The following is a 144,179-nucleotide window of genomic DNA, read 5'->3' on the forward strand; positions in this document are numbered from 1 at the left end:
TCTTAAAAATTTATGAATGCTATATAATATTAAATAGGATCATAAATAGAACTAAATATTTAAATACGAATCGGATAATTATCTATCTATATCTATTTTTTTTTTATGGATATGAATACGGATATTGATATGGATATTAGTTGAATGCTTAAATTTCTATCCATACACTGATAGATTTGGATATGAAAATAAATTCAAACAAATATTATCGGATCTACTTTTATCTCTATATCCAAAGGAGACGAACAAAAATCTTAATAATGCATGCATAGAGAACGTAGGTGGACTTTCTATTTTACCATGCTTCCTCCAGGCTTATCTTAAAGAAAAAACCCCCAAAATCAAAATGAAAATCTTAGAATCCAGCAATTCATAATTTTAAAATAAATTTAAAAAAAATCATATGTATGAAGAGAGGCCATCTGTTTGCCTGTACGAGGATTTTGATGGATGAGATCACGGCATTGCTTTTTTTTCATTTTAAAATTAGCAATCAATTGCATTGGTTAATGTTTTTCCTTTCGATTTTGCCCCTCTTTGAATGTAGGGACAAGATGAGGAGAGAGAAGCCTAGGTAAAAAACGTTGGCTAACTAGTCAAAATTTTCAAAAGGAATCATATTATAAATTTATGGTTGTTGATGGGTCCACTTATTAAAATGGGTTGGTTGGTAGGAAGTAGCATCGATGCTTCTACTAGCTGACAGATATAAATATAATATATTGGTGTTAAGTTTAACCAATATTTAATTTTAATGTTCATATTATCTGTGTTGGTCAAATATGATGCTCCATTCCCAATCCAACCCCATGTGTTCAAATGAAAGTAGGAATGACCTCAAAACTCGCGGAAGCATGTAATCTTATCGATTAATTATGTTATAACTTTGTTTTTAATTGATAAGTGTCTTAAAGTTTGCAACGCAAGAAATTCATTCATTAGGAAATATGAGTATTTTAATCACCATTGTAATTATTTGTTGGTAAGCGTCTAATTGAAATCATTATATTTATCTATGTGTTGATAAGTGTATTGAAACTTTAATTTAGTAAACTTATTCACTCAAGAAAAAGGGTTCCAATCATCATCTTAATTTATTTGTTGCTGAGCATATTAAAAGTCTTCAATTTATGAATTTATTTGTTAAGGAATATGATTCCAGTCATCATCTTCATCTATATTGGTAAGTGTGTTAAAATTTTCCAATTTAGTGAAATTAATGTCGGAGGAAATCAAAAAAGAAAACTCAAAATTTTTCTCAAATTTTTCTCAAAACATGTTAACATTTTTTTAAAATTTTATTATTTAAATATTTTAATCTCTTCATTACTATGATTTTAATTTCTGACTATTAGGCTCTAATTATAAACTTTAATGGGTCGGTAAACACCCAAATAGCTATGTGTATTTAATCTCATTTTTATTTTCTTACCGGCTCTTGGTTAAAAGTTCTGATAATTGGATTTCTTATTAAAGATCTTAACGGATCAATAAAAATATAAACGATCATATTGGATGGCTATATAAGGATCATCTTAAGATTTGATTTTAGACATCCCATCCAATTCTCTTCTTCTCTTTCTTTTGATATTTTCTTTTTAAATCTTTTATCTTTATGATTAACTTTTTGGATACTAAAAGAATCTCCATTAACCTCCTCCATAGTCGTGCTCACAAACAGAAGATCCCAGTCATATCTCGGGGTAGCTTTTTTAGATTTTTCTATACGAAAGATGAAAATATGTTTTAGGATAGTGCTTCGCATGCTTTCAGATTTGATCATTTATATTTTTTATATTTTGTAAGTCATTTATAATTTTTCTATAATAAAGTTTTATTAGTTTTGTAGCCTTTTAAATCACATAAGTAATTTTTTAAGCCGTGTCCAACATCTATTTGTTAAGAAAATATGGTTTTAGTCATAACGTTAATCTATTTGTTATTAAGTATATTAAAAATCTTTTGTTTAATGAATTCAATCGTTAGGGAAATATGATTTTAGATCTTAAATTTTGTCGGTAAGTGTATTAAAAAATCTAATTTACCGAACTAATTCTTTAGGGATTAAGATTCTGGTCATCATCTTAATCTATTTGTTGTTAAGTGTATTAAGAATTTTCAGTTTAGTCAACTCATTCGTCATGAGATTATGATTTCAATCATCATCTTAATCTATTTCTTGTGAAGTATATAAGAATTTTCAATTAACGAATTCATTTATTAGAGGAATGAGATTCAAGCGAGCATCTTGATCTGCATCATTATCCATTTATGTCATGTGCTGCCTAAATTTGCAACATACTTTCCACTCCCTAGGGGGAAAAGAGATGGGAGAGGGTAAAAGGCTTTGATTTGTTGTTCCTCTGAAAAATGTTTCAATTTAGCCACATGTTACAAAAGGTTCTAGAAATTATATTGTAATGCAAAGCTACTTCTCTATGTATATCTAGACTCATCAATTATGCATTAGCTTGTTGTTAAGTCTAGGTTGTTTTCATGAATGAACTATGTCGAAATATTTTGAATAACATTTGATCACATATAAACCTGTTTTTTATGTTTAAGTGATGCAAGTCAGGACCAACCTAAACAAAGGTTAGAGCCAAAGAATTAGATTTTAATCAAATGGCAAGAACCCTAGCACTAGAAGCCTTTCGATAGGACAAAGGTCATCATTGAAAAATACTACATCAAAAGTATCTACCAACAAATAAACCATTCTAAAAGTATATAAACTAGGTCAATTTTAGTCCAACTCCAACCAATAAGAACTCTTCAAGCTGCAACCTCTTCGTCACAAGAATATTTTTTTTCCCCTAAAATCGCTCGCTTGGCAAGAATAACTTGTTTTAGTAGATGTAAGATTTGTTCCTATTGTAATTAAGCTCAGATGACATCGAGTTGTCCTCGTTAATATAAGAAGCCCACTATAAACAACCCCTACCTAAGTACCTATTTTCAATCAATCAACTAATGAAAGTTGTTTCTTTATTACACATTAACGTGTACTTGCTCTCAAACTTCCTTTGTGCGGTGAATTTTGTGCCAGCTCTATGAATTCTAGGGTAAGTGATGGGCTTTGTCTTGGTTGACTCGAGGTAATAACAAATACCTTTGATAGTGAGGTCAATTATTCATTATCATAATCTTTTATTCTGCTTAATTATCTTTTTGTATTTAGATTTTAAAACTTTATTTGCTTTCTATATTCATGGCTTAGTTTATTATCTAATTGGAGTAGTTCAACTTCCAATGTCTCGCTTTAAAGCTTGTATTAGGCCTCTCGACTTATGTCAGCGGGCTAATATGGACAAGGTCTAACTATTTTTATGAGCGATTTAAAAAGAATTATCACATGATTTGGGTTTACATTTGAAGTTGATCCAACCTAATATTTTGATTGGATCGAGCTAGGTTTAGAGCACTAAATCAAGTTTTTGTTGAAACATGGATGGCAAAGCCAATTTTGCATTCTAATGACGCTTTCAATATTGAACGGTGCTTCTTTCTTCTTCTTCTTCTTTGTTTTTTTTTTTTGGAGTCATCTGCATGTGCTAAGACAAGTCAAAGAATTATTATTATATATAAAATTATGACTTTTCATACAAAATAAAATTTAACCCTATCTAAACCCTATCATGTCTTTTTTTGAACTTTGAAGTACATCAATCTCCTATTTGTGAGCCCATACTTTGTCTATATTTCTTTGCTTTAATATAATTTCAGTCTTCCTCACCAAAAGAAAAAGTAGATGGATCCCCATGGGATCTATCTTCGCTACCGTACATGGTCAAGGAATACAAAGTCCAAATCAGCGGGTTAATCATCCTGGGATACTACTAGCGCACACAAGATGCTCCTCAGGCCCACGTGATCTCAGCATTCATTTGCCACCCGTGTCACACTTTCTTTTTCGAAGAGTCACACTAATTTTCACCGCCTGCGTCACCCTTCATTACGAGGAGTCGCGCTAATTTTGAAAGTTAGATCAATCTTTTTTGCCTCGCAAGAGGGAATCTTTCGTGTAGAACAAATGGGTGCCCTTAGAATTACTCAATCATGAAGTCGTTGTCGTATTACACAAGCTATTCAAAGAAATATTTAAGATGATAATGAAGCTAATTTTATGAAAAAAAATTAATAATACGGATGATGACCCCTTACATAGTCAACCATGCAAATTTAATTTTACAGGACTCTGTGACATATCTTTTTAATTATTTATTATATATTTTATTTATTAATTTTATTACGGTAAATTTTTGGCTCAGAGGTTGGCACGATTAAAATGGATCGTGATGGCAAGACGGGGGCAACCAAATCTATAAAAGCAGTCCTTAACCGAAGTTAGTTTCAATGGAACCCTCCATAGCTTGGGTTAGAAACTCAAAACAAATAGAAAGGATTGAGTGAAATAGAGATTATATACTTGGAGTTTTCGTAAATCTCCTTTTATAGATAAAAGTGAGAGTTGTTTGAGGATGAAGGTGTGGAAGATCGTCATTTCAGATGCATCTCCTGCAATATTTCTGGCCTGATCTATTATGATCTAATGGTTGTCCATTGTCTTGCTCCATCGCCAATTATTTTCGATGGTCATAGGATTTGAAAATTTATGTAAGAGTCTAAGATCAAACCATCTTGTTCTTGTTATACTAGATAAGGTTGGTCCGAGTATATTGGGTTGTTGTGGCCAAGGCTATTCTTATATTCGATTCGTACAAAGGCAGGTACATTGAGTTCTATCGGAGCAGAGTTTCTCGTAAATATCAATTTCTATGAATATATTCATACTTGTTTGATATAATTATCTGATTTATTAGAAAAAAAATTACAAAGAAGTGAGTAAACTTCAATACTAAAATTCAGGAATTAAAGGCTATTTTACATTGCATATTCATTTCTAATAATCAATATATATAGAATATAATGCCAAGTAGTTACAGTCGGAGAAATATTACGGTTACAATGGTAAAGAAATTATTTTATTCTGATGCATTCTGACTACATAGCTGCGACAGTTGAAGAGCCGATGATTAGTTCAGTATATTAGATTTTATTTAATTCAAATAGTTGAAATGTAGAAGCTGCATTGATAAGAATAGAAAAAATTATCTATAAGTTTCTAGGTGGATCCGAAATTATTTTTAAGTTTCTCAATTTTTCAAGTTGAATAAATTTTTTTTGAAATACTAAAGAGTTATTTCTGTTTAACCAAGATACATACCTGTATAATCTGAATATAAACATATATAATCAAATATTGAAACTAGATTACCTGCGTAATCTAAACATAAATCTGTGTAACGTGAATATAAATCCGTGTAATCTGAACGTAGATCTGTGTAACCAATGTGTATGAAAGACAGAAATTTAAAAATAATTTTTTAATATTTTAAAATTTTTTTATTTAATTTAAAAAAATTAAAAATTTAAAAATAATTTTAAATTTATTTAAAAATTTATAAATAATTTTTTTCATCAGAATAGCGTACTGTCAGATGATGAGCAAGACAATAAAATTATGATGGCAACCTTTGCATGCCTTTATGGTGGGTCACCCACAGGTTAGAATTGAAGGGTCCAGTGGGTGGGGTGGGTGTGGTCTCTAAATGCAACTACTTTTTTGACGAATATTTAATAATTTTCCTTGCAGAACTGCTGTACAAGAAACTTGGTGCAATTTAAATGTTGTTAAATAATCACACGTTTATCCACCTTCCAAGGTGAGGGAAAATGTTTGATAATATGGTTGAGCCTCGTAATATTTTTCTTTTTCACTGGTTCTGCCATTCTAAATTTCACGGTAGCAAGAATTTTGCAAAAAGAATTTCAATTTCATATTTTCGGTGTCATTATTATTTTCCAAATATTCTTAAAACATGGGGAAAAAAGCATGAAATTTTACGATTATCAAATATTAATATTAATCTTTATTTGATGCATAAATTATGTAAATTTTTGGCACTTCTAACCAGTACTTTTTAAGAAAAACCATTCTATATAAAAGGAAACTAATATTATATTTATTTTACTATAGTTGGAAGTGATCATATAGTAGAAAAATGAGAAAAAAATGTAGAACTTAAACGTCCGTTTGTCTGACCATTTGTCTCATATTTTGGTCCTCAGCACGATCTTCTTTGAACAGAGGCATTCGTGTTTAATAACAAGGTTGGTCAAAGTTGTGTGTGAAAACTTGAAAAAGAACGAGAATTCTCACAAGAAAAAGAAAATTTGAGAAGAACGAGGCCGCTAAAATATCGCGTGTCCCTTGTCGTTACCGACGCGAGCAATCAGCATGGTAGTCAGCAGCAGATGCCTTAGATGCTTTCCATAGAGAGAAAATTAGCTTAGGTCAGGTCTGAGCTGATGTTTGCTGGGCTTCGCCCAGGGCTGAAACCCCAAGGGCCCAACCCATACCCAATCGAAAGTAGTCCAATTTTAACTAGTCCCAATCTAATGACCAAGCCGGGCTTAGACCGGGTGAAGTAAAAAAAAATTAAATTGTAGATTAGGTCTAGGTTAAAACACGTTTGGGAGAACTTGCACCTAAGCTTGGCTCCATTGGCCTACTTTATAATATATATGTATATGTATGTATGTATGTATGTATCTATATACACTGGTATAATACATGCATGCTATAATACTAGCATCCAAGTATTTAGCTCGAAAGATTAGCCTCTACTGAGAAATCTCAATATCCTGTTGGGGGTCGAAAATATGAAGAAGCCCAAGGCCCAAAATAATCAGACCCAGTTTCTGAAAGCCTGATGCTATGGCCAACTCATGGTCGGCCTTTATTTGAGTTAAGCTACAGCTGACCTTCAGCTCACATCACATAAACGCAAGTGGACGCCAAGGATTCATCGGTATAACTGGATGAGTCTTACTCAGAATCGTCAGCGGCCTCTTGATGGCCTACCTGCTAGTGCCAGTCTCTAGGATTATCTGCGAATGACGCGGACCGATTGGACATCTATTCATAGCCGTGATTTCTAATTGGACAAGCATCGACAGTGAATAATCCTCAAGCTTAGCGATTAGCCTGACTTTCGACCAAAGGCTCTCTTTTCAAGAAAATGATCGTAACATCCGATCCTTCTTCGGTCCTATTCACCAATGACTTCCCCAATATCCTTCTCGGTGACTGCCGACGTCCCTCCATCAACCAATCACTGCTGATGGCTCCCCGAATGTCGCTGACAAGGCCTCGGGTCAACCTGATCGATTTGAATGCATTAACCAACTAGATCATCAGAGCAACTGGATAAAATATCCTAACAAACTTTTGGAACGTGGCTACATACGTGGCGTAATTGACACCCACGACTAACAACCTGATAAATGGATAGATAGCAGCCAGCTTTCTCTAATAGCCATAATGGACACCCACGGTTAACAACCTAGTTAGTGGGCGGATAGCAAACTGCCTATCCTGACAGTCTACAGGTTCATACCTAATAACTTTCGGACTCCGTCTATAAGAGGATGTGAAAATGGGGACCCCAAGGTAAGCCATTACTCTGCTTCTTACGCTCCACATTCTGTTAAATAAGATACTGATTTGAGCGTCGGAGGATCCCCATCTGAATAACCTTCAGTCATAATTTTTTTTTACAGATCTCACCCCCAGAAGATAGATTTCGATCGTTCGCTCCTCCTCCAGCGTCGGTCGAAATCTCGCATCAACACCCTCTAACATCGACAAGTAGAAGTCAAGAATTGCACTTTTCCTATTGATATGGGAAAAATCTTGCCTCAGTTGCTGCTGAGAAAGGAACCTTGATTTTGCAGACCTTACTCTTGATCGATCTGATATCTTTTGAGCCAACTTTATCTGTTCGATCCGAGGTACATCATATATTGACCTTAGCAGATGTTGCAAGCGAGAATGATTGCCAACCTTATCCGATATATAGAGAGAAAGACTAACCCCAGCTCCATGCAGATTTTCAAATCCTGTAATCTCTGGCGACAGTTACGAGCGTGCGGATAAGACATTAACAACCACTCAAATCCCACTGAATCAGGCAGGCAGTTCGGAGCATATCGCGCACTCTTGCCTTCTAATGGCTCTCACTCTATCTGTAAATAGAGGCTAGTAAGGGACTCCAAGTATGTAATAACTTCTCTCCAAATATACGTTCACTTCTTTCTATCTGTTTCGAATTTCTGATTTGAGCATCAAAGGATCCCATCGAAGCCAACTCAAGCTAGAAACTTCTTTTGCAGGTCTATTGGTTATTGTCCTACTGCCACCATCCAACTCCAATCGAGGCGACCAGCGTCAGGAATTCACAACAACACCTATAGTGCTACAAATTCTTTTGCTCCTATGTACATCCTATCAGTCTCTATTATTGTGGGATTGGTGAATAAATAAAATTAACAAATGGGCAAAATGTATCTATTAAAACAATAGTATTTTTTCCATTGGAATTATAATATATAAATATACAGATAATCATTTAGAAAAATCTGTCTGTAGAATACAATAGGTTTAACTCTAATCTTTTTCTTCTAAGCATGCATGTTTAGAGAAAGATGAATCAATTAGGACTATTGATAACCAAAAGAATACATTTATTATTTTATTGGATATTCGGATTATATAACAATCCAAAGGATACTATCCAAGAGATATATGTTTTAGGAGGACACGTCTTTTTGGTGGAGAGAAAAATAAAACGAAATACTTCAAAAATTTTTGGATTTAAAAGGAGTGCGAGAACTATTAACTTCTGATGACTATTCAAGAAAAATGCCAAATCAAAGACTCTCGTTGGTACTCCGATGTGCCGCAGGTCAATGAAAAAATGAAAAATGTCCGTTGGAACGTCTTGAAACGATGGAACAGGGGATGCCATTGATGTCATCTGCAACGCACCAACGCTCTATTTTTTATTTAAAGAAAATTGAACAACATCCAGAGTAGGATTACGTGAACACTAAAAGAGGTGTGTCTTGGTTTTCTTATCAGATCAGTTTGCTTTGCGGACCTCATATAAAAAACATTTGATTTATGGTAGATAGAGCATAAAGATTGTTTTTTTTCTCTTTTTTTAAAAAGATTTTTCTTTTTTGGTAACAAGATAGAGCATATAGATTGAAAGGCTTCAAACATAAGGGATTTGGATTCTCGGAGTACATCCACACAATAGTTCTTAAGCAAGTGTGTGTGTTTTGACTTCTCTTTTTTTTTGGCCCCCTTCCTATGATAGCAAAGATAAAATCTATTTTATTACAAAAATAGCCTAGAGCTTGCACCAATAAGTTGCAATTTTGTCGAAGTATCCTGGGTACGTATTCTGAATACGTGGATATGGCTCGAGCCAGCAGAGTTTCATATTACTTTTAAGGCATGATCCTGGAGATTTAATTGGAATCAGCTTAAGATGGTGATCATGTTGCACCCGTGCATAAGGTTGACACCTGGCAAATATCGCACTTGCTTTGGGCCTTAATGTACATTTAGATCATGTATGCAATGGTTAGAAAGCAGACCATGGATGCTTAATGTAGCCCACAAACATCCATGACCAAATGTGGCCTATAAGAGATCAGAGCTTTCATATTGAATTATGATCAAATATGTAACATTCCGTTAGGTAAGCAACTTGTTACTCATGTTCCTTTGTGATGGGGTGCATCTTGGATGCCCTAAATCCTGAATCGAGATGGTCTAACCTAGTAGAGGCATCACTCGAGCCCAAGTTATGGGAGCCCATGCTTAGCCTTTTCACTAAGCTAACTAAAGCAATAAATTCACCTATCGGACAATCGCTATCAATTCACTGGCACATCATGTTGTTGCATGGAGGGGTGGGCTGAACACACAATCTAGAATGAAGGAGTTGTTCCATGATTTGCGGTAGGGATGGCAATTTACTTCACCACATTGGATATCCGGTTTGATTGATCCTCATGGAACAAGTTCTATCCGATCTACAGCAAATCTGGGATGGGTACGGATAATGTTAAAATCTGCTGTGAATCCAACTCGAATATACATAACTCTTCACCAATTCTCTCTCCCACATCTCGAAGTAGGTATAGAGTGAGAATGGATAATGGCTTACTTGATCCATATTAGATCCATTTCCATCCTTAACATGCATTATGCGGATGAGAAAATGCTGTGGGGATTGGCAATCACAAAAGAAAAGCGAAAGGGGCTTTTGGCCTTATGGTTGTAAGTGGACTAAAAAGAAATATTCTGTCCACTACTTTCGGTGGAAAATAATATACTGCTTTATTGGGTTGGATCACGCAGCATAATTAATAATAGAATAGATATTTAATATAATATAAATTTTTTTTAATTTTTTCTAATCAAGATGTCCTTTCTTTTTTTTTTTACTCTATTTTGATCATGTTTGACCATGATGTCATAGATAATAATAGAACATTATAACAATCAACAGAATATTATAGAAAATAATAAGATATCATGATAATGATATGACATCCTATGAATAATTATCGAAAATAATATTACTGATATAAGATATCATACCAAGTATAGAAGGTCATAAATATTGTCCGGAGCATCATAGAATTCACAGAAAATCATATAAGATATCAGAAAGTAATAATAATCTTCTTTCTTTATTTTATAACATCCTGAATATATATATGATTTCATGTATCTTTATATGATATTTTATGTCAGTAATATTATTCCTCGGTAATTATTAATAAAATGCAATAGGATGTCATACTATTACTACGGCATCTTGTTATTTTATATGATCTCTTGTTGATTATTATGATGTTTTGAATAATTATCAGAAAGCTATATAAAAACACAGAAAGTTATATATATTATTTAGAATGTTATAGAATAAAGAAAAAAAACTAGTATTACTTTTTGATGCTTTATATGACTTTCTATGAATCTTATGACATTCTAGATAATGTTATGATATTCTGTGCTTAATATAATATTCTCTATTAGTAATATTACTTTCCGATAATTATTCATAGGATGTAATAGGATGTCTTGGGATGTCATACCATTATTATAATATCCTATTATTTTTTATAATATTTTATTGATTATTATGATATTTTATTATTATCTATGATATCTTGGTCAAATATAAGTAAAATAGAGTAAAAGGAGAGAAATAACATTTTAATCAAAAAAATTTGATGAAAAGAAGCGGAACTACATTAAATATCTATTTCATTATTAATTATGCTATATTTTTCACTCAAATAAAATAATATATTTTTTCTCTATCAGAGGCGGTGGATAAAAAATTTGTTGTCTGAACATATGTTCCGCATGATATGTTGGTCCACCGCAAGTCCTGAGGTTTGTATGGAACCTTAGAGTTGTCAACAATCTTGTGAATAGGATTAGTAGCAGGCCCAATATACCCAAATGTTGTTGGGCCAAGTCTCACTTGGCCAAACAAATGCAGATAATTAAAATGGAAACAGTTTCGATTCATATTCTAATTGAACATGCCCTGGCTACTTATGGATTCTTCCAACGATTAGTATGATGCTAGAAATGAGTTTTTGTTTTTTTTTCAAGAGACTCTTCAAGAAGGTTTTTTCAATGACATTGCAAAATATTATTTTTCATAATTTCTTTTAGAGTCAGTTGGAAGTTTGGACGAGAAATATGTACGTTGAAATGCCTAGACAAGTAATCGCTTTTACTATTTTATTTGAAATAATATTAAATATTTAATTAATTTTTTTTTTATTTTTTCATATCGTTGTTTTTCCTCTTTTGTTGAATTAGACATTTGGATACATGTCTAAACTAGATTCTCATGTTAGGCACTTGAGCCAAGTATTTGCAAACTTGTGCGGCATTTAACCTAAACGAATTGAATAGTTGCTGATGCAGATATCATAGCTCACAGATACATGAAATTGAAGGATCGAATCCAAAAGGATGCGAATTCAACTTGATAGCTATTGCATCTATCAGGATACTGACTGATCCAAAGTATCTATGGTGTTATCGAGGTATCCATTGAGGTATCCGAGATATCTGCTGAGGTATCCGAGGTATCTGCTGAGGAATTCGAGGTATATCTACTGAGGTATCCGAAGTACCATTGATTCTTATAGGGTTCTGATGTTGTTGCAGTAAAACGGCCATAAGTTTATCATCCGATGTTAGAATCCTTAAGTTGATCCCATTCCGAAAAACTCTTTTTGAGCTCTACGAGGTTGGCCACTTCACCATTACTGTAAATTTCAGAGCCTAATTTAATCCTTTGATAGACCTACAGGAGTGTGCAAGAGTTCTAATTTGATATGGAGTTTATTTTGATTTATTTAGTATTTTATTTTTTTTCAAATTTCTTCTTTTAGTTGAGTTAGAACTTTTACACTATAAATAAGGCCCTTGGCCTTCATTGTAATCAATTTTTTTTTTTTTTGAGATCATTGAATAAAAACTTGTGAGAAAAGAGTTTCTTCTTTTTTTTTTTCTGTCTTTCTTTGTTCTGTGCATCTTCAATCTTTCTTCCCCAATGATCGCTGCACTATAGGTTACGTCAGTTGGTATCATAGCCCTTCAAATCTGTGAGTGCTGGTCTTTTCCTGTAGTTTGGATAGCGGATGGTGGTCATAAGAAAAACAAATATGCGAATCTTATGTAGTTAGAAATCCAGAATGCGAGATCTGAAGTGGAACCTAATGATCGCAGATCTGACGGAGAGTTTTTAGATTTCAAAAATCCTTTTCATGGAGATTTTTCTACATACCGACGAGAAGGTCGTGGTGACTTATTTGAATGATCAACCCGCTAGTTTGATTCCATAAGAGTAGATCTACCTAAATATTTTGGTGGTCTATAGATGAAGGTGTTTCTTGATTGGCTGGATCAGATTGGGCGCATCTTCGAATACAAAGAGGTACCTGATGATAAAAAGATAAATTTATTATCTTAAAATTATCTAGTCGAGCTTCTGCATGGTGGCAACAGTTGAAAAAAATTAGGGAGTGCAGAGGCAAACCAAAAATTCAGAATTGGAAGAAGATGCAAAAAGTGTTGAGGGAGCAGTTTTTACCCTTCAACTACATGCAATCCTTGTACCAGCGCCTACAGAACTTACGACAAGGTTTCAAATCTGTGGATGATTATACAAAAAAGTATTACCAACTCATGGCTAGGAACGATCTTACGGAGAATGAGGAACAGATGGTCGTGAGGTATTTGGAAAAATTACGGCTGCAGATTCAGGATGCTTTGAGGCTCTACATCCTATGGACCATCAAAGAGGTGTATTATCGTGCTGTTGTTGCTGAAGAGCAGCTGCAACGCAGACCTACACCTAGATCTGACCCACCCCAATGAAGCAATCAAGCGATGGAAAACCAGAGGGATATGCGGTGTAATACTACTAATCCTCCTGTTCATATTGCAGATACAAGATCCTCAAATTCAACCATGACTAGATCATCAAATCTGTGGTGTTACAATTATGGTGAAATTGGACACACGTGAAATAATTGTAAGAAGTCTGTTGGATGACCCGAGAAGCAACTGCTGATTGAAGAAGAAGAACCATTTGAGGAAGAACAACAGCCTATTTATGATCAAACAGATAATGAAGAGGATGACTTCTTGCTGTTTGGCGATAGCAGAGAGGCTCTAGTTATTCGAAAGAGCCTATTTGCTCCCAAAAGAGAGGAAAAAGAGGATTGAAGGTAGATCAATTTTTTTATATCTTTGCACTATTGAGAAGAGGGTCTACAAAGTCATCATAGATGGTGGAAGCTATAAAAATATCATCTCTCAGAAAGCTGTTACAAAATTGAATCTAGCCACCAAAAAGCACCCACGATCGTACGAGCTATCTTGATTTCAAAAGGGGAGTGAGGTGATTGTTGACAGTCGTTGTCTTGTTTCGTTCTCTATTGGGCGATCTTGTTCCTGAGGTGAGTCTACCAAACAAACTGACATACCGCATGAGCCAAATGATTATGAGGAGTTACAACGGCAGGTTTAAGAGCTGTTGGACAAGGGATACATCCGTCTGAGCATGAGTCCATGTATGGTTCCTGCTTTGCTAGTTTCGAAAAAGGATGATTCGTGGTATCAATCAGATCACCATCAAATATCGATTTTCGATTTCGAGGCTGGATGACATGCTCGATCAACTTGCTGGGGCCAAGATGTTCACCAAAATCAACTTAAAGAATGGCTCCCATCAGTTGTGCATCAAACCTGGGGCTGAGTGGAAGATGGTCTTTAAGATAAGGGAGGATTTGTATGAATGGCTAGTGATACCGTTCGGACTTTTCAATGCACCAAGCACATTCATGAGGTTGATGAACCATGTGTTGCAACTATACATCGATAAATTCATTGTGGTTTATTTTGATGATATACTTATCTGCAGTTCTACTTTAGAAAATCACTTGCAGCATCTCGCGGAGGTTCTTAGCACACTGAGGAGAAAGAAGTTATTCGCCAATCCCAAGAAGTGCAGCTTTGTAGCGGATAGTCTGACCTTTCTGGGCTATATCGTCTCCTCCGACGGGCTACAGGCTGATCTATCCAAAATCCAAGCTATTCAAAACTGGTAGGTGCCGTGCAACATCTTTGAAGTCTGAAGTTTTCATGGTCTGAACGTCCTTCTACCACAGATTCATCTAAGGTTTTTCTTCGATGATGCTTCGATTACTGACTAAATGAGAGGAAGGCAATTTCAATGGACTCTTGAAGCACCAGCTGCTTTTGAAGAAATTAAATTGAAGATCACCTCTGCTGATGTTCTTGTCCTACCTGATTTCACAAACATCTTCGAGGTGGAGTGTGATGCATCCTCTACTAAAGTCGGTGGAGTACTCAGTCAAGAGGGGCGGCCTGCTTACTTCCGTAATGAAAAATTATTTGGGTCTAAGTTGAACTATTCAACATATGATGTGGAGTTTTATGCGGTGATCAGCGTACTTCGACAGTGGTGACATTATTTGATTTAGAAGGAGTTTATTTTGGACACTGATCATGAACCCCTGAAGTACATCAGTGGACAAGAAAAGCTGAGCCGTAGGCATATCAAATGGGTGAACTATTTGCAAAAGTTTCACTTTGTTCTGAAGCACAAATCTGGTGCTCAGAATCAAGTGGTGGATGCATTAAGCCGGATGGCCAAGTTGCTAGGAGTTCTTCATGTGGAGGTGATTAGATTTGATACCCTGAAGATCTCTATGCCAACGATCCAGACTTTGGCCAAATTCCACAAGAGGTATATTCTCTCGAACAAACTGATTTTCAATTATATGATGGCTTCTTGTTTCGAGGTGTACAACTCTGTATCTCTGATTACTCTTTGTAGGAGAAGATAGTATAGGAGCTTCATGCAGAAGATTATTTCGACAGAGATAAGACTCTCACATTGATCTACAGCAAATATTTTTGGTCCAAGATGAAGCATGATGTGACTCACTATGTGCAGCGATGCCAAACATGTCAAGTTTCTAAGGGGATGGCGATCAATGCTATACACTCCTTTATCTATCCCTGATCATCCCTGGGAGGAAGTTATCATGGATTTGATATTGGGATTGCCTGTGACTTAAAGGAGGAACGATTCGGTCTTCATGGTCATAGATCAGTTCTCCAAGATGGCCCACTTCATTGCTTATTGCAAGATCATGGATGCTTCAAACATTGCTCAATTATTTTTCAAAGAGATTCTACGACTCTATGGAATACTCAAATTCATTATATCTGATCGAGACACAAAGTTTATGAGCCACTTTTGGAGGAGCCTGTGGAGGAGTTTAAGAACTACTTTGTAGTTCAGTTCAGTCTATCATCCTCAAACAGATGGTCAAACCAAGTCCGTTAACAAAAGTTTAAAAAATTTATTGAGGAGTCTTGCTGGTGAACATCCGAAGCAGTGGGATTTGGCTATAGCACAGGCTGAGTTCACGTTTAACCGTTCAATGAATAGGACTACAGGCTATAGTCCGTTTCAAATTGTCTATGGACTGAAACCAAAGTGTTCTGGATTTAACTCCCATCACTTTCAGAGAACGATCCAGTGCAAAGGCTGAAGATTTGGCTGCAGATATTCAAGCTATTCATCAATCAGTAAAAGAATGGATTGAAGTTAGCAATGCCAAGTATAAGGAGGCTACGGACAAACATAGAAAAAAGCTAACTTTTGAAGTTGATGACTGTATGGATTGTTTTAACTAAAGATAGGTATCCGATGGGAGAATATAACAAGTTGAGCCAATGGAAGATAGGTCCTTTCAAGAGACTCAAGAAAATCAGTGACAACGCCTATCAGTTGAAATTACCAAGTCATCTTCGAATCTCTGATGTGTTCAACATGAAGCATTTAATTTCTTATACAGATGATTCATCAGATGAGGAGGTTTCCAACTCGAGGACGAGTTCTTTTCAGCTAGGGGAGAATGATGTAGACATCATAGCTCACAGATACATGAAATTGAGGGATCGAACCCGAAAGGGTGTGAGTTCGACTTGATAGCTATTGCATGTGCCAGAATACTGATCGATATGAGGTATCCATGGTGCTGCCGAGGTATCTACAGAGGTATTCAAGATATCTACTGAGGTATTCGAAATACCACCGATTCCTATAGGGTTCTAATGCTGTTGCAATAAAAAGGCCATAACTTTGTCATCCGATTTCAGAATCCTTAAGTTGACCTCATTCCGAAAAGCTCTTTTCGAGCTCTACGAGGCAGACACTTCGCCGCCACTACAAGTTTTAGAGTCTAATTCAATCGTTTGACAGACCTACGGGAGCGCGCAAGAGTCCTAGTCTGACATGAAATCTGTTTTGATTTATTTAGTATTTTATTTTTTTTTAATTTTTTTTTAATTGAGTTAGGACTTTGACACTATAAATAAGACCGTTGACCATCATTGTAATCGATTTTTTTTTTGAGATCATTGAATAAAAACTCGTGAGAATAGAGTTTCTTCTTTTTTTTTATCTTTTTTTTGTTTCGTGTATCTTAAATCTCTCTTCCCCAATGATTGCTGCACTATAGGCTGTGTCAGTTGCCTTCCAAATTATAAAGACCTAGCATAAATTTTATCAACTTTTACTGTAGAATGCAAACACAAATGATAGGCTATGAAACAGAGTAGTTCAAGCACCGCTGATGAATGCATCTGGTGTTTGTTCAACCGAAAAAAAGAAAAGAAGAAGAAGAAGAAGCATATTTATGTTTTTCTTTCCCCTGCAAATTCTTTGATGTATGCAGAACTGAGAATGTACCTAAACTCTTCCAACTGTCTGACTCAATTTTAACTTTTGTTTGCCTCTCATACCTCTCCTTTTGATTTATCTTAAGCAGAACCAGAAACAATTTGATAATTGCTTCAGTAGTATCTCACCATGCAGGAGGTACTGGCACTGCACGTCCAAAGTTAAATACAAAACACAACTGAAACTGAAAACGATAAAAAAGCCTTACTTTATTGATATTCTTAGAGCTGCAAAAGTATAAGGTGCGCTGGATATGTTGGCATGATTGTATGGAGTCTATTTTGGAGAGAGTCTCTTGAGGAGAGTCGTTGATTCCATTGTCTTGATGGCTAAAGATATAGGTTGATAGGTTGACAGGTTAACAGAAGGATGGAGACTAGAAAGTGATGCCAGCTTAGATATTTGTTTGGCTTTTTTATGGTGGAATATTAAGACAGATATTTCATGAAGATAGGATATACTGGAATATATGTTAACTGATCTCTCAGTGAAATGCCAGATCAATGACTAATGGATGAAATCAGAGACTCACTCTTCCTGAAGATGTTTGGATTCTTTGATATACATCATCTATACTTGGATCACAAGTAGATAACATTGTAAGTCATTTGGAGCAGTGGTTGTTTTGTTTTGCTTTCTTTTCTTTCTTCTTGGTTCACAAGAAGCCCAGGCAGTCACATTCTAGGACATCCACTATCAAGAGCATCAAAAACTATCAATGAGCTTAACTCAGCAGGAATTAAGAAATCCCAAAATATTCTACAGGCAGTTTAAGTTCCATAATTGGAGATTCTTAACCAGGATTTTATGTAAATTCTATGTTAGATACAAATAAATTGACATGCAAATCCAGAAGAATGGTAAATGACAGGAGGCTATTACATGTAAAATCAATTTATTTCCAATCTAAAGTATTCGAAACAAAGGGAAAAAAAAAAAAACTTACATCTATGCTGTGTGTAAGCATAAAAAAAACATACATATGATACTGTGTCCAAGCCTAACCTAAGCTTCCTCAAGATCAACTGCGAAACTCCAAGCCCCAGACAAATAGAGAGACCAAGCAAACAATCCGACAATCCCAGCCTCTCTCAGAAGTCATCCTGGATGAGCTTATTCAACAGGGTGGTTAGAAGTGCATCCCTCTTGTCTGCCCTGCTCTCTTCCCTCATCCTCCTCTGCTCCTCCCTCTCCCTCCATGCCTGCTCCAGCATCACCCTCTCCCTCTCCAGCTTCTCCATTGACTGCCGCCACTCCTGCTCGAAAGCCCGGCGCTCCAGGGCCCTCCTCTCCATCAACTCCCTCCACTGGACCTCCACACGCTGCTGCTGCTGCAAGAACTCCTGCAGCAGCTCATGGATGCCGCCGGATGCCTTTGTCCGCTGCTGCTGATGTGCCCCTTTATCAGCCTTCTTCTTTCTGCCCTTCGAGAGGTGCTCGTCATCGCTGTCCTCATCATCCTCATCATCATCCTCAGAGAATTCACCGGAGGATCGGTCCACACCGAGCCTCTTTAGTTTCTTCTTCGAATGCGAGGCACTGGATTCAGACTCTAGGAGGAGGCGCTGCATGTTTCTTGCCCGTTCCGTGAATACCGCATGAAGCTCTTCGAAGAATGGGCATTGCCTGCCGTTTTCTGGATCAGCTGTCTCTGTATCCTGGGTAACAAAGCCAAACTACAATTTTTCAGAATAAGTAAATCCTTTCATATCAGCATTCAAAAAGGAAGAATATTCATCAGTACAAAAAGTTTTACAAAAAAAAAAAAAAAAAGTTCAAGTAAATCCAAAAAGAAAATCCTTTCGTATCAAAATTCAAAAGGGAAGAACATTCAAGTAAATCCTTGAATATCAGAATTCAAAAGGGAAGAACATTCATCTGGAGAAAAAATTCTACAAAAAGTTCAAGTAAATCCAATAACTTGAGACCGACTAAGGATCCTAAATTAAAACAATATTCTTTCCCATGACAATCTTTTTCGTAGCAATGCACCTTTTCTTTACCTAAAGATTATTATTCCTGGAAAGCAGACTACTCTTTCTTCTGTCCCTTTTCTATGTTTACCAAATTGCTCAAAAGTCCTGCTCTGAAATCTTGACATTGTAATAATCAAATGGAATAGTCTTCCAATTCACTGAGAGCCCCATCACCTCATTTGCCAATTGCTCCTCCCATCCAATAATTTACCCTTAAAAAAGCTCAATTCTAATACTGAAGAAGACGAACAAGCAGAACCCTTGCTCAATTTCTATTTGAAATCATTGAAGGAAACCAAACCAATCTTACTTGTCCAAAAAAAAAAAAAAAAAATCTTAACCTAATAATCTAATATTCAATCGAAAATAAAAAAATTTTGCAAGAAAGAGAGACAACCTTGTAGCGATTGACGAGGTTCTTCCACTTGCACTTGCACTGGTCGGAGGTGCGGCGGTAGCCCTTCTCCCTCATCCGGGCGGCCACCGCCTCCCAGAGGGTCTTGTTCCATCTTGCCACCGTCAAGTCCCGCTCCAGATCCCCCCTGATACCGATCAGCTCCCTCGTCTCCGACTCGCTCCATTGTGCCTGCGCCACCTTCTCCTCCTTCCCCATCCTCATCTGCTGCTGCTGCTGCTGCCAAGATCTGTTCGGCTGCGGCGGCAGCCCCGCAATCATCGCGATCCGCCCGCTCAGGGCGTCCCCATCTCCTCCTCCTCCTCCTCCTCGTCCTCCCAGCATCATCTTTGTTTGCCTCCAAAGGGCCTTGGTCTCTAAGCTTTCTGCTCTCCTATTGCTATCCTTCACCTCTTATAGTTAGGAGAGTTACAGAAGAGACATCATTTTGACCGTGGTTCTTGCGTCTGCACACCTCGGGGGGGTCCATGTGTATAGCTGTCGGATTCTACAAACTGGGGAGGGTAATTGTAAAATTACAGTAATACCACTACCATTTCTTGTTAATACCGTTCTTCAAAGTAAACGGACACTGCGAGTAATTAAGAAAATGAAAAACATTGGTAAGGTATTGCTGAATTTATGGTGGTCTTTCTAATGCCTATATTGTCTGGTGTGCTGATTATATAGATTTAAACATATTTAGAGGTGGGAATTATGAATCTTCTTATACATATAGAGGGTAAATTAGTCAAAATATAATCTAAATGTATTACGGTATAGATGGAGGTATCTTTAGATTCTGTTTGAAATTACTGTTGGCAGTAGAGTTTTTAAAATTTTTGAAAATAAAATTTTTAAGAAGTAAAATTTTTAGAAGTAGAGCTTTTATAAAAAGCTATTTGTTGTTTGGTAATCATATTGATAAAATACTTTAGAAAAAATAAAATAGCTTTCTGATATTAACCAGAAAGTACTTATGAAGAAAGCTTCAAAGTACAGCTTCCTCTAAATAGATCTTTTCAGCTTTCTGATAAAGTCAAAATAGCTTCTCGATATTTTTATTAAACATCACTGTATCATTCCAAAGTATTTTTGAGAGCCAAAAAGTACTTTCTGGCACTCTAAAAGCTTAGCTAAATAGGACCTTAGTCCCACATCGATTATGCGTTAAAAGGAAGTATGGCTTATATGGATTAAAATATTTTCTCTCATATGAGGTATTTTTGAAGGACAAAACTGTGAAGCCCCATCCGATATTGTTTTGGAGGCATAAACTAACTATTCGAGCTATCCGATCCTTTGATCCATGATTACAACAAAATATTTTATTCCTGTTATGAATTGAGTTGAATATAGTTTAATATAAGTAAATCTATGCTAACTATTTAAGATTCAACCTAACTTAGACATCTATATAAGACCACAAGAATTAAGAGATAGCATATATTATCTTTTTTTTTAAAAAAAAAACTTCAACTATGGTCAAATTTGGCTGGTTATTAGAAGTCATTATCAAATGATTTTCTATTTTTATCCTCCAAGAGAAATCTATTGCTTTGAATAGTTGATTGTCACATTAAACAAACACACAGCTACTTCTTACACATGAAAAAACAAAAAGATTAATTACACTTATAGCTCTTATGAGCTATATTTTTCTATAGCCCATAAATCATAAAGAATTTGATGGTAAATAGATATGAACTTATGCTAACTCTAAGTGCACTTTGGAGACTTTTTATTTTTTTATATACTGATATATATTTTTATTTTGAATAAATAAGCTATAATAGTTAGCAAGTAGCAAATGTGACAAAAAAAAATCTATCTAAGCATAGCAACCAACCCTTATGTTAACGTGACAATGCATATACATCATGAACATAGGCGTATGTTAACAAATATATAGTATTATATTAAATATTTATTAAAAATAAATATATTTTTTTTTTTTTTTTTTCATGCAACTAACTAGTTTCTATCGGCCATTGAGATTTGAAATCATGAATGCATCAAGCATTGAACCGTAACGATTTTATTTTATCAAACTAGAATGTAAAGCAATCGAGATAAATTCAATAGCTAAAATTAAATAAATCAAACTACAAATCATTCAAAGAAAAGTATTATAATGGTCTTTTTTTTTTTTCGATGGGACCGGTGAATGAACAAATTCCATAAATTAGTTAGAAAGTGTTAGCTTCTTCTACCTAATCTTATCCAAAAATGATTTCCAAGGGGCGCATACTCCACGTACATTGGCATAAAAGGGAATTTTATTTTTTTTTTTTAAAAACGGCAGGGGCATTTTGGGCAATTTGCCGGTAATTGTATTTTGTCTGATTCCATACCGGTGAAACCGCGTCATCTAGAACGGTGTGAACGGCCGCTTCCCAGGTGGGAATGCGGGTGTAAACACGCAACAGGGTGAGATGACAAGTTTGAAAACGAAGACCGGTAAACTTGGTGCGGAAGGGTCCGCGAAAGTGCGGCTTTAAATGCAGGATTTTTTCTTTAAAAGAAAAAAAAGACAGGATTTCAAGGTCGGTGAGCTGCCACATACAGAAAAAAGTTGCAACAGACCCGGACTCAGACAGCTCACACCAAATCACCGAGGTTTCCTCCCGTTAATATCGTGGGCTCTTGAGAAATGTCATAGGGGTAATGCATGCACGTATGTGAAGCATTGCTAATTGGGGGCAAGGGGGAAAAAAAAAACCTAGTAAAAAACCGAGGTTTTGTTAGTGATCCAACAAATATGCAAAAAAATACTTCTAGGATTTAAGAGGTTGGACCGCAAATTTTTTTTTTTAACTCCAAAAACATACTTTAGCTCATGTACAATTATGATATCAGCATACAAAAAAAATTCACATGCAAATACTTTTGATGTAAGAATAAGATGAAAGAAAGTTATTATTGATTGTTTTTCTTTTTGAAACACTTCAATTTTTTGAGGGGAGATTATTGGACTTGAATGAGTTAAAATCTAGATAATGGGAAAGGAAGAAGGAAAAATTGTCCAATAATTTCTTTTGTACCTCCGGCTATTCTTTCTTATATTTAAATTTTAGATGATATTGATCAAGCTAGTGTATCCATATTTTGTATGATAATGTATTTGGATAGGTGATAAATTGCTAAATTGCTCATCTTGGATGGTATAAGTTTGAAATTTTTTTGCCAATAGTGCCCTATTGGCTAATTTCAAACCGATTGTTCTCTATTTTTTTGCCAATTTTTTGATTTTAGAGTGTCGATTGTCACTACTGACCACATATTGATGACCTCTGACTATACTGTTGAGGCAAGCATCACCAACCATAGCCACATTGGTTGAGACATTCTTCTGTTTTGAGAAAAAAGGGGATCAATAAGTCTCCTATTTTACCAAGGAACGAGGGAAGAAAAAGAGAAGAATAAGAAAAGAAAAGATAAAATAAAGAAAAAAAAAGAAAAGTAATAGTTGAAGAAGAAAGAGAGAAGGAGAGAGTCTCTTTTTTTTCTCCCTTCTATTCTTCTATCCTTTTTCTCTCTTCTCTTATTTTCTCTCCATATTTTCTCTTTCTACATAGTTTCACTCTCACTAGGGATTTCGGATCTTAAAGAAAGGCTTTCTCTCAATAATATTGATCGATCTTAATGCAAAGTGATTCTGACACATGATTGTTGGATAATATGCTAGTCCCCACCCTGACTAGATTGGTTACCACTAGATTTTATCATCAATTACATCCTAAAATTCTAACATGATTATATATCAAACCAATAAAGACATTAGGCACTATTGCTTGGCTAGCTCTGTGAGCATGTTAAAATTTAGGATTTTTTCATGCAATTATTATGACAAAAATATGATAAAATATAATTTTTGAATGTTAAGCATTGAGAAAATTTTTTGAGATTAATTGGATTTGTCGGTTGATTTTTCACAAGATAAGAAATGTAAGTCTTTCTCTAAAATTATCGATAAAATATAAATATTTTCTATATTGAATTATGTATGATGTATAAAAATGATGCATAATTTTTTTAATTATTGAATATATCTTTTTTAGAATATTAAATGATTCATAATCGAATATATTAATGTTAATGTGAATTACACTCAATTAATTTTGATGTTGCGTGGTTTATGAATTTTTGAGCTTAAAATATGAAATAAATTTTTGAAAAAAAATTTGATTTGAGATGGATTTGAACTCACATCCAGATTGTGTTTCGATATCTTACCAGTGAAGGTTGTATGTTGGTATTTTGATATCCTGTTAGTGAGAGTAATTTATTAGTATATTGATATCATATCAATAAATATTATAAATTAATACATCGATATCTTATCAGTAAAGATTATATGTAAGTACATTGATACTTTACTAGTGGTGGTTCTATATTGACACTTTCATACCTCCAAAAGGATAATACATTGGCACTTTGATTATTTCAAAATTCACATTCTGTTTCAAATATAGGATATAAATATGGTCATATTTCATGACATGTTGAGATGAACATGATGTTTTAAAATTTTAAATTATAGATTAATATAGTTAAAATATTTATTATTTATTAAATTTTCTAATTCATTATTTATATCTCATGCAAATTTTGAAAAATGAGATGGCATGAAAATATATCCAAAAAAAATGATTCGAAGTAGAATTTCAATATTTTTATTTTAAAATAATTATATTTTTTTTGTTTGAGATTAGATCCGATTTTATTAATTTTTTTATGATTTAAAAAATAATACTTAACTTGTGTATCGTACTACCTATTTGTATGATAAAATCAATTTTAGGATTTGTTTTCATCACGATAAAGCACGAGCAGTTAATCACTACAAGAAATTTGACTTTTAACGATGAAATTTTAGCGACAAAATTTATTTCATCACAAATAATTAAGCTTTTGCAACGAAATTTAAATTTCGTCCACAAAAATCAGGTATTTGCGATGAAAAAAATTGCGTTGCAAAAAGTTATATCTTTTGCAACGAAATTTTTATTTTTGTTGCTAGAAGATGATTTTTAGCGACGAACCTTTTTTTCGTTGCAAAAAATAATTTTTTTTGCTATCAAATATTTTTTTTCATAGTAAAAAAATATTTTTTTACAACAAAAAAAATTTTATCGCAAAAAAATTATATTTTTTACGACGAAATTGATATTTTGTTGTAAAAAAGAAAGGCTTTTGCGATCAATTTTATTTATATTTAGCGACGAAACTATTGCGTCGCTAAATTTTATTTTGTTGAAAAAATTTGAATATTTTGCGATAAAAATTTAAATTTCATTGCTAGAAATTGATCTTTAGCGATGAAATTTTTTTCATCACAAAAAAATAATTTTTTTGGCGACGAAAAAATTTTTCGTTGCTAATTTTTTTTTTACGTCACAAAAAATTTGATTTTATGCGATGAAATATTTGTTTCATTGCGAAAAACTTGATTTTACGATCATTTTTTATATTTGTGATGAAATTAAATTTTCGTTGCAAAAAATTAATCATTTGCGACGAAAAAATTTTTGTTGCAAAAAATATATTTTTTTGTGATAAAATATTTATTTTTAGCAACGAATGTATTTTGTCGCTACATATTTTTTAATTAAAAAAAAATGCTTTGAAATAGGACCCTAATTGAAAATAAACCTGTTGATCTCCCCACGCCGCCGCAGTCGTCCAAATTTTCTCCCTCTCTGATCTCCGGTGACAGTCCTCCCTCCCCGGTCGTCGGTCGTCCTTCCCGGTAAGTTCTCTCCCTCCCCACCACCATCCTCTCTCTCTCTCCCTCCCCACCACCGTCGAGCCCTCCCTCCCCGCCACCACCACCGCTCGAGCCCGCCCCCCGTCGCTGATCGAGCCCACCTCCCAGCGTGCCATCTCCCTCCCGCCTCGCCACCCTCTCCTCCACGCACCATCTCCCTCTCGGTCTCCACTGTGTCACCATCGGTCGAGTCCTCCCTTCCCGCCACCGTCGTCGGTCGAGGCCTCCCTCCCCCACCATTTCCCTCCTCGCCTGTCCTCTCCCTCCTCGCCTCCACCGTTTCCCGCTCCCTTCGCTTCCTCTCCGACTCTGACCTCCTCCTCCTCCCCTCCCAAACCCTGTCCCTCGAATCCTCCCTCTTCTCTGCCTCCTTCCCTCTGGTTCCCTCCAATCCCTCGAAACCCTAACCCTAGAGCCCTCTCCTTCATCTTCTTCCTCCTCTTCTGCCCCTCTTCCGCCTCGCCCACGCTGCCCCCTTCCGCGGCGTCGCCCGCCGCTTCGGCCTCCCGTCCCTCACCGCCGCCTGCTGCTTCGGCCTCCCGTCCCCCGCCGTCGCCTGCCACTTCGGCCTCCCGTCCCTCGCCGCCGCAATGTCTGCAAGGTAGTCGCCGCTGGTCGACCCCTCCATCCCCTGTCTCCCTCCCTCATTTTCTTTCTCAGTCTCTTACCTGAGAAAAAGTTGAAGGTCGATCCCTTACCTGGCTTGTCTGGTTTCGTAGGGCTGCCGTCGCTGCCGCCGCACCGCCACCGGGCCACCACCGCCATCGTCGGTTGCTATCACTGTCACCATCACTGTTCACGGAAGAGTTGAAGGTGAGAACCATTTTTTTAATTTATATATTTTTTTAATTTTTTTTCTTAATAAATTTTAGCCATTAGAAGTAATTATTTATTATTTTAGTAATTAGATATAATGTTAGATATAATTATTTGTTTAATATAATTAATTTTAATCATGATTTAAAAATATTTTAAAAATAAAAATATTTTTAATAATAATATATTAATTATAGCATAACAAATTTATAAGCCTTAGAATTTTCGTTCGAGGATAGCGTGCATAAACCAATATTTTTTTTTATGAAAAAAATATTGATGCTTTACACACTATTCTCGAATTGTCCTCGTGGATAGTTTGGGCACGTGAATGAATTTAATATTGCAACACATGTGCTTCTATATCACAGAGTTTTGTCGGTATTTTCGATCATGTTCTCTGGATACATAGCACAATTTTAATGCTTGTGTATCTGGAGAACTGCGTCGAAATATTGTCAAAATTTTTTTGGTATAGAAGATATGTATTACAATATTAAATTCTTACGTTCCTGAATGGAATAGGACCATCACCCTATAGGTAGGAGATATAAGGCGTTAGTCAACTATTATTACATAAAATTGATTGTATAGTTTGCATCATAAATATGTAGGTATGGATCGTGGTTGGATGTTATTGCGTGATAAGTTCTATCCTGAGTATATTACGGGTGTGACGACTTTTATGAATATGGCGTCCAATCATACTAGAGAAGATGGAAAAGCTCGTTGTCCATGTCGTCGATGTAGAAATTTATTTTGATGTACCTTATCGGACATTCAGAATCATTTATACGAACACGGTATAGATGTGACTTACAAGAGATGAACTTATCATGATGAAGATTTGCCGACTAGCTCGAGCATATTGTCCAGGAGTCCCATAAATCCGTTGTCAGTCGATGGATCATGCAGTCGTGAAAGACAAACACTTGGTGAAGAAGATAGAGAAATTTTAGAGGATCTTCATTCGGAATTATTTGAAGTAAATGTAGAAGCGAGAGCAGAACATCAGCATTCCATTCCAAGACAAGAAGCTGAAGAGGACAGTAATATATCTATAAATGATAGATTCGAGCGTCTATTAAGAGATGCACAAAGTGATGTTTATCCTTGTTGGTGCAAAAATCTGCTTGCGTCGGAGAAGCTGGAGTCGGGGAAGCCGCGGTCGCCGTCGGGACCTGCAAGGAAAGTCTAAACCGGAGGTGGGGTTGCTTCGGCAAGACCCTCCGACGCTCAAGTCAGTTCTCTGCCTCAACAAGAATGGAGTGTTCGAACGGAGAATTTAGCAGAGTTTTGAGATAAGAAATGAGCTTAAAGAATAACGTATCTGGGTCCCCCTTTTATAGGCGGAGGAGGCAACGGATTGATGGCGACGTTTGTAACCGTCTGGTAGTGGGCCGCCCATGGTCAGGAGAATTGATTGCAAAGGATAGTGGAGTAGACGTGTGGCCATCACCGTGGCTCGCCACGTGGAATCTGTTACGAGGGGTGGAGCAGCGTCCGTTGTCGTGACTCGCCAGCGGATGGGAGAATCGCATGGAATTCGTCGCAGGAGGTGGAGCAGGTTCGTGGCCGTTATTGTGGCCTGCCAGGGGGTAGTGCAGCTGTGCAGAATCTGCCACAGGAAATGGAATAGGGTGGCGATGGTTACTGCGGCCTGTCAGGGAATGATGGAACTGCGCGGAGTCCGCCACAGGAAGTGGAGCAGGGTCGTGGCCGTTTTGGTGGCCTGTCAGGGGGCGCGGATCTGTTGATTGAAGCTCGGCAGCGGTCGGAGCCCGATTTCTGTAGAGGTCCGGGAGAGGTCCTCCTGGCGGTTGGGATCGTGGGTGGAGCCCGACTTCTGGGGGAGTCCGGGCAGAACCCTCTCGGAGCCGAAGTTGCGGGCGGAGCCCGGCTCCCGTAGGAGTCCGGGCGGAGTCCTCAGCAGCCGTTGTTGAGGACGGAGCCCGGCTCTCATAGGAGTCCGGGCGGAGTCTGCTTGCGGCTGCAGTCGTTGGCGTCGAGAATGAAGCCCGGCTCCCTTAAGAGTACGGGTGAAGTTCTCCTGCAATTAAAATTAAAGACGAAGTCCGGCTCTCGTAAGAGTCCGGACGGGGCTTACCAGCGGTTGATACTGAGAGCAGAGCTCGGCTCCCGTAGGAGTCCGGGCGGAGCTGTGCAGCAGTTGATGTCGGAGGCGGAGCCCGGCTCCCGTAGGAGTCCGGGCGGAGCTGTGCAGCAGTTGAAGTCGGAGGCGGAGCCCGGCTCCCGTAGGAGTCCGGGCGGAGCTGTGCTGCTGCCGGAGGCGGAGCCCGGCTCCCGTAGGAGTCCGGGCGGAGCTGTTCTGCTGTCGGCGGTGGAGCCCGGCTCCCGTAGGAGTCCGGGCGGAGCTGTGCTGCTGCTGGAGGTGGAGCCCGGCTCCCGTAGGAGTCCAGGCGGAGCTGTGCTGCTGCCGGAGGTGGAGCCCGGCTCCCGTAGGAGTCCGGACGGAGCTGTTCTGCTGTCGGCGGTGGAGCCCGGCTCCCGTAGAAGTCCGGGCGGAGCTGTGCTGCTGCCGGAGGCGGAGCCCGGCTCCCGTAGGAGTCCGGGCGGAGGGAGGTGGAGCCCGGCTCCCGTAGGAGTCCGGGCGGAGCTGTGCTGCTGCCGGAGGCGGAGCCCGGCTCCCGTAGGAGTCCGGACGGAGCTGTGCTGCTGCCGGAGGTGGAGCCCGGCTCCCGTAGGAGTCTAGGCGGAGCTGTTCTGCTGTCGGCGGTGGAGCCCGACTCCCGTAGGAGTCCGGGCGGAGCTGTGCTGCTGTCGGAGGCGGATCCCGGCTCCCGTAGGAGTCCGGGCGGAGCTGTGCTGCTACCGGAGGTGGAGCCCGGCTCCCGTAGGAGTCCGGGCGGAGCTGTTCTGCTGTCGGTGGTGGAGCCCGACTCCCGTAGGAGTCCGGGCGGAGCTGTGCTGCTGCCGGAGGCGGAGCCCGGCTCCCGTAGGAGTCCGGGCGGAGCTGTGCTGCTGCCGGAGGTGGAGCCCGGCTCCCGTAGGAGTCCGGGCGGAGCTGTTCTGCTGTCGGCGGTGGAGTCCGGCTCCCGTAGGAGTCCGGGCGGAGCGTGCTGCTGCCGGAGGCGGAGCCCGGCTCCCGTAGGAGTCCGGGCGGAGCTGTGCTGCTGCCGGAGGCGGAGTCCGGACGGAGCTGTGCTGCTGTCGGAGGCGGAGCCCGGCTCCCGTAGGAGTCCGGGCGGAGCTGTGCTGCTGCCGAAGGCGGAGCCCGGCTCCCGTAGGAATCCGGGCGGAGCTGTGCTGCTGCCGGAGGCGGAGCTCGGCTCCCGTAGGAGTCCGGGCGGAGTTGTTCTGCTGTCGGCGGTGGAGCCCGGCTCCCGTAGGAGTCCGGGTGGAGCTGTGCTGCCGTCGATCCCGTCGAGGGTTTCGGCTGTGGGTATTTTATACCCAACAATCCTGGTTGTAAGAAGTACTCTCTGTTGTCCGTCGTAATAAAGTTATTACATATGAAGATACTTGATAAGTGGTCAAACAGCTCATTTAATTGGTTGCTCAAATTTTTGAAGGACTTACTGCCAGAGGGAGAGTTACTTCCGTCAAGTCATTATGAAGTCAAAAAATTATTGAAAGGACTCGGTTTGGGAGTCAATGACTTGGACCTACGCTGTGAAAAGATACATGCATGTCCGAATGATTGTGGTCTATTTCAGAAGGATAAAAAAGATCTACAAGCATGTCTGATTTGTCATTCAAGCAGATAGAAAGAAAGTCGTGGTAAGGATAAGAAGAAAAAGAAAATACCATGCAAGATTTTGCGGTACTTTTCGATTACACCACGATTGCGTCGATTGTTCATGTCGAGGCATACTACTTGTGACATGCGATGGCATAAGGAGGAAAACAATATCGACGATGATGTCATGAGACATCCATCAGATGGAGATGCGTGGAAACATTTTGATCATGAACATCCATGGTTTGCAGCTGATTCACGAAATGTCAGGCTAGGGTTGGCAACAGACGGATTTAATCCATATGGTAATCTTAGTACTACTTATAGTATGTGGCCTGTTATGGTATTTTCTTATAATTTACCACCATGGAAGTGCATGAAATCACCTTTTAATCTATTGGCCTTGTTGATCTCGGGTCCCCGTGCCCCTGGAAGAGACATAGACATATTTTTAGAGCCGTTGATCGAAGAGTTACAATATTTGTGGGAAGAAGGATGCGAAACATATGATCATGTTGCAGGAGGCATCTTTCGTATGCATGCAGCACTGCTTTGGACAGTTAATGATTTTTCTGCATATGGCGATATTTCTGGATGGTGTACAAAAGGGTATAAAGCATGCCCAACTTGTAACGATGATATTACATCGGACCGTATTCGTGGAAAGATTTATTTTACCGGCCATCGACGTTTCTTGCCAGATGATCATAGATGAAGGAGAAGTCTTAAGTTCAATGGCAAGCATGAACGACGTGCGCAGCCAAGATTCTGATCTACGGACAATATTTTAAATCAGTTACCCAACCCACAGGATGTCATATTTGGTAAGGGTCTGGCTAGCCAAGTAGGGGTGCGAACAAGTATCGAAAATTAGAGAAAAAAGAGCAAGTTGTTTGATCTTCCATATTGGAAAACGCTTCTTCTTCGACATAATCTTGACGTCATGCATATTGAAAAGAATATATTTGATAATGTATTTTATACCATTCTCAATATCGAAGGAAGAACGAAGGATACCGTGAAGGCTCATCTTGACTTAGAGGATATGCGGATTAGAAAGGAATTACATTTGATTCGACGAGGGGATAGGCTGGTGAAGCCATTGGCATGTTATACACTGAATCGAAGAGAGAGAAATCAATTTCTTTCATATTTGAGATCAGTGAGATTTTATGATGGATACGCCTCAAACTTGAAACGGTGCATCAAGTCGAAAGATGGGAAGATCGTCGGGATGAAAAGTCATGATTGTCATATACTTCTACAACATGTGCTCCCAGTTGGTTTGTGCGGATTGTTGCCGGATAATGTGTGTGATGCGTTACTTGATCTGGAAACTTATTTTCGAGACTTATGTGCGAAGACATTGAGACGAAGTCAGATCGACATATTGGAGAAGAAGATTATCATTACTCTCTGTAAGCTCGAGATGATATTTTCTCCCATCTTCTTTAATATTATGGTGCATCTTTCTGTTCATCTTCCACATGAGGCTAGATTGGGTGGGCCAGTACATACAAGATGGATGTACCCAATTGAAAGGTAATTGCATGATATTGTAATATTTATTATTCATTATTGTATTCTTATTATATGTGATATCAATTGATAATTTATTGAATAGGAAGATGCGTGAATACAAGAGTGCCGTCACTAACAAAGCACGGCCTGAAGGTTCAATAGCAGAGGCACATGTTATGAATGAATGTCTGACATTCTGCTCTATGTACCTTCGACGAGTGGAGACCAAATTTACAAGGCCACAATGGAATATCGATGTTGACGAGATTCTGACCGATGGATTGTCCGTGTTCTCCAATGTTGCCCGACCATATGGTAAAAAAGATTTTCGAATGTTGACACCACAAGAAACGGATGACATGCATTGGTATGTGCTAAATAATTGCGAGGAGGTAGAAGCGTACATGATGTGAGTATATACATTTAATTTTTATTTGTTGATATATCAATGAATGTACGTAGATTCTAAATTAAAATATACATGGTATTACTGTATCACTTCAGAGAACACGAAAGTGAGCTCAGAAGAAGTAATCCTACATTAGCAGCGGCATGACATAGGAATCAATTCGCATCATAGTTTGACGAACGGGTAAGTTATGTTCATGTTCATCCATGATTAAAAGTTTGTTTATATAGTATTTATTTTATCAAATTTAACCTGCTTATTGTTCTTTTAATTGTAGATAGCTCAGCTACGTATAGACAATCCTAACTGTATCAGTAATGACTTAGCTGCACTTGCACGAAAACCTGACAGATGTGTATCAGTATATTCAGCATGCATAGTCAATGGTGTGCGATTCTTAATGGAAAATCACGATCGCGATCGAACCACACAGAATTATGGAATAAGCGTGGAGGGCGAGCACAAGAGTGAAATAATAGATTTTTTTGATGTTCTGCATGAGGTTATAGAGTTGAGATATAGTGGTCTTCGACGGATTGTGTTATTCAAGTGTCGATGGTATGACTTAGGACGACACAGGCCAATTGTTATAGATCTTCAACTCATCAGTGTCCACACTGGTCATGTATGGTACGAAAGTGATCCTTATATTTTTGCAAAGCAAGCAAGACTAGTGTGGTATATTGATGATAACAAAATGAAAGAGCCTTGATGAGTTGCAATAAGGGCTCAGCATAGGCATTTGTTTGATCCCGCACTTTTCACATGCCCGAACGATGAAGATCTTGAGAATGAAGTCCGTGTAATTATTGAAAACGAAGCATATCAAATGCAAGCACCAGATAACATATTAGTGCCAGATGATACGATTGACATAGGATAATTACAAAGAGACGACTATGAACCTGAGGATGTTTCTATTGTTGGATCGTCGATAAGGGCACGGGCACGAGCACGATCCAATAATGACTTCATTAACGACGATGATGATAGCACTTCAGGGTCGAAGTCTTCTACGACTCCCGTCGAAGATGACTATATGGACACGAGTTCAGAATCTGAGAACAATAATTAATATGAATAAGTAATTCAATTTATTTTTTTGTTATATCATGTAATACTTGAGTTTTTTTGATTACGTGCTGATTTAAATTATTTTAATCATTGCAGCATCATGACTGGTCCTAGACGTAGACGTTCACGGGATAGGCAGCAGGCTCCGCTTGATGATACACATCCTCACTTTAGCATTTTGCATGATGAGTCAGAGTATTTAGATGAGACTCAGTTGCCCGAGTCTACAGAGCAGACTAGTGCTCAGCCAGAGCTTGCCCAGTCGGAGGTCATGGTACCGCAGCATCATCCCCTTACAGATACATCTCTATCAATTTATAAACCATATATATTTTTTTGTTATATGCATTTAGTGATACATGATATATGTTCATTTCACCAATTTTTACATGTAGGAACACAGCATCGACGTGCAGTGCGTGGTCTTAGTAGGGGTCTTGTTTTGAAAAAATATGTGCATACACACAATGAAAAACTGAAGGTACAGATATTTTGAGATCATCCGGTTGGCACAGAGGCTAGTATCATCGCAAATGAGATCAGTTTGTATATGTGGAATCATTTTCCGTGGGCTGCTGAAAGTTTCAAGCATGTAGCTCCTCGATACCGTGATGCTCTAGTCTCTCACATCAAGGTAAGAATTAAATTTGGATGTCTTGCATATCATTACATGATCCATATTATTTTTAGTTATATAAATAAATTTTTTATTATATGAATAATTTTATGTATTTGCTTTTTGGTATGATGACTGTGTAGGATAATATTGACTTCGAGGATTGCACCGACGAAGAAGTGATGGCATGTATTCTCAAAATGACTGCAAATAGATACAGAGATCGGCGATGTAGGCTTCATAAATATTGCAATGAGCTGCAGGCGAAGGGGATTGATCTTGTGACCAAGCCATATAGAAATTGGGCTAGGTCTAGTGACGATTGGCGGTGGTTATGTGAGCATTTTGGAAGTGAGGCATTTCAGGTATGTCTAGTGTTTCAAGTTATTTTAATTTTGTTATGTCCTTTATTGGTTATAATTATATGTATTTTGTAGCGACGATCGGAGGCGAATAAGGTGAATAGGAGTAAGATTGATTCTATTCACACGCAAGGAAGTGCCTCTTTTGCACAGGGAATGAAGAGGATGGTACGTAACTACATTTGCAATCATACTTTGTAACTTCTTATTAAATATTTATATTATTTTGATATCTTTTTTTTTCTTTTTTTTTTGTTTGAACAGGAACTATCCGGAGTCGACGCCTATGCTAAATTCTATCAAAACAAGAGTGGCGAGTTCGTGACCGAAGAGGCGAGGCAGCGTCATGTAAGTATCATTACTCTATATTTTGAATACTTTTAAAGAGTTTGAAAAAAATTTATGATTTTATTTGGTTTATTGTGAAGGAAAAAATATTAGAATTGAGAGAGCAGGCGACGAGGGAGGTGGGATCTGACGGTGATACTGGATCGCAGTAGATTTGTTTGATGACAGATGATATGATTTTGGATACCGTCCTCGGGCGGCAGCTAGGATCTGGTCATAGCATGCGGTCTAAAAAATCACGCAGTTCATCATCCGGCCGGTCTGATGATGCATTGGTGCCAGAGGCAGTTAGGACATCCATGAGCATGATGCAAGATTAGATTAGTTACTGGATGAATCGTAGTCAGACGCTCGAGAGGATAGTAGCTGCGGTGGCGGGATGGCTCGGTATTGATGCTTCTGAGTTAGCACCTCTACAGTCACATGATGCCGCCTCTGCACCACCATCGCGACACATATCGGGTCAGGGATCGACGCCTGGAGAAGGGAACGAGGCCAACGAGTCAGATCATACCTAGTTTGTAGTTATTTTAAATTTAAAATGATGTATGGACTTATATTTTTGTATATGACAAAGATGGTTATAAAACTTTTTGATACTTGGAATTGGTCTTTTGAATTAGAATATTTTTATTGTGTTAATATACTGTTTATTTAAAATATGTTTGATCAGAGAATTTATATTTGAGCAGATTTTTTTTGAAAAAAAATAAAAATTTTATTTTTTATCCAAAATTTATTTTAGCGATGAAATATTAATTTCGTCACAAAAAAATTTGTGAACCCAAAAAAGTAAAATTTTTATTATACATTGCGACGAAATTTTTTATTTCGTTGCTATTTTTGCGACGAAAAAATAGTTTCATCGCTAAAAATTTTAACTTTTTACGATGAAATTTTTATTTCGTCGCAATTATGGCGACGAATTTTTTTATTTCATCGCTCTTATAGCGATGAAATTTTTATTTCATCGCCATTATAGCGACGAAATTTTTTTTTCGTCGCAATTATAGCAACGAACATTTTTTTCGTCGCAGTAATTGCGACGAAATTTTTGCGACAAATTTTGTTTGCGACGAAATCCGTCGCTAAGTTTTACGACGAATTTCATTTTCATCGCAAAAAATAAGAGAATATTTTTTTTTAATCACAATATTTAGCGATGAAATTATTTTTCATTATAATTTTAGCGACGAAATTTTAAGCTCTTGCGATAAAATATTTTCGTCGCTAATACAGCACATACTTCGTCGTCTAGGTTTACTATTTTTTGCGACGAAATAAAATTATTTCGTCGCTAAGGTCTTTTGCTACGAGGCTTTCTCTACAAATTTTTAGCGACGATATATTTCATCGTAAATACTTTTAGCGACGAAAATATGATTTTTAGCGATGAAAAAATTTCATCGCAAAAAGTCAAATTTCTTGTAGTGAATCCCTTGGCCACTGCTAGCGCGCGCGGTCGAGTCCTTTTCCTAAATAATGTAAAAAAAATTTATTTATATAAATAATTTAATTTTTAACTTATTTATCAGATTGATGCAAAAATCATAAAATATCATTTTGAATGGCGTTTTATCATCGCCATGTCATCCCTCATTTTTCATGTAGACGATGCCAAAAAAAAAATTAAAAATAAAAATATCAAATAATATGGTATTTTTAAAAATATCATATTATTTGGTATTTTTTAATTTTTTTCCTAAAAAAAGAAAAAATGATAAAAAATAGAAAAAATTAAATTTATAAAAAAATAAAAATTTTAATTTTGATAAAAATAAAAATTATCATTTAAAATTAGTATCTCCATTTCAAATTATTTTTTTAAAAAATATTTGAAAATAAATCGGTGTGAAAAAAAATTAAAAATACCATAAAAAAAGAATCCAAAACAAATAGAAATTATAATTCTAAAATTAAAAAAAATAAAAATTTTAATTTTAATATAAAGAAAAATCATCATTTCAAATTACAATCTCTTTTTTAAATTAATTTTTTAAAAAAAATATCATAAAAAAAGAAAAAAATAGAAAAAAATAAAAATTATAATTTTTAATGAATTTTAAAGAATAAAAATTCTAATTTTAATTCAAATAAAAAAGATAATTTTAAATTATTTTGTCCATTTAAAATTAATTTTAAAATAAAATATCTCAAAAAAATCTTCAAAAATTAAAAAATAAAAAATACCATAAAAAAAGAAAAAATAAGAGCCAAATAAAAATTATAATTTTAAATTTAAAAAATAAAAATTTTAATTTTAATTTAAATTAAAACCATGATTTCAAATTACTTTCTCCATTTCAAATTAATTTTTTTAAAAAAATATGTCAAAATAATAAAAAATAAAAAAAATACCATAAAAGAGTAAAATATTTAAAAAATGAGAAAAAAACTAAAAATTATAATTTTTAATATAAAAAAAATAAAATTTTTAATTTTAATTAAAATAAAAAATATCATTTCAAATTACTTTCCCTATTTCAAATTATTTTTTTAAAAAATATTCCAAACAAAGAAGTAAAAAATGAGAAAAGAATAAAAATTCAAATGTTAACTCAAATAAAAAATATAAATTAAAATTATTTTTTTCCATTTAAAATTAATTTTTTTTAAAAAATATCCCAAAAAAATTATGGGGGTTAAAAAAATAAAAAATATCATAAAAAAATGATAAAAAAATGAGAAAAAAAATAAAAATTATAATTTTGAATTTAAAAAAATAAAAATTTTATTTCAAAATTTTAATTCAAAATATCAAATCGAGATGTAGCAGTGCGGTCCGATTCATCTCATAATTAAATTATCTGATATATTATTATTATTTACGTTATAATTTCTATAGCCCTTTTAGCATAACTTTTTCTCTCCTAATGTTCTGAGACATATTAGAGTATGTGTAACCATATCTACGAAGTATAATATCCGATCACTTGAAATTAAATAATATTAAATAAAATTAATAATTAATAATATTAAATAAAATAAAAATATCAAGCGTATAAAAAATAGTGCAATAATAGTATCAAAAATACTAAGTACAAATCTAAAAAAGACTAAGTCCCACAAGGACGTCGTGGTGCCCGTGATTGCTTGGACCTTCTCAGGAGGGTCCTCAATGGCTGCTCCTGCTCCTGCTGTGATGGCTCCTTTCCTATATCAGTGGAGGAGGTCTGCTGATCATGCTGCTCAGGAATAACGGATGCTGTCGGATCATCTACGGACTGAGCGATCCGCTCAACCCTCTCATCTAGATATACGGATGGGCCTGAAAAGAAAGTATCATACTCATGTGGCCAACTGGTATCCGATGATGTCATCTAGGGGATGTAGGAAGAAGAAGGCGCTGCTATCTGTGGATCAAAAGGCGGTGGCATCTGTGCAGCATCTAGTGATGATATCTGCGGAATATGCGGGATAGCATATGTGAAACATATGGTGACGGCGTATATCTCATATCTGGCGCATCGACTACTCCATACCAAGGCGCACAGCTATATGGATCAACATCGATCGCCATCAATGTTTCGAAACTTGTTCTCTCTATCTCACGCAGTATCCGAACTCGTTCATCCTCATTAGTCGTAGATAAAGCACGACGAGCGTCCAACACAAGATCCGACATAGAATCTATCTACAAAATAAAAATAAAACAGTCAATATACTGTAAAATATAAAACAAAAATATAACACAAACAACATAAACTAATTTTCGTAGTCTTACCAAAAGACGCATAGCAGAACTCTCATCCTCGTATCCGAGAACTGCAACCGAGGCTGTCCAATGACTCGCACTGTAATGCTAAAAAATCAAGCCATATAGTCATCGATATATGAACGGCCTCTCAAAATGGGATCACCATGAACAATGTGATCTCGACGTGCATCCTAAATATCGATATACTCTGCATGTCTGATATGTCAGTCAATACGAGCTCTCCCTCGTCGATCAATACGATGAAGTCCCTGGTTGGTATCAAACTGCTCTGGGATATCTTGAATCTGACCAAACTGCCACAGGCACGATCGAAAAGATGCCACTCTACCACATCAAAATAAATAAGTGGCACTCTAGCAGTCCATATGTCATGTCCAACTGTACACATCTGCAGTAATATAGTCAATATCTCATCTGTATATAGCTCCCACAAAAACTGATAGAGTTAAAATAAAAAAAATTAGTAAGCTAAAATTTTAATAGATTATGAATACTGTAAAATGATATTTATAAAAAAATTTAAAATTTATCTGTCTATATGTATCAACTAATGTATCCACCTGGCATTTATAAACCCGTGTCACTCTCGTCGATATGTGATGAACGTTGAATGCAACGTTCCATCTGTTTCACAATCTACTCATGTTAAATAAATTTTATCAAATTTAAAACAGTAAATTTCAAATAAAAAAAGTAATATTTTTATACCTATATCTCAATGGTCCATTCAGTCTGAATGGAACATCAGGATCATGCTGCTCTGATGGCATCTCGAGCAACTATCGTCATAATGGACTGATAGTCGGCATACGCTTCCATACCCAAATTTGCAAATTTCAAAAAAATTATACATGATATACCCAATATTTGAAATATAATTAAATATTAAAAATAAAAATTTTTAATTCACATACCTGTAATAATACAAGATAACCATCAATCTCGCTCTGATCAGCATAAGAATCCCGACACATAGCTCTGTACAAGCAAGCTAGTACTGCACTGCCCCAACTGAGTCTACGAGCGAAGTCTAAATCCTCTAATAATGGCAAAAACATCAACTTCATCTTATTCGATGAAGTATCGGATAACAGAACACCACCTAACAATCGCAGCACCTGACCCCTAATATACTGCTACACCATCTGCTCTGGTGCATCATCCGCAATATGAAAATATCGATAACGATCATCCAAACACTCAATCCTGAGTCGTGAATGATCGAAAAAGTGTACGTCAGGCTCAAACCCTAGCAATCATAAGCACAAAGCCTGCCACTCCGGAATGGTAAGCGTGGGATCAACTCCGATAATTGGATCGCCATCAACTGGTAGTCCAGTAAGGATGATGACATCCTGTAAAGTGATGGTCACCTCACCAAATAGAAAATGAAATATGTATGTCTCTGGACGCCATCTCTCAAGCAAAGCAGTAATAAGACCAACGTCTATCTGTATACGACCAATCCGATATACTCCATAAAATTTAAGATATAGTAAATAATCCAGCATTCTATGTGGGATGTCCTCTGTCCTCCAGAAGTCAGCATCGAATCGTCGTAGATGAAGATGTCTGGACTCCTGCAATAAAATATAATAATTAGATAATGTATATGACTTTTCAAAAAAAATTTAAATAGTAAATAGGATTGAAATACTTACACCGCCATCTAAAATAGTCTGTGATCGATGGTGCTCCTGCAATGTAAGAATACTGCTGTCTCGAGGATCGGGATACCACAGATCATAAGCCATAATACGCTAATGAATCTAAAATAATGATATTATCATAAGTGTATTAAAAAATAAAAAATATGATATGATAGCCATTCATTTTATGAGAAATATATTTTAAACACAATATTGTCACACAATACAACTTAAACACAAAATTCAGTTCATCTCAGGATATTAAACATGTATATTCAAATACGATCTCACAGAAATACATAAAACAATGATGAAAATACATCTTTGGAGCTTTTAATTTCTTCCACTGCTTGAAGTTGAAGTATGTTGAAGTATCCTAGTACAGCGACGGCGATCATGATCCTGTTTCTTACAAATACCACAGTGGTTCTTATTTCTTATTTGCCTATCATCCATCTCATTTCATAGTCTTGTTGACTTTGGTCTACCTTTCTGCTTGGGTCTCAAACGATGATAATCAGGAATACATTTGAACATACGTGTATGTATCCAATAATCTTCATGTGGTAATGGATTAAAGTCACTGCTCCAAGCATTCATATATACTGTAATTGTATATGCATCATCCATAAAATCACTAAAATGTACAGCAATTTCTTGACACATAACTAAAACGTGTGAATATGGATATTTATACATGCTCTACTTTCCACAAGAATATTTTTTTCAGCTAAAGTAACAGTATGAAAATTTTATCCACCTCGTAACCCTGCGTTTGCTCTCCTCGTAAGTACTTCATATATACTTCTTTGAAGGTTGAATGCTGTTACTCTGTGCTGATTAGCTTTAACTTGATCTTCAGCAATCTTAATTGCAATATGAAGAGTAAAAAGATTATTTGGATTCTCCTCTACATATCTCAAGGCTTGGGCATGCCTCGTATTGAAGTGTTTCACAAGATGATAAAATGTCATTTGAACACAAGCTGTAATTGACACATTTCTAGCTCCTCGTAAAATACTGTTAAAAACCTTCGACAAATTTATAGTTAAGACACCATAGCACAGGCCATCATCATGTGCCAACGTCCACTTCTCCTTTTCTATCTCGGACAACCAGCTCCAAGCCTCTTCATTCACTGTTTTGATCCTACCCATAATAAAGTTGAACTTGCGAACTTGATGAGTGCTTCCTGCTTGCCATACTGCTCTTTTCAGCTGCATATTTTTAAAATGAATGTTAAAATTACTGCAGATATATCTTAAGCAGTATTGGTGATAGGCACATGGTAGACTCCATCCAATAGACTCATTTGTGATGGCATTTAATATACCTGGATATCTGTCAGAAATTAAGCATATTCTATTTCTATCTTTGATGATATGTGTTCTGACCTGAAAAAGAAATCAACTCTAACTTGCAGTCGTCTCCTCATCCACAATTGCATATGCTAATAGAAATATCCCATTCTCTGCATCAATTTCTGTTGCAATTAACATCTTACCTTTAAACTTTTCATACAAGTACGTGCCATCAATGCTGATTACAGGACGACAGTGCATAAAACCCTGGATAGATGGTTGGAAAGCCTAAAAAATATAATTTAAAATTCGGACATTGAAATTCACAGTTTGAAAAAAATTCCATGAAACAACTGTACCGGAATTTGCATGTTGAAGTGCAGCTATATAATATGATAATTTAGCATAAGACGGCTCCCATTCTCCATAAATATCAACCAATGCCTTCTGCTTTCCACACCATGCTTTCCTGTATGACACTGTATATTGAAATTGATCATTAATGGTTGTCACAATAGCTTCAACTTTAACACCAGGATCTTTCTCAACAATATATCAGACTAGTGTGCTAATCATCCTTCCACTGACATGTTGTGGTCTCGACTCAACCCCGTAAACAAACAAGTATGAGAACCCTCATATTTTATGATTTAAAAATATCCATATTTTTTCAATAATACAGTACGAAGCTTCCATTTACAATTTTGAACATTATCTGATGATGCACATCGTACGGACCATAATTTCGAATACGTCTGAACTACATTGTATGTCCGATGCTTCATAATGTGATAAAGATCAACAGCTCTCCTTACATAATCTTTACTCTCAAATATTAGACTTTTAGAAAATTCAGCCATCGAGGAGTCCCAAAACTGATAGTCAGAGTTCAATCTTCGACCAGCACTAACACAACCACCATCATCTAAATTTATATCGTTAAAAAATTATGAGAGTTCGTGCAAACGAGGTTGAGGTTCTCCCACATTAATATTAGCCTGAACATCTTCATCATCATTCTCATCTTCATTACTGCTACTGTCCTCATCCATCCAATAGTCTTCATCTCCGCTTTCATTTGACTCAAAGCCTAGATTATCAGAATTTATTCTACCGACTACCCAGTCATTATTCCCTATATGAGTGTCGTCTCTCGCACTTACCACTACTTCTAGTAAAGGAGAAGTCACTATAGCAGAAGACACAGGAGAGGTCACCATATGACTCTAAATAATTGGACAACTAGGACCAACAGTAGTGGAATGTTGTTCTGCAAATACGGTCTCAACACTATCGGTTTGCACCATAGGAGTTACGAAAGGTGAGGAAGGCCTAACATTATTGTCCGTTTGAGTTAAAAGTCGACTATAGTATCCAAAGCTCGGTATATCTTCCTTTTCAATATATAATTTTAAAAATCGATATTCTGAATATTTCAAAAGAAAGGTCAGCATTTCTTCGACATCTTCATCAATTAGAACTAAGATATAATTGCTCTGCATTAACTATCCCGACAGATTAGAAGATTTTCATTTCAATTTTATTTCATATTTTTATTTGTCTATAGGAATACTGCTGTATAAATGGTCCAATAATTCTTGACATGATAATGATGAAGATACTCTAATCATCCGATTTGCAGGGTGATTGTACTGCACACCAGTTTCATCATTCTGTATTATGCCATCATAATACAATAGTACACGAACTCGAGTACTGTTCATTTTCTCAGAGAAATCTATGATAAAATTAAAATCAAAATATTTAGTATTACTAATTATTTTATTATTTTAAAAGATTTATATGATAAATGCATCATATCATCAATAAATAGGTACAGATAGATTCTATCCCATTCGAGAATTGCATTAATTCTATAGGTTAATTACATTAATCAAATGATACGCAAAAGGAACCGAAAGAAATTTTGACAGTATTTTTTCTTAGTTCTCCCCACACGACTGAAAATATGTGAGGAGAACTAAAAAAAAATGCTGTCCGATATTTCTCTCGAACCCTCTGCATATTATTCGAATAATGTAATTACCTATAGAATTAAATACAATTTTCAAACTGTTCAAACTGGACAATCAATTGACCAATGTATATATTTTACGGTATCCGTATAAAAATATATAATCAAATATATATTTTATACGGATGTCGTAGAATATCCTACATTGGTCAACTGACAGGTCTACATTTTCATGAAATACAATATATTTTAAAATTTTTAAATTATGATCGAATCAAATTTTAAAATAAATCTGAATCTAATGAGATAAAAATAAAAAATAAAAAATAATGAGATAAAAATAAAAATTAAAAAAATTAAAATAGAAGGGTGCTGCAGGGCCGCATGGGCCCGCCATCGGAGGGCCGCCGCAGGCCCGCCGTCGTCGGGGCCAGCTGTCGGGGCCTATCGCCGGGGCCCGCTACCGCGGATCGAAATAGAAGGGCCACCACAGGGCCGCACGGGCCCACCACCGGGGCCTGCCGCGGCCCGTCGCCGGCGGGCCAACGTAGGGGCCCATCGGGCCCCATCGCCGGGGGGGCCGTCGGGGCTCGTTACAGGGAGCCGCTGTCGGCCCTCTGTCGCCGGCGGCCAAGGAAAAAGAGGGAGAGAGAGAGAGGAAGAGGGAGAGAAGAGGGGGCCGGCCAAGGGAAGGGGAGGGCCGGGGCCCGCTGCTGGCCATTTATCGCCGGCGGCCAAGGAAAAAGAGGGAGAGAGAGAGGAAGAGGAAGAGAGAGAGAGAGGAAGAGGGAGAGAAGAGGGGGCCGGCCAAGGGAAGGGGAGGGCTGGGGCCCGCCACAGGGGGCCGCCGTCGGGGCGTGCGGGCCCACCGCCGGCCCTCTGTCGTCGGTGGCCAAGAAAAAAGAGGGAGAGAGAGAGAGAGGAAGAGGGAGAGGAGGGGGCTGGCCAAGGGAAAGGGAGGGTCGGGGCCCGCCGCGGGGGGCCGCCGTCGGGGTGCGCAGGCCCATCGCTGGCCCTCTGTCGCTGGCAGCCAAGGAAAAAGAGAGAGAGAGAGGAAGAGGGAGAGAAGAGGAAGAGAGAGAAGAAGAGGAAAGAGAGAGGAGGGAGCTCACCATCGTCGGGAGCTCACCGCCATGCCGTCAGAGAGGAGAAATATCGGAGAAGAGGGAGAGAGGGTTTTTTTTGGATTTTATGCTTCAAAAATGCCAAATGGAATGGCATTTTCAAAAACTCCATTCTGTTTGGCATTTTCTTCCATCTTTTTCTTTTTTATGATTTTTTTATTTTTTTTTAATTTTTTTTAGTTATTTTTTTGTGATTTTTTAATAAATAAAATTAATTTAAAATGGGGATAGTAATTTGAAATGATAATTTTTTATTTGAATTAAAGTTAATTTTTTTAAAAAAAAAAATAATAATAATTATAATTTTTTTATCATTTTTTATTTAAATTATAATTATAATTATAATTTTTAATTTTTTTCAATTCAATTCTTTTCCCTTTTTTCTTTTTTTATGGTATTTTTTATTTCTTTTACCCCAATTTTTTTCTTTTTTTCAGATATTTTTTAAAAAATAATTTGAAATGGAGAAAGTAATTTGAAATGATATTTTTTATTTGAATTAAAGTTAAAATTTTTATTTTTTTAAAATTCTAATTTATAATTTTTATTTTTTTCATTTTTTTTCTTTTTTCATTTTTTTGGCATTTTTTTCATTTATTTTTCTTGAATTCAAATTCAAATTTTAATTTTTTTATAATTTAAAATTATAATTTTTATTTTTTCCCATTTTTATCATTTTTTTTGTTTTTATGAAATTTTTTTAAGGTATTTTTTTCATTTGTTTGGAATATTTTTTAAATAAATTAATTTAAAATGGAAAAAATAATTTGAAATGATATCTTTTATTTTAATTAAAATTAAAAATTTTATTCTTTTTAAATTTAAAATTATAATTTTTATTTTTTTATCATTTTTTTAAATTTTTGAATTTTTTATGGCTCTTTTATTTTTTTATTTTTTTGAACATCTTTTTTTTTAAAAATTAATTTGAAATGGAGAAAGTAATTTGAAATGATGTTTTTTATTTGAATTAAAAATAAAATTTTTATTTTTTAAATTCAAAATTATAATTTTTATTTTTTTCTCATTTCTTTCTCATTTTTTTATGTTATTTTTTTTTTATTTTTTAAAGATTTTTTAAGATATTTTTTTAAAAATTATTTTTAAATAAAGAAAATAATTTAAAAATATTTTTTTATTTGAATTAAAATTAAAATTTTTATTCTTTAAAATTTATTCAAAATTTTAATTTTAATTTTTTTCTATTTTTTTCTTTTTTTATTATATTTTTTTAAAAAAAATTATTTGAAAAAGAGATTGTAATTTGAAATGATGATTTTTATTTGATTTAAAATTAAAATTTTTATTTTCTTAAATTTTAGAATTATAATTTCTATTTCTTTTTGATTTTTTGTTATGATATTTTTAAATTTTTTTTACATCAATTTTTTTCAGATATTTTTTTAAAAAGATAATTTGAAATGGAGATACTAATTTTAAATGGAGAAACTAATTTTAAATGATAATTTTTTATTTTTATCAAAATTAAAATTTTTATTTTTTTATAAATTTAAATTTTTTTTCTATTTTTTATCATTTTTTTTGAAAGAAAAAATAAAAAATGCCAAATAATATGGTATTTTTAAAAACGTCATATTATTTGGTGTTTTCTATTTTTATTTTTTATTTTTTTTTGACGTCGTCTACGTGAAAAATGAGGGATGACGTGACAATGATAAAATGCCATTCAAAATCATATTTTATCGATTTTGCATCATTCTGATAAATAAATTAAAAATTAAATTATTTATATAAATAATTTTTTTATATTAATTAAAAAAAATACTCACGCGCGGTATCCCCAAACTTTATTCCTCTACGATGGTTTCGAGGCCGCCTCCTCTCCTACCCCTCATCCTCCCATGTGCAAGTCCCAACGTGCTGTCATCGCATCCGACCCCACCAGCCGCTCCTCCTTTAGCGTCCCCATCACTGTCTCCGGTGGGTAGCACCACTGCCTCCAACTCCTCCCCCTCGGGCGCCTTGCTCGCCTCTAAGACCTCCTCCTCCGCCTCCCTCCTCGCCCTCCACAACTCCCTCCAAGAGACCCCCGCCCTCTACCCCTTCTCCGAGATTTCCGTTGCCACCAAGAACCCGCCACCTACATGCCTGCCTCACTGCCATCCACAAGAGCCACCACAGCGGCCTTGTCTGCCTCCTTAGCACCTCTGTCGTCAGTGGCTGCATCTACCTCGTCTACGAGAATTCCCCCGGCGCCCCCCACGCCGATTGCTTCCGTAACCCCCACAACCCCAACTTCACCCTGCTCTCTTCCTGGATATCTCGCGTCCAGGTCGCCGTATCCAGGTCATCGTCGATCTCATCCAGGGCCTCGACTATATCCACCACCATTTCGCTACCATCCACAACTGCATTGAGGCCTCCAATGTCCTCATCATTGAGCCCCACTCTATGCCAAGATCTACCATTTCGGCACCGCAAATCTCACTAGCGAGATCCTCGCCACGACCAAAGCCAACGCCGCCAGAGATCTCTCTCCTGTCCTTTCCATCCCGCAAGCAAAAAAGATCGGACAGACATCGGATGATGATCGACGAAACCAGGGGGTACATGGTGATGGAGCTGCTGGTCGGTGAAAATATCTTGCAGCGATCGGACGTGTCTGCCCATCTGGAGCTCCTCTCTGGTGAGGAGCCGATCAACAACCAGTTCGACAAGGGGCGCAATAGCTTCCACAAGTAGGCAACGGATCCTTGATTGCTCACGATCTGGAGTAGGCGACGGATTGAGAGATTTGGGGAAAAATAGGGCATTCCAATACAGTGGTGATGAACCTTTGAATCTATTTAAACGTGCAGATGGGTAAGGTTGTGTCTGACGAATATGATCATAAATCGATTGAATGCTATTTTTTAAATTTAGTAAATTAAATCTAATAATAAATTTAGACTTAATCTTAGATAAAAAAATTATAATTATTTTTTTATTTATATCTTAAATTTTACGGAAGTTTGAAGCAAGATTTTTTTTGAATGTCGTTAGGTTTTATGAGACATTTAAATTTTAAATTTTAATTAATTAATTTAATTATTTATTTTGTTATTTATTTTATAATATTATGATGAGATGCTTTATGTGTATTAAAAAAAATATATAAACCTATAAAGATTGCCAGGTTGAGAGCGTGACAGATATAATATATCATGAAATAGTATCTTGGTTGATACCTTCCGGTCATCTTCTTGATTTCTTAAGATAAATTTTATGATTAATATTTTAAATATATTTTTTTAATACTTTGGATTGATGATGCTCAGGATGTTTGGTTAGTAATTAAAAAAATATATTTTTTTTATTTTTTAGTTTTTAAACAATAAAAATTAAAAAATAATATTTGATAATATCATACAAAATAAAAATTAAAAATTAAAAAATTAAAATAATTATTTTATATGTAAAATAAAAATATTTTATTTTTCAAAACTTATTTTTCTATCTTTTTATACTTCTCTGCATCTAAAATATCAAAATAAAAAGTAAAGAGTTCGAATCCTTCTCTTTTGTCGGACTCTTCACCTCTCCATCTTCTTTTTTTTTTTTCCTTCTCGAATCTTTCTCTCCCGTCGAATCCTTCACTTGCTATCCTAAAATATTATTTTTATATTTATAATAATATGATTATAAAATATATATATTTATTTTTATTTAATAATAAAAATTTAAAAAAATAAAAAATATTTTTAAAAATTAAAAATTAAAAATTAAAAAATATAATCAAATGCACCCTCAATATATCGTACGTTTTCGGTGGATCGCCAGCTTCAACTAAAACCGCACCTGCTCCTTTTTCAAACATGTAAAGGAGAGCCATCCCAAGTGCCAACGGTCAAAAATGCAGCCAATGGAAAGCAACATGGAGGAGGACCGCATAGCCTTTTGTTCCTCTATTATTTATTCTTCAAGAAAAAGACAGCATGGCCGTTTGACAAAAGTAAGGAAGGAAACAAAAACGGCTGCTATCCTTTTCCCCAATCCTTCTCCCACTCCAGTCCCCAACTCCAGCCCTATTCCCCCTTCTCCATCATTTAAAAAATATCAAAAAATATCAAACAACTTTTCAACAGATATTAAAAAATAGTATAAAATATCAAAAAGATTTCTAATTGATATACTATTTTAAAAAAATATCAAAAAATATCAAAAAAAAGTTAATATACCGTATTAAAGATATCAAAAAAATATATATAATATCAGGAAATTTTTTAACTAATATGTCATATATGCTAAAATTATAGAATTGTGAGATCCTAATTTTGTGAATATTTATATTTTTGTATATATACCGCCCATGATATATCCAAAATCGGAAAACAGTTTTGTGCTCCACTCCAATACCCACTCTCCCCCCATGGCCTCCTACTTCTCCCACCTCTCCTCCCCAGATCGCGACGCCGTCGATGCCATCGTCTCCCAGGCCATCGATCTCTGCACTCTCGATCAGGTCGCCGCCCTCAACACCTCCCATCTCTCCGACTCCTCCCTCCTCCCCACCGACCTCGAATCCCGCTTCCGAAAGCTCAAATCTTTCCCCGGAGCCAATCCCCAGCGACCCCTCGATCAAAGGAAGGAGAACATACCCCGAATCTCGAACCGTGGCGAGAGCATCCCCAAGCCATCAATCGATTCCAACGAGCCAGCAGAAGAGAAGAAGCCGCCCACAAAAGCCGAGACCTCCTCTTCTCCTCCCCTGGAACCAGACGTCGACAAGAATTTGGGAAACCCGAAACCAACAACTGGGTTCGCGTCGTCGTCGTCTTCGATACCTCTCCCTTCTCCGAGAGACTCTCCGTCGCCACCGCGGCGAGGGTGCTGCTTCGTGTTCTCGCCGAGGGGAAAGGAGAGGAAGCGTGGGGATTGGGGCGGGAACGACGAGATTCTCTCGGACGTGGGCACGTTCTCGATGAAGGAGCAGCAGAGGAAGCTGAAGAAGGCGCTCAAGGAGCAGGAGAAGGCGAGCCGGGAGGCGGAGAAGATGGTGGAGTGGGTGAAGCAGGCGTCCGCGAGGATGAATGTGACCGCCGTCGATGAGTTGCTCAGCGACGACGAAGAAGAGCTCAAGTGATTCCTGGTAGTTTTCCTTCTTTTGGCAGCAGTAAGTTTTCTTATACCATTAAAAATATATATACATATATATATATACTGCAAATTTTTGTTTTCTTGGAGAGACCAAGGATAAGATGAACTATGAGAGTTTTGATGGCATCAATAGTTTAATTGTATTAAATCTTGGTATTTCTCAATAAAAAAAAGAGAAAAGATTATCACATAATATCACCATGGTGCTTTTGTTTCATATATCTCTTAATTTTCAGTTGGCTTTTAGTTTGATAAATTTTTACCAATTTTTGCAGAGCAAGAAATGAAAAACTGGCATTAAATGTCACCTATATTATCTTTTGTCTTCTTCTATGCTTATATTTCTTTGCAACTTAGTTTATTATAAACAGATTTGCTATATGTTATAAAGATCTTCCCTGATACAATTGTAGCACCTAGAATTATGACCGGGAACTGAGCATTCTTTTGATGCAAAAAGAGACCTCAGAGAATGATGTCAAAGATCTTCAATTTAGGGCTGTAACAATTTCATAGCAGAATTTTTCATTGATCTCATGGTCATAATTCCTTGTGAATCAGATTTTGTTGTTCCCTTAATTGGCTCTTATAAATTATGATACCGACTTGACCGGTTGTGTCCAATTCTAGTTTCATACAACTGAGCAGCTTTTCCTGCCAAAATGCATAAGCAGGAGCAGATCTGTTGTTAGATCTTTTCTAGAAAGGGAGATTTAGCCCCAGGTATTTAATATTTGTTCTTAGATCTTTTCCAAGTCCCCTATTGGATTAGCTCCGGGGGACTTCAACATGTATTGAACATATTATATGATTCCAGGTGCAAGATCCACCTGCAAAGTGAGAAAACAATGATTGAACAGAGAATGTCTGCATTACTTTCTAAGGCTTGAGACTGCAATAGCAAAATTGCTCCAATTTCAAACTTTGTACCAAGGTATGCTGAACCAGGCCAAACCGCCCGGTTCACTCCATACCAAGCCGAACCGGTACAAGACCGGATTGGTTCGGCCCTATTTTATGAAACCACCACCAAATCGCTGGTATTGAGATGTATTGCTCCATACCGAAGCATACCGCCCTCATAACATACCGAATCGAAATGTACCTACCTATACTGAAATAAAAAATTGAAAAAAATATGTTAACTAGATCTGCTGAATTGGACTGAGTCATCGGGTTCACCCCATACCGAGTCAAACCGGCTGCCGACCGGTATGGCTTCCCGGCGCCGATTCTGTGGATCTTACTCTATGCTGCCATTTAATATCCAGACAAATTTATACCTTCAAAACAAACATGGAATATGATTCTGAAAGTATTCCATTGACAGCTGAATACAACTGAAAGCAAAACCAGGTTGAAGTGTAGGTATTCTCTCAATGTTAGCTTAGTTTTTTGTCCATTTAAAGGTGCCTTTATTCTTCAACCACAGAACTACCTGTCATTACATGGATTCTCCTACAAAATCGGGAAATGGCTTTTGTGCAATTTTACTTTTAAAGTTAGCACGACAAACTCCTGTTACCTGCTGCTGGGTCCAAACCTGCCAAGCCATTTCATGTAATAAATATAGAAAACAAGGAATTATGCATCCCCCATGATTTAATCATGATTTTATTGTGACTTTCGAGCAGTCAAGAGTAACAAAGTAGTTCTCTCGAGGCTTATGATCCCATTAGATGAATATTACAGGATAATGATTTCCAATAATAGAGGTCTAATAATTTTCTCTTTTTTAGTTCTTTTCTTGCAAACATATGGTCACTGGAGCTCATCCTGCTCTTTCACAAAATTTTGCAACTATGCAAGTGGCATTGAGACTGGAGACCTGATACAGGTGCGTACTAAAGTCAGCACTTTGTATGCACTATTTGAATACTATTTCACCTATGAAACAATGTCAGATGGCATATACGTATTTGCTGATGTAATATAGGCATCGCAGTCATGTATTTATGGCATATGATCGACCTAGTACATATAAAGTCTCCAACCCTATGAGCTAAGATTGGAGGGTGTATATTCTGATGGGTAATTTACCAAGGATTTTTCTGCATCTCGGAGCTTGATAAATGTACTAGACATTTAGAAACAAACATGCAAGTAACAACTATTATTGGTTCATTCATTGATGTATCTTTTTTACTTTTATATAATTTATTCAGATATTTAGTCATTTTTACATTTCTTTAGTCTCAAATTCTTGTTTTAAATTGCTTATGCATTGAGCAAATTCATTACAGATTCTGAATCAGCATAATCCTTGGGTTTTTGCCAACCAAGATAAGCTCATCCTTGAATCTGCTATTACAGTCTTCAAAGCATATGCGCATACTCTTCTTATCCAACTAGATCATATACAAAATAAAAATTTAAAACATCTTGCGTTTCTATATCAGGTAATATCCATATCTACAATACTGCTTTGCATTTGAGAAAATTGAAATTCATGTGTTTCGAAAAATGCTTGGTAGAAAAAAGGCTTCCAACCCACATGTTAGTCACCTATGTATGAATTCTCATTAGCCAGCTTTTCCTACTGAAGGGTAACTCTGGTTTATGCAATTTCCAAACTTCTTCAACTCCTGTGCTACTTTCAGTCTTTCCCTCCTCTTCTAGACAAAGACTCAGATACCTCTCTTTATGACAGCCTCCTCAAGTTTTTGTTGTACAAGTGCATACTATCTCATTAGCTACTCCATCAATATGTCCTCAATTCTGGTTAATTTCTGTAATTCTTCTATAATTCTCATTTTTCACTCTATCCTTTCTAATTTCACCACATCCATCTAATAACCATCAGAAATATTAACATGACAGCTTACAGCACATAAGGAGTATCACCTACTGGAAATATTAACATGACAGCTTACAGCATACATGTCAATCATCTAATAACCACTGATCTAAAACACCCTACTTATCTTCTGAAAAAACTGCAAAACAAAGGAATCTTATTAATAACCCAATCATCCTTCACCCTGTTCCAGAGGTCAAGAAGCTTTGTATCTTAAATGATGCTCCTTTTCATCTTGTCACCCATGCATTTTAGTCTGTACTGTTAAAATTTACAAACCACAGCATATTTTTTTACAAAAAATTAGGTGTTGCACATCGAACAGTGATGGATGGGCATTGGGCCATTGGTTATCTCTCTTCCACTCTTGAAACCTTTGATCAGAAGAAATCCCCTTTCTAGCCTAGAAACATGATTTCATTCTAAAGTCCACCAATGTCGGAATTGTGATGAAAAGCATGGACAATTAGTAAAAGGTAGTGGAAGGTGCCAAACAGACATGGATTAGAGACTTGCCAAGAGGCATGCCCCTAATGGGTAGAATTTCATTGGACAACAGCCGCTGCATAGCAGTGCTCTAATCCACTGCAGCAAAATGATCTAGTGGTTTGATTGTTAACAATATGTGAAGAGCACATGACAAACATGATGGGAGTCCATGATTCATTCCAAATTACTCAAATTTAAAGCCATGATTCTGGCCATTGCAGCATACACAGAGCAGAGGTGTTCACTCGAGGTGAAGTTAGAAAGAGTCTTGAACATGTCCCATCTCTTATTTCCAATACAAACAAAATGTTACCAAGACTCTTTCAGAAACAAATCATTTTGATTGTCACTTTGCGCAGCTGGTTAGGGTTGTCTGGGAGAAACATGCAGCACATGGTCATTCAGACATTCACACAGCCAATCACAGCCGCTGCTTCCTGTAGGCCCCATTCATCAAGTATACATCTTGGTGCACCATCACACCCGGCCACGTGGTACACTTAGTGTAGGCAATAATTTCTCATAATCTAGGGAAAGGCAATGCTGGCCCCCTTTCCTTTTTTTTTTTGGATGAAAAGGGAAGCTAATGAGCAAAGAACTCATTACCCAACCAATTTTATTAGAACTTTGCAATTCATTAGCTACAGATCTCTTTTTTTCTTTGGTAAAAAGCTACAGGTCTCCTTTAGCAACGTAATTTTTTATTTTTATTTTTTTTTAAGAATCTACAAAGAAAAACACGGAAGTCATGGGAATGAGACCTACGCTCATTTTATTCGTATACATATGTAATTTTTTTTTTTTTTAAGCTTATCACAGTTGATTGGCAACAAAAATAGGTTACTCAGCAAGAGGACAAGTAAAAATCTTCTGCCCCGGAGCTAGTATCACCTTGGGATCATATTTCTTCTTCATCTCGACAAACCACTCCCATTTTGAACCAAAATGCTTCATCCAATCCTCCATCTTCTCATAGTGAGGCATGTACTGCTTCATGCCGATCCCATTTTGATCGCAAAACCCTAACATTTCATCAATCTGCTTCAGGACACGGTCCAAATCATCAGGGGTGGTTGACAGCAGTAGCCCAATCTTATAGAACACCTCCTCTTCTGGGAACATCAAAGACATCCTCCCATCAAACCTGACACCAGACAAAGAACCATATCCAAATTTAACAAGAGCAAAACCCAAGTTATGTTTTCATTCATGCATCAAGTGTAACTGGTTCCTTACTTGTCCTTGCCCAAAGGGTAACATAAGATGACACCCGTGGGCTTATGCTGCTGAAAGATGCCCCTAAATACGCCCTCATGGAAGTCATAGATCCTAGACTTGGGCACCAGCATGTTGATCCACGGGTGGGGGACGTCCCAAAAGTTGACTTCTCTGAGCTTTTTCTCCTCCTCACGGACCCTGTCTAGGAACTGCACGTAGGAGAGATCTTTGGTGAACTTGAACCCGAGGCAATGCTTCAGTCCTTCGGTTATAGAATCCAGGTCCTGCCAGAAAAAAAAACATAAAACAGAAAAGTGTTGGACGCGTAGAACTGAATCGACTTGAAGCATCTGATTGAGATCTGATCTATATCGAAGCTAAGACTCACAGACCAACCACACCAAGGCTCTGGGACTCGGGTAGGGTATGTTTAGTTGGCGAAAATTGGGCTCTGAAATGGGAATATGAATGAGCGATATTCATTTTAAGCGTTTGGTCGAAAAGAATTCTATTCTTTAAGAAATCTTCAAGATCATGGAGCAAGATATTTAAAAAAATTATCATATTTCTGAAATTTATTTTTATATATTTTTCATTAAGAAATTGCTGTAGAAATATTAATAGAATCTTCAAAATTATATGGGATTCTCATAGCATATTCTTGGGATACACACACATATACATACATATAGATAGATAGATACACATATACATACATACATATATATAGATATACATATCTATATACATACATATACATATGTATATATACATATGCATATGTATATATATATTAAAATGGATGTTTTGTCTTCGGCTGAGCCTCCATATGCCATATCTATAATTCTTCCGTATTTTTTTCTATGGAAACTCTTCTATATTTAAGATGACGCTTATGATAAATGTTTAGAAAATTATCTAGTATTATGAGAAGGTAAACGTCCATATTTGACATTTATGGTATGCATTTAATACGCTATGTCTTGACATTCAATTTTCCTAATTTTTATGATTCAAGAAAAGACTTAAAGGTTGAATGAAGGTAATCTAATCGTAATAAATTTTCTTAACTTTCATGATTCACAAAAAGGTTTAAGAGGTAGCCAATTGAGAAGGTAGTGGGCAATTAAATATGTTTAATTAGGAGGTTATAATTAGATCATATATATTATTAAGAAAAGATAAGCATTTCTTAGCTTTTTTCTATGAGACAACGGACCAAACGACCACCTTAAAATGTTGCATCTTTTCATATTCGGGTTTAGCATGGTGCAACATGGGATGTGATCTTTTATTTTTTGAAGTTTTAGTTTGTACAGGTACGAAAAATGATTAGGTAAGAATGAGCATATTCTGATAGAGGGATAGGGGTTTCTCTCTCTCTCTCTCCTATCTTGATCCAATCATCATCCTTTATTCTCTTCCTCTGGGATAAGGGTTGTGATTGCGATGGGGAAGCTGAAGCTGGTGCTATTTAACTCAATGACAAGCAGGAGGCATTCAAGCCACTGATGGAGGAGAAAGTAGGGATGTTGGTATCACCCCGCACAATTATAGCCCTATACTTACATTACCTTGGATGTCCTCCATTGATCAAACTCTCATCATTTTTCTCTTGATCTTTGGCTATTATTTTTTTTTCTTTGCATTATTTTGATTGCATTCTATTTGAATTTCTTAAATTTAATTGATAAAAAATAGTTAATTTTAAATAATATTATTTGTAAAATAATTATATAATTAATAAAAATATTTTAAATATAATATATTTTTTAAATAAAAATGCATCCGGCGCATCGTACAGGTAATACGCTAATGGATCTAAGAATTAGATAAGAAGAATAAAAAATGTTGGGAATACCTGGTCAATCGTGGACGAGTTGTCATCATCATAGTCAATTGTTGCTTCGATTACGTAGACCTCTTCGTGCATGGAAAGAAGGGTGTGGATTTTCTCCACGTCCACCTTGGAGAAGAAAGGAGATCGCCAGCTCATCGTGCTACTCGTAATGAGGAATCCTTCCAAATAGTTAAAGCCCTTCTTCTTCCCGGGATTTCCATCAAGGGATATGAGGTACTCCTCATCCTTGGTGAAGGCCTCAAAATCCGAGTAAACCAAGCCAACCCACTTCACCTGCAAGTAATCACATTGTCAAATAACCTCAAACACATAGACAAGGCTTTTTTTTCCCCTAGAAAATATAGATAGGGCCTATGAAACTGGGTTCAAGCTCAGCTTGTTAAGCTAACTAAACGAGTTGGCCTGCTCATTTTCATTCTGAACAAGCCTATCAATGGCCAAAAAAGAACACACACACACACACACACACACAAAAAGGTTTATGCTGCTCTAGCTAATTACCTTTGTGGGTGCCGGTTCCAAGGCGATTCTAGCTCTGGTGATGACACCAAACTGGCCTAATCCTCCAAGAGCCGCATAAAACAAATCGGAGTTGAGGTGTTCGGAACAAGTCACTAGCTCCCCATTACCTGTGTTGCACCAAAAAGAAATGTAAAGAGACAACATGATTAAGTATTTTTAACTCATTGAGTAACTGAATAAATTGCTTTGCATGCCTATAATTAGTGGATCAAATTCGAAGGTCTCGTGTATTATGTCCACAAGTAGCCCAATGCATGACTTTGATGGATGCCGTTCACAAGAGCCATTGAATCTAATTGCATGTGAATGTGATGCGCATTGCATACTGCTTGCTTCCACACGTGCCTGTTAACTCACCTACAAATTGTAGGACAGTGGTTGCATCTTTTGCACAAAAGAAGGATTCACCTTTGTGCGAATCCACTATTATATCACACAATGGTCACTTCAAGAGCTATGCTTGCACGGGATGTGACCCAATGATCCACGTTATGAAAGAAGATCGATCGTTCTTTTGCATGCGAAAGATACAACCCTAAATCCCAAAATTGCATATTGCATCAGCTCTGTTACTCTCAAGCAAGAGGCCAAGGATTCGATCATATGGATCTTGTCATTCTTTTACAATCATATAACAAGCAATATTTTCTGAGCACAGATTCTTTGCTGTACACTGCACGCATCATCTATTGCACGATAGATAGATGGTCACAAATGGATGCAGGCCGTGTAATGCACTGTCATGTACAGCAGCGTGCAGCTATCCATTGTACAATAGATGGTCTGCACAATGCATCGCATGTACTTTAGAGAAGTCGCATTCATGTTTCCTAGGTATACCAGTTTATGGTAGGCAGTCCAAATGAAAAAAAAAACATAAACAAAGGAAGCGCGTACATATATATGTATATACCAGTGATGACATCCAGCTCGTAGACATTACTGACCTGCGGCCCGTGGCGGAAGGTCTGCCCGCTGATCCCACCGACTGAGAGGGAGCCACCGACGGTGAGGTCAAGGTAGTCCAGCCAAGTGCGTGGCGAAAGGCCATGCCTCAAAGTTTCATGCATCACCTCCGACCACATCTGCTCGGCTCCCACGTCGGCAAAAGGAGCCGGACAACCACTCGACGATACATTAATCCTCCTCCGGTAGCCACTCCGAGCTAAAGATCTCATGTCTATAGTTATACCATTATCACCAACCGACTGGCCTCTATCGGAGTGGCCTCGGCCTCTGGCAGTAACAGTGATTAGTTCTGATGACATGCCGCAGCGACGAACAAGCCGGGCAATGTCATCCTCCGATGATGGGCAGTAGATGGCCAAAGGGCGGCCTTTGATAATGCCTCCAAAGTCCGTGGAGGCATTGGTGATGGCATCATCATCCACTTGGATTCTGGAAATAGTCTTGGAGTCTTCAAGCTCTCTCGCTAGTATGCTCGACCATTGGGCCTTTCGCTCGCTGTAAATGGAAGAGGAGATGAACATGGCCATAAGGTGGTGTGACAAAGGTTTTGGGGGATAGGAAGTAGTTTAAAGAAATAATTTAGCAAAACTTGGATGCACAGAAGAGAGAATGACACTTGATGAATTGTGGGTAAAGACCCCCTATATATACTGATCTTGTCGGCTATACATGGTATATATAGTCAGGTATATATGGTATATGTAATTAGCTATATATGGAATGCATTTCTAATAAGACTGAAATCGGATTGAATATGGATCATATATTTCTATACGCATATGAATATTAATCGGATATAAAAATTTATATAGATACAAATTGGATACTAAAAATATGGATATAAATATGTATATAAATCAAATAATTAAAATTTATGATTGTAGAATCAAAAATATTAACAAATGGATGGTAAATCAAATTAAGACTATACTAATATGATTATATATTTCCCTTAAAAGTTTATAACAACGATATAAAATTAAATATGGTCATAAATAGAACACATATTTGGACATGGATCGGATGGTTGTTTATCCATATCCATATCCATTTTTCTTTGATGGATATAAATATAGACTAGATACTCATCCACTCCTATTTCCAACTATATATAGTATCTTGTATGGGCCATAATGATATATCATATTAACTATACATAAGAGTGATTTGAGGGATTTGTGATTTGTAGCCATAATCTTAGACATGATCACAGCAAACAAATATCCTTTCATTCATATAAAAATAATTGGGAAGGGAGCCTAGCGAATGTGGACATCCAGTTTTGATGATATGATCCAATTTGGATAGTGATCCGGAGACGAGGCTAACAATAGAAATTTATATTTAATAGTCTGCAAAACTAGCTAAAACATACCAAATAATATTTTATCTTGCTTATATCATATCTTTACACTATATTAAAGGAGAAGCCACAACATACATGTATGTATGTATGCATGTATGTGTGTGTGTATGTATATATGTGTATGCACGTATGTATGTATATGTATATGTGTATATATGTATATGTATATCTATATGTATATATATATGTATATGTATATATATATATATGTATATGTATATATATGTATGTATATGCATGTGTATTTATATATCTCTATGTATATGTATGTATGTATGTATATATATATCTATGTATGTATGTGTATATATATATATATATGTGTATATATATATATATATATGTGTGTGTGTGTGTGTGTGTGTGTGTGTGTGGGTGTGTGTGTGTGTGTATTTATATGTGTGTATGTGTGTGTGTGTATGTATGTATGTGTGTGTGTGTGTGTGTGTGTGTGTGTGTATGTGTGTGTGTGTGTATATATATACAGTTTAAAATTTGATAATTAAAAAATTAAATTTAAAATTATGGATTATATTCACTGATTGATTTTAAAATTTAATAATAAATAATCTATTTTCGGATTTTATCTGATCAAGATATATTGTGCTGGATCAGTTTACTTTTATCCTTCAAAATGGGCTCAAAAAATCAATAACCATGTTTGGATTAAAATACGAAGTTCATTTACTTTTTCAAATTTATTTTGGATATTTTGTTGGTTTAACTGAGGACCAATTCAAGATTAGATTGATATTAAAAAATTAAAATAAAATAATTTTGCATTTCATATTCATATGAGAAATAAGTTATTTTAAATATTTCATTTTTTTATTTTTATTGAATACTTTTTTACTGTGTTGATACATTTATATTGTTTGTATGTTTATATTTTGTAATAAAAACTTTTATATATTTTATATTTAGGAATTTTGTACTTAGAACTTCTGTTCTAGCTTCGATTCGAAAAAAATGTTGTTAGATTTTATTTGTAACATGGATTCAAAATAATGAAATAAGGATAAAAAGATCATGCTAGAGGTAATTTAATTTTAAATATTACCACTTATTTTTTCAATTAATTTTTATTAAAAATTTTTCTCAATTCAATAATATTTTATAAATTTTTTTTTGATATTTATATTTTTAGTTTAATGAAAAGATGATTAGTATGAATATAGATTCATTAGTTAATAAAAAAATTATATATTATACTATATGAGAAATCTATATATTAATAAAATATTTTAATTTTTTGATTTCACTTAGGCTCCACCATGGAGCGTGGGTTATATACTAGTACATTCCATAAATGTGATTACCATAAAAAACCTATTGCATAAATTTGATTAACAAAAAAATAATGGTGGAATTAATTTGTTTCAGCCCTTATGAGCAAATATTAAGGCTTTCTCTCTCTTGAGGTAGATTTCACTCACTACATTTATTTTTGTTATTCGAATATGATATAATAACAAACTTGATTTATACATATCTAAATTATAAAATATACCAACATGATTATTATTTTTTATATATTTTTTAAATTCAAATTTGAATTTCAAATGTCAACCACTAACAGCAGGTTTAATTCATGTCACAAGATATGCCAACATAATTATCATTTTCAATGAATTCTAAATTTAAATGATGTTTAAATACATCAAAAATGATAACCATATTGGCATATCTCATACTTATATGAAATAAAACTGCTATCAATAGCTAATATAGAAAGGCGAGAAAATTTTTAGAGAATAACAAAGAAAAGAAGATTTGTGGAGAATGAAAACAATAGTCTCAAATTGTCACTATTGTATTATATTATATTTATAGACTTATGATTATACAGAACATAAAGAAAAAGTTTGATCCAATTCATTTAGATTTAACTTACAAATTTTAAATTTAAATTTAAATTTAAATTACATTAAAAATAATAATCACTTTTAGCTTCCTATCTGATCTATGGGTTGGAGGATGAATTGACCCATTGTTTGAGAGCGAGATTGATTTGGAGAAGGACAAGGGGGCAGTCTTGGGAGGCAAGCTGCGGCCCCTGACTGGACCCCTTCCTGCATGCAATTTGTCAGAGCATGACTGGGGTCGACCTATACTTGAGGTGATGATGGCGTATGTCGCTTATTAGATCTGATTTTTCAAAAATAATTTCATCTTCGATACCAAGATGATACCTACACATCGAGTGCTAAAGAGAGCTATGTGTTTAGTTGCAAAGTGCTGCTATATCAATACTGTCGGGCCGTCCTTTGACATTCCTAAATCCTGAAATTCCCATGCTGCTCTTATAGCAAACTAGAGGATTATCTTTATTTTCTGAGAGCCCCTCCCTCGAGGTTTGATAAGATCAATTTTGATGGCAGTATCAAGAATGTAAGGATCGTGCTGGTTTTGTCATTGAGAGTCTGGACGCAGGCTACTAGCAACAAAGGAATCTTATCTTTTTGAGCCATCCATCTTGGGAGCTGAGATTCAAGCTGATTGAATGGACTTTATCTATGCCAGACAAAAGCTACGAACAGAGAAGATCTACATAGAGGGTGACTCGATAACCATTATCGATTAGATCTGGGATGACACGAGATAGCTAGAGGTCCATTTGCTTCTCCATGACATTTGGACATCCTTTTGAGAGTCTGCCATGATGTCTATTCGATATATCTTTCGAAAAGCGAACAAAGCGGCAGACTCGGTCGCTTCTTATGTTACTGAACATATTGGAGACTGAACCTAACAACAGGATGAAATATGCCCATAGATCCTACAAGATCTTTTATTTTCTGACTTCATGGGTTGTATTCACACTAGAGTGTGTGATCACCTACCTATATAAAAAAAATAAAAATAATAATCATGTTAGCATATCTTATGATTGTATAATGCCATCAATAGCTGATATTTAAAATTCAAATTTAAATTCAAAATGCATCAAAAATGATTTCATATTGGTATATCTCATGATTGCATAAATCAAATCTGCTATCAATAGCTCATAATTAAAATTTAAATTTGTATTTTAAATATACCAGAAATGACAATCATATTAACATATCTTGTAATTGAGGCCCATGCGAATCAAATCTACTATTATACCCCCTCAAGCTAAACGGGTGAGTTGGGATGTTGAGCTTTTGACTAGGATGTAGAGCTTTGGCAAAGATATTAACTACTTAATAAATAATAAAAAAAAAATTGGACATCCAATTCTTTATGGACCACCTTTTTCATGGACAAAATGATAATCTAGCTAAATATGCTTAGTACGAGCATAAAAAATTGAATTAAATATAATAGAGAAGGTAGAAATATTATCACACCAAATGAGATAAGTGGTCCAGAGTGGAAGATGAAGTTTATTGAAGAGAGAGCAAAAATCAATATAATTTTAACAGTAGCATGGGCCAATCTTCTATGTTCAACCTCTACTGATGATCAGCCGACAGTAGATTACTTTTTAACAGATCAAGAGATTGGATTAAAGCCAAGATAAACATAATATCCGCTTGTTGAACTTTAAGTTCAATTGGATGAGACCGTAGAAAAAATCTGAGTGACAGTAGCTTTTAGACAATGCAAAATGCATTTGACCACAACCCAACAGTCTTCAGTTGAAGATTGTATATGTTGGGCAACTTAGTTTGCTGCAAAGAAGAGGTTTGGCCTAGTATCATGATGAATAAAAGAATTAGAAGGTTTAGAGTGCCAGAAAGCGTCACGGAATGATTATTCATTATTAAAAACATTCTACTTTTCAAGTAAACATCTCTCGTACCCATAATTTTAGTTAATCATTTTTCATCCCGACATTACCAAATCACCTCTGGTATAAGATGTGAAGAAGTCACATTAAAAAATAATATGAAAAGAGGTATCTAAGTTAACAATTCAAGTACAACCATAGTATGTAAGGTTCATAAAATTATCATTACAAATAATGGTGATATCAACATTAGATGCAACTGCTACTATATCTCTTTCTTTGTTCTTTTCTTCACTTTTCTCCGTTGCTGGCTCTTTTTTAAATTTTTTACATTTTTTTATGTGCCTCAGTTTGTCATAATAAAAATATTTGATTTTTTTTAAAAATTTGAACTTTCTCCTTGACTTATCATAATTATTAAAATTTTATAAATTTCTAATTTTACTCCCTATCTTCCTGTAACCAATGCTTCTGCTTGTGTAATCACATCCTATTTTTTTTTTCTAATTTTCTGATTAAGCATACTATCTTTTATCATTCCTAAAATCACTACACTATTAGGTGAATGATACAAATAGAGTTTTCCAACCGACATGCAAACAGTTGAACAACAATAATACTTGCAACTCACCACCTAGTATTATTTTTATAGCAACCAACTAATTTACTATATCTTGAAATCTACTTAAATGTTCAACAACAAAACTTTCTTCCTTATGCTCCATATGGAGCATATTCACAAGGTTTCTGATCGTGAATATTTTATTTTGTGTAATCTTTTATACATAAAGACTCCAATTTTTTTCATAAACTATAAGCATTAGTCTCCATGACAACATGATTAAAAACACTATCAACTATCCATTGCCCGATTAATCCAATTATCTTCTTATTTATTTTCTACTACTCTTGTTAAGTTTTCTCACTTGATTTTGCACCATTCCCTTCAATTGGATCATACAAATCTTTATAGAATAATAAATCTTCTATTCGAAATTTTCAAATTTAACCATACTTCCACCCATATATTCTTTTATTTAATCAATACAAAAAAATTTAACTAATAATAACCTTACTTTGATACCATTTGGTTAGAAAAAATTATAATCATGAACAATAATGTCGTAAATTTTTTTTTTGTCCAATTAAATGAGATATGACAAAACAATAATAATCTTTATGATCTAATCTGACAATTTAATAAATAAAAATAATTAAGCAATACATAAAAAAAATACCATAATTTTAATATGAATTTTTTACTATTTAAAATAATAAAATTATTACAAGTCTTCTTTATATCAACTAAAAATTACATAAATATATCATCAAGAATAAATCTCGGATTTCATAATAAAAAATAATCATTACTAATAAAACAAATTTCAACAATAAATAGAGAGCATATCTCATCAGATATATAGATTTTTGAAATAATTAATGGAGAAGATTTTTCAAAAATTGAAATCATTCAACTTATAGTTCTCGATGCTAGAAATAACATATTAATTTTTTATCAAAATCAAAATACAATCAATTATCTGATTGTTCGATAAAATAATACTAATTTTTATGCCCCTCCCCCCATCTTTGTTTCTGCACCATACAAGGATTTTTGCGGCCACCGTCTTTATTTCGCGAGAACACTTAAGGCCACACTAATACTTATCCTGCTTAGACTCTTCTCTTTTTTTTTTAAATTTTTTTTTTTTAAGATTGTGGATTCCACGTGAGAAGGGACCATACAACAGTAATTGTATTATCTTTCTCATTTGGTAAGTGTTTAAGTAATTTTTCAAAAACAGAAAGTAGCTATTTAATTTCCAGGTATCTCCATCTGTAATCAGAAAAGACTTGAGAAGATTAAATACCTCATCAGATTTCGAATAAATACTGCCTGTGGTGCCGTAAGATCATTTCCAATCATGCCAAGCAATATGTCTGAGCTGATACGCCTTAATGTTTTCTGGTTTGAGGTAGCTTGTCCACTGCACATACATTACAACGCAGACATTAGATGAATGTTCCAAGACATACAATGTCAGATTTGAAGAGAAAGCAGTCTCATACCATTTGTGCGACTGGCACCCACATGAAGAGTAGAGTGCCAGTCCATCCAGATATTGACCAAACGAATTTTACTCCCTTCTCAGAAAGTTTCCCAGTTCGAGCCTGCATATCTTATTGTCTGCAGAATAGAGAGTTACCTATAAAATAAAACTGTTAAAAAGAAAGTACACAATCTCAGAAATAGATTGTTCAAAAGAAAATAACCATATTCAATATGATAAAACTGTAATAAGAATGCATCAAGTGAATCTACTTGCAGATAACCAAACCTCTTATGCAGCATCATATAAAGAAATTGTAACGATTAAAAGCAGTGGTAAGAATCAGATCATTTACTTCAGTTGGGTCATCGTCAGGTTTAAGTCCAGAGGTACTTTTGGACTCAGGTAGCAGCCTAGACTCTAGAAAACCACAGTTGAGACTTCCATTGGACTTTGTTATTATATGGGATATCATATGAGAAAAATCAACGGGAATGACAAACATGCAGAAGACAATGTTGATAAGCCCTGACATGAAACTAGCATTTGCGAGTCATAGTAATTGTAAGTCACTTTACTTATTTTATGAGTCAATATTTCCCACTGATTTCATGGTAAAATCATAAAATCTTAAAAAAAGCAAGGTCCATGACCTCACAAACTATGAGAATAGTTCTATCTTTTTCCCTTAATATTAATTACACCGGATCTGGTGAAAGTAGTATTGACTTGACGAAATGTTTACAGAGTTTTCTTATCCTGGCGCTGAAACTATATTAATGTGGTTATTTACTTGATGCTTGGACTTCACTAAGATCTTCAATTTTATTAATTGTTTAATATATTCCTCACTAAGGACTCTCAAGAGGAATGTGTGACTTTTGTTTAAGGTCAAAAACAAAGGTGTGACAGCACAAATAGTTTACTTATTCTTTATAGAACTCAAAATATGGACCAAGTAATCAACTAATGAGTATCACCTACCAGAAATATTAACATGGCAGCTTACAGCATACATGTCAATCATCTAATATCCACTAATCTAAAACACCCTACTTATCTTCTGAAGTAACTGCAAAATAAAGGAATCTTATTGATAACCAATCATCCTTCACCCTGTTCCAGAGGTCAAGAAGCATTGCATCTTAAACCGTCCTCCTTTTCACCTTGCCATCCAAGCATTTTAGCCTTTACTGTTAAAATTTACAAATCACAACATATTTTTCCAAACAATTAGGAGGTATTGCTCATCAAACAGATTGATCGATGGGCAATGGACCATTGGTTATCTCTCTTCCACTCTTGACAGCCTTTGATCAGAAGAAATCCCATTAATAGCCTAGAAAGTCCACCAATTTCAGAATTGTGATGAAAAGCATGGACAATGGAAGCAAGGTAGCAACCATACCATAATGACAACTCCAACTGCCATGATGCAAGAGATAGTTCCCGGCAAAATACTGTTTGGGATGAATGGAAACAAACGTAGACCACATGACCTGCATGTCCATCACAAGAAACCCATTAGCTTTCATGAACACACCAAACACCCAAAACCACAACCTAACTCACCTGAGGAAGAACAGAGAGCCTGGTAATTGTGATGAAATCCTTCCAAAGCAGTGACATCCCTTGGCTAAGCCCGTTAATGTAGTCCATAAAGTTCAAGACAAGTCTGGATGCTGCAATGGCAGAGATCGCCATGAAGTGAGGCAGCGGCGCAGCCCTGGACACGGCCAGGTGCATTGTGACCACATAAATCGACATGACACCCAGAGTTTGCACCATGATGGCTTCAATCTCCTTTTTCTCGGTGAAGAAGTACAGCAGTGTAAGGTTCCCCAGAAGGCCATTTAGCATCCCCTGCCACAATTTGCCAAGCTTTCTTCATAAAATAGAAGCAACAAAGGGTGGATGGAGAATGCTGGTGCTGACAAGCCAGGGGATGGCAAAAAGGGTGGCGTGGGAGTTGAGGGAAACCTGTGGGAGCTGGATGAGGATGAAGGGGATGTTGGACACACCGGCAAACTTGGTGGTCATCAAGTCCCACTGCTGGAATCTGGAGAACTGAGAGTAGATAAATTTTAATCTTCTCAAACTGTTGCAATACTATCTTGATATCAATAACAATAGAATGAATCCTCCAAGCGATTCTCGCACCTCCTTGTTTTATAAAGAAAGATGGGGAGCCACCAAAGATAGAATTATGTTGCATGCAACATATATTCAAAATTACGCTCGTCCTTCTTCCTCCTCAACACATGCAACAAGGAACATTAATACGAAAGAAAAGAAAAGATGTAAGCTGTCATCTCAAAAAAAAAAAATAACAATAATAATTAGAAGCAACAAAGGAAAAAAAAAAAATCCATTTTCTCCTCATTCTCCATAGTAGCTAAGAATCCACACAGGCTTCCACAAATGGGCAGCTTCAGAGAAATCCCAGTTCACTGTTTTGGATCAGTATCCACTTGAAATCTTTAAATTTAAATACTTTCCCCGTGATAGAACAGAAAAGATGCATCCAGATGAACCACGCATAGGTTCCCAGATTTCTCAGAATGTCAGCAACAAAAGAGATGGATTAGGTAATACAGAATTCTCACCAAAAAGTTAGTACAAAATAAAGTTTCTGGTCTAGAAGTCATACTTTCAGATAAGCCAAGCCATATTACAGGAAATGAAGTGGGGACACGAAAAGGAGCACATTTTTCTTCGACACAAAAGAACAAACAGAAAAGGAGCATCTCCACTTTCTTTCACCATCTACGTGGAGGGCAACCTATCGATTCACTGGTTTAGACGCGGCCCTCCCAGAGGCACTCGAGAGCCGCGGTGGAGGAGCACTTGAGGAGGATGGCCTCCACTTCAGGCGGCGGGTTGAGGCCCATGGCGGCCGCCCGGTCCCAGCGCTCCATCCGGGTGAGACCAAGGCATGGCCCGTACCTCATGTCCATGTCGAACTGCCTCAGCCTCTCCTCCGCCTCCTTCTCTTGCTCTGCGTTCCCGCCGAGTCCAATCACCACCGCCGCCAACAGTATGAACGAATCAAACGCTAACTCGTTGGATGGAAACCGAATGGTATTGCGAGGAGGGAGGGTACCACTTACCTTGGACGTCGGAGGACCTGAGAGTGGAAGAGGAGGCCCGATCGGCGGCGGAATGCGGCTTAGGGGAGGGCTTCGTCACTCCACCTTTCTTCTTCTCGCGGTAGAAGCCCTTGATTCCACCGACCGACGCCATCGTCCCTATTTCTCGCTCGCTCGGAATTGGGGGAAATGGGGAGCGATTTATCGGGGGCGGGAGTGGCCCTCCATATTGGTGCGAAGCGAAGGCAGTGTGATGGACGGAAGACGATCGGTGTCGTACCACGTGTCGGCATCTTAGATCATCCGAGATGATGGATTTTTGAAGGTTTATTTATCTTTGGACGATGTTACTATCAACAACATTAATGATAGTGGAAAATTTTCATTAATATAAATTCTTTCCACATGCATGCGTGCTATTTTTTAAAAAAACTATAAAATATATTTTTTAAATGTTGCATTGGGTTAAATATGAGCAATGCTGGACCTCACCGACTCAACTTAACTACTGCATCTGTGTAATTATCTTTTCCCTTTTGGCCCCGATCCTCAACCTGTTATAGTTTCTAAACAAGCTAGTTATGAATCTGAAATAATTCTACTACATCGGATAGAATCATTCTACTACACCGGATACAGGCAAAGTCTATAAAAACTCTACACGTCAATCATTCCAGTTGGTTCTTTGTTAAATATTAACCATAGTTAACCATAGTTTAGTAGGAAAAAAATCACTTAGTGAAAAAGTTGCTAGGAGTAAACCAGACAACCTGAACTCCCCATCTGTCCCTATTCGCATCCACATGCAGTACATTTTCGGTGGGATTGCATCTAGCTTGTCCATCTCTGATGATGATAATGATGATTTGATGATGTGTTCCTCTACTTAATCAATAATATCCTCAATGACAATTGCACCGCTTTCACTTCTACAGATATCCCATTTGAAGACCAGGTACATAGGGCAAGTTTATTTGTCGGAGAAGATCTCATCAATAGTGGTTGCCGGGCATGAATTCAGATCTTTGATTACGAAAGCAAATTCGAAGTTTTGACTCATATTACCATCGTTATCCTCCACTTCTTAGCAATGCTCAAAAGGGGCGAATATCTTTTGGGGGAGATTTGACAGTGGTGGCGAGGCGATCGCTGGCGTGCTCCATCTGGGAAAAAAATGATAGGTAAGATGCATGACAAGAAGGGGAAGTAAGGGGGCATGGAGGTAATAGCCAAGTACATCATTTAGAAAAATTATCAGATAGAATCATGCTTAACCACTAAATGATTATTTTCCTATTAAATTATAGTTAATCATAGTTGGCATTTAATGGGGAACTAGCTGGAATAGTTGATGTGTAGGTTTTTTATGGGCTTTGCCTATATCCGATGTGGTAGCATGATTCCATCTAATAATTTCTCATAAAATCATGATCTAAAAGAAATCTGCATCATACCGAAGGTCATGCTTGCCTTTGCCCTGACATGTTCGATTACGAGCTTCCATTCTTTGGGGCTTAGCAATATGAACTGGGGAACATATTCCTATGTCTAAATCCAGGCTAGGGGAATATCTTATAGGCTAGTGTGTCTTGAGGAACTATTGGTCTTTCAATTGCTGACCAGTTTAGCCAACTGAGAATTTCTTTTCTTTATAAAAAAAAGTGGCATATCTCTACTCGTGCCACAAAATTTAGGCCTACTTGCCTATGCACTCAAGTAACATGAAATTCAGTTAGCATATAGAATGTAGGGGATCCGTTGATACGAAAATTATTTGTTTCTTACTACTTTTTGTTGTGGACAGGCCGTGGGGGATCTTCCTTAATAGTCTCACATAGAGCAACTCTGATGTGTGCATGTGAATACGGGCACATCTTCCCTCACGAAGCACCTTTTTCCGTCGAGGGTAAGGACAAAATCGTGAGGCCGTCTGCGTGACGTTGGGAGGACTCGCCCCCGGTGGAGACCACAGGGCAATGCTCCCCGTCCGGATCCAGTCGGAGCAGACAATACTTCGTGGGCCGAGGTGTGGTTCGCCCCGACAACTGTTTGACACGTGCGCACAACACCTTTATAAGGTGAAATTATATCTTACATTAAACTTTTCTTTATTATGCTACTCCTAAGACTTGCATTTGTTTTTGTTTAGACCATTTTGATGTCCGAGGATGAACATGTATACAATCACATGGCAACAGTGGGACAAAATAGAAAGCAAAAAGGTTCTTAAGTCCAAAGAAGGTCCCAAGTCAAGTACCCCCGAAAGGTATTTGGAAGTTGAAAATCCAAACTTTTCGACTTTTTACCCGAGAAAGGCCTCGAGTCCGTGCACTTAACACGATTTGGACAAGGATGCAAATGCGATTCCAGCCAGTGGAAAATCCAACAGGTATACAATTAACAGGACAAAAAACGAAGTTGTTAGTTGGCCTCCAAGATATACAATTTGTTATATTAATCTATTGACATGAATTAAGTCAACTTTCTAGAGCCTAACAAGGGGCTTGTAATGATATATTCTTTTGGAAGGATATCAGCTTGGTAATCAATTGTTTTTTTTTTTTTCTTTGGTAGAATGGTAATCAATTGTCTGGTGCTCTATTTAGATACCACTACTATATTTTTGTTGACCAAACTAGATGGTTGCTTTCTTATGGAGCTCTGACTCGAATTCTTGATCTATCATTTTCAACCTTCCAATCACCATTGGAGTCCTAAATGAGCTCAAGTGTTTCTCCAAAAACTTGAATGTAATCCAGCCTAGTTATAATTTTCAGCAAGCCAAGCTAGTGGTGCTCAGGATTTGATACCTTCCCAATAAGCTTACATTGCAGTGCTCTGCCACTGGATTTCAGATTCACTTGGTTTGCGAAAAAATTTTTTTTCTCAAAAAATAATTATAATTTTTTAAAAAATTATTTTTTAAAAATAAAATTTTGATATATTTAATTAATTATAAAAAAAAAATTTATTATAAAATAATTTATATTTGAATGAGCATATATTTTTTTCGAAAAACTGTATAAAATACCTATTATACCCTTAGCAGGTATAAAACCATACATTTTTACTTATAAACTTTATATAAATATAAATATTATATTTATATTAATATAAATATAATATTAATATATTATAATATAATATTAAACTATAATAATTTATTATGTTAATATAATACTAATATATTAATATTATATTAATATAATATGAATATTTTAATATAATAAATTTACTAATATAGATATAAATGTAATATAATATTAATATAAATATTAAAATAATATTAAAATATAATAAATATTAATATTATATTTATATAAATATTAAGATAATATTAATATAATATTATATTACTATTCAGTATTTTATTCTAACCATCCATTGATATTTTACTAAATTTTAACTAGGGGTGACAATTGGGTTCGGTCGGATCATAAATGGGTCCAGTCAAAAAATCATCGACCTAAATCCGATCTGTTTATTAAACGAGTCAAAAATTCAAAAATGAATCTGACCTGTTTATTAAATAGATAATCCGACTCGACTTATTTAATCTATTTATTAAATAGGTCAAATTAAGTTAAATGGATTAAATAGGTCAGATTAAATGTATCAGAAATAGGTTAAACAGGTTTTAAACAGGTTAAACGGATCTTAAATGGATTGAATAGGTTAAACAAGTCGGATTAAATAGATCAGAAATAGGTTAAACAGGTTAAATATGTTATCTGACTTAACCCAATCTGAATATTAAATGGGTTAAACGGATCAGATATCTAAAATCCAAATCTAATCAACTTATTAAACGGATTAAATGGGTTGATTCGTTTATGACCCAAACTCGTTTAGTCTAAATCCAAATCTGTTTATGGCGGATCGAATACGGATCGGATTGATGGATCGGATCATATTTTATCATTCCTAATTTTAACTATAGTAGATTTTAAAAAAGTATTTTGAAAAAAAAAATACTATCATTTTCTATGTCACGAAAAGTGTCAAAATTTATTTTCTTCATCGATTTTTATTTTTCAAGAAAAATAATTTTTCATAAAAAGTACTTTTTTTTTCACTCTCCCTTATTAAAATTTCAATCAAATATTTTTTTTTTATTTTTCAAAAAATATCTCTTCTTCCCTTCATTTTCCGTCAACAAATGAGCCCTTGGGGTTTCTTTTTTTTGCCGTTTCTCTCTCAGCAACTACTTTAGTCAGAGAAGTCATCTTAAAAAGAAATGGAGCGGTTGGGATGTAATTTTCACCATATCAGCTAGTCTGGTTTGGATGGAATAGGACGATTTTCTCAGGCAAAGAATGTGAATGTGGTCCAGACTGGACCATTTTTACCCCCCCCCCCCCCCCCAAAAAAAAAAAAAAAAAAAAAAAAGGCTGGACCATTAAGGTGTGGACCAAAGTTTTCTACCATGCTTGAAAAGATGTAATTATTGCAGTGTGATACTTCCCCGTTTTTCATTTATTTTAATCTCTTTTAAGAGGATGTATTCTTCCTTTTCTTAATAAATCGGGGCTCTGGCTTATTTTATCAAAAAAAACAAAATCCAAAGCACATCAACCATCCACCAAAATCTTTCTCAAAAATAACCTACACCCATGATTCAACCCCTTGCATCTAGCCATTCCCAAACTGGCAAATTACTTTCATGCCAAGTGGTCGGTTTAATCACACTATTCTCATTACTCTCACCCTCCAATGTCTTTTTCCTTTTTTTTCTTTTTTTTCTTTTAAGAAGTTCTGATCCTAACATACATATGTATATACTTTCTAATTTATTTCTCCTCAATCCCTAATTCCTCATCCCCTGGTCTAGTGGTCCTACAGCAAAGTGCCCGCTCTCACAAATATAGAAAGGAAATAGAGAATTATAAAAAGAGCTCCCTCTGGTGACTCTTCTGATCAAAACCCTCCCCATCACTAGAAACAAGAGAGGCGGTGAAAGGGGAAACGAGGAGGGCTTAGACTTGAGATTGGGAGAGGCGAGAGCGATGAACGTGAAGCAGGACGTGGAGCAGCAGCAGCACAGCGACCACAGCTCGGACCAGTACCCCCAGCCCCCGCCCCAGCGCCGCCCACGCGGGTTCGCGGCGGCGGCGGCGGCGGCGGGGGGTTCGGGGAAGGGTCGGAAGGAGCGGGAGAAGGAGAAGGAGCGGACGAAGCTCCGGGAGCGGCACCGGCGGGCCATCACCAGCCGCATGCTCACCGGCCTCCGCCAGTATGGCAACTTCCTCCTCCCTGCACGCGCCGACATGAACGACGTCCTCGCCGCCCTCGCCCGCGAGGCCGGCTGGATCGTCGAGGCCGACGGCACCACCTACCGCCCTTCGTCGGTCACGGCCCCGCTCACCGTCGCGGCCCCGCCCCCTCCTCCTCCGCCTCCCCATACGCAACTGGTATGCTTTCCCCTCCTCCTCCTCCTCCTTTCGCTCTTTCTGTACAATATCACTTCCTGTGAATCTCAGCTTCATGCCTTTCTATGTTGTAAAGGCGGGATTTTTACAAGATAGGAAGACGTGAAGCGGAGATTCTTAAAGACGGTTTTTGTTTTTTCGGTGGGTGGCATTTTTCTTCTCGCCTATTGCGGGATGGGAGGTATTCTTTCCCCTTCTTTTACTTAATCTGGATGTGGATTATATCGTGATGGTTCTGATAGGTTCCTCTGTAAAACTGGCGGGGCATCAATAATTCTATGACAAGATTGATTGCTGTAATTGTTGGGTTCCAAAGGAAAATCTAACATTCTTTCGTTGCTTTTCATCTGAACCAGTAAGAAATGAATACACTTTGTGCTGTTCTTGGGAGGAATAAAAATATTAATTTAAGTTTTTTTCCCCCTTGCAATAAAACGTTTACGGTCAAACAACTTGTATATAGTTAGATGGTCACTTGTTAACTTTACCGGGATAATGGAGGCAGCGTGATAAGACAATCATTTCATGGAGACTGATGGTGAATCTTTGATAAGTTGGAATAGGATGTAAACAAGTAGCTGACTAGAGATATTCATTCATAGAAAACAACCTGTGCCACATTACTTAGGTTTTGCATGACTTTTTTTATGATTTTTTTTTTGTGGAACATTTTCAGAAATTACCTGGGCCAAGAACAACTTGTTTGTTATTGTTAAAATTATGGAACGTACCCTATGGGATTTGTTTTCCTTTGCCTTAAAAATGTTGCTTATTGAGTGTTGCTTGAACTTTGAAGAATAAAAGAAGTTTCGGGTATACTACTTTGTGGCTTATCAATGCTAACTATTTTAGTATTCGACTAGATCAAACAATGTTATATTGGACAACATTTTGGCTGGATAATGTAGTTTAACAGCAAAAAAAGACAAGCTTCATAATGGTGTGTTTTAAAGTTGGGACAAAAATGTAAAATGTCAGTTAGCTGTGTCGCTTCATCTTCAGCATGAGTGGTTGTTACTGGGTGAATCATCTGTGTGCAGGCACCATTTCCTGTTAGGTCAATTGAAAGCCCTCTTTCCGCCAATTCTTTGAAGAACAGTTCCATGAAAGCATCATTGGACTCTCAGGCATCTCTTCTCAGGATTGATGAGAGTTTATCCCCAGCATCTCTTGATTCAGTTGTTGTTGCAGAAAGAGATACAAGGGGTGAGAAATATGCAAATGCCAGCCCTATCAACTCACCAGAGTGTGTGGAAGCTGATCAGGTAAAATAGCATGCAGTTTGCATCTTCTACTAATATTAGTAGGGCAGCAGTGGCTTGAAGTTTTCACAAACATATGCACCAGTTGTACATGTTATCTTAGTATTTCAAAAATCAACTGATATGCCAAATTAATGTCCTCCATGTACAAGTAAATTTATTGTTTTATGACATTCAATTACCTGACTGCTTATTATATGATGAAAAATATTGCACATAGAGACCTTGTGGAAGAAAGTTTGAAATTGCTCGAGTACCTCAACAGGTCTGATGATGGTTGGCATCTGGATAACATGCTGATTGTGATCTGTGGTAATAAATATGAAATATAATTCAGTGATTCAATGCAATGTTCACAACAACATTAACAACATAAAAGCAAGCTGTATCTAAATATGCAGGCTATGCATGAGCCTACAAAATGACTTACTTTAATATGTCGGAAACATGAGCACTGTCAGTGACTTATATCAACAAGATGATTTTTGTTTATTTTGTTGATACATTGTTAGAAATTACTGCTGGCTATTGGAGCTAAACTGCTTTCCTTCTGCCCCAGGCCTTTGATGATGTCTGTGGATCCTGTTACCTAGAATTCATTTTGCATTCTAACATATTTTACCATTGCTTGTTGATGGTTAAATTTCAGTTGATGCGGGAGTCTGCAGAAGGTGAAGGTGATTTTGCTGGAACCCCATATATTCCGGTTTATGTGATGCTTCCCGTAAGTAGCCAACACCATCTTCTTTTGAATTTTTTCCTTCAACAATGGAGTACTATTATATATAGTATTTTTTCCAGCATTTATTTTTTCTTCTTTTGTCATGTTGCTATAATCAGATCTTAATATCGGAAACTTTCATTTCCAAAATTATTCTTATGCATCTTATGTGAACCACCTGTCATAAAAAGCAAATCACATGAAACCATCCATTTCCTTGAGCTACAGAATGCAGTTGAACAAAGTTATAGAGACATAACGTAGTTATCCACTCTGGTGGAGTGATTGAATAGATCCAGCATGTTGGCTTTTCAGAAATGTACATTTTATAGCTATTCTTGCATGAGCAAGCAGAAAGAACCTGTAATGGCAAAAAGCACCTCCAAGGAAGGTAGATGAGTAGCATGTGTTGATGACCTTATTTTGCAAATTAAGTGTCTGCATGTGCATTCAAATTTCAGTCCCCGGGTCTCAAATTCAGATTTCCATCTCTCTCTCTCTCTCTATTTATTGCACCATTTTCCCTTCGTTGAACACTCACTTTCATGTCAGTTTTGGCTTTGGCCTCTACTTAGTTAGAATGTTCAACTCCAAAAACTCAGCACAGGTTCATGAAATTTCAGGTTCGCTTTAATGTAGCTCTAGTGATAGGGTTAATAAGAAGGAAAAATGAGGAAATTATATATCAGTAGAAGTAAAATAAGAATAGATGAAAATGTTGGAGAGGCAGAATTCACCACAAGAATGTCAGATACAATTTTTTGAATCTCCATTGGACCTATCCAAGAAGACATCTAATTGACTCAAAAGATAGTCTTAATGGAATCTAGATATCGGAATCCGATCAATTATGAGACTCAGATTCTTCTGACACAAATTTATTTTAAATATAATGACTAATATATTGTCTTTCCTAATCAAAAGGATTTGCTTATGGTTTAAGACCCCAAATATTTAGAGTTTTGAAGCCAATGTAGGATAATCATATTACTTATCTTTAGACCTCAAATGAATCCTAAAGTATGTAAAATTAAGAGAACCTAAAATTTGATTAATCTTCCATTCTCTTTCCATGATACGTCACCAAATGTAGACAATATGTCTGACCCTGAAACTGAAGCTTATTCCAGCATTTGCCTTGGAGGTAGTAGTTTTGTCAACACTTGTTAAGGAAAATATTATTCCCTAGTTACCCTAGAGTATAACTATTAACCACACTAATGATAGGTTAAATGCCAATAAGGCTTGATTTGTAGGCATGAGTGCCAAATCTTTAATGTGCCTCGATCAATTTGTTTCTAAGTTTGTGATTATCATCCTGTAAAAGATCTGTTTTCAAAGAAGATTATAACTCATTCGCCTAGTAGGAATTTCTTCTCTATTGATGATCTCCTGCTTGCAATTGGAGCCTCACAAAAAGACAAGTTGCATGAAACTTGCTTCGATACTAAACTAATTCAGGCAAAGCGGGACTTGACAAAGTAATAGCAACAATGACTCCCAATCATTAGCCAAATTCTTGAATATGAAAATTTGGGAAAATACCTAGAAATATAAACCATTTGTCCAGCAGGATATCGCTGTCCTTCACTTGCAGCGGTGGAGGATTGCATGTGACTGTAAGTTGTCTGCTTAAAACCCTAATTTGTTCAGTCCTTCTTACTCAGGAAGCAATCCCAACACCTGAAACTGCAAAGCTACATAAGGAGAATGTGAGAGAGAGAGAGAGAGAGAGAGAGAGAGATCCCTTTCATGCCATAAGAGTGCTCCTTTTTTTTTTGCATAGTATATGCTTTTATTTCTTATAAATGGAAATACTTCTTGAATCTCATTATTTCTTGGCATTCCTTTTTCATTCTTTTTTTCTACTCTTTATAAATTGCACCATTGACAATTTACTTCCATGATAAATTATTAAATTTGCTTGCCATATCCAGATTGCATTTAATCAATTCATAGTTGCAACTTTTGTAGACTAGCATTGTCAACAGTTATTGCCAACTGGTGGATGTAGAAGCCACGCGACAAGAACTAAGGCATCTGAAGTCTTTAAATGTTGATGGAGTGGTTGTAGATTGTTGGTGGGGAATTGTGGAAGGCTGGAGTCCACACAAATATGAATGGTCTGGTTACAGAGACCTGTTTAACATCATTCGAGAGTTTGAGCTGAAATTGCAGGTCAGGCTTCAAAATGCTTGTTATGATTTATGACGTGCACTTATGCAAGATTTCTATTCATATTTTTGCTTTTTGTCAGAACTTCTGCTAAAATGTGTTATTGTAGGTTTATCCAGTAATGCCATCACCAAAAGTCCTTTGGCACCAAAATAGGGAGCTAGCAATTATGTTGCATGTAAAAGTTAGTATCAGCAAAAGTTGGTGTTAGATGATCAGAAGCCTTGCCCTGCATAAATAGATTTCATAGAACAATGATAGCTTTATGCCGCAAACAATGAAATATTGAACTCTTGATCTACCAACGAAAAGATCTCAATTTGCATGTTTTATACCACGATGTACTGGAGCCACATTGGATGGTTTAATGAATTGCATCTTGACAAATCCTTTTTTGAAATTTAACATAACATAAGCATTTCATGAGCAGAATGTTGTTGGAGCACTCTAAGCTTTGTCAAAATTGAGAATCAGAAAACGTTAAGCCTCACTATTTGAATTCATGTGAATTCACATTGTTTTTAGCATGGCTATTATGTACTATTCATTGTAGATTAAGTGGATGAATAAATTCTTCTAATATATGATGACTGAGTCTGTTGTTACACTCCAGAATAATTGGCATGAAAAACAAAATCTAAAATAAGCATCAGTGATGGGTTTGCATATCCAATATGTAAACAAAGGAAGGACATTTGATGTTTGCAAACATTTAAAAGAAAGAAGGTTACTCTGTTTCTATTTTTATTTTTTATTTCTTTAATTTTTGGATGGGGAAGTGGAGGAATATAGGGCATGTGAACCTGGGCCTTCATCTGCAAGTTTATGACTGGAATTTAGGAGGTTCCTCCTTTGCGACTTATTGTCTTGCACATCATACTTGGTAAAGGAAGAGCAGCAGGAAATCTGATGGAAGTATAGGGGTGAATATTTAAAACAGTGAAAAAAATGTGGTGGCTAGGGCAAACACTCAAAATGAAGAATTGCTTATAGAAACATTTATGCAGTAGACACCCAAAATGAACAATTACAAGCAACCTGTCAATGAAGTATTGAGGTGAAGATCTAATGATTGTGGGAAGACATGGCTCCTAGGACAAACACCCTCATCTATCAGCTTATTGAAACACCTATCCTTGACATGATGGATGATAGTTTTGATAGAGGATCTAGTTGGGAAATATAGTAAATGGCTGACCAACCTAGTTGGGAAGCATCCAAAACACTGTGGCCAAAATAAAGAAAAATCAAGTCAACTTTCAACCCCAAAGTGAAAATGTTGAAAGAAAACCTTTAGAAATAAACGATATGCTGGTAATGACTACATTTTGAGAGAAGATTTCCCTTGTGAATAAAATGGTGATTTAAAGATATACACACGAAAAAGCTTTGCTCAACCAATAAAGATATAAAAATTAGGCGGTGTAAAGGATTTAGATTTAGAATGGCCCAGATTTAAGTGTGTGAGTACTATCCCTAGAGAAGGATTCGCCTCTCAATACATGGGATATGTGGTGATCTTCATCGAAGATAGAGGTGTACAACTATCCAATGCCTCATTTGTCTTCCTTATGGCACATGAATATGGAAAAAGATGGAGTGAAACATTTTTCTGTAGTCACCCTTGGGGAATTTTTATAATAGTTGAAAATGGAAGGAGAGGAGTGCTTTTGAGGATCGGATATTTTTAAGGTGGTCTTTGCAGGTGTTCTAAAGTAGTAAGGAAAAGTTATTAGTGGGGAAATGGAAAGATGAGGAAAGTTGTATACACAAATGTTATTGGATAGCTATGACTTAAAAGGAGTCTATGACTGTATGTAGGACTTTGCTTCTATAACCCATGACATATTTCCCATGGGATTCCTATGGGTTGCAATGGACCAGTATGTTGGTCCACTTAAAGAGTCTTTGGACTAGAGAAACTGCACAATCAAGAAATCAAATTAGAGTAAATATAGAAGAATTAAAATTGGAAGAAAAATATAAAATTATTTTTTGCCACAGTTGCTCCTGACAGATTGAGGAAATCAAATTCAAATTAATTAAGTGGTAACAAAGGTTGCTGATGTTTACTAGAAGGGTTTCAAATTTATAAATCATGCTGCTATGAATTAGTTACTGAAAGTGATCCAGGTAAAAAGGGGATCATAACATTACACTTAGCAAGGCACCCTTGACTCCCCTGTGACAGGTTAAGATTACGAACAGACCCCAGAGTTTAAGACAGTAGAAATGGCATATCGGACATGTTCATGTGTGGGTATAGCTAGATCATATCACATGGGGGAAGGTTGTTCTATCAAGAAGCATCATACATGGTTATGATGAGGAAGAAAGAGGTATGCTGTGATGGACTTGAGCAGAAGAGACCATGAGGTCAAAGATAGACCTGCATTACTTTATTGCTTTAGTCAATAAGAAACCTGATCGAGTTGATGATTAGGTGAAAAGATTAGCAAAAACTCCATAAAAATGACCGACACCTCCCCCCCCACCCCCAAAAAAAAAAAAAACAAAAACCCTCCGCCAACCCATCCACCCTACCTTGTTCAATGTGTGTGGATGTGTTGCACATTCTATTTTATTTATTCTGTATACAACAGGATTAAAGTGCTTTTAGTATACTTTTTTATAAAATTTGTTCTTATAATACATAATCATCAAAACATTTAGTCTGTGTACTACATCTCTAGTCCATTGTGGAATAAATAACGAGAGTGCAAACTTTTATTTGAATGAACACTAATAAATATACTATGTTCTTTCTATCACAAAAAAAACCCTGCTAATATTTTTTAGAATTCTTAGTCAATTATTTCCATATGACTGATGGTATTTTCAGCATGAAAAATTTTATTGTTTTGTTCTATAAGAAATAAATCTCTCTAAAAGAAAAAAATTAGACTTGAGACAAAAATTACTTTCTATTAGTCCATGATATTTAGAGCAGAGCCATGTAAGCAAGCATACATTTAAGCGATTGCTATCTGGATCTGATGTAAACACATTCTTACTATTAAATGGATCATTCTCTACTTTGATGCTTTACACAGACTTATTTTTAATTTTCATCTAAAATCCATAGATGACGTACTGAATATCCTTAAATTGCTTGTAACTTTTCTCTTTCTAAACTTTTGAAGGTAGTAATGGCATTTCATGAGTGCGGAGGAAATGCATCTGGTGAAATACCAATTTCCCTTCCAAAGTGGGTCCTAGAGATAGGAAAAGATAATCAGGATATATTTTTCACAGATCGTGAAGGGAGGAGAAACACAGAATGTCTTTCTTGGGGTATCGACAAGGAACGTGTATTGAAAGGAAGAACTGGCATTGAGGTATTTGATTATTATTACTGTGCTTTATGTTGATATTTCTGTTCATGTAGGTTCTATTAATTTTTCTTTTTCTTGGTTGGAATTTGATCCAAGGAAAAAGGAAAAGAGAAACTTAAACTGAAATATAAGGAGTAGATGCCTGTTGTTTGCATTATATATCTATATCTATATCTATATCTGGAATATTCCCTCTACATTTTTTATTTGCTGCCACAAACCTGCTTCACGCATGGACTCCTTTTTACTTCATGTGCCACGGGGCCTCTATGAGAGGCCATCATAAGTTTTGCACTTACTATAATTCTAAGCTTTATGATGAACTTGCAAAATTTTTCTGATCTGGTTATTTTCACTTCTTATAAACATATATTGACATTGTCTGGGTGTAGATAGGTTGAACATTTTTAAGTCTTCACATTGTGCTTATTTGAATCTATTTTCTGCAGGTTTGCTTTGACTTCATGAGAAGCTTCCGTATGGAATTCAATGACTTATTTGAAGAGGGTTTCATTACTGCTGTTGAAATTGGACTAGGTGCTTCAGGGGAGTTGAAATACCCATCACATCCAGAAAGAATTGGATGGAGGTACCCTGGTATCGGTGAGTTTCAGGTATCCGTTTTAAGGTTAATCTTCATTTCTATTTCCCCTCTATGTTAATACTTCGATTAGTCATTCCTTAGAATTATTAATTTCCATTTTCATAATTTTCTACCAAACGCATGACTAGTGTAAGGAAAAATCCATGAGAAATCTCCTACTAAAACTTTCTTGCAAAGACAAATTACAGAATGCAATCCCAAGATTATTCATTCAAGAATTCTTCACAAAACCAGATATCTAATGACCATAGATGAATTAGTAATATGAAAGATTGAAAGGTAGCCAATATACACATTAAGAAACTTAATTTTGTAATATTTAGTTCACATTAAAGAGCTAGATCCATTCTCTCTATAATTAGGTGTACCTGCTGGTAGAGAACTCAATCCTACTACGATGAATCCTAGCCATCCAGGAAACAAGGCCAATGTGACCGAAACTACAAAAGATCTTAGAGCATACTCCAACTCCTGCCACAACATAACCAGGTCAAGTTATCAACAGATACAAAGAATTTCTTCTTTGAATTCATTAGTTAATTTTGACAGATTGCAAGGGCTAATGCCACCACTATGACATGGAAGAATTGCATTTTTATTTGGTAGTGTTTTTATAAAACAGCCATATCATCTCGGTTAGAAACTCAGTTGAGTGTTTAATAGGGCTTTAGGAAGTGGTTCCACTTCTAAAATTTAAATTGTACTTGGAGATGCCTAGGGTATCCTAATGTAAAAAGTGGTGTGACCATTTAGATATCCTCTGGGTCATTTAACATATATAAGCTCTTGTTGGTGAGTTATAAAGTATTGCCAGAGGTGTTCTGGCACTTTAAATTGAAAAAACAGACATCATCTCTTAGAATAAGATTTCAACATATTGTTTTGATTTAGTATCAAAGGATTTAAGTCTTTTTAAGTGGATTGTATTAATTTACAAAAGTATGTAGAACTATTAATCCGAAACTGGAGTGATCTTTACTTTCTTCTCATTGATTTGATCTTTGGCAGTGCTATGACAAGTACATGCAGCAGAATCTGCGACGAGCAGCAAAGTTGCGTGGACATTCATTCTGGGCCAGGGGGCCGGACAATGCTGGGCATTATAATTCAAGGCCTCATGAAACTGGATTCTTCTGTGATAGAGGTGATTATGATGGCTACTATGGACGCTTTTTCCTTCATTGGTATGCACAAACCCTAATTGACCATGCAGATCAAGTATTATCGCTTGCAAATCTTGCATTTGAAGGGACACAAGTAATTATAAAGGTATCTCTAAATTATTTTGGTAATCTTTTACTAGAAAACTCGGTGTCTCATTTCTCTTACTGGAATTTATCTGGCAAAGCTTGTTTAATTGCTTATCATCTGGATCATTTTGAAGTTGTAGGCATTTGGGTTTGTGATCTGTATTTGATGATCCACAGATCTTTATTTAAAGCTACTTGTCACATTAAATAGTAATACATCTACTGTAGGCTGATAAATGCTGCAATGTATTTAATGCCTTGATGATAGGTTTTAAGGGTGTGAAAATGTTTGCACCAACTAATTATACTTCCATTAATAAAAATTAAGACATTCATTATGCCAACCCAAAATATATGGATTAATGCTTGTCGTACATGGCACTATTCATTGTGCAAGTGGATTTTAACCTGAATCTACGGGAAAACAATCTTCTGTATCATATCTCGAAGCTATTCTGTAGAAGCCAACACAAATATTTTGCTCACCACTGTGAAATTTGGTTGTGGAAACATAATATTAGCTATATGACTATGCAGATTCCAGCTGTTTACTGGTGGTACAAGACGTCCAGCCATGCTGCAGAGCTTACAGCAGGATTCTATAATCCTACAAACCAAGATGGTTATTCTCCTATCTTCGACATGCTCAAGAAACATTCTGCGGCTATGAAATTTGTCTGCTATGGGCCACAGCACTCTGCCCAGGAAAGTGACGAAGCATTGGCTGACTTGGAAGGTTTAAGCTGGCAGGTTGCAACAATTTTCTATTCTTTTGTCCTGGATCTCTGCAGCCATTTCCTTATTTCTGGATGCTATGAGTCCTTTTCTGCTATGAATCAACAATAGCTTTTGATTTGCATTAATTTTCTAGGTGATGAACTCTGCCTGGGACCGCAGTTTAGCAGTAGCTGCTCATGGTACTCTTCCTTGTCACGATAGAGAGACATTTATTAGAATCATAGAAAATGCAAAACCAAGAAATGATCCGGACCGTCGCCACCTCTCCTTCTTCACATACCAACAGCTGACTTCTGTATTCATGGAAAGAGAAATGTGCTTCTCAGAGCTGGACAATTTCATCAAATGCATGCATGGTAGGTATGATCTGGTGCACGTTCTTATAAGCTATGCTTAGATAATGAAGGGGATAACAAACACATTATCCTTGGTGGTAGGAACCCCCTGGACATCATGATTTCCTAGTGGGAATAGTTGAGAAATGGCAAGAGCTATTTGACTCTCTGTCTATCATTATATCATTCGTTCTCTTCTATGCTTAGGTGGATTTAGTCTTAACTATTAACTGCCAGCAAGAAATGGGCATTTCTAGGTACATGATTTCCCACTCCTAAAATTATACTGACCTCTGCTATCTCACCTGAGCATGCGTTCCTCGTCCCAGCTCTTAAAATGTGCACAGCATTCCCTTTTCTTACTTAGAACCTTACCTGATAGCAATTAATCTGCAGGGGAAGTTGTCAATGACGTCCAAGCTTAATTTTCATGCTGCAATATTTCAGATTGTCTGCGGTTGAAGGAGGGTGATAGAAGTCAACTGCCAATATAATGACTGTCGGCAGCACCTGCAGGTGTGCGATCCTTGATATTGGTTGCTTGGCCTGAAAACCTTGTAATTTGATCTACCCAATTATTCATCGACGCTTTCCTTTTTACTAGCCGAATATTCTGTCATGATTATTATCCTGTCCTTGAGGATGCTTAAACATGGAATTATGTTGTACCTTCAAGTGACTAATCTTTACTACCAAAAGGAAAATTTCTTCTCTGTTCCTTGGGATTTTTCAGGAAACAGAGCATGGAATATACTTGTTATGAGTAATGCTACTTCCTGGTCTCATAGGTATCATCAAAATTTCTTCTTCTTCTTCTTTCCAGCTGACTGGAACACATTGTTTTTAGTTTGGACCCAGCATTAGAGAAGAGGTTGGTGTGAGGTCCTAGGATGTCCAGTTTCTGAGTAATCTAGTGTCCCTGTTTCTATTTGCTGGAAATATACAGATCACGTTAAGACTGCACTGCTAGGGATATGCCTCTTAAAGTTAAGATGATCTACTTCTGTTTGCATTTGAGATTGGAGCAACGTAAACATATTCAGATTTAGATAGATGATTTAGAGTTTCTATTGTTTCTTTGACAGCCATTTGGTTCGTGTAGTAGTGATATGATACCTCTCTCTCTCTCTCTCTCTCTCTCTTTTGGAAGTCATCCATTTTATAGGATAACGGATCATCAACTAGAATCATTTGTATGGCAACTTTCGATTGGAAAGCCTGTAAAAACCATCCAGTGAGGGCCTGTTTGGGGACGCAGTCGTATGTTACCAAAGGTTTAAGGAACTAGGGGAGTTTGATTGATGTTGGAATAAGATCCTTTTTTAAAAAAAATAAAAAAAACTCAGGAATCTTTTGTTTGATTCCCAAAAATTATATAGAAACATTAAAAAGGCAGAAATCAAAACTAGATTCTAGTCAAAAACAAATCTGTATGCCAGTGCACTACACAGCCATTATCAGACAAGCTCAAAATCACGTTTGCTTCTCCGTTTAAGTCGCATTATCTTTTTCCTTAAGTACTTTAAAATTCAATACAGAAAGTTGAGTTAATGAATGATCTTTTCTTCGTAGAGAAGCAAATGAATGTTTGAGCATGACTTTCTAGTTGACTTTGGCTAGATTGTTACATCAAAAGAAAGAAAAGAAAGACTTCGACTATATTAAACCCAAAAATCCATGAAGATACACCATGTAATTTGATTTTATTACTCATAATCAATTGCCTTTAATGAATTGACTGCTAGGATGTACTAGCTAGGGATGGCAAAATTAATCCGACCCGATGGGTATACACCCTACCCGAACCCGATCAAACCCGAAAAATAGGGTTTGACTGGGTTTGGGTTCGGGTTTGGGTAAAACCCGAAAACTATAGTACGGGTATGGGTAGGGTATGGGTAGTGCTATTTTCTATCCGAACCCGACCCGAACCTATGGATATGGGTAATATCCGAACCCATATCCGAATATATATATATATATATATATATATATATATATATATATAGACACACACATATCCGAATATATATATACATATACATATATATATATATATATATAGACACACACACATACACACACACATATATATGATCTCTCTCTCTTTCTCTCTCTCTCTATATATATATAATTATATATATGTATGCATGCATATATGTATGCATGTATGTGTGTGTTAGAAGTGTGTATGTGCGTATGTATGTATGTATATATATATAATTAGTAATTCTATTTTTGATTGATAATATGCATAAAATTATTTTACTTTTTTTTTTGGTATAGAATGGATGGGTATGGGGCGGGTATGGATTGGGTATGGAGAAATGGGTTACCCACGGGTATCCCCGAACCCGTTGGGTATGGAGATGGGTATCTCTTTTCTTATCCGATTGGGTATCGGGTAGGATTTGGGTATAGGATATTAAGTTCGGGTTTGGGGATGGGTAGTATACTATCCGACCCAAATCCTACCCATTGCCATCCCTAGTACTAGCTAGGAGGGGAAAGCTTCAATTTTTCTATAAAAGAAAAAACTCCCCCTCCCTTTCCACACTGGCCTCCAACGTGCGTGCCCGCCCGCTCCTCTCCCACGAAAGAGGGAAAAAAGGGGTTGGAGACCCACGTTGGATTAAAAGCTGAGAGCAGGTGTTTGCGTTTGTAAATTGTGGACGATAACTGAAAAATAATGTTCTAATCCCATTATTTGCATGGGTCGTATATTGTTTGTGTTTGTTTGTTTTTGACGATCGGTGCAAAGAGAATTATTTTGTTACATATATAAAAAAATTTAAATATATATTTTTTGTACAAGCATAAAAGGTTCTCTGTCTCGTGGTGTTTGCTTTTTTTTTTTTTTGCTAAATCCCATGATTTTAGCTTTGGTGATATCAGTGGGCATGGGTACGGAAGTATAGTCATGAAAGGTGTCTGATGTTACGTGGACAAAGTTTGTTTCATGTGGTACGTTGTATCCCTCTTTCTACCATCTGCCCAATTGTCCCGTCTCGCTTGCCAAGAATACTGACATCCAGACATTACGTAGTTTTGTTGATAACACTTAAATAAAATTTATTTTTTCAAATCATATTGTGTACCATCGTGTGTACATGTTTCAAATAACAAGAAATTTTATTACAATATTTTTTTAAAATATTTTAATAATTATTATCCGATACTCTATTGAAAATTCTACTTCAACTTTTTATATTTTTTATTTGTCTACAAAACCATGTCATGTTTCACGTTCGTGATACTCGCGCGGCTAAGTTGAAGCGTTGAGGATGCGATTTGACTGTCTTTCTGTATATATATTTTTGGCAGCTGACTGTCTTTTTGTATTATAATTTTTTTCATACCATCTGTCCAATGGTTCTATCATGCAACCTATATGTTCTAGATCCTAAGAATACTGACCTCACCATATATAATTTTAGTGATAACAGTTAAAAAAATTTATTTTATGAAATCATATATATATATATATATATATATATATATATATATATATTTCTAAAATAATATTTTTTAATAAAATATTTTCAAAATATGATCGAATGGAAATTATTTTCGGATCTACCATTCTAGCGTGAAATCATGTGTTGAACTCACGATTTCTGAGTGACGTGGCACCCATTGCCTGTCACGTGGTGCGGGGTGTGCCAGGGTTGAAATTATGGGTTGAACCTACGATTTCAGATTCGTGATCTCAACCCATGATTTTTCTACGCTACCCCACCTCGGGCCCTTTCTGCACCCTTTGTTTCCTATCGTCCGGTCCCTCCTTCACCACGCCATCCCGCACTGCTCCCCTCCCCTCCCCTTTGACATTCCAGTCCCGCTTGCATCACCCCCACCCCGGCTGCCCTTGTGTCCCACCATTGGATCATACTCCCCCGGGCCCCGCCCCCCTCGACGGTCCCACTCTAGCTATCCTTGTGTCCAACCCTCAGATCGCACCCCCCGATCGCCCCTGCCCCTCCCCCTCCATGGTTCCCACCCTGCTCCCTTCTCTCGGACCGTTGGATCATGCCCCCCGGCCCCCCCTCCACGGTCCCTACGCTGCTCCCGTTCTTTCTGACCCTCGGATCGCACCCCCCGACCCCCAACACAACCCCCCCACACCAACCCTGGCCAGTCCCCATGTTGCTCCCCTTCTCTTTGACCGTGGGGTCCCCCTCACCCCTCTATTTCCCATTTTTCCATCTATCCAGTCATCTTTCGATTATCAGGCCGCTCTCCATCTTTGGCTGCTTTCTCTGTTGGATCCCGGACTTGACTGCCTTCCGACGGTCCGATCATTTGTGGTTCCCGTCATCCCCCCTCTGGTAAAAATATTTTTTTTTATTATCTATTTTAATTTAGTGTTGTTATGTTATTTGAAGATTTTATTTTAATTTCTGACCTTGAGCCATGTTGTTTACCCTATTTTGCATATTATTGGTGATTTTATGTGGAGCTTGCTAAAGTTATTGTATTTATTATATATGTAGTGATGGAAGAAAGTATCATGGTCTTATGCTATATAAATGGTTCTATAGTTTACGGGTTAAATGGCATTGAATATAATCGTTATCCTCAAAGGGCAATTAGAATTAAAATTGGAATTAAATTTGAAGAGTTGGAGGATAAATTAAGTAGGGTCTTTTGTGTAGAGAGACATAAGAATAGACTCACGATAATATATAAATATCGATAGGTTGTGTAGTCAATATTATTAAAGTATGAATCGATTTTGATTAGCGAAGATGAAGATACGGAAATAATCTTTTCAACGGTTAGTTTGCATCTATATTTATCAGGTACAGAGTTGTATCTAAAAGTGCTACCTATTAAAGTTGAACAGGATGAATATGAAGTAGCTGATAGGGATATAAGAACAACTCAGGGCACTGAACAGATCGGTCCATCTAGTGCTTATGTGGTTGATAATGTACCAACGACTCAAAATTTCAGACATGCAAAAGACCAGTTCCCTACAGTGGATCTTGATGTGGCAGGTGTCACTATTAGACAATCATTAATTTACATATCTATCGATGACATAGTTTACATAGATAATCGGCTATTTGAAGAAGATGACATACGAAGTGAAGATGAGATGGACTTCGATCCTCAGCAAGCCGATTCTTCTACTGATATAGGGTGGCCACCTATGGAAGAGCACCCAAATTTAGGGGTGTTTGAAGCTCCTTCTGGAATATTTAGGTCATTTGATTGGACGGCAGTTAACGTATCTATGTCTTTTGCATTAGAGGCATGGTGCACCAGTTTGAAAAAAGGTGTCGAGTTATCAAAAGAGCTTCATTTTACAGATAAGGCGAAACTGCAAACTGCAATAAAATAGTATCATATTGAGAGGCATTATGAATTTAGGGTTGTCGAGTCAGAGCCAAAGCGAAGTGTTTCAAGTGCAAACAGCATTCCGTGGGCCATATATGAATAAAGGCAACAAAGGTGATGATAGATTTTACTCAGATTAAGTTATTACAAACAATAAATAGCTTCTAGAACTAATAACCTAATATGACATGCAGATAGTACTACTATCTAAGCATACGTGTACATGTCAGAAATGACAGTGTTATCATTTGCCATGTTCTTATGTGATGGTTGTCTGTGCATATGTGTCAATTGATTTTTGATGATATGCTGATCGATGTTACACACTAAAAGAGTACCATCATAATTATAGTCATCAATTTCAACCGACCCCGTATGCAGATTATTGGGCACAATAAAAAAGTAACGTCACATTATATCACAGAAAGAACGATTGCGACAGAAGGAAAAGCTACGATCTTCTAGACTCAGGAATGAAATAGATTGAATGAAAGTTGAGAACAGAACTACATGTCGAACTTGTGGCGAAGTAGGACATAGCAGACGGACATATTCGAGAACCAGAGAATGAATATTTTTTTGAAATTGATGAAATTTGTATTATCATCAGTTGTAATGTGATATTACTTTTGTTCCGACTTGTATCAAATGTGTGTTTCTTTGATTCAGTATCAAATATGTGTTTATTTGTAAATGCCTTCTATAGTATTGCACACATGGAGTCAGGGCTGGTAGATCAGACGGTATTACATGGTTAGGTATCTCATAAGTCTTCCATCAATTGGGATGGGCAGGAATGTATTTATATAACTAATTTGTATTTGTTCGAATATGAAGATTTGAGGTATCTTCTTTTCAAGTTTATAGGAGCATTCCTTTCTTAGATGTCGACGGCGAGAGCTAGTCTTTACTCACTCGATCCTGCTGGATATGCGGATAGTACCACTTCTGCAACAGGCTAGTTTTTACGGTCTTAGCTGCATGATTTTAATATCACTAGATTGGCATTTGATCACCCCTTTCGTAGAGTGGTGGCATCCAGAGACCTATACATTTCATCTTCCACCAGGTGAGTGCACATCACTTTGGAGGACGTCTACATTCAGATGGGTTTACCAGTTGACGGTCTTCCAGTGATAAGTAGTACATGCCAGGACTGGCGTCAGATATACTTGGATTTATTAGGTATTATCCCACCTCCCGAAAAACTCAAGGGTTGTCGATTGAATCTTGCATGGTTGGGATAACAGTTCCCTGAGTTACCACCAGATGCACATGTTATAGCTATACAGCGTTATGCTAGGACATATATTCTGCAGCTGATGGGAGGATGTTTATATGCGGATAAATCAAATAATATGATGCATATAATATTTTTATCACTACTTATCGATTTTGAGGCCGCAGGATACTACAGTTGGGGTAGTGCGGGCCTAGCATGGTTGTATAAAGCGCTTTGTAGGGCAAGTAGGATAGATGCTTCTGACATCATGGGACTTTTGATTTTACTCTAGGTGTAGGCCTGGTATAGATTTCCGTCTATAGCTCCTCGTAGATTATGTCAGCCTCTTGTAGATCCTATTATGGATTTGCCTGATGGAGGTGCGTTACCAGCTAATTTTCTAGCCATGAGGTATGTAATTGAAGTACCAATATAATGTTCAAACTCTAAGATTTTGTATTTGAATTACATGTAACGTAAATAATTTCATTATGCATGTTGAGAGATGCTTTCGAGGTGATGAAGGTTTCCACTCATATTTTAATGAGTTATTGGTATCATCTTGATCATCTTAGAGTTGAGCAGGTATAAATATAACTGATTTACATTATTTGGATAAGCTCTTAGAAGGACTATGTACACATTACTTATACTTAACCCTATGGATGAAAAGATTGTATGGTAGTCATATACTCCTTTTGTCCTAATAGGTCTATCGGATTATTATTTCAATGGAAAGGATATATGGCGATGTCGTATACCATTTTTATACTTTTTTATCGTTGAGTGGCATTATGCAGATAAAGTGATGCACTAGTTCGGATTACGACAGACTATCTGGAGGTTTGTGATACGGATTCCAGACTACATCATATCGACTTTTGGGGGCGAGCCGATCATGACAGGGGCAGAATTCATCAGCAGTGGGTTGCGCTCTGGGAGAGTCGGCTCGATTATATTGTAGACAGTCTAGCAACTGATGATATGATAGATTATTATGATAGCTACATGAAGTGGTATCATCGTATTATGCGTCGATTTATTTATCGTTGTGGAGCGATGATTGACTACTTGGTAAGGTTTCATATTTGTTTATTTTTTATGATTAACATTTTTGTATTTGGCTACTGCTCACCTTTTGTTTATGTCAGAGTGACAGTCTGACGAGGATTCATCATTTAGCTCATCCAGACTCGTTGTCTACATCCGGACGTGTCATCCAGGATAATTGTACTTCAATCCTCCATGCCGTCGACGAGCATGCTCGTATCTCCACCGATATCCACGATCATGACCGCGGTACATTAGGATCCACTCCGTCACCTTTCTTGCATCCTTCGTCATTGAGAGCACCTACATTGCATAGAGGAGGTACCAGATGATATTGCTCATCATCATTCCTGATACCAGACTTTCCATCATTCAATTCATATACACCCTCGCCTATGTATATGCATGATGATGTGACCCAGTTTCAATCCGTAGAGAAGACTGCAGCACATTTTAAGTATGCAGCGGCCGAGTACGAGAGATCGAGTGAGGATCTGACTGAGGGTCTGAGTGAGGCTCAGCAGCAGGCTCAGGAAGCTACACAAGTAGAGCATGGTATCGAAGAGCATAAGGGTCTGAGTGAGGCTCAGCAATATGTTTATGAAGCTATAGGGGTAGACATGGTACCAAGCATGGTACCGTCTTGTGGCACATGATGTATATATTTTTATATTTTTTCATATTGTGTTGGATTTATGTTGGGTTGGACATATAGATTTTTATGGATTTATGGTATCACACTTGTTGCTTTATAAAATGGTGTCAAACATATTGCTTTATTTAATGCATTTTGGCATGCCAAAGTAGATTATTTAAGGTAACCTTATACTTTCTTCAAACATGTAGATTTAGGCATGGCAAAACAAAATCTATCAAGTATTTCTTTTTTTGAAAAAAAAATTGAGTCGATGGTCGATCGGCTAGCCCCTACAGTTGACCCCAATGGCACACTATATGTGCCACAGTGGTTGACCGTACATACTATCTTTGGCCCGATCGATCGACTTGGTGGGCTATGATCGATCAAAATTCACAGGCAATCGACTGCAGACAAAAGCAGACAGATTTTTTGATCGACCGGTCTAAATGATCTGATTCGATCGATACATTCAATGGATTGTAGTCGGTCAAAATTTTCAGATGATCGATCGTAATGGCATAGTTTGTGTCGTAATGGCATGGTTTATGTTCTACAGTAGTTGATCGGTGCGAGGTTTCGGACTCGGCGGATCGGTTTGGTGGGTATGAGTACGGAGAGTATAGTCAGGAATGGTGTTTGTTGTTACATGGACAAAGTTTGTTTCATGTGGTTCGTTGTATCCCTCTTTCTACCATCTGCTCAATTGTCCCATCTCACTGTCCAAGAATACTGACAGCAAGACATTATGTAGTTTTGGTGATAACAGTTAAACAAAATTTATTTTTTGAAATCATATTGTGTACAGTCGTATGCGTACACGTTTCAAATAACAAGAGATTTTATTACAATAATTTTTTAAAATATTTTAATAATTATTATCTAAAATTTTATTAAAAATTCTTCTCCAACTTCTTATATCTTTTATTTATCTATAAAATCATGTCATGTTTCACGTTCGCGACACCCTCACGTTTATGTTGAAGCGTTGAGTATGTGATTTGACTGTCTTTCTATATATATTTTATTGATAGCTGACTGTCTTTTTATATTATATTTTTTTCATACCATCTGTTCGATGATCCCATCATGCAATCTATATATTCTAGAATCTAAGAATATTGACCTCGCAATATAAAATTTTAGTGATAATAATTAAAAATATTTATTTGATGAAACTATATATATGTATATATATATTTCATAAAATAGTTATTAAAATATTTTATATTTTAAGAAATTATTTCAATAATATTTTAAGAAATTATAATAGTAATATATATATATATATATATATTACTGTTATAATTTCTTAAAATATTACTGAAATAGTTTCTTAAAATATTTTAATAACTATTTTATGAAACCCTACCGAAATTCTTCTCAAAATTCTAATATTTTTTATTTATCTGCTCATGGCATGTTTCACGTAGGGTGACCAAGCCGTTTGACCCGGTTAAGCAGAAGGTTGGTGACGCGGGTTGGCGCATTTTTTGCGACCCATGCAGCAGTGCGAAACGAGACTGAAATAACCATGGCTTTTGCGACCCAACAACGGCTATTCTTCTCTATAAATACAAACAAGTTGTAGATGACTTGATTCAGAGCACGCATCACCTTCCACCTCCAAGATATCAAACTTCTCGGCATCAGTAATTAAGCCCAAAACTCTCCTCCTAGTTAAGGTAGCAACCATGGCATCTTCTCTGATCTTTACGGTGAGCCGGAGGGAGCCCGTGCTCGTTGCACCGGCGAAGCCCACACCGCACGAGTTCAAACCCCTCTCGGACATCGATGACCAGGAGGGCCTGAGGTTTTACAGCTCTGGCATCCATTTCTACCGCAACGATCCCTCCAAGGAGGGACGGGACCCGGCAAGGGTCATAAAGGAGGCCCTTGGGAAGGTCCTCGTGCACTACCATCCGATCGCTGGCCGCCTTCGGGAATGGCCCGGGAGGAAGCTGGTGGTGGAGTGCACCGGCGAAGGGGTGGTGTTCGTGGAGGCCAACGCTGATGTCCGGCTCGAGGAGTTCGGCAATGCACCCAGTCCACCCTTTCCTTGCGTGGAGGAGCTGCTCTACGATACAGAGAGCTTGGGAAGCGACCTCGACTGCCCCTTTCTCTTTGTTCAGGTACATGGTTAAATCTTCGAAGCTCTTGTCGTGTTTGATATGAAAAGATCAAACGTACTGGAGTCTATCAGAATGATCCTTACCTACGATTATCTTACGAAGCCTATAGACCCCCAGCACAATTCTTGAGGGATACATTGCATTATCTTCCTTAACTTGTTATAATAATGCTCTCCTCCACGTGAGAATATTGCATGGGAAATAAAATATTGCTCTCTACCACCATCTTGAGGGGGAAAAGAGATCATGTTAATTCTTAGCATGCAAAAGATTTTTAGCAAATTGATAGCAAGTCTCTTCATTGACTGACCTATAATATTTAGTCCCGTATCCGGCTCAAGTTTCAAGGTTTCTTTATTTTCCAATCCCTTATATTCTCCATAATAAGCTAAAAACAACTGCGTACGCAGTTATAAGTATGTACAGGGATAACATAACGAGAAATTATTAGGTAGACTCATTCTACCTAACATAACTGTGTGCATGGAGAATATAACTATATGCAATAGCCAATATAAATGTGCACACAAGATTGTTTACTAATGATCAAGGAACGGTATTTTAAAGTCCAGTCAAAGAAAAGAAAAAAAAAAGACTGAATGTCAAGTTGTTCTAAAATTTTTGCCCCATGAAACCAATGAGCTAGCTCTAAATGGTCCTCGCTCTCTTCCTGAAATTAATTATGGGTGATGATCAGGTGACGCGACTCAAGTGCGGAGGCTTCATCTTTGGTCTGCGGATCAACCACACGATCATGGACGCACCGGGGGTGGTGCAGTTCCTCACTGCCCTGGGCGAGATGGCGCGCGGGGCAGCTGCCCCTACCGTGCCGCCCGTGTGGGAGAGAGAGCTGCTCACCGCCCGCTGCCCCCCTCGCATCACCCACGTCCACCCGGAGTACGAGTTCTCGGCCGCCACCGACGTGATGACTACCGTCCCCCTGTCCGACATGGTGAACCGCTCCTTCTTCTTCGGCCCCAGGGAGATATCCGCTCTAAGGAAGTACGCGCCCCCGCACCTGCGCCCCACCAGCTCCAGGTTCGAGCTGATCACCGCCTCCGTCTGGCGGAGCCGCACCGCGGCCCTCGGCTACGACCCCGACGACGAGGTCCGCGTCCTCTTCGTCGTGAACGCCCGCGGGCGGCGCAGCCCGCCCCTGCCGTCGGGGTACTACGGGAACGCGCTGGCATTTCCAGTGGCCTCGTCGGCGGCGGGCAGGCTGAGGCGGAGCCCGCTGGGGTACGCACTGGAGGTGGTGAAGAAGGCCAAGGCGAGCGTGACGGACGAGTACATGCAGTCGGTGGCGGACCTGATGGTGCTCCAGGGTAGGCCGCACTTCGCCATGGCTCGGACCTACCTCGTGTCGGACGTGACCCGGGCGGGCTTCGAGGCGGTGGATTTCGGGTGGGGGGAGGGGGTCTACGGCGGCCCGGCCAGTGCTGGTATCGGGGGGGCCGGCGTTGCCAGCTTCTACACCTGGCACAGGAACGGCAAGGGGGAGGAAGGCATCTTGGTTCCCATGTGTCTGCCGGGACCCGCCATGGAGAGGTTCCAGATGGAGATGGAGAGCTTGACCCAGGAGCCCGCCTTTGATCCTTACGACAGCAATACTAATATGAAGAATATATCCATTGTCAGTCGTGATATGAAGATGTCACGCCTATAAATATGTAATAGGATGTCACTTGAATTGGCTGCGTAGGTATCTGTTGTGAGTATTCTAGAATATCTCATGATTCTAGAATATTTTTTCATATATTCTTCCATATATTTGTTATTGATATTTGCATGTATACCTGGCTGTGTAGTCTATAGATATTCCATATATTATGTACTTTGTTTTCAAGAAATATAATAGAGTTGTTCGTTTTTAATTTCAGTTTGTTGCTTTATTTTGACAATACTAGTGTGATAGGGAGGTTTATTTGTTGATTGACTTCATGTATCACTGAAGTTTAATCTAAAAGTTAGATGCGTAGAATTAGATTTGGTTGACCGTTCCTTCCATTTCCAGGGAAGACCATTTGATCTAAGGGAGGTTCCCTTCACTAAAATTTAGTGATTATTTGTTGATATAATAATTAATATAAGAGTTGTTCTACACCATGTGAATGCGCTTGCAAAATGAATGACAATGATAATTTCTTTATTGAGGATAATTTTTGATTTTCACATCTTGATTTCATTGATCTTCAATAGGAATATTTGTAGATTACAATGCCAGCAATTACAGTAATTACAAGAAAAAGGAACATCTTGATTACATACTCAGTAAGATCAAAGAACCAAAAGTAGAATTGCTAAACAAAGAGAAACCAAAAATAGGTGTGCAGACTAAATATGAATATATATTGACTTACTAAACATAGAGAGAAAACAAATAAGAGTATATACCAAAAGTAGAGCGATGAGGTGGAATGAATATATGCTGACACACCCCCTCAAGATGAAGAGTCAGGACTACGAATCTTCAACTTGTCCCTTAGGAACCTAAAACGTGAGGTACCCAAGGATTTGGTGAGATTATCGGCAAGCTGATCTTGGGTGGAGATGAACTGAACAGATAGTTGATGTCGGGCAACACGCTCACGAACAAAATGAAAATCAATTTCGACATGCTTCATGCGAGTATGGAAGACAGGATTGGTCGAGAGATAAGTGGCCCTAATATTGTCACACCATAGAATGGGGGGACCATGTAAGGGATAGCCAAGTTCTTGAAACAATGACTCAAGCCAGATTAGTTCAGCTGATGCATCTGCTAAGGCCTTGTATTCAGATTCTGTGGATGATCGAGCAACTATTTTCTGTTTACGAGATGCCCATGAAATAAGATTGGGGCCAAGAAAAATTACATAGCCCCCAGTGGAACGCCTATCAGTCCCACTACCTGTCCAATCTGGATTGGAGAAGGCTTGAAGAGAGCGAGAGGTTGATCTCTGAATTTGTAACTCATGATCAGCTGCAGCTTGAAGGTACCGTAAGATACGTTTGATCATAACCCAGTGATCAGAACTAGGAGACTGCATAAACTGACATACTTTATTCACTGCAAAGAAAATGTCAGGGTGTGTCAATGTAACATACTGAAGAGCTCCAACAATGGAGCGATACTGTGTAGGGTCTGGATAAGGAGCACCCCCTGAATCAGAACCCTATGTCATGGCCATTGGGGTCTGAACAGGTTTACAATCAACCATGCCTGCTTTTGAAAGAAGATCTCTAATATAGCGGGTTTGAGATAATAATAATTCGGTAGAGTTTTGAACAGCCTCAATTCCTAAGAAAAAATGAAGATCACCAAGATTCTTAATGTAGAATTCTGTAGCGAGCTGACGAAGAAGTAGAGAGATCTGACTGGAGTCATTGCTAGTTACCAAACTATCATCAACATAGATGAGCATATAGAGGACATGAGAGTTCGTCCTCAAAATAAATAATGAAGGATCAGTCTTCCTGGCAACAAATCCTAGTCTGAGAAGAAACTCGGAGAGATGTGAAACCAGGCACGGGATGCTTGTTTTAACCTGTATAGAGATTTGTGGAGATGACAGACATAATCTGGATGGTCACGATCTTCAAATCCTGGAGGTTGTGATATGTAGACTTTCTCTGTCAGGTTGCCATATAGAAAAGCGTTATGAACATCTAATTGCTAGATGGACCAATCTTGAGAGATGGCAATACTTAGAACAGTCCGAATGGTGGTAGGTTTGATAACTGGACTGAATATCTCATTGTAATCAAGATCAAGCTGCTGGTGGAATCTTTTTGCAACTAAGCGTACTTTATAGCGCTCGAGAGAGCCATCAGCCTTTCTCTTGATCCTGTACACCCATTTACACCCAACCAAATTTTTTTGTTGAGATGAACGTGGAACAAGAGATCACGTACCATTACGAACTAAAGCATTAAACTTCTCAGTATTGCAGTACGCTACACAGAGTGTTTAGATGCCTGAGTATAACAAGTAGGTTCTATGGTGAGGATAGTGCTAGTGAGGGTGGATGGTTGTTTGGGACGGGATCGAAGCACCATTGAATGTGTATGGGTGGGTTGGGTAGGTTGTTTAGAGGAGGTTGTGTCTTGCTGGAAACTTGTCATAGGGGAAGATGTGGGAAGGGAGGGCTTTGTGGATAAGGGATTGCAATAGGGGTCAGTAAGTAATCTGATCCGAACAGGTACAGAGTCTGTAGTACTAGAGGGGTTGGAAGGGAGAACGATCATGGGAGGAGGTGCTGGGGCAGACCGAGACATGGGGGATGCAACCGATGGTGAGGTGGACAACTGGGGCAAAGGAGATAGAGGAATGGATGGTGGAGGGTTGGCCTCTTGTAGAGGTCGAAGTGATGTAACACCCCATGGCAGGGAAGAGGGAGATGGTGGTGGTGGACAATCCAATGGAGAGTGAGATTGAAAAGGAAAGATAGATTTGTCAAAGCGAACATGTTTAGCGATATATGTACGATTTATTTTCACATCAAGACATCGATAGGCACTATGAGAGGAACTATAGCCGAGAAATACACACGGTTGAGAGCGGTACTCCATTTTAAGACGATTGTAAGGATGAAAAAAGGAAAAGCATAGACACCCAAAAATTCGTAGGAAGGTATAGGATGGTGGTTTACTGTAAACGAGTTCGAAGGGGGACACACCACTAGAGACTTTAGATGGCATCCTATTAATGAGAAATACATCCATTTCAAAGGCATAGTGCCAGTACAACATGGGTGTAGATGCATGAGCAAGAAGAGACAGACCGATTTCTGTAATATGATGATGACGATGTTCAACAGCCCCTTGTTGCTCGTGGGTGTGGGGAGCTGCGATACGATGGGTAATGCCAATTTTACTAAAAAATTGAGGAAAAGAGCAAAACTCTCCTCCCCAGTCAGTTTGGATTGATTTAATAGTACGAGAGAAATATCGTTCAACCAAAGCTTGAAATTGTAAAAAAATAGAGAACACATCAGATTTGCACATTAATGGATAGAACCAAATATATTTACTGTGGTCATCAACAAAAATTACATAGTAGCAGTGTCCTAACAAAGATGGAGTAGGAGAAGGACCCCAAACATCATTATAAATGAGGTCTAATGAAAATTGACTACGACGATGGGACGGAGATAAGTGCAACTTACTGGACTTGCCTACCTGACACGAGGGATAAAGAGGAAGAAGATATGTAGACTTGCAGGAGAGATTATTGATCTTCACCATGGAGCGAAGCAAGCGATAATGAGGATAGCCCAAACGGTTGTGCCAGCCATTAAGAGTGGTGCTCTCGACCATGTGAACAGATACGGATAAAGAAGAAGGGTTGGAACGGAGAGTGTATAATCCTCCTTCACTTGGACCGGATAATATTATGGTCTTGGTGGTTCAATCCTTCACAAGAAAATGATATGGATAAAATTCAAAAAAGATATTATTATCTTTTGTAAACTGTTGCACGAAAAGTAAATTTTTAGAAATAGAGAGAACGTGTAAGATGTTAGATAATTGAAAAGAAAGAGAAAAGTGAGAAGGAGAAAAAGAACCATAACCAATATGTGATATATGTAATCCCTTACCATTGCCTACATGCACCTGATCAGGACCAGTGTACTTAGCATAGGAGGACATAGAATGAATGTCAGGAGTAACATGGTGAGATGCTCCTGTATCAGGGTACCAGGTGAGGGCGGTGGATGGGTGAGGGGTAGGGAGAAGTGGCAGATTAGGGTGATGGTGAGATGGATTTGGATTTGGGTATGGTGAATATGAGAAATTTGCATTGGGTTGTGGTGAATATGGATAGGACTGCTGAGGATAATAGAAGCAGGTGACATTAGAGTGGTTGTTACGATTGCAAAAGGAGCACCATTGAGAACCACGACCACCAGGTGAACCAAAACGACCACGATCTCGACCAAACTTGCCACGCCCCCCACGATCTCGATTAAAGCCACGGCCAATAGAAGGCCTAGGGTCAGTAGAAGAATGGGGGGATTGTTGAGCGGTATTGGCGATAGGATTGGTAGTAGTAGTATCAGCAATGGTTAATTTTCTGAATGTCCGCATGCTTTCATGGTTAAGTAATAGCCCATGAAGTTTAGTATATGTCAGAGGAGTATGTCGATTAAGAATATCAGGGACCGCATCTTGTAGATCATCACATAGAACACACAGCACATGTAGATTAAATTTAGTAGGCTTGAGGGCATTACCAGATGCAGCAAGTTCATCAGCCACAGTTTTTGCACGTCGGAGCAGAGAGGTGACGGTCTTATCTGATTTTTGACGAAGATTCTGCAACTCTAGATGCAGAGACATGAGTCGGGTAGGAGATGCTGAACCAAAGGCTTCATGAAGAGTGCTCCAGCACTCAAAACTGGTCTCTTTGTCAAGAAGAAGGGGAAGCAAATCTTTAGATAATGAAGCAATGAAAAGGCTTATGAGTTGGGCATCTTGTTGTTGCCAGGCAGCAACGGTAATAGGATCGGTGGGCTGTGGGTGAGAACCATCGAGAAACTCAAATAAGCCTTGACCTTTTAAGAAGGGAGTAATTTATTTTCTCCAGATCAAAAAATTGGAGGTATTCAACTTGATAGATAGAAAATACTGTGCAGATGGAAAGGTAAGAGGGGTCATTGTGATTGGTGGAGGAGGAGAAGAGAAATTGAAGGAGGTGGAGATAGATGAACTGGTGGCCATGAGAGAGCACTGAAGGAGGAGGAAGAAGGGATGCTCATTGGAGCTTCAGGGCTCTGATACCATGACAATGATAATTTCTTTATTGAGGATAATTTTTGATTTTCACACCTTGATTTTATTGATCTCCAATAAGAGTATTTGTAGATTACAATGCCAGCAATTACAGTAATTACAAGAAAAAGGAACATCTTGATTACATAGTAAGGCCAAAGAACCAAAAGTAGAATTGCTAAACAAAGAGAAACCAAAAATAGGTGTGCAGGCTAAATATGAATATATGTTGACTTACTAAACATAGAGAGAAAACAAATAAGAGTATATGCCAAAAGTAGAGCGATGAGGTGGAATGAATATGTGCTGACAATGAAATGAAAATTTTTTTGATTTTATTGGCACTGTAGCATCATAGTAAAAATAAAAAATAAAAATAAATTATATTAAATAAAAATAAAATATAATATTAAATTTAAAATGGGAGATAAAGATTGGAGATGGATGGAAAGGAAAGAGGTGGAAATAAGTTTTTCAGTGAGAAATCATTTGGAATGTAAAGAGAATTGGGACATTAGAGAGATCTCATCAGATGTGGAAAGACGCATAACAGAGGATTCAGATTAATTATGTGCATATTTTTATTTCCAAAGGTACCTATACCAATTATATATCATGATATAATATAGTTTTGTTTATGAATCGGGGACAAATTTGACAGACCCAAAAGACCCTAAAACTCTTTTTTTGATACAACATAGATCATTTTTTAGGCGTGATAGCTGGATGATCTTGAAATCATAATTTAAGAATATATTAATGGATGAAGACAAATGGAAAGATACATGCGCGACAAAATTTTTAACTTACCATACTACTTGTATGATAGAAGATATTTAGCGACAATGGCCAGGATTTTATTTGATGAGGAAATGTTGACCCTTTGGTCGGCCACAGGATTGTTGGTTTGCTGACGGGTAATTGCCCACTTATCAAGCACTTGGGACGGGCTCATGCATGGCGGGTCACTGTGGATGTCTTAGGATTCACCTTGTGACCGAGGGCTTATCTTTTGCCAACCAATCATGGGTAGATTGAAAGATGCAAGATATCCATAGAGCAGCACAGCATGATCAAAAGCCAATAAATCTATTAATGAATTTGGTGGACTACAGCAATTGGCTGGTGAATGGCATGAGAATAGATCCTTTGCGATATTTAAAAAATATCGCAAGGTGCGGTGCATGTTTCAGAGATGTTTATCAAAAAATGGGTGACCACATGCGTTTACGTATGTATTTAATATCAAGAAAATAAGAATGGATAAATTGTAAGAGTATTTGAACAGTTTAGATAAACATCACATAATCATCTATTTTTTGATTGATGTCTCAAAATATGCACAGCATCCTGCGGTACTTTTTAAGTATCACAGAGGATCCCATTCTGAATGGCATGCATGGCAGTGTTTGGTATGGCTGGTGAATGGCATGGCAGTTGGTCAGTCCATGAAGACCGTCCATGATTCATCCATTGAAAGGATGAAAAGTTTTATAACTATAAGAACTAGGGACTACGAGAAACTATAAACTGTGACTAAGAGACTTACGTACATTGATCGAAGAACTATACATGTTTCCCACCGAGAAGAGTTTCATCAACCAACGAAGTCTTATGTCGACCAAAGAAAGCTAAAGATAAAGAGGCGTGGAAAAATCTATAGATAAGTCAGGTGTTGTTTATTGGATTGCCGAAGGACCTTTATTTAAAACCTTCTTGGGTATTTATAAGGTTATTGGTGGTTTCTGCCAAACCACCTGTTAAGATTATTCTAGAATTAATATCTAATGATTTTAGAATATTCTTTCTCATATTCTCTCATATATTCTTTATATCTTCTATAAGTTTCTCCATGTATACCAGACTGTATAGTCTATAAATATGCCATATATTGTGTACTTTGTTTTCAAGCAATCCAATAGAATTGTTTTTTCTTCAGTTCAGTTTTTTGCTTCAATTTTTTTACCGATACCAGTGTGCTAGGGAGATTTATTTGTTGATTGAGGTCACATATCACTAAACTTTAATCTGAAAGTTGGACGTGTAGAACTAGATTTGTTTGACCGTTCCTTCCATTTCTGGTGAAAACCATTTGATCTTGATGTTGTAATCTAAGGGAGGGCGCCCCCCCCCCCCATAAAATTCTGTGATTATTTGATAATATAATAATTAATATAAGGGTTGTTGTACACCATGTGGACGCGCTTGCATATTTGAGATTGGGCTGCAAAATGAAATGGGAAAATCTTTGATTTTTTTGATACAGTAGCATCATAGTAGCAATAAAAATAATAAATGATATTAAATAAAAATAAAATATAATATTAAATTTAAAATGGGAGATAAAGATTGGAGATGGATGATGTTGTTAGAAAAGAAAGAGATAGAAATAAGTTTTTCAGTGAGAAATCATAATACATAGAGATTTGGGGCATTAAAGAGATCTCATTGGATGTGGAAAGATGCATAATAGAGGATTTGGATTAATTATGTGCATAATTTTGTTTCCAAAAGTACCTATACCAATTATCATATTATAACGTTGTTTTATTTTTGAATCGGAGACAAATTTGATAGACACAAAAGATCCTAAAACTATTTTTGATACTATGTAGGTCATTTTTTAGGCATTACAGTTAGATGATCTTGAAATTATGATTTATCGATATATAAACGGATGAAGACAAGTGGAAAGATACATACATAATTTTTAACTTACAATACTAGTTATATGATGGAAGATATTTGGCAACAATATTCAGGATTCCATTTGAGGAAATGTTGACCCTCTGATTGGCCATGTTGGCGGTGTCATGCCCATGTGGTGGCACCCAGCAACCATAATAATTAAAAAAATAAAAACTAGGGTGACGCATGAAAGAGAAAAATGTGGGAGAGGGAGGGTGTGCATGTGGCGTGCGGCATGCGGGAGAGAAAGAAACAACTTGAGATTTTTAATCTTTCTAGCTCCGATCGAAAGGAGATTTTAAGTCTGATAGAGATGAAATTTTAGTATATTGTTCACGATAGCAAGCTCTAAATAGTTTGGATCGTTATGAAATCTCCTCTTGTATAACTCACTTATACCTGTTTTGGTGAGATCTGTCTTATTTTTCTCCTTATATTTCTCAGTAGTATTTGATGTATTATATTGAGATGAGTTTTGTATATTGATTGGAGAGTTTCAAATACATTTGAGAGAAATTTTACTGTACCCATTATTTGGTGATAGTGAAAGTTTGATTTGTACTTTGGTCCTATGATTTTTGTCTCCATATTGGAGGATTTTTCATGTAAATCTGATATTCTTGTGCTTGTCTTGATTTATATTTTGCTGGATTTGATATTGTTGAGTTATTGTCCATTTTAATTAGCACATAAAGAATAGAATTTATCCTGAGAATAATTATGTTTGTGGCCCTTTTGCCCCAACAACTGGTATCAGAGTATGTAGTGGTTAGTCAACAGTCAGTGTGGTTTGTGCAAGTTAAAATGGAGGATAAATCCAGTATGGTTAAAATAACTTCATCTAATTATTCCTTATGGAGGATGATGATGGAGAATTTATTATATTGTTGAAATTTGTTTGAGCTGATTGAATTGATGAAAAACATGCGAGATAATGTAAATACTGATGAGTGAAAAAAGTTGAACAAAAAAGTCACAGCTACGATCAGATAGTGGATTGATGTGAGTGTGATCTATGATATTGCGATAGAGATAGATGCTTTCTAGATTTGAAAGAAGTTGGAGAATCTATATTAGTAGAAGAATACACAGAATAAAGCCTATATGATGAGAAGATTGGTGAAATTGAAGTATAAGGATGGACATAATGCTTTAGAGCACTTGAAAAACTTTCAGGAGATTCTGAATTAGTTGGCTATGATGAAGTTGCTCCTTGATGATGAGGTGCAAACTAAATTTCTTACTAGATAGTTGGGAGATATTAATGGTGATGCTGAGAAATTTCAGTATCAGTGACAAACTTATCTTGACTATGATGAAAAATAGTATATTGAACGAAGCAAACAGATAAAAAAAGCAAGATATGACAGATACAGATTCTAAAGAATTGGTTATAGAGCAAAGGAGGAGAAGCAAAAATAGACCACTGCTAAGTATACTAAATAGGACTTAGAAGCACTAAATTCTCTGATAATTGATTCAATTCTTGTAGAATTTGATGTTTCATATCCTATTTTGCAGATAAATAAGAGATTGGGCCTAAAAGGTTAAGAAAAATTAGATTTAACTCAGATCCAAATGCACCAGAGCAATCAATTTGAAGGATTAATCAAATAAGGCAACAATCCAACGGTGGAGAGGCATTGCTCTACTCTACGGATGATATTTCAAGCACCAAACCCTAAGAGATCTAGGACACTCTATCCAAGGGCTATGGATGCATCGACTTAAAGATCCAAGGGCTCTCATTCAAGGTGCCAACTCATGAAACCCTATCTCTCTCTCTCTCTCTCTCGCTATTTCTAGCGCATAAATTTCACACTAATCCTTCTCTCATTTTTTTTGCTCACGCATAAAATCCCTCACATCCCAAATTCTTTCCTTCCAACGCCATATCTCAACTCTTTTTTATAGCAAACTCTTTCCCTTCTTATCATTTTGGCGCACACCACTTAATTCTTAGCACTCCAACTTCCTCTCAACGCCTCAACTAATGCAACAAACTTCTCTCTTTTTCTTTTTGGCATCCCAAATCCCATCCCTTTTTTTCTTTTAGCGTCCCTACTAACTCACGAACGCCTCCCCATTCTTCATGCTAAAAATTATTCACGCCCCCTCTTTTCTTTGTTTCTTCACACCAAGTTGCGCCTCCCTCCTTTCCTTCTTTTCCTACACATAACAAACTTGCGCCCTCTCTTCCTTTGTCTCTTTCTCAATGCCTAAATTCAGCGCCCTTGGTCCTTTAGATTAAATCTCCACCCTTCACGCTAAGGGCCCCTCATATAGTCTCTTAAAAGAAACTCTAGACTTTCATCTTAGTCCCATATTGCTACACCAATTAATCCCAAAGCTTCCTAGCCTCTATAAAAAACCTCTAAGGTTTCAACCTAGAGGCATTCATCCCATAAATTCACTCCTTAATATCTCTTTCTCTATGCTCCCTAGGTTCTTTAGCCACCATATTTCCACTTTCTTCCATCCTTCCAACAGAAGAGAAGAAGAGTCAGTCAGGAGAAGGTGAGAGAATCGGAAGGAAAAAGAAAGCTGTGAGAGAAGATCTTAGTTAAGGTGTTTTTGTTCTTGTTTTATTTTTCTATTTTGAAACCAACTCTAAGCCTCTTTAATGGCTTAAGAGTTGGGATTTTATTATAGCAATGCAGTTTTATTTTAGAAATAAATGTTGTTATTTTTATTTCTATTGATCTCTCTTATGTAGTAGTTTTTAAAATTAAAATTTTTTAAGCTTTAATTTTAGCATTTGGATAGTTTCTTTTCTTTACAATTTTTCTTATGAATTAAAATTCTACAATTACTTTTCAGCACTAGAATTAACTTATTTTAATATTTCTAATCTCTTCCTACACCTCCATTTAAATCATATCTAGCCAAGCAACCCTTTGGGGTTTGTGATGAAGCTAGAAATATTTGTTTCTTAAAGAGATCATCCCTCTCTCGAATCTCAACATTCCTTCTTCTCTTGATCAATCTTGATGGATTATCGTTGGGTCAAAATTTTTTCATAGCCCATGCTTAAGCAATGATCAAAGATAGATAATTGAAGTAGAGATTCATCATCACCTTTTCTCATATGCAATAAGGGTTTGATAGATCATAGTTAGGTTAAGTCCTTTTATAATCTATGCTTATTCAAAAATTAGAAAAGATGTGTAATTTAATTAGTACATGAGAATAAACTTGATAGACCATTGTTTCCAAGTTATTCATAGCCTATACTTGGTTGTGTCATGTACTAAGAAGGAAGGTTTGGGTACAAAAGAGAAACCAACCGTGTAGATATCTAAATCAGGGGTCTAGTGGATTAAAAAATCTTAAAATTTTTAAATATTATATTCTTGTATTTCTTTTCTATTCTGCATCTTTAGTTCTTAATACAAACCATCACCACCTTCTTGTCAAAGCTCGCTTGAGCAAAAGTTTAATACAAATACAAAAACATCTAATTCCTCGTGGGATCGATCTGTACTCATTGAAAATGCTATATGACACACTGTACGCTTACGGTTATAATTTAAAATACATCAAATTTTTGACACCGTTGTCAGGGATTTGGCATGTTTTTAATTTATATTTTTAATTTAAGTTGGTGAGTGCTGAAAGTTAGGTATATATTCTAACCTATTTCTTCCTTTTTGTATACTCACTATATCTTAGTTGTTATTAATTTTTATTTGAAACTTATTTATTTTTATTGGCTGTACATAAGCATATCTAAACTACTTTAAGGGTATGAACCTAAACAAGATAAGATGAAGATTTTATCATCCTTTCTTAGCTCACAAATAAGTTTTTTTATTTGCATTAGCTCTAACATTTAAATAAAATCAATTGGACGCTAACCTTAAGGACATTCGAGCTCATTAGGATAAGAAAGCCCAAGAGTTGGACTGGATGCTAATTAATCAATTAGCTGGTATCTGTGGTAAGTGATTCAAAGATTAAGTCCTGAAGAATGGTGGTTCTTTAATTAGATCCGTTGTGAAAGTACGGAGAGCCTCCCATCAATCTTATACTTATTTGATCAGTTAGTTGGTTAGTTATAACTTGAAGTACTCAAAGACAACTTTGGTGGTTAGGAGCTGTTTAAATTTAGGCTAACCCTAGTTATTTTTTTTTATGTAACGTGTTTGTAAAATAAAAATAAAAAATTAATTTCTCATCTATATCTCGTTCCTCTTCTCTCTTCTTCTTTAAATTAAATCAAAATTAAAAAAATCAAAAATAAAAAAAAGAAAATAAAGTGACTTCTCCAATTCCTTCGTGGAGAAGGATATCAGGTCGACTAGTTAGAACCAATTCAATTTTTGTTTCAAATCCCGAAATCTCTAAAATGGAAGAAACCAATCAGCTCCAAATCTTTAAGAATTTATATTACTCAATTAGGTCCGTCCAACCTTCTTACATTAGGTTGCCCCAACCTATTACAAATCACTTTGAAATTAAACTTCAGATTATTAATATACTTCCAAAGTTTACTAGAATAGAGGATGCATATATATTCATTAGAGAATTCGAAGAGGTTTGTGTAACTATGAGGCTGCAACAACTTTCAGAGATGAGATCAAATTAAGACTAATTAATTTTGCCCTTAAGAATAATGCAAAAAAGTAGCTATACAGCCTTCCAAACCAATCTATCACAACTTGGGAGAGTTTTGTACGAATGTTCTTAAAAAAATTCTTTTCCTATTATAAGACAGCTAGAATTAGAAATGAGATTAACCAATTCTACCAACTAGTTAGCGAGTCACTTTGAAAATGCTTTGACCACTTTAAGAACTTCTTGATCCAATGCCCATACCATGGAATAAAGATCTAGAGGTCGTGTCAAATAGTCTACGAGGGGCTAGACTCAAATTTTAGAACTATGCTAGAGTCTGTGTGCCTGGATCAATTCATGTATAAAGAATCCAACAAGATCTGATAATTTCTAGAAGATCTAGTTGAGAAAAATTTACAATGAAAAATGATCAAAAAGCTAGAAAGATCCACACCTTCAAGAGATGGAATGCATCAAATATCGACATTCCTGACCATAGAGGCCAAAATTGCCACTTTAACATGCAGGTTAGAGGTCTTAGAACTTCAAAGACCAGCCTGTGTAAATCTCTCCCCGTGCACGTTAAGTATGTATAGCAGAAATCCTACCAGTTGCATCAAACCTAAATCCAAAACAAGAGGAGCTGCTAGTGGTCTTACGAGAGCTTACTGACCAGATGACTCAACCGAGATGGGAGTCTCCTGTTGAGCCATTGACTATCAATGTTTAGTCCGGCTGAAGACTACAAACTTAGCACTTTCTGGGAGGCAATCCAGCTTCTTGCTTTTTAATTTCATGTTTCTTTTAGTTTGTTTAGGTTAATCAAATTCTATCTCAATAATGATGCTGCTCCATTAGGGATAATGTCGGCGAAGTTGGGAGGAGAGCTCATTGAAGATTTCTCCTTAGGTGCCTTCATTTTTTTTTTCGTTTATCCCATTTTTGCTATATTATTTTTGCTATATTGTACTTAAATTCTAACTTTTTTAGGGGTAAAGGGTAAATTTACATCTTGAAAAAATATGGGTGTCCATAGACCTATTATACTTTAGACTTGAGAGGATTTAGGTATTTCAGTAGCAATTGATGCATAATTTAGATAAATTATGAAATATCGAGGGACTACATATTAATAAAATCTAATAGATAGTTATGAATAGAATAAAAATTAATTTCTATGCCTTTCTAATCACCCTTGTTATCTAAAGAAAGTCTATCTCTTATGGATATAAATGGAATGACCTGATACATGCAATTCCTTCATAAATATAAAAATAAAAATAAAGGATAAGTTTTAAATATTAGTTTCCCATCAAGTAACTGGATCTCGTTGCCTAAGTAAGCAATGATATTCCGTAAAAAAGTAAGTAATATGAAGAAGTCACTATAAGAAATAAGATAATTAGCTATGAAAAAAAATCATAGCTAAATAACAAGAAAGCATAGCTAAATATGACTACCGATGTAAAATACGTCGACAAATATGTATCGACAAAAGGGGGGTCGTTAATTCTTTTGGCCGATAAAAATACTTTTTCATTGGCAAATCTTGACTTTTATCGATGCTTTTTTTAGCATCGATGATTATTTACCTATGCTTAAAACAAGCATCAGCAAAAAGATGTTTTAGCTATGCAAAATTAGTATCAAAAATAGTTAATTTACCTATGCTTAAAAAGCATTGGTAAAATAATTTACTGACGCAAATGTTTACCTATGCTAAAATAAGCATCACAAAAATTAAATTTTATGATGCTAAATTTCATCGAAAAAAATAATTTGCAATGCTCAATTTGCATCGTCAAAAATCTAGATTTTTATTATGCTTATTTTGTGTTACTAATTGGTTTTAGTGATGAAAAATAAGAATAGATAAAAATCTTTAGCATCGCTAATGGTGAAATTCCCGGCACCCGGGCACATCCTTTGATGACCCAACATATTATTTGCTGATGCTAATTAGCATCGCTAAAGAGTTTTGCCTACGTTTATTTTATGTCACTAATTGGTTTTAGCGATAGAAAATAAGCGTAGGCAAAAACCTTTAGCGTCGCTAATGGTGATATGTCCGGCACCCCGACACGTTCTTTAGCGATGTTATATATTATTTGCCGACGCTAATTAGCATCGTTAAAGGATTTTACCTGTGCTTATTTTGCATCGCTAATTATTTTTTTAACAAAAAAATAATTACTTTCATGATAATTTTTTATATTTTTTTTTTGTAAACCTGTAGATAAATAAAAATATATAATATATACACAATATGTACACTACCTTCTTCATTCACACATATGTCATAATCAAATTTATTTTGCTTTAATAATAATACAATATATATATATATATATATATCAAAATATTGTATTCATTTTTACAACCACACATATACCAAAACAAATATATATACAACCATATAAAATATCATATGAAAATATATACATCCATACAAAATAAAACTGCATATGCCAAACCATATCACGGACCTATAATAGATTAATAAATCAAGTTAGTAAACTAATTATTTACTAAATGATGAAAATATATAGATTAAAAATAATATAAAATAATATTGATCATAGGAGGACATCCATCATCATCGATGGAGTCATCATCATAGGTATCAGCAAGGATGTCAGGAACCGATGGGAGAGGCATGCTGAGAGGCATGCCATGAACTAACTCATCAAGCTTTACCCCAAATATTGCAAACAGGGCCTAAGCTCAATATTGTCATACTGTACGGCTGCTATGTCCTCCTGGGATCTAGGACGGTCCTCCTCTGCTCGACGCATCTCCTTCTCATATCTCCTCTCCACATTATGGAGATGAGCATCACAAGAAACATGTGATGCTCTAGAGAAGCTAGGATGATAGTTTTGATAGAGGATCTAGTTGGGAAATATAGTAAATGGGCTGACCAACCTAGTTGGGAAGCATCCAAAACACAGTGGCCAAAATAAATAAAAATCAAGTCAACTTTCAACCCCAAAGTGAAAATGTTGAAAGAAAACCTTTAGAAATAAACGATATGCTGGTAATGACTACATTTTGAGAGAAGATTTCCCTTGTGAATAAAATGGTGATTTAAAGATATACACACGAAAAAGCTTTGCTCAACCGATAAAGATATAAAAATTAGGCGGTGTAAAGGATTTAGATTTAGAATGGCCCAGATTTAAGTGTGTGAGTACTATCCCTAGAGAAGGATTCGCCTCTCAATACATGGGATATGTGGTGATCTTCATCGAAGATAGAGGTGTACAACTATCCAATGCCTCATTTGTCTTCCTTATGGCACATGAATATGGAAAAAGATGGAGTGAAACATTTTTCTGTAGTCACCCTTGGGGAATTTTTATAATAGTTGAAAATGGAAGGAGAGGAGTGCTTTTGAGGATCGGATATTTTTAAGGTGGTCTTTGCAGGTGTTCTAAAGTAGTAAGGAAAAGTTATTAGTGGGGAAATGGAAAGATGAGGAAAGTTGTATACACAAATGTTATTGGATAGCTATGACTTAAAAGGAGTCTATGACTGTATGTAGGACTTTGCTTCTATAACCCATGACATATTTCCCATGGGATTCCTATGGGTTGCAATGGACCAGTATGTTGGTCCACTTAAAGAGTCTTTGGACTAGAGCAACTGCACAATCAAGAAATCAAATTAGATTAAATATAGAAGAATTAAAATTGGAAGAAAAGTATAAAATTATTTTTTGCCACAGTTGCTCCTGACAGATTGAGGAAATCAAATTCAAATTAATTAAGTGGTAACAAAGGTTGCTGATGTTTACTAGAAGGGTTTCAAATTTATAAATCATGCTGCTATGAATTAGTTACTGAAAGTGATCCAGGTAAAAAGGGGATCATAACATTACACTTAGCAAGGCACCCTTGACTCCCCTGTGACAGGTTAAGATTACGAACAGACCCCAGAGTTTAAGACAGTAGAAATGGCATATCGGACATGTTCATGTGTGGGTATAGCTAGATCATATCACATGGGGGAAGGTTGTTCTATCAAGAAGCATCATACATGGTTATGATGAGGAAGAAAGAGGTACGCTGTGATGGACTTGAGCAGAAGAGACCATGAGGTCAAAGATAGACCCGCATTACTTTATTGCTTTAGTCAATAAGAAACCTGATCGAGTTGATGATTAGGTGAAAAGATTAGCAAAAACTCCATAAAAATGACCGACACCTCCCCCCCCACCCAAAAAAAAAAAAAAACAAAAACCCTCCGCCAACCCATCCACCCTACCTTGTTCAATGTGTGTGGATGTGTTGCACATTCTATTTTATTTATTCTGTATACAACAGGATTAAAGTGGTTTTAGTATACTTTTTCATAAAATTTGTTCTTATAATACGTAATCATCAAAACATTTAGTCTGTGTACTACATCTCTAGTCCATTGTGGAATAAATAACGAGAGTGCAAACTTTTATTTGAATGAACACTAATAAATATACTATGTTCTTTCTATCACAAAAAAAACCCTGCTAATATTTTTTAGAATTCTTAGTCATTTATTTCCGTATGACTGATGGTATTTTCAGCATGAAAAATTTTATTGTTTTGTTCTATAAGAAATAAATCTCTCTAAAAGAAAAAAATTAGACTTGAGACAAAAATTACTTTCTATTAGTCCATGATATTTAGAGCAGAGCCATGTAAGCAAGCATACATTTAAGCGATTGCTATCTGGATCTGATGTAAACACATTCTTACTATTAAATGGATCATTCTCTACTTTGATGCTTTACACAGACTTATTTTTAATTTTCATCTAAAATCCATAGATGACGTACTGAATATCCTTAAATTGCTTGTAACTTTTCTCTTTCTAAACTTTTGAAGGTAGTAATGGCATTTCATGAGTGCGGAGGAAATGCATCTGGTGAAATACCAATTTCCCTTCCAAAGTGGGTCCTAGAGATAGGAAAAGATAATCAGGATATATTTTTCACAGATCGTGAAGGGAGGAGAAACACAGAATGTCTTTCTTGGGGTATCGACAAGGAACGTGTATTGAAAGGAAGAACTGGCATTGAGGTATTTGATTATTATTACTGTGCTTTATGTTGATATTTCTGTTCATGTAGGTTCTATTAATTTTTCTTTTTCTTGGTTGGAATTTGATCCAAGGAAAAAGGAAAAGAGAAACTTAAACTGAAATATAAGGAGTAGATGCCTGTTGTTTGCATTATATATCTATATCTATATCTATATCTGGAATATTCCCTCTACATTTTTTATTTGCTGCCACAAACCTGCTTCACGCATGGACTCCTTTTTACTTCATGTGCCACGGGGCCTCTATGAGAGGCCATCATAAGTTTTGCACTTACTATAATTCTAAGCTTTATGATGAACTTGCAAAATTTTTCTGATCTGGTTATTTTCACTTCTTATAAACATATATTGACATTGTCTGGGTGTAGATAGGTTGAACATTTTTAAGTCTTCACATTGTGCTTATTTGAATCTATTTTCTGCAGGTTTGCTTTGACTTCATGAGAAGCTTCCGTATGGAATTCAATGACTTATTTGAAGAGGGTTTCATTACTGCTGTTGAAATTGGACTAGGTGCTTCAGGGGAGTTGAAATACCCATCACATCCAGAAAGAATTGGATGGAGGTACCCTGGTATCGGTGAGTTTCAGGTATCCGTTTTAAGGTTAATCTTCATTTCTATTTCCCCTCTATGTTAATACTTCGATTAGTCATTCCTTAGAATTATTAATTTCCATTTTCATAATTTTCTACCAAACGCATGACTAGTGTAAGGAAAAATCCATGAGAAATCTCCTACTAAAACTTTCTTGCAAAGACAAATTACAGAATGCAATCCCAAGATTATTCATTCAAGAATTCTTCACAAAACCAGATATCTAATGACCATAGATGAATTAGTAATATGAAAGATTGAAAGGTAGCCAATATACACATTAAGAAACTTAATTTTGTAATATTTGGTTCACATTAAAGAGCTAGATCCATTCTCTCTATAATTAGGTGTACCTGCTGGTAGAGAACTCAATCCTACTACGATGAATCCTAGCCATCCAGGAAACAAGGCCAATGTGACCGAAACTACAAAAGATCTTAGAGCATACTCCAACTCCTGCCACAACATAACCAGGTCAAGTTATCAACAGATACAAAGAATTTCTTCTTTGAATTCATTAGTTAATTTTGACAGATTGCAAGGGCTAATGCCACCACTATGACATGGAAGAATTGCATTTTTATTTGGTAGTGTTTTCATAAAACAGCCATATCATCTCGGTTAGAAACTCAGTTGAGTGTTTAATAGGGCTTTAGGAAGTGGTTCCACTTCTAAAATTTAAATTGTACTTGGAGATGCCTAGGGTATCCTAATGTAAAAAGTGGTGTGACCATTTAGATATCCTCTGGGTCATTTAACATATATAAGCTCTTGTTGGTGAGTTATAAAGTATTGCCAGAGGTGTTCTGGCACTTTAAATTGAAAAAACAGACATCATCTCTTAGAATAAGATTTCAACATATTGTTTTGATTTAGTATCAAAGGATTTAAGTCTTTTTAAGTGGATTGTATTAATTTACAAAAGTATGTAGAACTATTAATCCGAAACTGGAGTGATCTTTACTTTCTTCTCATTGATTTGATCTTTGGCAGTGCTATGACAAGTACATGCAGCAGAATCTGCGACGAGCAGCAAAGTTGCGTGGACATTCATTCTGGGCCAGGGGGCCGGACAATGCTGGGCATTATAATTCAAGGCCTCATGAAACTGGATTCTTCTGTGATAGAGGTGATTATGATGGCTACTATGGACGCTTTTTCCTTCATTGGTATGCACAAACCCTAATTGACCATGCAGATCAAGTATTATCGCTTGCAAATCTTGCATTTGAAGGGACACAAGTAATTATAAAGGTATCTCTAAATTATTTTGGTAATCTTTTACTAGAAAACTCGGTGTCTCATTTCTCTTACTGGAATTTATCTGGCAAAGCTTGTTTAATTGCTTATCATCTGGATCATTTTGAAGTTGTAGGCATTTGGGTTTGTGATCTGTATTTGATGATCCGCAGATCTTTATTTAAAGCTACTTGTCACATTAAATAGTAATACATCTACTGTAGGCTGATAAATGCTGCAATGTATTTAATGCCTTGATGATAGGTTTTAAGGGTGTGAAAATGTTTGCACCAACTAATTATACTTCCATTAATAAAAATTAAGACATTTATTATGCCAACCCAAAATATATGGATTAATGCTTGTCGTACATGGCACTATTCATTGTGCAAGTGGATTTTAACCTGAATCTACGGGAAAACAATCTTCTGTATCATATCTCGAAGCTATTCTGTAGAAGCCAACACAAATATTTTGCTCACCACTGTGAAATTTGGTTGTGGAAACATAATATTAGCTATATGACTATGCAGATTCCAGCTGTTTACTGGTGGTACAAGACGTCCAGCCATGCTGCAGAGCTTACAGCAGGATTCTATAATCCTACAAACCAAGATGGTTATTCTCCTATCTTCGACATGCTCAAGAAACATTCTGCGGCTATGAAATTTGTCTGCTATGGGCCACAGCACTCTGCCCAGGAAAGTGACGAAGCATTGGCTGACTTGGAAGGTTTAAGCTGGCAGGTTGCAACAATTTTCTATTCTTTTGTCCTGGATCTCTGCAGCCATTTCCTTATTTCTGGATGCTATGAGTCCTTTTCTGCTATGAATCAACAATAGCTTTTGATTTGCATTAGTTTTTCTAGGTGATGAACTCTGCCTGGGACCGCAGTTTAGCAGTAGCTGCTCATGGTACTCTTCCTTGTCACGATAGAGAGACATTTATTAGAATCATAGAAAATGCAAAACCAAGAAATGATCCGGACCGTCGCCACCTCTCCTTCTTCACATACCAACAGCTGACTTCTGTATTCATGGAAAGAGAAATGTGCTTCTCAGAGCTGGACAATTTCATCAAATGCATGCATGGTAGGTATGATCTGGTGCACGTTCTTATAAGCTATGCTTAGATAATGAAGGGGATAACAAACACATTATCCTTGGTGGTAGGAACCCCCTGGACATCATGATTTCCTAGTGGGAATAGTTGAGAAATGGCAAGAGCTATTTGACTCTCTGTCTATCATTATATCATTCGTTCTCTTCTATGCTTAGGTGGATTTAGTCTTTACTATTAACTGCCAGCAAGAAATGGGCATTTCTAGGTACATGATTTCCCACTCCTAAAATTATACTGACCTCTGCTATCTCACCTGAGCATGCGTTCCTCTTCCCAGCTCTTAAAATGTGCACAGCATTCCCTTTTCTTACTTAGAACCTTACCTGATAGCAATTAATCTGCAGGGGAAGTTGTCAATGACGTCCAAGCTTAATTTTCATGCTGCAATATTTCAGATTGTCTGCGGTTGAAGGAGGGTGATAGAAGTCAACTGCCAATATAATGACTGTCGACAGCACCTGCAGGTGTGCGATCCTTGATATTGGTTGCTTGGCCTGAAAACCTTGTAATTTGATCTACCCAATTATTCATCGACGCTTTCCTTTTTACTAGCCGAATATTCTGTCATGATTATTATCCTGTCCTTGAGGATGCTTAAACATGGAATTATGTTGTACCTTCAAGTGACTAATCTTTACTACCAAAAGGAAAATTTCTTCTCTGTTCCTTCGGATTTTTCAGGAAACAGAGCATGGAATATACTTGTTATGAGTAATGCTACTTCCTGGTCTCATAGGTATCATCAAAATTTCTTCTTCTTCTTCTTTCCAGCTGACTGGAAATTGTTTTTAGTTTGGACCCAGCATTAGAGAAGAGGTTGGTGTGAGGTCCTAGGATGTCCAGTTTCTGAGTAATCTAGTGTCCCTGTTTCTATTTGCTGGAAATATACAGATCACGTTAAGACTGCACTGCTCGGGATATGCATCTTAAAGTTAAGATGATCTACGGACTAAATACCGAAGACCACGCTCTCCTTCCTTGCTGTCTGCTGGTTTCAATCAAATTTGATGTTTGATATCCTGAGGGGCAATGAGATACTAGCTCCTCACTGTCTGTTTGCATTTGAGATTGGAGCAACGTAAACATATTCAGATTTAGATAGATGATTTAGAGTTTCTATTGTTTCTTTGACAGCCATTTGGTTCGTGTAGTAGTGATATGATACCTCTCTCTCTCTCTCTCTCTCCCTCTCTTTTGGAAGTCATCCATTTTATAGGATAACGGATCATCAACTAGAATCATTTGTATGGCAACTTTCGATTGGAAAGCCTGTAAAAACCATCCAGTGAGGGCCTGTTTGGGGACGCAGTCATATGTTACCAAAGGTTTAAGGAACTAGGGGAGTTTGATTGATGTTGGAATAAGATCCTTTTTTTAAAAAAAATAAAAAAAAACTCAGGAATCTTTTGTTTGATTCCCAAAAATTATATAGAAACATTAAAAAGGCAGAAATCAAAACTAGATTCTAGTCAAAGACAAATCTGTATGCCAGTGCACTACACAGCCGTTATCAGACAAGCTCAAAATCACGTTTGCTTCTCCGTTTAAGTCGCATTATCTTTTTCCTTAAGTACTTTAAAATTCAATACAGAAAGTTGAGTTAATGAATGATCTTTTCTTCGTAGAGAAGCAAATGAATGTTTGAGCATGACTTTCTAGTTGACTTTGGCTAGATTATTACACCAAAAAAAAAAAAAAAAAAAAAAGACTTCGACTATATTAAACCCAAAAATCCATGAAGATTGTTATAGCCCAAAAAAAAATCCAGCCCAAACAAAGCCCAGCCCCGCAGACCTAGCCAAAAAAAAAAAAAAAAATGGGGATCAAACCGGGAAGAAGACTCCCGATAGGAGTCTTCTCCGGTGAGACCGGGCAAAATCAGGACTCCTAGGACCCTTCGGAGTCCTAGGGTTCCCTATAAGAAGACCCCTCTCCCTTGAGGACCGAACATCGGCCTCTTCCCTCTCTATTTCTCTCCGATTTTCTCGAATTAGAGCCGCGGATACCGCCTTGTCTTCGCCGTGACTGCTCTCCGACGAAGTCACCGGAGGTCAAGGTAAGCTTCCCTCCTTTTCCTCCCTTCCTTCCTTTTTCCCTCGTGCATTTGTGCGCGGCTGCCGGCGACGAGAGTCGCCGATTTCCGATAGGTGAAAAGGGACCTCTGTTTTGGTCTCTTTCCCGTGAACTTTTTCGGCGCCGACGATCGAAATTGACCACCGGACACGCTCCTCCGTGACCGGGGGAGTGGCCCCCGTAGGCCGCCGGCCTCCGCCGCGGCGGCTGTGGCCTGAACGGCCCGGCAAAAGAGGGAACGCCGGTCCCCCTGTTCCGGCGCAGGAAGAGCCAAGAAGAAGAAAAGAAAAAGAAAAGAAAAGAAAAAGAAAAGAAAAGAAGAAAAAAAAGAAAAAAAAAAGAAAAAGAAAAGAAAAAAATGAAAAAGAAGAAAAAAGAGAAAAAGAAAAGAAAAGAAAAGAAAAGAATAATAATATATATATATATATATATATATTTATATATATATATATATATGAACAAATAAATAAATAAATAATAATAAATAATAAAAAAAATGATAAGAGAGTTTCTCTCTCTCCTCTCTCTTCTTTCAGTCTGAACCCTGACTTTCTCTCTCTGGAATTGGACTTTCTCTCTCTACTTTCTCTCTCTAAAATTTTCTCTCTCTAGAATATTTCTCTCTCTTGATGGATTTCTATCTCTCTAAAGATATTCCTCTAGGATTAGCGAAGTGTAAGGCTTCATTGATGATTTTGATCGAGTTTAGCGAAGAGTCTGATTTTAAGTGAGATTTTGATTCTAGGATTTGTTAGATTTAATTTTGAATTAAAATTAATGTAAAAATATAATTTTGGATAATAGGCACGGAAGAATCTCCTAGAAGTTAGTCGATCTGTTCATTCAGTACTCCGTGAAAGGTAAGTAATGACTCATCTTCTCGAGATATTCCATATTTATTCTGAAAATAAATAAATTATTCTCTAAAATTATGCATGATTTATGAAATTATGTTTTGAAAGAAAAGTACTTTTGAAATATTATGGTATATCGGTTTATGCACATGTTTAGTGAAAAATTATGATATATTATGATACAAAGTGTTTTGATACAGATCGAATTTATGCTCTCAGCCTAACTATGTTTCAGTGGGCCCCGCCAATGGGGATTATACGTTGGTACTCAGTGGACCCTGCCAGTGGGGGTTGTGCGCTGGTGTTTGTGGACCCTGCCAGTGGGGGTTGTGCGCCGGTATTCTGTGGACCCCGCCAATGGGGGTTAAACGTTGGTCATAGTCAAGGCTGTTGAGTTACGAGTGTTTTGAATCGAATCGGATTTATGATTATATTATATATGAATATTTGAAAATATTTGATTTGTATTAAATCAGCATGAAATATACTTTTATGTTTATTTGCAGCATTATTCTTGAAAATTATATAATATCTGAAATATCTGGTAGAGATACTTGTTACTTACTGGACTGTCTAGCTCATTACCTTTCTTTCTATTTTTCAGATTCAGATAATTAATATCGAGCGTGGGACGAAATATTGGGACAGAGCTTTTAAAAGCGAGATTAGCATTGTCAACTTCATTGAACCTAGACCTATTGTTTTTATTTTTTTTTTAGCAAAAATTTTATTAGATGTAAGACATTTGATTTAATTACTTGAATTACAGTTGAATAATAATTATTTGAATTTATTCCGCTGTGATGCATTGATATCGTGATGAGATGCCTTGCATGCTTATGGAGAGAGTTCTTCATAAGTATATGGCGGTTGCCATGACCCTCGATTCACAATCTCGGGTCGGGGGCGTGACAATTAATATGGTATCAGAGCATAAGTGGATAAATTATGACACATAGAATTTGACATAGTATGAGTGTAGGTGGGTAAACATTAGGAATATTGGGACGTTAGAATATGAGCATCATAATAAACCCATCCTAACAAATAGATAAATGAATCTAATAAGGTTTTACTACTACAAGGTTACCATGCCTCTCCGTAGAATGACAAGAACTACTCAAGGAATTGCAAGAGAGACATCACAACCACGGGATGGTAGCACTCTCCATCTGACCAGTGGCACCCCTCAGGAGGAGGGAGTCGTAGATCCTAATGGGAGTGCTTCAAGAGCACGTCAGGAACCAGATATGGCTCAGTTAATGCAGACTCTAATCAGGATGGTACAAGCGCAACAACAAATACAGCAGCAAATGTTTGAACAGCAGCAGATACAACGAGATACACAACAACATCAGCATCCACCACCACAACATGGAGAGCAACCAGTACAACGGAACAACATTTCAGAATTTAAAAAGCTTGCTCCTCCAGCTTTCAAGGGGACTACTGAACCTTTGGAGGCTGATAACTGGATAATGGAGATGGAGAAGGCCTTCGCTGTCCAAGAGTGTCTTGATGAAGAAAAGATTCGATATGCAGCTTATTTACTACAAGGAGAAGCATACAATTGGTGTCAGTGACTACAGCGCAAGCATGAACAAGACGGCGAAATACTTACCTGGGAAAGATTTCGGATTGCATTCTACGATCAATATTTTCCTCGGAGTATAAGGATCCAGAAAGAGCAAGAGTTTATTTATTTGAAGCAAAAGGGTATAAGTGTGACTGAATATGAAGCAAAATTTACAGAGTTAGCAAAATTTGCTCTGAGATTAGTGGATGGTGAGCAAGAACGTGTTCACAAGTTTGAGATGGGACTGAGAACTGAGATTCGAAAATAAGTGGTTCCATATGAATTGACAACTTATGCCGACGTGGTAAACAAAGCACTAATAATTGAAAGGGAAGTCAATGAAGAACGCATGGAAAGGGAAAGAAAGCAAAGAAAGAGAGCAAAATCAAATGATACACAAGAGCAGAATAATAAAAATATCAAAAGATCAGCTAAAGCACTAATAATTGAAAGGGAAGTCAATGAAGAACGCATGGAAAGGGAAAGAAAGCAAAGAAAGAGAGCAAAATCAAATGATACACAAGAGCAGAATAATAAAAACATCAAAAGATCAGCTAAGGGAGCAGTAGACAATAAGACTCAACAGATTGATGGTGAGCCGTGCTCCAGATGTGGCAAAAATCATGCAGACAAGGATTGCTATTGGAATACAGGTGCTTGTTTCAAATGTGGTCAGATGGATCATAAAATTGCTAGCTGCCCGCTAAATACCGAAAATCAAGCTGGCAAAAGAACTCATGAAGGACAACATAAGGGTGGCGGACAGATTTCTAAAACTCAGGGAAGAGTTTATGCGCTTACTCAACAGAATACACAAGCTTCCAATACAATGGTGACAGGTATGAAAAATTTCGAGGACGAAATTTCTTTTTAGGGATGAAGAATGTTATAGCCCAAAAAAGAACCAGCCCAAACAAAGCCCAGCCCAGCAGACCAAAGCCCAAAAAAAAAAAAAAAAAAACAGAGGATTCAAAACTGGGAAGAAGACTCCTATCGGGAGTCTTCTTCTCCGGCGAAATCCGAGCGAGACCGGGACTCCTAGGACCCCTCGGAGTCCTAGGGTTCCCTATAAGAAGACCCCTCTCCCTTGAGGACCGAACATCGGCCTCTTCCCTCTCTCTTTCTCTCCGATTTTCTTGAATTAGAGCCGCGGATACCGCCTTGTCTTCGCCGTGACTGCTCTCCGATGAAGTCACCGGAGGTCAAGGTAAGCTTCCCTCCTTTTCCTCCCTTCCTTTTATTTTTGATTTAGAGACGAGTCTGATACCATATTAATTGTCACGCCCCCGATCCGAGATTGTGAATCGAGGGTCATGGCAACCGCCGCATACTCATAGAAAACTCTTCCCATAAGCATGCAAGGCATCTTATCATGCTATCTTAAAACAACAGCAGAATAATTAGACAATAATTTAAATCCAAAACATAACGACCTAATTTTTTTCTTTAATGTCTCAATAAATTCAACAATAATTCATAGTCCTTACATCAAATGCAATAAGATTTTCAACCGAAAATAAAAGTCTAGAGATTCTGCTTCTGATCACTCTTCCATTCATATCTTGTATCATCTTAATTCCTTAACATCTGTAAAAATAGTAAAATAAGAGGTAATGAGCTAGACAGCCCAGTAAGCAATGATTACTTTTCAACAGATTTCATCAGATATTTAAGTAAATAATCATTTATAGAAAATAAGCATATATATAGTTCATCAATTCGAAATCAATTTCAATTATGCAATATAATTCATGCCAAATTCATTTCTTTTTCGAAAATTCAAGTTTCTTTCGAGATTTCAATTTCTTTTGTTCTTCAATTCTTTTCGTCAACCATGAGCTATGACCATATTTTTCCTGTGGCAGGGTCATAATACCGCGTATCTGCTTGCGGTAGGCTGCGAATCATCTGACAGCCATGTCCTTTGGAACCGCTGGTCTCGCTGGTGGTTTATCGCTGGTCTCTCTGGCGACATATCGCTGGTCTCGCTGGCGACATAAACCATCAGGACAATCAATTGCCAACGTATATGCCCCCATTGGCAGGGTCCTTTACATAGTCAGGTTGTTAATTTATAGTATTTTTTATATCATAATTCTTCATAAATCATATTTCATATTCTAATTTCGATAATAAAACATTTCAAATATGTTCAATCATGCTTCATCATAACATTTCAAATAAGATATTTTCATAACAAAATACCATTCATCCAATTCATGCATCGTTTCACAAATCATGTCAGAAAAATACATTATAATTTGCTGATAAATCTAGAAAAAGTAAAACATTACTTACCTCGAACGCATTCCAATAAATCCATATAATTCTATAAATTTTCTTCCAAAAATTCTGTTCGTAGATCATATCGCGATATCCCATGATCAAACATCCACAATCCTATACAGAATCAATTTCAATAATTAGAAAGAATACGAATACCATATTTCAACGGTTTAGATTGGGTCCGATCATCTAATTTCATCTAATCAAAATCTAATTAGGACCTAAACGATCCAAAGTTTGACTATCAGATCAAATCGGATTCGAAGTGATAGGATCGAAGTTTCTTCATTGATTTTATGAAGATACACCATATAATTTAATTTTATTACTCATAATCAATTGCCTTTAATGAATTGACTGCTGGGATGTACTAGCTTGGAGGGGGAAGCTTCAATTTTCCTATAAAAGAAAAAACTCCCCCTCCCTTTCCACACTGGCCTCCAACGTGCGTGCCCGCCCGCTCCTCTCCCACGAAAGAGGGAAAAAAGGGGTTGGAGACCCACGTTGGATTAAAAGCTGAGAGCAGGTGTTTGCGTTTGTAAATTGTGGACGATAACTGAAAAATAATGTTCTAATCCCATTATTTGCATGGGTCGTATATTGTTTGTGTTTGTTTTTTTTTTTTTGAGGATTGGTGCAAAGAGAATTATTTTGTTACATATATAAAAAAAATTTAAATATATATTTTTTGTACAAGCATAAAAGGTTCTCTGTCTCGTGATGTTAGCTTTTTTTTTTTTTTTGCTAAAGCCCATGATTTTAGCTTTAGGGGTATCAGTGGGCACGGGTACGGAAGTATAGTCATGAATGGTGTCTGTTGTTACGTGGACAAAGTTTGTTTCATGTGGTACGTTGTATCCCTCTTTCTACCGTCTGCCCAATTGTCCCGTCTCGCTTGCCAAGAATACTGACATCCAGACATTACGTAGTTTTGTTGATAACACTTAAATAAAATTTATTTTTTAAAATCATATTGTGTACAGTCGTGTGTACATGTTTCAAATAACAAGAGATTTTATTACAATAATTTTTTAAAATATTTTAATAATTATTGTCTGATACTCTATTGAAAAGTCTTCTTCAACTTTTTATATTTTTTATTTGTCTACAAAATCGTGTCATGTTTCACGTTCGTGATACTCGCGCGGCTAAGTTGAAGCGTTGAGGATGCGATTTGACTATCTTTCTATATATATTTTTTTGATAGCTGACTGTCTTTTTGTGTTATAATTTTTTTTATACCATCTGTCCAATGATCCTATCATGCAACCTATATATTCTAGAACCTAAGAATACTGACCTCACCATATATAATTTTAGTGATAACAGTTAAAAAAATTTATTTTATGAAATCATATATATATATATATATATATATATATATATATATATATATATATATATATATATATATATATATATATATATTTCTAAAATAATATATATATATTTCTAAAATAATATATATATATATATATATATTTTTCTAAAATAATATATATATACATATTTTAAAATAATATTTTTTAATAAAATATTTTCAAAATATGATCGAATGGAAATTATTTCCGGATCTACCGTTCTAGCGTGAAATCATGTGTTGAACTCACGATTTCTGAGTGACGTGGCACCCATTGTCTGTCACGTGGTGCGGGGGTGTGCCAGGTGTTGAAATTATGGGTTGAACCTACGATTTCAGATTCGTGATCTCAACCCATGATTTTTCTACGCTACCCGACCCCGGGCCCTTTCTGCACCCTTTGTTTCCTATCGTCCGGTCCCTCCTTCACCACGCCGTCCCGCACTGCTCCCCTCCCCTCCCCTCCCCTCTGACATTTCGGTCCCGCTTGCATCACCCCCACCCCGTCTGCCCTTGTGTCCCACCATTGGATCGTACTCCCCCGGGCCCCGCCCCCCTCGACGGTCCCACTCCAGCTGTCCTTGTGTCCAACCCTCAGATCGCACCCCCCGACCGCCTCTGCCCCTCCCCCTCCATGGTTCCCACCCTGCTCCCTTCTCTCGGACCGTTGGATCATGCCCCCCGGCCCCCCCTCCACGGTCCCTACGCTGCTCCCGTTCTTTCTGACCCTCGGATCGCACCCCCCGACCTCCAACACAACCCCCCACACCAACCCTGGCCAGTCCCCATGTTGCTCCCCTTCTCTTTGACCGTGGGGTCCCCCTCACCCCTCTATTCCCCATTTTTCCATCTATCCAGTCATCTTTCGATTATCAGGCCGCTCTCCATCTTTGGCTGCTTCCTCTGTTGGATCCCGGACTTGACTGCCTTCCGACGGTCCGATCATTTGTGGTTCCCGTCATCCCCCCTCTGGTAAAAATATATTTTTTTATTATCTATTTTAATTTAGTGTTGTTATGTTATTTGAAGATTTTATTTTAATTTCTGACCTTGAGCCATGTTGTTTACCCTATTTTGCATATTATTGGTGATTTTATGTGGAGCTTGCTAAAGTTATTGTATTTATTATATATGTAGTGATGAAAGAAAGTATCACGGTCTTATGCTATATAAATGGTTCTATAGTTTACGGGTTAAATGGCATTGAATATAATCGTTATCCTCAAAGGCAATTAGAATTAAAACTGGAATTAAATTTGAAAAGTTGGAGGATAAATTAAGTAGAGTCTTTTGTGTAGATAGACATAAGAATAGACTCACGATAATATATAAATATCGATAGGTTGTGCAGTCAATATTATTAAAGTATGAATCGATTTTGATTAGCGAAGATGAAGATACTGAAATAATCTTTTCAACGGTTAGTTTGCATCTATATTTATCAGGTACAGAGTTGTATCTAAAAGTGCTACCTATTAAAGCTGAACAGGATGAATATGAAGTAGCTGATAGGGATATAAGAACAACTCAGGGCACTGAACAGATCGATCCATCTAGTGCTTATGTGGTTGATAATGTACCAACGACTCAAAATTTCAGACATGCAAAAGACCAGTTCCCTACAGTGGATCTTGACGTGGCAGGTGTCACTATCAGACAATCATTAATTTACATATCTATCGATAATATAGTTTACATAGATAATCGGCTATTTGAAGAAGATGACATACGAAGTGAAGATGAGATGGACTTCGATCCTCAGCAAGCCGATACTTCTACTGATATAGGGTGGCCACCTATGGAAGAGCACCCAAATTTAGGGGTGTTTGAAGCTCCTTCTGGAATATTTAGGTCATTTGATTGGACGGCAGTTAACGTATCTATGTCTTTTGCATTAGAGGCATGGTGCACCAGTTTGAAAAAAGGTGTCGAGTTATCAAAAGGGCTTCATTTTACAGATAAGGCAAAACTGCAAACTGCAATAAAATAGTATCATATTGAGAGGCATTATGAATTTAGGGTTGTCGAGTCAGAGCCAAAGCTTTGGATGATAAAATATAAAAGTAGAGAGTCAAGATTCAATTGGATGCTCCGAGCCATTAAGCAATATGATTACTTTAAAATCATAAGGTATATCGGTCCACATACATATATTTTGGCTATGCTTTCTCAAGATCATTATGATCTTGATTCGAACTTCATTGTCAATAAAATTTAAGATGTCGTAAAAGAGGTGCCCACAATTTTCATTACCAGTATTGGTGTAATTATTAAAAATAGATTTAACTACATGATCTGCTATAGAAAGTTGTGGGAGGCAAAGCAACTGACATCTTTAGACTTGTACTAAAAAATGCGGGAGATGAAGCAACTACATGGTGTACTAAAAAGTACGCGCTTCCTGTTGGTAACTTTATTAGTGCAACTGATATTCTTTAAACTTGTATCATATTTTGATGGTCGATGTGCCCAGACAGATGAAGTATTAACTAGAGATGAAAGATTTGTTTCATTTGCTACAACTCGTGTGATTGCCAACCAATCAAAAGTGACATCTCATAATGTCACAAAGTTTGACAGAGTAAGCGAAGTGTTTCAAGTGCAAACAGCATTCCGTGGGCCATATATGAATATAGGCAACAAAGGTGATGATAGATTTTACTCAGATTAAGTTATTACAAACAATAAATAGCTTCTAGAACTAATAACCTTATATGACATGCAGATAGTACTACTATCTAAGCATACGTGTACATGTTAGAAATGACAGTGTTATCATTTGCCATGTTCTTATGTGATGGTTGCCTGTGCATATGTGTCAATTGATTTTTGATGATATGCTGATCGATGTTACACACTAAAAGAGTACCATCATAATTATAGTCATCAATTTCAACCGACCCCGTATGCAGATTATTGGGCACAATAAAAAAGTAACGTCACATTATATCACAGAAAGAACGATTGCGACAGAAGGAAAAGCTACGATCTTCTAGACTCAGGAATGAAATAGATTGGATGAAAGTTGAGAACAGAACTACATGTCGAACTTGTGGCGAAGTAGGACATAGTAGACGGACATATTCGAGAACCAGAGAATGAATATTTTTTTGAAATTGATGAAATTTGTATTATCATCAGTTGTAATGTGATATTACTTTTGTTCCGACTTGTATCAAATGTGTGTTTCTTTGATTCAGTATCAAATATGTGTTTATTTGCAAATGCCTTCTATAGTATTGCACACATGGAGTCAGGGCTGGTAGATCAGACGGTATTACATGGTTAGGTATCTCATCAGTCTTCCATCAATTGAGATGGGCAGGTATGTTTTTATATAACTAATTTGCATTTGTTCGAATATGAAGATTTGAGGTATCTTCTTTTCAAGTTTATAGGAGCATTCCTTTCTTAGATGTCGACGGCGAGAGCTAGTCTTTACTCACTCGATCCTGCTGGATATACGGATAGTATCACTTCTGCAACAGGCTAGTTTTTACGGTCTTAGCTGCATGATTTTAATATCACTAGATTGGCATTTGATCACCCCCTTCGTAGAGTAGTGGCATCCAGAGACCTATACATTTCATCTTCCACCAGGTGAGTGCACATCACTTTGGAGGACGTCTACATTCAGATGGGTTTACCAGTTGACGATCTTCCAGTGATAAGTAGTATATGCCAGGACTGGCGTCAGATATACTTGGATTTATTAGGTATTATCCCACCTCCCGAAAAACTCAAGGGTTGTCGATTGAATCTTGCATGGTTGGGATAACAGTTCCCTGAGTTACCACCAGATGCACATGTTATAGCTATACAGCGTTATGCTAGGACATATATTCTGCAGCTGATGGGAGGATATTTATATGCGGATAAATCAAATAATATGATGCATATAATATTTTTATCACTACTTATCGATTTTGAGGCCGCAGGATACTACAGTTGGGGTAGTGCGGGCCTAGCATGGTTGTATAAAGCGCTTTGTAGGGCAAGTAGGATAGATGCTTCTGACATCATGGGACTTTTGATTTTACTCTAGGTGTAGGCCTGGTATAGATTTCCGTCTATAGCTCCTCGTAGATTATGTCAGCCTCTTGTAGATCCTATTATGGATTTGCCTGATGGAGGTGCGTTACCAGCTAATTTTCTAGCCATGAGGTATGTAATTGAAGTACCAATATAATGTTCAAACTCTAAGATTTTGTATTTGAATTACATGTAACGTAAATAATTTCATTATGCATGTTGAGAGATGCTTTCGAGGTGATGAAGGTTTCCACTCATATTTTAATGAGTTATTGGTATCATCTTGATCATCTTAGAGTTGAGCAGGTATAAATATAACTGATTTACATTATTTAGATAAGCTCTTAGAAGGACTATGTACACATTACTTATACTTAACCCTATGGATGAAAAGATTGTATGGTAGTCATATACTCCTTTTGTCCTAACAGGTCTATCGGATTATTATTTCAATGGAAAGGATATATGGCGATGTCGTTACCATTTTTATACTTTTTTATCATTGAGTGGCATTATGCGGATAAAGTGATGCACTAGTTCGGATTACGACAGACTATCTGGAGGTTTGTGATACGGATTCCAGACTGCATCATATCGACTTTTGGGGGCGAGCCGATCATGACAGGGGCAGAATTCATCAGCAGTGGGTTGCGCTCTGGGAGAGTCAGCTCGATTATATTGTAGACAGTCTAGCAACTGACGATATGATAGATTATTATGATAGCTACATGAAGTGGTATCGTCGTATTATGCGTCGATTTATTTATCGTTGTGGAGCGATGATTGACTACTTGGTAAGGTTTCATATTTGTTTATTTTTTGTGATTAACATTTTTGTATTTGGCTACTGCTCACCTTTTGTTTATGTCAGAGTGACAGTCTGACGAGGATTCATCATTTAGCTCATCCAGACTCGTTGTCTACATCCGGACGTGTCATCCAGGATATTTGTACTTCAATCCTCCATGCCGTCGACGAGCATGCTCGTATCTCTATCGATATCCACGATCATGACCGTGGTACATTAGGATCCACTCCGTCACCTTTCTTGCATCCTTCGTCATCGAGAGCACCTGCATTGCATAGAGGAGGTACTAGATGATATTGCTCATCATCATTCCTGATACCAGACTTTCCATCATTCAATTCATATACACCCGTGCCTATGTATATGAATGATGATGTGACCCAGTTTCAATCCGTAGAGGAGACTGCAGCACATTTTAAGTATGCAGCGGCTGAGTACGAGAGATCGAGTGAGGATCTGACTGAGGGTCTGAGTGAGGCTCAGCAGCAGGCTCAGGAAGCTACACAAGTAGAGCATGGTATCGAAGAGCATAAGGGTCTGAGTGAGGCTCAGCAATATGTTCATGAAGCTATAGGGGTAGACATGGTACCAAGCATGGTACCGTTTTGTGGCACATGATGTATATATTTTTATATTTTTTCATATTGTGTTGGATTTATGTTGGGTTGGACATATAGATTTTTATGGATTTATGGTATCACACTTGTTGCTTTATAAAATGGTGTCAAACATATTGCTTTATTTAATGCATTTTGGCATGCCAAAGTAGATTATTTAAGGTAACCTTATACTTTCTTCAAACATGTAGATTTAGGCATGGCAAAACAAAATCTATCAAATATTTTTTTTTTTGAAAAAAAAATTGAGTCGATGGTCGATCGGCTAGCCCCTACAGTTGACACCAATGGCACACTGTATGTGCCACAGTGGTTGACCGTACATACTATCTTTGGCCTGATCGATCGACTTGGTGGATTATGGTCGATCAAAATTCACAGGCAATCGACTGCAGACAAAAACAGAGAGATTTTTTGATCGATCGGTCTAAATGATCTGATTCGATCGATACGTTCAATGGATTGTAGTCGATCAAAATTCTCAGATGATCTATCGTAATGGCATAGTTTGTGTCGTAATGGCATGGTTTATGTTCTACAGTAGTTGATCGGTGCGAGGTTTCGGACTCGGCGGATCGGTTTGGTGGGTATGAGTACGGAGAGTATAGTCAGGAATGGTGTTTGTTGTTACATGGACAAAGTTTGTTTCATGTGGTTCGCTGTATCCCTCTTTCTACCATCTGCTCAATTGTCCCGTCTCACTGTCCAAGAATACTGACAGCAAGACATTATGTAGTTTTGGTGATAACAGTTAAACAAAATTTATTTTTTGAAATCATATTGTGTACAGTCGCATGCGTACACGTTTCAAATAACAAGAGATTTTATTACAATAATTTTTTAAAATATTTTAATAATTATTATCTAAAATTTTATTAAAAATTCTTCTCCAACTTCTTATATCTTTTATTTATCTATAAAACATGTCATGTTTCACGTTCGCGACACCCTCACGTTTATGTTGAAGCGTTGAGTATGCAATTTGACTGTCTTTCTATATATATTTTATTGATAGCTGACTGTCTTTTTATATTATATTTTTTTCATACCATCTGTTTGATGATCCCATCATGCAATCTATATGTTCTAGAATCTAAGAATATTGACCTCGCAATATAAAATTTTAGTGATAATAATTAAAAATATTTATTTGATGAAACTATATATATATATATATATATATATATATATTACTATTATAATTTCTTAAAATATTATTGAAATAGTTTCTTAAAATATAATTTCTTAAAAATAGTTTCTTAAAATATTTTAATAACCATTTTATGATATATATATATATATATATATATATATATATATATATATATATATATATATATATTACTGTTATAATTTCTTAAAATATTACTGAAATAGTTTCTTAAAATATTTTAATAACTATTTTATGAAACCCTACCGAAATTCTTCTCAAAATTCTAATATTTTTTATTTATCTGCTCATGGCATGTTTCACGTAGGGTGACCAAGCCTTTTGACCCGGTTAAGCAGAAGGTTGGTGACGCGGGTTGGCGCATTTTTTGCGACCCATGCAGCAGTGCGAAACGAGACTGAAATAACCATGGCTTTTGCGATCCAACAACGGCTATTCTTCTCTATAAATACAAACAAGTTGTAGATGACTTGATTCAGAGCACGCATCACCTTCCACCTCCAAGATATCAAACTTCTCGGCATCAGTAATTAAGCCCAAAACTCTCCTCGATCCTAGTTAAGGTAGCAACCATGGCATCTTCTCTGATCTTTACGGTGAGCCGAAGGGAGCCCGTGCTCGTTGCACCGGCGAAGCCCACACCGCACGAGTTCAAACCCCTCTCGGACATCGATGACCAGGAGGGCCTGAGGTTTTACAGCTCTGGCATCCATTTCTACCGCAACGATCCCTCCAAGGAGGGACGGGACCCGGCAAGGGTCATAAAGGAGGCCCTTGGGAAGGTCCTCGTGCACTACCATCCGATCGCTGGCCGCCTTCGGGAATGGCCCGGGAGGAAGCTGGTGGTGGAGTGCACCGGCGAAGGGGTGGTGTTCGTGGAAGCCAACGCTGATGTCCGGCTCGAGGAGTTCGGCAATGCACCCAGTCCACCCTTTCCTTGCGTGGAGGAGCTGCTCTACGATACAGAGAGCTTGGGAAGCGACCTCGACTGCCCCTTGCTCTTTGTTCAGGTACATGGTTAAATCTTCGAAGCTCTTGTCGTGTTTGATATGAAAAGATCAAACGTACTGGAGTCTATCAGAATGATCCTTACCTACGATTATCTTACGAAGCCTATAGACCCCAGCACAATTCTTGAGGGATACATTGCATTATCTTCCTTAACTTGTTATAATAATGCTCTCCTCCACGTGAGAATATTGCATGGGAAATAAAATATTGCTCTCTACCACCATCTTGAGGGGGAAAAGAGATCATGTTAATTCTTAGCATGCAAAAAATTTTTAGCAAATTGAAAGCTAGTCTCTTCATTGACTGACCTATAATATTTAGTCCCGTATCCGGCTCAAGTTTCAAGGTTTCTTTATTTTCCAATCCTTTATATTCTCCATAATAAGCTAAAAACAACTGCGTACGCAGTCATAAGTATGTACAGGGATAACATAACGAGAAATTATTAGGTAGACTCATTCTACCTAACATAACTGTGTGCATGGAGAATATAACTATATGCAATAGCCAATATAAATGTGCACACAAGATTGTTTACTAATGATCAAGGAACGGTATTTTAAAGTCCAGTCAAAGAAAAGAAAAAAAAAAGACTGAATGTCAAGTTGTTCTAAAATTTTTGCCCCATGAAACCAATGAGCTAGCTCTAAATGGTCCTCGCTCTCTTCCTGAAATTAATTATGGGTGATAATCAGGTGACGCGACTCAAGTGCGGAGGCTTCATCTTTGGTCTGCGGATCAACCACACGATCATGGACGCACCGGGGGTGGTGCAGTTCCTCACTGCCCTGGGCGAGATGGCGCGCGGGGCAGCTGCCCCTACCGTGCCGCCCGTGTGGGAGAGAGAGCTGCTCACCGCCCGCTGCCCCCCTCGCATCACCCACGTCCACCCGGAGTACGAGTTCTCGGCCGCCACCGACGTGATGACTACCGTCCCCCTGTCCGACATGGTGAACCGCTCCTTCTTCTTCGGCCCCAGGGAGATATCCGCTCTAAGGAAGTACGCGCCCCCGCACCTGCGCCCCACCAGCTCCAGGTTCGAGCTGATCACCGCCTCCGTCTGGCGGAGCCGCACCGCGGCCCTCGGCTACGACCCCGACGACGAGGTCCGCGTCCTCTTCGTCGTGAACGCCCGCGGGCGGCGCAGCCCGCCCCTGCCGTCGGGGTACTACGGGAACGCGATGGCATTTCCAGTGGCCTCGTCGGCGGCGGGCAGGCTGAGGCGGAGCCCGCTGGGGTACGCACTGGAGGTGGTGAAGAAGGCCAAGGCGAGCGTGACGGACGAGTACATGCAGTCGGTGGCGGACCTGATGGTGCTCCAGGGTAGGCCGCACTTCGCCATGGCTCGGACCTACCTCGTGTCGGACGTGACCCGGGCGGGCTTCGAGGCGGTGGATTTCGGGTGGGGGGAGGGGGTCTACGGCGGCCCGGCCAGTGCTGGTATCGGGGGGGCCGGCGTTGCCAGCTTCTACACCTGGCACAGGAACGGCAAGGGGGAGGAAGGCATCTTGGTTCCCATGTGTCTGCCGGGACCCGCCATGGAGAGGTTCCAGATGGAGATGGAGAGCTTGACCCAGGAGCCCGCCTTTGATCCTTACGACAGCAATACTAATATGATGAATATATCCATTGTCAGTCGTGATATGAAGATGTCACGCCTATAAATATGTAATAGGATGTCACTTGAATTGGCTGCGTAGGTATCTGTTGTGAGTATTCTAGAATATCTCATGATATATTCTAGAATATTTTTTCATATATTCTTCCATATATTTGTTATTGATATTTGCATGTATACCTGGCTGTGTAGTCTATAGATATTCCATATATTATGTACTTTGTTTTCAAGAAATATAATAGAGTTGTTCGTTTTTAATTTCAGTTTGTTGCTTTATTTTGACAATATTAGTGTGCTAGGGAGGTTTATTTGTTGATTGACTTCATGTATCGCTGAAGTTTAATCTAAAAGTTAGATGCGTAGAATTAGATTTGGTTGACCGTTCCTTCCATTTCCAGGGAAGACCATTTGATCTAAGGGAGGTTCCCTTCACTAAAATTTAGTGATTATTTGTTGATATAATAATTAATATAAGAGTTGTTCTACACCATGTGAATGCGCTTGCAAAATGAATGACAATGGTAATTTCTTTATTGAGGATAATTTTTGATTTTCACACTTTGATTTCATTGATCTCTAATAGGAGTATTTGTAGATTACAATTCCAGCAATTACACTAATTACAAGAAAAAGGAACATCTTGATTACATACTCAGTAAGGTCAAAGAACCAAAAGTAGAATTGCTAAACAAAGAGAAACCAAAAATAGGTGTGCAGGCTAAATATGAATATATATTGACTTACTAAACATAGAGAGAAAACAAATAAGAGTATATACCAAAAGTAGAGCGATGAGGTGGAATTAATATATGCTGACACACCCCCTCAAGATGAAGAGTCAGGACCACGAATCTTCAACTTGTCCCTTAGGAACCTAAAACGTGAGGTACCCAAGGATTTGGTGAGATTATCGGCAAGCTGATCTTGGGTGGAGATGAACTGAACAGATAGTTGATGTCGGGCAACACGCTCACGAACAAAATGAAAATCAATTTCGACATGTTTCATGCGAGTATGGAAGACAGGATTGGTCGAGAGATAAGTGGCCCTAATATTGTCACACCATAGAATGGGGGGACCATGTAAGGGATAGCCAAGTTCTTGAAACAATGACTCAAGCCAGATTAGTTCAGCTGATGCATCTGCTAAGGCCTTGTATTCAGATTCTGTGGATGATCGAGCAACTATTTTCTGTTTACGAGATGCCCATGAAATAAGATTGGGGCCAAGAAAAATTACATAGCCCCAGTAAAACGCCTATCAGTCCCACTACCTGTCCAATCTGCATTGGAGAAGGCTTGAAGAGAGCGAGAGGTTGATCTCTGAATTTGTAACTCATGATCAGTTGCAGCTTGAAGGTACCGTAAGATACGTTTGATCATAACCCAGTGATCAGAACTAGGAGACTGCATAAACTGACATACTTTATTCACTGCAAAGAAAATATCTGGGTGTGTCAATGTAACATACTGAAGAGCTCCAACAATGGAGCGATACTGTGTAGGGTCTGGATAAGGAGCACCCCCTGAATCAGAACCCTATGTCATGGTCATTGGGGTCTGAACAGGTTTACAATCAACCATGCCTGCTTTTGAAAGAAGATCTCTAATATAGCAGGTTTGAGATAATAATAATTCGGTAGAGTTTTGAACAGCCTCAATTCCTAAGAAAAAATAAAGATCACCAAGATTCTTAATGTAGAATTATGTAGCGAGCTGACGAAGAAGTAGAGAGACCTGACTGGAGTCATTGCTAGTTACCAAACTATCATCAACATAGATAAGCACATAGAGGACATGAGAGTTCGTCCTCAAAATAAATAATGAAGGATCAGTCTTGCTGGCAACAAATCCTAGTCTGAGAAGAACTCGGAGAGACGTGAAACCAGGCACGGGGTGCTTGTTTTAACCTGTATAGAGATTTGTGGAGATGACAGACATAATCTGAATGGTCACGATCTTCAAATCCTGGAGGTTGTGATATGTAGACTTTCTCTGTCAGGTTGCCATGCAGAAAAGCGTTATGAATATCTAATTGCTTGATGGACCAATCTTGAGAGATGGCAATACTTAGAACAGCCCGAATGGTGGTAGGTTTGATAACTGGACTGAATATCTCATTGTAATCAAGATCAAGCTGCTGGTGGAATCTTTTTGCAACTAAGCGCACTTTATAGCGTTCGAGAGAGCCATCAGCCTTTCTCTTGATCCTGTACACCCATTTACACCCAACCAAATTTTTTTGTTGAGATGAACGTGGAACAAGAGACCACGTACCATTACGAACTAAAGCATTAAACTTCTCAGTATTACAGCACGCTATACAGAGTGTTTAGATGCCTGAGTATAACAAGTGGGTTCTATGGTGAGGATAGTGCTAGTGAGGGTGGATGGTTGTTTGGGACGGGATCGAAGCACCATGGAATGTGTACGGGTGGGTTGGGTAGGTTGTTTAGAGGAGGTTGTGTCTTGCTGGAAACTTGTCATAGGGGAAGATGTGGGAAGGGAGGGCTTTGTGGATAAGGGATTGCAATAGGGGTCAGTAAGTAATCTGATCCGAACAGGTACAGAGTCCGTAGTACTAGAGGGGTTGGAAGGGAGAACGATCATAGGGGGAGGTGTTGGGGCAGACCGAGACATGGGGGATGCAACTGATGGTGAGGTGGACAACTGGGGCAAAGGAGATGGAGGAATGGATAGTGGAGGGTTGGCCTCTTGTAGAGGTCGAAGTGATGTAACACCCCATGGCAGGGAAGAGGGAGATGGTGGTGGTGGACAATCCAATGGAGAGTGAGATTGAAAAGAAAAGATAGATTTGTCAAAGCGAACATGTCTAGCGATATATGTGTTGGGAAATGTGTCCCAAAAAGCCAATCGTCAAGCTGTTGACGGTTGAGCAACCAAGTATTGTAATTGATTTGTTAATAAATAAAATATATTTGGCATCTTCATCATAAGCTTTCATCTTCTAATGAACTCCGTTGTTATGATGAAGTCCTTAGGACTATTTAAGTTTGATAAAGAGAGGATTTATCGATTAGTCCTTAAAACTTTCACGACCAAATGATAGGCTGTTAATAAGGACGACAGCTTCTATCGAGCATAGATCGCTGTAGGTCATATGGGTTGGTTGTCCTCTTAACCAAAGAGTGTGGAGACACTGGTATGGCATACAGGTGAGATGTAAGGGTACATCATCATTGAACGTGACCAACTCCAGAGTATTCTACTGTCGAGAATATCTCTGATGGGATATAGGTATAAGTGTCCCTTAGACCTGAGATCGCCTCAGTGACTTGCAAGCAACTCACTGTGCTTTGGTACTGGACTAACTGAATTTCTAATTCAGGGACGGAAGGCTTCTGGGCACAGTCAAGTACTTGCGAAGTAAGAGTGTGATCGAGATGGGATTGACCACTCCAAGAGTTGGAGAAGAATGAGTCGCTGTATTTCAATTTAGCAAAATCTTGGCCAGGATAATCCATCAGATGGATTTGATATTTTGAAATACAATGTGGACAACCTGATCAGAGTTGACAGTTGAGCTCTGGGGTGTCCTATGATCATTTTGGTCAAGGAGATGAATTATATGAAAACTATATCCGCATGGGTTCTAAGGATGTTGTTCTACACATTCGACCTATCCAGTCGTCGGGTACCATTGCTAGATGGTCACTTCGATTGGTATAGAAATTTGTTCCTATGCTACCGGCTTAGGTTTGGACCTATGAGGTCACACACATTAGAGTTCATGATCCGATTAGATGGTTGATCAACGATTAAGAATCGTTCTAGGATTAAATGATCAATACGATTGATATTTAACCCAGTGCAAGTGTTGCAGGAGGATCGATTAGCAATTCGATTGCTAATTGGCTTAATTTGATTAAGCCAATGGGTTGAGATTAAGTCTAATTAAATATGATTTAATTAGATTTATTTTGGGCTTGATTGGATCAAGTCCAATTGGTTTATTGGATAAGCCAAGTGCAAGAAAAAACTAGTCCTAGTTCAACTAGGACTTGGGTCAATCTAATTTTTAATTTGATTAGAAAATTAAATCAAAATTAAATCTAATTTAATCTGATTAAATTAGGTTCTTAATTGGGCTAAGACCTATTTTAATTGGGTTGATCTAATTTTGATTTGATTTGATTTGAAAAACCAAATTAAAACAAGTCATAAGACAGAATCCTAGTAAGACTAGGATTCCACCTTGCGCCACATAATCCTTCTCCACGCCCTCTCTCTTATTCAACGTCAATCTCCACTTATTTTGTGCGACAAAAGCCCTCTCCCAGATTTCTCCCACGTTCACAAAAGGTCTCCTCTCTTCTTTCTTACATGGAAGGTGGTTTGGATCAAATCTAAAAGGAATAAGTTTGGATTTCGAATTCTATGAGATAGAGTTTTAGAAATCCAAAACTCTTTCAATTTTGCACCGAATTTATCCAAATTTTTTTTGAAATTTTTGTGGCTTTTAGGGTATATATTGTGCACCCTTTTCTGGTGATCCATGCACGAAAATATGAAGGAGGTGCTCAAGAGTTGGGCGTCCCTTAACTTGCCATGTTTGGATAAGCCTTGACTAGGTGTTTGACCTAGACAAGGACTCTATCATATCTCTCTATATAAGACGAGTTTCTTCGTGAAATTTTAAGAAAAATTAGATATTTGAGAGACCTTTTTGCCATCCAAAAATCAGAGAGAAATACTTTTGGGTTGTGGAGATATAAAAGATGCAAGTTTGGGTGTCTAGAGAGAAAAACGTGAAGAAGAAGAGGGTCTTCTTCTTGGGTTTTTGTTTTCATATCTTTCCTCCCTCCATCTTGAGTTTCCTGAGAGTGTCTCAGATCTGAAACTCCTCCTTTTACTTTCCATCTTTGGAAGAGTCTAAATCAAGAAGAAGGAGGCACCCGATCAACCATCAAAGAAGGATCAGCGCAGTACTAGCATACTGTGCTGATTTCCTGAAGCAGGACTTCTGATCGAGATTCGTGGGCTCGTGTGGACGACTCCTAGAGGCCGGACGCGTGTGCAGCTTGCAACATCATCCTCAAGCCCAGATCAGCAAGGTTAGAACGTCTAACTTGCAAGGTAATAGATCTGATCTATTGTTTAATACATACATTAGATGTAGTATAGAAACATGTTGATATGATCAACATGTAGTTCATGCTATATTTATATATTTTAATTTCTGATTTAATACCATGTAATAATCAAGTAATAGGATCTTAGATCTAGGGATTTTCTGATCTTAAAAAATAAATTTTGATTTATTTTGATCTTCCGCTGTATGATCTTGAAAAAGTTTCAAGATCTAACCCTCTTTTTCAAGATCTAACCATGAAACCCTAGATCTGGTTCCTTCAATTGGTATCAGAGCCTAGGTTCTTTATTACATGATTATTTATACATGCTTAGATTATTTTTTAGATTAAATCTAATTTATAATCTGATTATTAAATCTGAAATTAAAATTTTAGATCAATCACAAACTGCAAGGTTGTCCTGCTGTAAGGTTTACCCCTTACAGTGCAAAGGTTGTCCTAGTTTGTGTAGATCTATATTTAATCATAAATTTATTAGATATGATCTAGATTAAAAGATGTTTAAATCTGAAATAAAATCTCTTTGTTAATAATTTTTATACAAAGAAATTGTTTAAAGTTGAAATTGTTTCAATTACATGAACCTGTTTAGATTAGATCTAAAGTAGTTTTATGTTTATTTCACTTGCATCTTGATTATGAATCAAACATGCAATATGGTTGGTAGAATCATATTGTAAAATTATTTTACAAATATGAAAATTATTTTTTGAAAAGTCGAACCCAACCCTCAGCCCAAAACTTAATTAAGAATTAAGAAGTTGTTTGATTAGGTTCTAGGATTGTGAATTGAAGAACCTAAGACACAAATCATAACACATTGGGTTAATGGGTTAGTGGGAATTAGGTCCATTAATTGGATTAGACCTATGGTTAGATTAAAGATGGACTTAATTAGAGAATTGACTAAATCTAATCAATTGTTGTCTTAGATTAGGTCAAGGATTCTCTAGATCAATTATAATAGTTGTAGTTGGTCAAGTCCATGTCTTTAACGAGAACCAAATGGACTTGATTCTTGACTAAGCGGTCTAGCATGAACTGTTAGGTTGATCTAATCGAAACTAATTAAACCAGTTGGTGTCTAAGGTAAACCAGACCGGTGGTTTTTAATTGGGAGCCCGCTTACCTGGCCATTTCTGATGGTGTCTAAGGCAAGCTTTGGCAGACCCTCCCACTGATCGAACTTACCTGGCCTCTTGGTGAAATTATATTTTGATCGGATCACTTGACTATTCAAGCTGACCCATGTCAGCTAGGTAAATCAGTGTGACTGATTTAGGTGCTCCTAGACCAGCCCTTTTAATGGTCTCCCTTAAGCTGACTTGGTGAAGCCAGTGGGAGGATCATGATAAGCTGGTTCATCTGACCTCATCTTCTAAATTATTTAAATCCTCTAAAATTATTAGGTCCTTAAAATGACAAAGTTATGGAGATAACTGAGTCATAGCCTCCCATTAAGGTGTTTGATAATGAGTCCATTAACTCAATAATCATTGCAGATCCAAAGGCCTGGTGCTTGTTGACTAATGGAATTATCACTCATCATATGATGACTTGGAAGTGTCTCTCTAATGGTGGTTAGGTGAGCCAACCAAAGTTGGGCTTAATCATTCGTTGGTTAGATACACCAAGTATGATCATGTTAATGGTTGGACCTAACTGGATCCTTACAATGGAGGCCAAAGCCTACTGATTAGGTTTCTGGGGCAAAATTAAAATTACTAGAAATTGTTTAGAGAAATAATTGGTTATGAACCTACCCTTAGATGTACATGGATTGACCAACCAAAGTTGGGCTTGTGTGCAGTCTAAGTGGATTCTAGTACCCGCTAAGGAATTAGGGTAATTCCTCGAGTTAGAGGTAGAGGCTACCAATTCGAATAAAATAGTGGGAGAAACCTTTTGATTAAAGTCCAAATCTTTAGGTTTAATGAATCAATTACTAATTAGGTTATGGTTCTCCTTTGTGCAAATATGGCCACTTCCCTATCGCTCCGATCATTGTTGGACAATGATAAGTTGGTGGGACCCAACTTCGGTAGCTGGTACCGAAAGTTGAAGATAGTCCTGGAGCATGAATGGATCCTATATGTGATAATAGATCCTGCACCTGAGGAGCCAGCTATCAATACACGTGGAACAGTCAGAGACACTTACCAGAAGTGGCTCAGTGATCAGACCACGATGCGTTGTATCATGCTGGCTGCTATGAGCGACGAGTTCAGTCGCAGATTCGATGATATGGAGAGGCACAAGACTAGTTGTGCCATCTTCAATGCCAAAATGCGGTATGGTGCCTCTGTCACTGATCATGCATTGTACATGATCGGACTGATGGAACGATTGAGCAAGCTCGGCTTTCCCTTGCATGAGCAGCTTGGGAAAGATGCAATACTGAACTTGCTGCCCAAGTCTTGTCTCCCATTCCTCACTCATTATAGAATGACAAAGCCTGAAGTAAACTACCATGGGTTACTAGGGTTGCTTCAAAACTTTGAGAAGGATCACCAACTCCTCAAGGAGTCGGTGAACTCAGTGAACTCAGTGGGAGGTTCATCTTCTGGTTCTCGATCCTTTGAGAAAGGAAAGAAGAACAAGAAGAAGAAAGTCAAGAAGGTGCAAGTTCAGGTTGGGACATCTGTGTAGAGCCAGACCAAAAAGATCAAGCCTGATAAGAGTCTATTCTACTGGCAAGCACCCTAGATTAGATAGTGTGTCAGATATCTACTTATGGCATTGGAGGCTAGGTCATATAAACAAGAACAGAATAAACAGGTTGACTCAAGAGGGAATCCTCGAAGTCAGTGATTGTGAATCACTTCCAACGTGTAAGTTCTGTCTTCTTGGTAAAATGACCAAGTCACCTTTTACTGGAAAAGGTGAGAGAGCTACTGAGCTCTTGGGCCTAATACATACTGATGTATGCGGGCCCATGAGCACAAGTGCTAGAGGTGGATATTTCTACTTCATAACTTTCATGGATGACCTATCCCGATATGGATATGTCTATCTGATGAAACATAAGTCGGATTCATTTGAAATGTTCAAACGATTCCGAAGTGAAGTAGAAAAACAAACTGGAAAGAGTATTAAAACTCTTCGATCTGATCGAGGAGGAGAATACCTTTCTAGTGAGTTTCTCACATATCTAGGAGAGAATGTGATTCTCTCCTAATGGACTCCTCCAGGAACACCACAGCATAATGGTGTGTTTGAAAGGAGGAATCGGACTTTGTTAGACATGGTCCGATCCATGATGGGTTTTTGCTAGCTTGATGATATCCTTCTGGGGATATGCACTCGAATCGGCCTGTTATCTGTTAAATAGGATTCCAAGTAAGTCTGTAATTAAGACTCCATATGAGATATGGATAGGGCGTAAGCCAGTACTTTCACACCTTAGGATCTGGGGGTGCCCGGCCTATGTCAAATGATTAGTCACAGACAAACTTGGACCTAGATTTGACAAATGCTCATTCATAGAGTATCCCAAAGAGACAAAAGGATATTTTTTCTACCATGCTGATGAACAAAAGGTGTTCGTCAGCCTTAAGGCAATCTTTTTAGAAAAGGAGTTCCTTGGTGAAGGAACCGTTGCCTCTAAGGTTGAACTTGATGAAGTTCAACAGGTAGAAGGACCGACACCAATAGCTGAACCTGAGTCGGATATGATTAGATCAGATCCAGAGCCCAATATACCTGTACCATTAAGGCGATCCGGTAGAGTACCGCGTCAGCCGGACAGATACTATGGTTTCTTGATCCGGGACGGTGATCCCATCGAACTTGATGAGAATAATGAGGATCCGATCACCTATATGGATGCTATGCAGAGATCTGATTTCGAGAAATGGCTTGAAGCCATGAAATCCGAAATGGAGTCCATGAAGGTCAATGATGTATGGACATTGGTTGACCCACCTGAAGGGGTTAAACCCATTGGGTGTAAATGGGTCTTCAAAAGGAAGAGGGGCGCAGACGGAAAGGTGGAGACCTATAAAGTTCGTCTGGTTGCCAAGGGGTATCGTCAATGTTATGGTATTGACTATGACGAGATATTTTCTCCTGTGGCAATGCTCAAATCTATTCGGATAATGCTTGCAATAGCTGCCCATCTGGATTATGAGATCTGGCAGATGGATGTAAAGACAGCTTTCCTGAATGGAGAGCTGACTGAAGAGGTGTATATGATACAACCTGAAGGGTTTACATCCACAGATGAGTCCAAGGTGTGCAAGCTTAGAGATCCATTTATGGACTGAAGCAAGCTTCTCGGAGTTGGAACATGCGTTTTGATAAGGTGATCAAAACGTATGGCTTCATTAAGAATGGAGAAGAGCCCTGCATCTATAAATGGGCAAATGGTCCAGTTGTGGTATTCCTTGTCTTGTACGTGGGTGACATTCTCTTAATCAGGAATGACATCCCCGCACTACAGGGAATAAAAGTTTGGTTGTCATCACAGTTCTCCATGAAGGACTTGGGTGAAGCATCCTACATCCTAGGGATGAAGATCTATAGGGATAGATCTAAAAAGATGCTTGGGTTATCCCAGTCCATGTACATAGATACTGTGCTGAAGAGGTTCAGCATGGAGAATTCCAAGAAGGGCTATCTACCGATAGGCCATAGAATTTCTCTCTCTAAGAAGGATTGTCCGACAACTCCTGAAGAGAGAGAGCGTATGAGTAGAGTCCCATATGCTTCAGCCGTGAGATCTATCATGTACGCCATGACATGTACAAGACCAGATGTGGCATACTCACTAGGAGTAGTGAGTATATACCAATCTGATCCTGGAGAAAATCACTGAAAAGTGGTTAAAGCCATCCTTAAGTATTTGAGAAATACTAAGGACCAATGGTTAGTTTATGGCGAGTCAGATCTGAAACTTGTGGGGTTCACAGACTCCAGCTTCCAATCTGACCATGATGACAGCAGGAGCGTGTCGGGTTATATCTTTACTCTGAATGGTGGAGCCATCTGCTGGAAGAGTTCCAAGCAGCATACTGTGGCAGACTCTGTTTGTGAAGCGGAGTATATCACAGCATCAGATGCCGCGAAGGAAGCTGTGTGGCTAAGAAAATTCATCAACGAGCTCGGAGTAGCACCCTCCCTCGATGGTCTAGTCCTGCTCTACTGCGACAGCACTGGTGCCATAGCTCAGGTGAAGGAACCCAAAGCACATTAGCGGACGAAGCACATCTTGCGCCGCTTCCACCTGATCCGAGAGATCGTGGATTGAGATGACGTCGACCTTCAGAAGATCGATGAAAAGGAGAACCTAGCCGACCCCTTCACTAAAGCCCTGGTAATAAAGGAGTTCGACAACCACAAGTCGAAGATGGGTATTAGATACTGTGTCGAGTGGCTTTAGGACAAGTGGGAGTTGTTAGAAAATGTGTCCCAAAAAGTCAATCGTCAAGCTGTTGACGGTTGAGCAACTAAGTATTGTAATTGATTTGTTAATAAATAAAATATATTTGGCATCTTCATCATAAGCTTTCATCTTCTAATGAACTCCGTTGTTATGATGAAGTCCTTAGGGCTATTTAAGTTCGATAAAGAGAGGATTTATCAATTAGTCCTTAAAACTGTTCACGATCAAATGATAGGCTGTTAATAAGGATGACAGCTTCTATCGAGCATAGGTCGCTGTAGGCCATATGGGTTGGTTGTCCTCTTAACCAAAGAGTGTGGAGACATTGGTATGGCATACAGATGAGATGTAAGGGTACATCGTCATTGAACGTGACCAACTCCAGAGTATTCTACTGTCGAGAATATCTCTGATGGGATATAGGTATAAGTGTCCCTTAGACCTGAGATTGCCTCAGTGACTTGCAAGCAACTCACTGTGCTTTGGTACTGGATTAACTGAATTTCTAATTCAGGGACGGAAGGCTTCTGGGCACAGTCAAGTACTTGCGAAGTCAGAGTGTGATCGAGATGGGATTGACCACTCTAAGAGTTGGAGAAGAATGAATCGCTGTATTTCAATTTAGCAAAATCTTGATCAGGATAATCCATCAGATGGATTTGATATTTTGAAATACAATGTGGACAACCTGATCAGAGTTGACAGTTGAGCTCTGGGGTGTCCTATGATCATTTTGGTCAAGGGGATGAATTATATGAAAACTATATCCGCATGGGTTCTAAGGATGTTGTTCTACACATTCGACCTATCCGGTCGTCGGGTACCATTGCTAGATGGTCACT

General features: G+C 37.2%; 8 protein-coding genes and 1 pseudogene across 16 annotated transcripts; 6 read left to right on the forward strand and 3 right to left on the reverse strand.

Moving 5' to 3' along the window:
* Positions 1–18,115: 18,115 nt before the first annotated feature.
* On the reverse strand, positions 18,116–20,006 carry LOC105059459 (trihelix transcription factor GT-3b). Of its 2 annotated transcripts, none has more exons than XM_010942755.4 (2): positions 19,611–20,006; positions 18,116–18,913 (listed from the first exon to the last, which is right to left on the reverse strand). In XM_010942755.4, exons 1-2 carry the CDS (start codon positions 19,953–19,955, stop codon positions 18,329–18,331), a joined length of 930 nt encoding a protein of 309 aa, XP_010941057.1. In that variant the 5' UTR covers positions 19,956–20,006; the 3' UTR covers positions 18,116–18,328. The 2 variants fall into 2 exon arrangements, with proteins under 2 accessions (XP_010941057.1, XP_010941058.1); XM_010942756.4 differs by having other exon boundaries at positions 18,116–18,895; positions 19,611–20,001.
* A 25,672-nt stretch (positions 20,007–45,678) lies between these two features.
* On the forward strand, positions 45,679–47,397 carry LOC105059705 (lysM domain receptor-like kinase 3; annotated as a pseudogene).
* Positions 47,398–48,167: 770 nt separating this feature from the next.
* Positions 48,168–51,236, forward strand: LOC105059461 (uncharacterized). Of its 2 annotated transcripts, none has more exons than XM_073249714.1 (2): positions 48,168–49,079; positions 50,827–51,236. In XM_073249714.1, the coding sequence occupies exon 1, from the start codon at positions 48,300–48,302 to the stop codon at positions 49,071–49,073; it is 774 nt and encodes a 257-aa protein (XP_073105815.1). In that variant the 5' UTR covers positions 48,168–48,299; the 3' UTR covers positions 49,074–49,079; positions 50,827–51,236. The 2 variants fall into 2 exon arrangements, with proteins under 2 accessions (XP_073105815.1, XP_010941059.2); XM_010942757.4 differs by having other exon boundaries at positions 48,168–49,103; positions 50,827–51,235.
* A 1,883-nt stretch (positions 51,237–53,119) lies between these two features.
* On the reverse strand, positions 53,120–66,488 carry LOC105059463 (cytokinin dehydrogenase 6). The gene is made up of 11 exons (XM_073249715.1): positions 66,239–66,488; positions 66,059–66,145; positions 65,651–65,941; positions 65,487–65,577; positions 64,098–64,234; positions 63,899–64,015; positions 56,888–57,438; positions 55,954–56,081; positions 55,453–55,725; positions 53,610–53,875; positions 53,120–53,517 (listed from the first exon to the last, which is right to left on the reverse strand). Exons 6-11 carry the CDS (start codon positions 63,952–63,954, stop codon positions 53,214–53,216), a joined length of 1,578 nt encoding a protein of 525 aa, XP_073105816.1. The 5' UTR covers positions 63,955–64,015; positions 64,098–64,234; positions 65,487–65,577; positions 65,651–65,941; positions 66,059–66,145; positions 66,239–66,488; the 3' UTR covers positions 53,120–53,213.
* A 154-nt stretch (positions 66,489–66,642) lies between these two features.
* On the reverse strand, positions 66,643–67,412 carry LOC105059462 (uncharacterized). The gene is made up of 2 exons (XM_010942758.3): positions 67,189–67,412; positions 66,643–67,076 (listed from the first exon to the last, which is right to left on the reverse strand). Exons 1-2 carry the CDS (start codon positions 67,319–67,321, stop codon positions 66,877–66,879), a joined length of 333 nt encoding a protein of 110 aa, XP_010941060.1. The 5' UTR covers positions 67,322–67,412; the 3' UTR covers positions 66,643–66,876.
* Positions 67,413–71,992: 4,580 nt separating this feature from the next.
* On the forward strand, positions 71,993–83,765 carry LOC105059706 (beta-amylase 8). 4 transcript variants are annotated; one of them, XM_073250017.1, is made up of 10 exons: positions 71,993–72,578; positions 73,637–73,861; positions 74,508–74,582; positions 76,554–76,757; positions 79,898–80,092; positions 80,539–80,703; positions 81,702–81,962; positions 82,481–82,693; positions 82,815–83,041; positions 83,413–83,765. In XM_073250017.1, the coding sequence occupies exons 1-10, from the start codon at positions 72,174–72,176 to the stop codon at positions 83,426–83,428; spliced, it is 1,986 nt and encodes a 661-aa protein (XP_073106118.1). In that variant the 5' UTR covers positions 71,993–72,173; the 3' UTR covers positions 83,429–83,765. The 4 variants fall into 4 exon arrangements, with proteins under 4 accessions (XP_073106118.1, XP_073106117.1, XP_073106116.1 ...); XM_073250016.1 differs by having other exon boundaries at positions 83,464–83,765; XM_073250015.1 differs by having other exon boundaries at positions 82,815–83,037.
* Positions 83,766–92,880: 9,115 nt separating this feature from the next.
* On the forward strand, positions 92,881–95,237 carry LOC105059707 (benzyl alcohol O-benzoyltransferase-like). Its single transcript, XM_010943125.4, has 2 exons — positions 92,881–93,400; positions 94,098–95,237. Exons 1-2 carry the CDS (start codon positions 92,963–92,965, stop codon positions 95,064–95,066), a joined length of 1,407 nt encoding a protein of 468 aa, XP_010941427.3. The 5' UTR covers positions 92,881–92,962; the 3' UTR covers positions 95,067–95,237.
* A 16,998-nt stretch (positions 95,238–112,235) lies between these two features.
* LOC140854358 (beta-amylase 8-like) lies at positions 112,236–116,132 on the forward strand. Of its 4 annotated transcripts, none has more exons than XM_073250239.1 (6): positions 112,236–112,458; positions 112,905–113,069; positions 114,068–114,328; positions 114,847–115,059; positions 115,182–115,408; positions 115,831–116,132. In XM_073250239.1, the coding sequence occupies exons 1-6, from the start codon at positions 112,270–112,272 to the stop codon at positions 115,853–115,855; spliced, it is 1,080 nt and encodes a 359-aa protein (XP_073106340.1). In that variant the 5' UTR covers positions 112,236–112,269; the 3' UTR covers positions 115,856–116,132. The 4 variants fall into 4 exon arrangements, with proteins under 4 accessions (XP_073106340.1, XP_073106338.1, XP_073106341.1 ...); XM_073250237.1 differs by having other exon boundaries at positions 115,182–115,404; XM_073250240.1 differs by having other exon boundaries at positions 112,237–112,458; positions 115,780–116,132.
* A 14,643-nt stretch (positions 116,133–130,775) lies between these two features.
* Positions 130,776–132,918, forward strand: LOC140854343 (benzyl alcohol O-benzoyltransferase-like). Its single transcript, XM_073250175.1, has 2 exons — positions 130,776–131,222; positions 131,919–132,918. Exons 1-2 carry the CDS (start codon positions 130,785–130,787, stop codon positions 132,885–132,887), a joined length of 1,407 nt encoding a protein of 468 aa, XP_073106276.1. The 5' UTR covers positions 130,776–130,784; the 3' UTR covers positions 132,888–132,918.
* The last annotated feature ends 11,261 nt before the right edge of the window (positions 132,919–144,179 follow it).

Source organism: Elaeis guineensis, chromosome 16, assembly GCF_000442705.2.
Source record: "Elaeis guineensis isolate ETL-2024a chromosome 16, EG11, whole genome shotgun sequence".
NCBI classification, from domain to species: domain Eukaryota; kingdom Viridiplantae; phylum Streptophyta; class Magnoliopsida; order Arecales; family Arecaceae; genus Elaeis; species Elaeis guineensis.

Excerpts from the sequence above, each read along its gene's own strand:
- LOC105059463 (XM_073249715.1), bottom strand. The coding sequence starts at position 63,954 with ATGATTGGAAATGATCTTACGGCACCACAGGCAGTATTTATTCGAAAT. Across the intron at positions 57,439-63,898 it reads TTTATTCGAAATCTGATGAG|CGAGCGAAAGGCCCAATGGT; the intron begins GTATTTAATCTT and ends TTCCATTTACAG. Across the intron at positions 53,518-53,609 it reads TACCCTTTGGGCAAGGACAA|GTTTGATGGGAGGATGTCTT; the intron begins GTAAGGAACCAG and ends GTCTGGTGTCAG.
- LOC105059706 (XM_073250014.1), top strand. The coding sequence starts at position 72,174 with ATGAACGTGAAGCAGGACGTGGAGCAGCAGCAGCACAGCGACCACAGC. Across the intron at positions 72,579-73,636 it reads CGCCTCCCCATACGCAACTG|GCACCATTTCCTGTTAGGTC; the intron begins GTATGCTTTCCC and ends ATCTGTGTGCAG. Across the intron at positions 81,963-82,480 it reads GGACACAAGTAATTATAAAG|ATTCCAGCTGTTTACTGGTG; the intron begins GTATCTCTAAAT and ends ATGACTATGCAG.
- LOC105059462 (XM_010942758.3), bottom strand. The coding sequence starts at position 67,321 with ATGGCGTCGGTCGGTGGAATCAAGGGCTTCTACCGCGAGAAGAAGAAA. Across the intron at positions 67,077-67,188 it reads CAGGTCCTCCGACGTCCAAG|AGCAAGAGAAGGAGGCGGAG; the intron begins GTAAGTGGTACC and ends GCGGGAACGCAG.
- LOC105059459 (XM_010942755.4), bottom strand. The coding sequence starts at position 19,955 with ATGATGCTGGGAGGACGAGGAGGAGGAGGAGGAGGAGATGGGGACGCC. Across the intron at positions 18,914-19,610 it reads ACCTCGTCAATCGCTACAAG|TTTGGCTTTGTTACCCAGGA; the intron begins GTTGTCTCTCTT and ends GAAAAATTGTAG.
- LOC105059461 (XM_073249714.1), top strand. The coding sequence starts at position 48,300 with ATGATATATCCAAAATCGGAAAACAGTTTTGTGCTCCACTCCAATACC.
- LOC140854358 (XM_073250237.1), top strand. The coding sequence starts at position 112,270 with ATGGCATTTCATGAGTGCGGAGGAAATGCATCTGGTGAAATACCAATT. Across the intron at positions 113,070-114,067 it reads CTGGTATCGGTGAGTTTCAG|TGCTATGACAAGTACATGCA; the intron begins GTATCCGTTTTA and ends GATCTTTGGCAG. Across the intron at positions 115,060-115,181 it reads TGGAAGGTTTAAGCTGGCAG|GTGATGAACTCTGCCTGGGA; the intron begins GTTGCAACAATT and ends TAGTTTTTCTAG.
- LOC140854343 (XM_073250175.1), top strand. The coding sequence starts at position 130,785 with ATGGCATCTTCTCTGATCTTTACGGTGAGCCGAAGGGAGCCCGTGCTC. Across the intron at positions 131,223-131,918 it reads GCCCCTTGCTCTTTGTTCAG|GTGACGCGACTCAAGTGCGG; the intron begins GTACATGGTTAA and ends GGTGATAATCAG.
- LOC105059707 (XM_010943125.4), top strand. The coding sequence starts at position 92,963 with ATGGCATCTTCTCTGATCTTTACGGTGAGCCGGAGGGAGCCCGTGCTC. Across the intron at positions 93,401-94,097 it reads GCCCCTTTCTCTTTGTTCAG|GTGACGCGACTCAAGTGCGG; the intron begins GTACATGGTTAA and ends GGTGATGATCAG.